This window comes from Perca flavescens, chromosome 16, assembly GCF_004354835.1.
Source record: "Perca flavescens isolate YP-PL-M2 chromosome 16, PFLA_1.0, whole genome shotgun sequence".
Taxonomy (NCBI): domain Eukaryota; kingdom Metazoa; phylum Chordata; class Actinopteri; order Perciformes; family Percidae; genus Perca; species Perca flavescens.
Window position 1 is genome coordinate 17129393 of NC_041346.1, and position 128354 is coordinate 17257746.

The 128354-nt window shown below is 39.2% G+C and overlaps 8 protein-coding genes across 15 annotated transcripts; 3 read left to right on the top strand and 5 right to left on the bottom strand.

The window, feature by feature from the left end:
* The first annotated feature begins 603 nt into the window (after positions 1 to 603).
* On the top strand, positions 604 to 8736 carry anxa4 (annexin A4). 2 transcript variants are annotated; one of them, XM_028602349.1, is made up of 13 exons: positions 604 to 733; positions 2072 to 2121; positions 3305 to 3392; positions 3951 to 4045; positions 4960 to 5073; positions 5642 to 5732; positions 6285 to 6361; positions 6783 to 6839; positions 6921 to 7014; positions 7273 to 7368; positions 7873 to 7931; positions 8054 to 8176; positions 8493 to 8736. In XM_028602349.1, exons 1-13 carry the CDS (start codon positions 619 to 621, stop codon positions 8547 to 8549), a joined length of 1116 nt encoding a protein of 371 aa, XP_028458150.1. In that variant the 5' UTR covers positions 604 to 618; the 3' UTR covers positions 8550 to 8736. The 2 variants fall into 2 exon arrangements, with proteins under 2 accessions (XP_028458150.1, XP_028458151.1); XM_028602350.1 differs by having other exon boundaries at positions 703 to 792.
* Positions 8737 to 20733: 11997 nt separating this feature from the next.
* Positions 20734 to 23879, top strand: prlhr2b (prolactin releasing hormone receptor 2b). Its single transcript, XM_028602561.1, has 2 exons — positions 20734 to 21182; positions 23246 to 23879. Exons 1-2 carry the CDS (start codon positions 20734 to 20736, stop codon positions 23877 to 23879), a joined length of 1083 nt encoding a protein of 360 aa, XP_028458362.1.
* A 2956-nt stretch (positions 23880 to 26835) lies between these two features.
* On the bottom strand, positions 26836 to 30651 carry brf2 (BRF2 general transcription factor IIIB subunit). Its single transcript, XM_028601679.1, has 4 exons — positions 30308 to 30651; positions 29252 to 29311; positions 28823 to 29144; positions 26836 to 28405 (listed from the first exon to the last, which is right to left on the bottom strand). Exons 1-4 carry the CDS (start codon positions 30579 to 30581, stop codon positions 27571 to 27573), a joined length of 1491 nt encoding a protein of 496 aa, XP_028457480.1. The 5' UTR covers positions 30582 to 30651; the 3' UTR covers positions 26836 to 27570.
* Positions 30652 to 31967: 1316 nt separating this feature from the next.
* rab11fip1b (RAB11 family interacting protein 1 (class I) b) lies at positions 31968 to 44797 on the bottom strand. Of its 2 annotated transcripts, none has more exons than XM_028601272.1 (6): positions 44139 to 44797; positions 36648 to 37069; positions 34863 to 36549; positions 33427 to 34218; positions 32911 to 33022; positions 31968 to 32788 (listed from the first exon to the last, which is right to left on the bottom strand). In XM_028601272.1, the coding sequence occupies exons 1-6, from the start codon at positions 44504 to 44506 to the stop codon at positions 32582 to 32584; spliced, it is 3588 nt and encodes a 1195-aa protein (XP_028457073.1). In that variant the 5' UTR covers positions 44507 to 44797; the 3' UTR covers positions 31968 to 32581. The 2 variants fall into 2 exon arrangements, with proteins under 2 accessions (XP_028457073.1, XP_028457075.1); XM_028601274.1 differs by lacking the exon at positions 44139 to 44797 and adding an exon at positions 42889 to 43009.
* Positions 44798 to 46164: 1367 nt separating this feature from the next.
* Positions 46165 to 57962, bottom strand: gpat4 (glycerol-3-phosphate acyltransferase 4). 5 transcript variants are annotated; one of them, XM_028601677.1, is made up of 14 exons: positions 57860 to 57962; positions 57511 to 57746; positions 55955 to 56210; positions 51678 to 51747; positions 51270 to 51567; positions 51094 to 51168; positions 50885 to 50974; positions 50574 to 50667; positions 50156 to 50271; positions 47902 to 47957; positions 47720 to 47805; positions 47523 to 47651; positions 47295 to 47374; positions 46165 to 46768 (listed from the first exon to the last, which is right to left on the bottom strand). In XM_028601677.1, the coding sequence occupies exons 3-14, from the start codon at positions 56120 to 56122 to the stop codon at positions 46573 to 46575; spliced, it is 1458 nt and encodes a 485-aa protein (XP_028457478.1). In that variant the 5' UTR covers positions 56123 to 56210; positions 57511 to 57746; positions 57860 to 57962; the 3' UTR covers positions 46165 to 46572. The 5 variants fall into 5 exon arrangements, with proteins under 5 accessions (XP_028457478.1, XP_028457475.1, XP_028457477.1 ...); XM_028601674.1 differs by having other exon boundaries at positions 55955 to 56228; XM_028601676.1 differs by having other exon boundaries at positions 55955 to 56258.
* A 2298-nt stretch (positions 57963 to 60260) lies between these two features.
* On the bottom strand, positions 60261 to 74532 carry cabp1b (calcium binding protein 1b). Of its 2 annotated transcripts, none has more exons than XM_028602251.1 (7): positions 73796 to 74532; positions 63006 to 63036; positions 62747 to 62890; positions 62400 to 62509; positions 62070 to 62144; positions 61831 to 61903; positions 60261 to 60473 (listed from the first exon to the last, which is right to left on the bottom strand). In XM_028602251.1, the coding sequence occupies exons 1-7, from the start codon at positions 74462 to 74464 to the stop codon at positions 60448 to 60450; spliced, it is 1128 nt and encodes a 375-aa protein (XP_028458052.1). In that variant the 5' UTR covers positions 74465 to 74532; the 3' UTR covers positions 60261 to 60447. The 2 variants fall into 2 exon arrangements, with proteins under 2 accessions (XP_028458052.1, XP_028458051.1); XM_028602250.1 differs by lacking the exon at positions 73796 to 74532 and adding an exon at positions 72968 to 73023.
* A 23080-nt stretch (positions 74533 to 97612) lies between these two features.
* Positions 97613 to 106770, top strand: ggt5b (gamma-glutamyltransferase 5b). The gene is made up of 12 exons (XM_028601790.1): positions 97613 to 97970; positions 99716 to 99843; positions 99926 to 100021; positions 101222 to 101417; positions 102234 to 102394; positions 102517 to 102663; positions 102805 to 102935; positions 103904 to 104091; positions 104182 to 104273; positions 104391 to 104500; positions 104604 to 104714; positions 105035 to 106770. The coding sequence occupies exons 1-12, from the start codon at positions 97798 to 97800 to the stop codon at positions 105179 to 105181; spliced, it is 1680 nt and encodes a 559-aa protein (XP_028457591.1). The 5' UTR covers positions 97613 to 97797; the 3' UTR covers positions 105182 to 106770.
* Positions 106771 to 111460: 4690 nt separating this feature from the next.
* On the bottom strand, positions 111461 to 119644 carry ggt1b (gamma-glutamyltransferase 1b). The gene is made up of 12 exons (XM_028602438.1): positions 119478 to 119644; positions 119121 to 119251; positions 118901 to 118990; positions 118433 to 118625; positions 118166 to 118326; positions 117641 to 117790; positions 115391 to 115527; positions 113952 to 114139; positions 113066 to 113193; positions 112525 to 112637; positions 112288 to 112401; positions 111461 to 111607 (listed from the first exon to the last, which is right to left on the bottom strand). The coding sequence occupies exons 1-12, from the start codon at positions 119642 to 119644 to the stop codon at positions 111461 to 111463; spliced, it is 1719 nt and encodes a 572-aa protein (XP_028458239.1).
* Positions 119645 to 128354: the final 8710 nt, after the last annotated feature.

Genomic DNA, 128354 nt, shown 5'->3' on the forward strand with positions numbered 1-128354 from the left:
AAACTAACAGGTATGTGAGAGACGGAATTGTTACTGGTTGGTAGGTGATCAAATACTTATGTAAACCTGCAAAATCGGCAGTGTATCAAATACTTGTTCTCCCCACTGTATATTCGGGAAAATGTAAAAGCAAACATTTGCCCCTAAAATGGCCCAGCTGTGACTGTTACTATACTTAATACCATTACATTATTATTAATCATGCATTAATATAAAAGCAGGATTTACTGTTGTAGTTTTGTCGAGGTGGAGCTATATTTGTTAAAATATTTTGACTGCCAACTAATGCCAGTGCTCCGTAGATCATTATGTTTCATGGATTAATTATGGATTATGGATTAATCTGCTAACTAATAAGTATTGTCTCGAATAATTAATTGATTGTTTGGTTTAAATTTCTGAAACTAGTGGGACATAAAAGTAGTAAAGAAAAAAGTACAACATTTTTCTTTGAAATGTAGTGGAGTAGAAGTAGAAAGTGGCATGGAAGAATACTTGCAAGTCCCATATATATATATGTGCAAGGCCATTTAAATTATTCCACCACTGGTCTGGTCCCTAGAGGACAGTAGGCCTACAGTATGAAGGGAGGATTCCCGTTCTGCTGACATTCCGTGAATGCAGCAGTATTGCTCCCGTGCGCGCTCTATTAACGTGCACGCGAAAGGAGGATCCTGTTATAATTTTCTGCGGGTGGGACGTAAAAGCAGCTGTTATAAGCTTCAGTTTTCCGGTACGTTGACACTTTACCCTCTGTCGGGCTTCACGCGAAGTAATTTGTCTTCAGGACAGGTAAGGTGTTGTTCAGAGTCCGAATAGTCATGTTTTCGAGGTGTTTTGCGGAATTTGAATCGGCAAAGGAGCGCAGACTGAGGGCTGTGAGCGGCTGTGAGGCGAGTCTGCAGGGTGTGCCCTAACTTCATGCCAGGTTAACTTTCAAGCGGCTGTGCTCTGCTTACTGAATCACTTCTTTGTTTCATTTTATTATCTCAATTAAGCTTTCCTGAACATTACAGCGTAGATTACAGAGTGCATTTCAGTTGCAATACTGTTTGAAAAACTTGGGTAAAGTTAGAAATGTATTCACTGATTCGAACTTCCGGGATCAATTAAATGATATTAAATCACAAACGACGCATCTTTCTTACCGTAGTAAGATTAACAACGAGCTACAAACTCATTTCCATCAAAATGAGCCGTCCACCAATCTGGAGAAATAACATTGGTCTCTACGAGCAGCCGGCGGTGAGACGGCAGTAAGACTAGGGACCGTCTACAAACTACAACACCGAAAAGAAATACAACAAAAATATTTATTAATGTAATGATTAAATAAGGTAGTGTCTCCAAACTTACCTCAGTTACTTGTCTCTTGCTGATTATCTCAGATAAAAATTTGACATATCAATGTAAATTACCTTTTTAAGCACTAAAACATACAATGTACACATTTTCACAAACGTGAATTTGAATACAGTGCTTATATAGGCTACTGCTGTTGTTACCTGGAGCTATTTACCTGAGGAATAACCAGAGTAACAGGTTGTAATTGTGTTTGTTTAGAAGAGGATTGCTTTGTATTTACACCATTTGTGTCTTATTGGTAGTAAAAAACTTGTATTGTGCTTGAGTGGAAACTGACGTTTATGTCAATTTAAAAACGTCTCCTCAGTAAGTTTTTAACTAAATGGATTTTAACATGTATATGATAACTAGATCTGTGGGTAATTTGATGCCTACCTGCAGGAAAACCTGTAGGAGTGAAACCCCTCTACCCTAGTAATTACAGGTGTGTCCAAACAAACACCAGCTAGGCTAAATTAGATTAGCTCCTGGGACGCCAGTACAGACATGGGACACAAGAGAGCCTATGACCAAATGTGTGTGACAGAAACTCTCTCCAAGATGATGAACTGCATACAATATTAATTAGAGGTTAACAAGGTTCCATTCAAAACTCAAGAGTTTACTGCCCCTAAACCTGATGCTGCAGTTAACTCATACAGTCATTGGTTATAAACAGGACCTTGTGCAAGTGACAAACTATCATTGTGTATTTATTCTTTTGTAGCTTTCTGCACCTCCAGTTTGGAAATCCTCACTCATCCTACAATGGCAGCGGTAAGTCTGTCCCATAGCTGCTGTTCCACCTGTGCACAGTGTGAACAATAAACTACATTTACATTTATTTGCATTACCGGTAGAGACTGTGCACTAGACATTGGACGTTTTTTTCTGCTTGGTTTTGAAATTTGCAGCAATTCAATATTATAATTTTCCATCATTTATCATACATCTTTTATTATAATTCTATTAAAGGTGCCCTCCATACAAAAAGTTTTTACTTGCATGTTTTTGAAATATGTTAGGTCCATATGTGTTTGTGTTATGTTTTCAATGTGAAAATGAACTGCTACCTCCTTTGTCAGCTCTAGCCACTGAAAAGAAATAAGCAGAGAAATCAGGCCAATTACAAAAGCTGGTCAGTTTGACATCATATTGTCTGAGCTCATTACTATTCATTAGCTCGCCCAGTTGGTCTGGGTAAAGGATTCTGACAGCCAGGCTCTCATTGGCTACCAGTTAGCCAATCAGATTCAAACAGCTTAGCTTGTTGAATATTAATGAGAACTGGCAGAACAGTTTGCATTTCTTCTTGATGTTACTCATAATACTACTGTGCAGTTCAGTGCAATTGTCAGCAGTTTAGCCAATTAAATTAATGTGAAAAGTCATAAAGTAGTGTGTAATTTGGTCATTGTGATTTCAACTTAAATTGCCCAACCCTAGCTGTGGAAATGATTCTCCTAATAATGTAGATGTATTCAAGTTTGCTATGCCCCAAAAAGAAATTTCACAGCTCTTAAACTTTATCATGCATTCATAAGTTATAAAAAGCATCTCTTTCTGACACATGAATAGATGATATTGTGTACTTGCAATATATTTTAGCATTAGAGATTTAGCCTTTTAAATGCGTAAATGATGTTATGTAAATTATGTTTCCTACTTTACTGAAAAGTACATTCTCAGAGTATGTGTAATGGATTATTAAAAATGTCTATGCCTTGAACTCCGATTTATAACTATAAGATAAGCACATAGAAACTTACTGCCTTCATCAGATTGATCATCCATTTTGCCTATAAATACACTTAATACCTTTTTTATTACATTCCTTCAAAGTCTATAATACATATATTATATGAGCCTGGACAGACATGGATGTAAACTGCAATTTGACTGGTTAGCAGAGGCATACAACCGCAAGGCGGTCATTTCTAGTTTTGTCATTTACAACCAGATTGGAAAGCGAGGAGCAGTGACTGAAGCGGCTGGTTTTAACGCAGACGCTGATGTCCAGACTCTTAGAGGAGCCATGAAAGGAGTCGGTGAGTGATCCAGCAAATTTAGTATTGTTTCGTTTTCTATCTTCATAGTCAATTCATTCTGCTGAGCATGTCCTTGTGCTTTGCCTCACCTCTACAAACTGCGGTGTAAAGCTTTCTCTTATTGAAGGGAAAATTAATCCTGACTTTGCTGATCATGCAGAAAGTGGTAAACTAAGCTCATCAAGGGTTGCACTGTTCTGTTGCAATATTGGCAGGTATGTACCACTCAAAAAGGTACATCCTAACAAACATTCAGGAGTACGTAACAAACCCATGTCTTTCACAGACAGCTCAGCATGGAATGCTGATGCTGTTAGGGTTTGCTGGCATAATCATCTTCTCCTGACTCTTGTTTGAGCTGTATTGCAAACAAATGGTTTCTATGCTTATGCCAACAAACAACTGCGTTAGGATTGTCTCCAGGGTTGCTATGCTGGTGCCTGATTCTATGTCCTGTACACATTAGGGCTGAACACTTGTTCTCAATAGGAATATTTAGACCTGTAAGATGAGTATTGTTTACGGTTGTAAGATTCTATGTTATATTATTTCTTGCAGGCACTAAAGAGGCACCAATCATTGAGGTCCTAGCACACCGTACCATTGCCCAGAGGCAGCGCATCAAAGAGGCCTACAAACAAGCAGTGGGGAAGGTGAGAGTTTTGACTGAGCTGCACTAAAAGGCGGTAAACAAAGTCTATTTGTAAATGTCTTTTATTTGTGATGTGTTTTTCACCATCCACCAACATGTATGAAGCGGAGTATGTGAAGAAATTACAGTTAGAGCATCAGAAGAATTTGAAAAGCAGCCTTGATGGGGACTATTGGTGGCAGCAGTGGATTTGTCATCTCTTATTCCATTGTGTACGCTGTCATCACTCTTTCACCTGAGGTTGCTGTGCTAATATAGTGCTGATAATGTGCAAGTTAATCATTAACTGTAAAGCAGAAATGAATACCACCTGTACACAAAGACCAGGACAGACAGGGCATTGTATTCTGTACCAAAGGAGAATGTTCCCATCCATTAAAAAAAGTACACTGAACCCACAGAGGTACGTTTCGCACTGAATGTTTTTTTTTTTTTTATGATTATGTGGATCAATATATTAACTAAAAGGGAAGTATGGTGTTTATTGTATTGACATGATGAGTTAATAACCAGCCCGTTGTGCAGTGTCTGGTAAGAGGTCGATAAAGTTATCTGGCAGTTCCACTGAGGAAGCTGCAGAGAAAAAGCAAAGATTGTGAAAGGAATCCTCGCAGGCAGAAAGAGTGAGTCATGTTGCACATGGCGACGCCCACGTGTGGTCACACAGGCGAGTTGTGTGGAACAACTTCACAAAACTGTCCAGAAACCGCACCCTCTAGCGGAGACACAAGTCCCGCTGCTGGAAGGTGTGAAGTCATGGCTGGCAGCACAAAACCCCATACATAAAGCCAAGAAGATTTTACTTATTTTAACCTTAAAGATAATTAGCTTTTATTAAAGAACAAATTATTAAAGTAGTGGGAATGGCTGGTGGTCTGTTTTCCTGTTAATCCATCTGCTCCCGTCCTCCTGCAGGACCTGGCTGAGGATCTGTCCTCAGAGCTGAGTGGGAACTTCAGGAGTGTCGTTCTAGGTCTGCTGATGCTGGCGCCTGTGTATGATGCCTACGAGCTGAAATATGCAATAAAGGTCAGAGTTTAGGATAAGTGTAATGATAGTCAATATTTTTGCTATTGTCAACATTCCCAAGAAAAGAACAAAACCAACATGAATTTATCCTCCAACAAGTATTGATCATCAATCAAACACACTGTTGCACTGTGACATGTTCCTTCATTACAATAAACCTGGGAACTGTGGTTTGTTTTGCGTCAGTCTCTCATATGCATTTCTGCTGCCCTAAATGCTCATGAGTGCATCAAATGGCAATAATTAACATTTGCTAAAAACTACAGTGCCGAGGTTTAAGCCTTTTTCTTGTTAACTCTAACAGTAGATATCACATATCAGTACATGTAGGAACAAATGGGCTTGGGGCTGAGAGCCACAGACAGGGTAGGGACGTTTGAAAGTATTTAGAGACAGACTAACACATTGTTGATTTAATGGGATTTGTTGACAAAAAAAATATAGATTATTTCCAAACGTATTCTTTTAAGCTACGTTTCCTTTGAGTCATAAACTTCTCATGTTTTCAGTGAAAAGCACCACACCGTCCTCGTGTTTTTAACACATGTCCATATCTATTCATGAACAGGGAGCAGGAACAGAAGAGGCCTGCCTTATCGATATTCTGGCTTCAAGGTCAAATGCTGAAATAAAAGCCATCAATGAGGTCTACAAGAAAGGTAAGTGTGTCACTGATACACCTCAGTGTCTGTTGGTGCCTATGGATTGTGTATGATATCCGATATTGTGTATCAGTCACTGAGCCTCCGTTCTTTGTTCGGGGATGTAATGGCGTCCGTTATTAAAAAAAAAACAGTGTATGGCATAAATTATTCATAAAATCCTTTGCTGCTCTTTATGTAGCAGTTTTTTTTTTTTCTGTGGTTGCAATGAGTCGGCAAGTACTCAAAGGGTTTTTTAAATGTCTTTCAATGAGTATGAATACATTGTTATTGTGTGGTGCTTTGTGTATGTGTTTTGTACCAATTATACCAGCACAGTTGGTGAATTTAGATCACAACACAATAAATATTAATGAAACTGTATTCAGTTATATATTTACTTACCAAACCTCATTATTTTGTATTAATCTCATAGAAATATAGAAAGCCATATAGTATGTGGTGACTGGGCTTGACTTGTATTTATGTTTATCCCGTAGTAGCGAAAATTGCAGGTATTTGATTCCATGCCTTATATTTTAATTCATTTTTTTATGATTTTTATGGCAGAATACGGAAACTTGGAAGCCGATGTGTGTGGGGACACATCAGGAATGTTTCAGAGGGTTTTGGTCTCTTTACTCACGGTGAGAAAACATTAGCCCATAACCTCTCCTAGCTTGGGCCAATGTGAATGTTTTAATGACATAAAAGTGCATTCTGTAAAATTGTAATTAAAATTCAAGGTGATGAAAAAGCGCAGTCGAAGTTAAAAATACAGTAAAGCTTCTAAAAATAAGTAGAGTATTGTTCACTTCCTTTCCTGAAAACCTTTGCTTTTTAGCTTTCATTTTCAGTATTTTGAAATTCTTTTGGAGGCACACGATGACTTGTTTAATGTCAGTAGGAAGTTTGGGTTAAAACCTTTTTTCAACCATTGCTTCAGTTAGAGGAAGCAATGGTCACTTCTGCATCATAAAAACACAATTTCTTTTGTATTTTTCTGTCTCCAATGTGGCGTGATCTACGCTGGTTTTCTCTTAAGCGGATGTGTCTTCTGGATTGCAGGCTGGACGGGATGAAAGCGACCGAGTGGACGAGGCCCAGGCTTCTCTCGATGCCAAGGCAAGAGTCCAGGTTCTTTAGATGAAAGTATGTGATTCAGTTATGACTCCCAGATTTTCTTTTTAACGTTTGTGATTATAGGACATCTATGAGGCTGGTGAGGCTCGATGGGGCACGGACGAGGTCAAATTCCTCACGGTGCTTTGTGTGAGGAACCGAAACCATCTGCTGCGAGGTATTCTTCCAGCATATTCGCAAACATTATGTTTAAAATCTGCACACTTCCTTGTATTTATCGGTGTTGTGTGTCACATGAAAATACTTTCTTTTACATAAACTGGCTACAGAAGTCATGTAGCCTCTGGGGATTTTCCTGACCCTTTTGTGGCAGTTTTAGAAGCAAACACTGACTCTTGTTGAATCACTTTCGTCTTCATTTGTTTAGTGTGTAGTGTCATGAGTTTAATAAGTCATTGTTGTTTTCTTCTTTCAGTGTTCGAGGAGTACCAGAAGATTTCTGGAAGAAGCATTGAGGACAGCATTAAGAGGGAGATGTCTGGCTGTCTGGAGGAAGTCTTTCTGGCCATTGGTCTGTTTCTGCTATGTGACATGCTCCATCAAATAGACATCTATTGACAATTTATAAAGCTTCAACCCTGTTGTGAAAGCTGTTAACATTCAAGTTTACTGCACACAGACAAAGAAAAACCTAGAAGCCACAACCCAAACTTTCTAGGCAGAATATAAAAGGAAATACCGTACAGTATACATAGTAGTACTTTCAGTGCAGAGGCACACTGCAGTGACTGTCTGGTACCAAAGATGTCACCATAATCAACCACGAACGGTAAATGTTTTCGGCTTGGTACACATAGCTCTTTTATGGTGGCTCCAAATAATAGGAATACATGTTCAATCTAATGCAGTTTATGGTGTATTCCCTTAATTGTAAAGCATCTCTTTTATTGTGTCCCCCCCTCTGTACGTCATGATAGAAGCGACTTTAAAAACACTGAGCTCATACACACTTTATATTATTATCAATGTTGAAGCATTGCACCTTATGTGCTGGGATTTGTTTTTTGCGTTGCAGTGAAATGCATAAGGAGCAAGCCAGCGTTCTTTGCAGAACGATTATACAAATCAATGAAGGTAAAGTGTGTGTGTGTGTGTGTGTGTGTGTGTGTGTGTGTGTGTGTGTGTGTGTGTATAAGAAGGCTGTTGTTATAAGAGACAAACACTACCGCCATGTAACAGTTTCTGTCTCTTGTCAGGGGCTGGGCACTACAGATAGTGTCCTCATCAGAATAATGGTTGCGAGGGCGGAGATTGACATGTTGGACATCAAGGAGCAGTTCAAGAAGATGTATGGCAAGAGTCTGTACTCCTTCATCAAGGTGAGGCCCTAAAAACTAGGAGCGGGAAATACTGTAGTCTGCAAAAGCTCTGCAATACATCAGCTGTGATTTAATAATAATTGCAATTCTAACTTTTGGAATGTCTTAATGTAGCAATTTCAACTGTGATGTAACTTTCATTTCATTTGATTAGCTAAAGTCATATCATGAGTTATATTATCAGGTTTTCCAAAGGTCTTGAGGACTCTGAATAAGAATATCAAAGATTGTTATCAGCTTGGCTTCATGAGACTGATTGCAGTTATTAACTACACTGATCCTTTGAAGTCTCACAGCTTTTTCTCTTACTTCCTAGGGGGACACATCTGGTGACTACCGCAAAATCCTGCTGGAGCTGTGCGGAGGCGAGTAAAAGAAAGATCAGAAAAACATCCAGCTCTGTCTTTATTCCACATTATGAGCTTTGATTCTGTTGATTTCTTCTTCTGTCTTAGCTGCTCTTTTTCCATTGTCTTTACATTTCACTGATGGACCACAGTGCCTTGTTTTACTGTTTGTACTTTAATACCAATTAAACCAATGACCATTGTGACCTTTTACACATGTCTGTGTTTATTTTATTGATCCTATGCTAAGGATTAATTAATGGTATTATCTAGCGAGAGATATATATGCTTCTCACATCTTTAACAACAAAGGATTACTGTTATTGGCTTCTAGCTCCCGGTCTTGTTACAGCGCAACATTTTCCTCACTGTCCAGTCAGTGAAGTCCATTTGTTTAATTGGTAGCAATTACTCATTTGTTGAGTCAGCCCTTCGTCATTTGACTCAATTACATTAACTGGATGCTAGCTTCATTTGGGAGGCAGTAAAGTGTGTTTTAATCAAGTAAAAGAGAATGTCCCATAGCTCTTACAAACTTACAGCTCCATTTCAGAGCAATAAGCCTGGGAAATAATGTGCAGTGGTTACTCAAGGTGACCACTAGGTGGAACCAAAATAACTCTGAAGGTTACCTGAAGCAGCTGGGAGCCCAGCATTGCTGGAGAATCTATCCGCCTCCTTTCTGTTTGTGAAAGGTCCAGCGCTTAATGTCATGTTTTTATAAATGACTTCTCTGACAGTTTGTTTCTCAATAAAACTATTGTGATGTAGAATTGTTAGAATAATTACATTATCAAATAATAGCCAGAACCACTGAAGTTATATTAAAGTTCATTTTACTTGAGAACCCAACAAGGAAACAGTTACAGTACTCACAGCATGAGTACAGTAATGACCACCGAATAAGCTTTCTACAATAGCTTTTGTAATACAACGTGGAATGTGATAAAACTCTATAGTCATATTAAAGAGTCGATGTCGTCAGTTATCTCAAACTGGGCATCTCCTCTGCCTGCTCTGCTCTCAGAAACATCCTGTACCTTTCACAAGGACAGACGATGGCTCCATGGTATCTTGTGAGTGTGTAATCATTACAATATGGCATTATATGCAAACAGTTTAAATAACAACAAGAGAGAAAGTATGTAAATCAAAATTTCTCTAACAACAATATATAGCATGTTCTTCCACTGTCGTTGGGCAACATAAATGTGACTCCTCTCTTGAAACTGACTGCTGCATACATACTTTAATACAGAACCAGGCTTTACAGGAAAACACTCATCCCTGCAGGTTCTCCACTCACTCTGTGTGGCGCCAACAGGAAGAAGAAACATCACTAAATCAGACTGGTTGTTTACCAGTCACCATATTAGACGCCACAACAACTGCATCCATTTATGTCTTTCTAAGAAGAGCTGCCACCCTCTGTGGCCATCTGCTGAAAGCCTCATTTAGAGGTTTTCAAGGCAAAAACTGTGAAGTTGATTCCAGAAAAGTGTTGATTTGTGAAACATTTTCTCTGTGGTACATTTTTGTGGTACGTTTTTGTCCCTATATCCTTTTGTGCAGCAACTACAGTTGCCGTTGTGCAGATGTTATATATTTGACAATATAAAAGAGGAATAGTATAAATATATCACTCAGAATGCTTTTAAACTCTTTTTGTAAAGGAATGCCTCTGTTTTATCATGTTCAATATAAATCCTGTTTACAAGCACCTTATTTCATTTGAATTCGTGGCACGAACTCTATTCATTAGACACAGAGAGGATTTGTTTTTTCATTGTGTACAATAAAACATGATTTAAAAAAGACCATTTAAAAAAGAATGTTTCAACAAGACACCCCAGAGAAACCACTTTCTCTATTAACTTACAGTCACAGCCAAAATTAGACGTGTTTTATTTTATATGTCTGTACACTCACTTTAGATTAAAAATAACTACCTATAATAATAAGTTGTTATAAGAGGTTTGAGGCGTGCAGGAAATGCTTTGATAAATGGAGGACAGCAGTTGTGGTAAACAAGTGAGAAAAAGCGGGTACAGCAATCAAAAACAACACATCATAACAGAAGGAATGTCCTGAACATAAGGTCACACAGGAACGTAGTTTGTCATTATGTATAATAATTCTATAAGAATGAACACAATACTGCAAATATTGCCATGGCAACAAAAAAAACCTGCACGGCAGCGGCAGACATATTAATGCATACTGTACACTCAACCCTCTGGCTGCTGAAATATGGAAGTGGGAAGATGGGACATAACAGAAGATAATTAACATGAAAACAAAGATAACAGCTTTTATACACCGTCAAGCTTGCTTGGAGAAAGGAAGTCCTTTAATATAGATCACACATTCCTAGGACAATTTGTTACCTTCATCTATGCAATCCATGCTCTGCCACATATTCTTCCTTTACAAAGCTTATGATGGCAAAAAAAAAAAACACTTACCGAGACGTTAATTCAACTGTAGCCTACGTTTATAACTGAGGTTGTAGTTAGTGGTGGTGTTGTCCTGGACTGCATTATTTGAAATGTTGTATATTCTTCCCCTGTCATAAATGTGGTGGGCAAAACATTAGAAACACGTTTAAATACAAATGCAGTCCAGTTCAACACCATAACATCCTCAATAATAAAAAGGCAAGGCAAAATGGTTGACTGTTTAACTGTTCTTTTAAGGTGTATTCACTGCTCAAATATTGTTCTTTTTAAAAAAGCAAAATCATACCAGTTTCTCTTTGCTGCTTAAAACATAAACACATTGATCAGAAAGTTAAGTAGAGAAGAAACAGACTGCGTCTCTTTTTACAACAACGCTTTATCATTTTCTCTTCCACATTTAACCAGCAGTAAAACGGCATACATCTGAAGACAATCGTGTCTGAAACTTGATCACAAAGATAAAACATGTGGCAAGGTCCACAGGACGAAAATCATCTATCAAGGCATGGAGCAGGGGGGGCACAGCACATGGTGGACAGTAGATCAACCGGGAAGATATTGTCAGACAGAGGACGGGCCTTTGTTCAAATCACATGGGACAACAGAAAACATGGAGAGGTGGTGAGAGTCAATTTTAAACTGCCCCAGCAGTACACAAGACAATAGAAGGGGGGAGAGGGAGTAAGACCTTCAGCAAACACTGGTACCTGCAAAAGTCATTCATTAATAGAATGTCCATTTATTAACAAGGCCAAATTCCGGCATCAGGACCAACCACTACTGCTTGTAGATGGAGGAGAAGCAAACATTGAAACTCAATTGTTGAGCCAAGGGCACGTCATAAAAAGTGATTATAAAAACATGTGTGGAGGACAAGCAGCATCAACACATGTAGAGCCAAATGAAAAGGCTTTCTTTCTTTCTCCAGCCTGAGTGTTCCTGTTGTGTTATGTTTATGGTACAGTATGGTATCTACACTGAGCACATGATGGCTAACCTTTGTAAACAAAAACACATCATGGTCTAAAATAGCATATAATCAGCAATAGAATGAAGACAGTCTACAGCAATAAATAAAGAAATAAAAGAGCTTCTACGAGAGGTTTATAAAAAGACTAATTCTCATTGGTTGATTCTCATCTTTTTTTCACTGCAGACATTTCGACTTGTAATGGTAGGAAAATCACAGATGGCAATATTAATGAATCAGTTCAAGTGTTAGGTAAATCATGCCAGCTTGACAGTGAGCCAGCATGCACAACACCAGGACCCTCAAACTGAAGCAGCTAAATGGAATCAAGCCTTTCATTGATTGAATCATGTACACCTCGTGTCATTATCTTCATCACAGGGGCTGCCCACAGACAGTTTGGGGGATCCTTTATATCAATATCAATTGATTTTATTAGTGCACATTTGATCATTCATTCACGCTGTCAATCATGTTGTAAATACTTTGGTCCAAATTGGAGGCTATAGGGACTGCCAACACAGAAAATAGAAAATTCTATTTTCCACATGCGAGATGAACGTGACTGGTGATTTAGAAAGCGAGAGAGAGAGAGAGAGATGTCTATGGAAATGTGTAAGGTTAAAATAGCCTAAGGGTTCAGTTCCTTCTTGGCTGACTGACACAGACCTACTTATAATAAAATACACTTTAATATGGAAGAGGATCTGGGGGAAAAAAGTGACATGGAAAAGCAGAAGCAATGAAATCCCAAGGTAGAATATTCTTTGCACATGCACATATAAGTCCGCATTAATGTGATTTTCGTTGCCTATGGATTGAAACAGCAGTGCATGTAGCTGCAAGTGTAATGAACTGCAATATTGACAGCAATTTGAAGACAGCAAGAGTATAAAAGACAAAGATCTGTTCAAAATGCCACGACAGCCACTGGGACACACATTAATATTTAAAGACAGCAGCTGACGACGCGTGGTATCCATCAGTGTGAAGCTGAGACACACATCTGAAGTCTGTTCATACCTTTATCTTCATTCAAAATGCATGTGAAAGACTGGGGCATGACTTACAGTCGACAACGTTGCTTCAATACAAAGCACATTTTGGGATACATGGTTTCTTGAGAGAGAGATGTTGATGTTGAAGTTTTTAAATTCCAGTGTCAATTTGAAACACTGGAGTTGTATTGAGGAAGAAATATTAGACATGATATCTCAAACTCTCAACAAATAAAAACAAAAGTATCTGATATAACCATGCATTTCCTCACTATTAGTTTTATCACCGTGCATTGGCTGTTGCTACTGTCTAAACAGGCGAAAAGTATCATTATAAATTATGTTCATTGGGAAAATTGGCATTGTGATATAAAAACGGCTGGCTTTAAACAAACTAACCTTCAATAAACTCTGTTATTGTGAAAAGAAGCAGGATGAAATAACATTTCTGTGTATGTTTATTCATGAAATTCTTTTGACAGTTTTTTTTTATTCAGATGGTGCAACCAAATAAAGAGACAGATTTAAAAAAAGATTTGGTGGAACTGACCCTTTAAAACAGGAAAGAATTTGCACTAATTTCTGCCATCCCTACGTCCGTATTCTTGAGTCCAGCTCTTCCACAAATCTCCAGCCGCATATACATCTGAGTATGATGCCGAGATTGGACCTCACAAAGAATCCAAGTGGAAGAATTATGTTTTCTCTACAAGTAGTGAGGAAAGATGAATCAGATGAAGGTGTGATCCTCAGGGAATACAGCGAGGCGATCGTTGTCCTGGAGGGATTTGTTCATGTTGAACAGAACATCACTTTGATCATTAAGACTCCACCTTGATGAAACGTTCCTAAAGGATTAAAGCTCCCTCAGTAGAGCACTTTAATAATCTGCTTTGGTGTAAAGTTCAAACAGTCTACCGTAATGCTCAAATGTGTGTTTATTACACTCACTCTCACAGCGAGCTATCAGCTGTAGAAAAGTGGCAGTGATCACCATAGAGCACATGGAGAGGTGAGTTGTACATGCAGTTGGCTTTCTTCAAGACTATGATGTATATCTGGGGTGGCCAACCAGTTTAGCATTAAGAGCTACAAAAAAACACGCACCATAGCAAAAAGCCACACAACACATGCACATCCACATTACAACAGCAACAGTGACTTCCAGATCTAATGACAGTCATAATACATAGCAGTTTTCATAGGTTTTTTTTCTTACTTAGATTGACTCAGTGTGAAACCTGACAGTCTTTGTTATCCACAATCCTTTTTAGGTTTGGTTGTACTCAGTTGTGGCCACTCAAAGCGACTCTTTCACTCATTTGTCTCTAGAGGGGCTTTCAAACAATCTGATTCAGCAGTAAAAGGGTTAATGAGGAAGGTGATCTGTGGCCGCTGTTTTTCCTCAGGTTGCAGAATCTGTCCATAAAAAAACTCTGCTGCATTATTTTTTATTTTAAAATAATTGGCAAATGTACTGGCAGATGCATTCAAATGCTTTTTTTTTCACTTATCTGAAATGTTTAAAAAAGTAACAAAACAAAATCCACCAATAACATAGCACACAGTAAGAGCCTCAAAGGAGCAGGCTCAAGAGCCACAGGATCGCCACCCTTGATGTAGATGTTGATATATGGTTAAATATCTGGATATGAGATGAATACTTTAACAAATGCTGAGTACAATGAGTTCAGACTAATGCAGCTTTATTCACACAACAAACAAACAAACTTTCATGAAAGGGAGAACAGTTGACATGCACCAAATGTATATGCCAAGGTTTCTCTCCTAGAAAGGGAGATAACCATGTGTGTACACTCCTAAGAGCATGTACCCATAGTGTCTCTACAAACATCAAGATAACTCCTTCTTTATACTTTTTGTCCTCACACAATCCAAGCTATGTATTTCAGTGGAACAGTTACTTCCAAACCACACCTTTTATGGCCGATGCTCCTAATAGATTCACACATTCCCATCTATTCCTGTGGGTGAAGGTTGTCCCCAGACTAACCTTCTTGTGTAGTATACTACATACAAGATATGAAATACATTTGAAAACCTGAATGCTGAAATATCCAACCTATCAGATGTGGTACATTTTCTAATGAATCCGAAATTTGCATGGCAATAATATTACAGCAGGATAAACAGTAGGATATGATCGGGGATATTCAAAGCTCAGCTGCTGCTGATTGTGAAAAACTGCAAAACTGAAAAGAGAAATCTGAAACATACAGCCTAATGTGCTGATTACCACCACCTACTTTGTGATGAGTTATTGAAATGATCATAATCACACACTGTAGATGTCCATCCTGTATGTCCTCAAAATCTGTGAGTACTTTTCACTGCACAGATAAATGTGCGTTAAAGGAACACGCCGACTTATTGGGAATTTAGCTTATTCACTGTAACCCCCAGAGTTAGACAAGTCGATACATACCCTTCTCATCTCCGTGCGTGCTGTAAGGCTGCCTGACGGTTCCAGCATTAGCTTAGCCTAGCACAGATCCTGCAGGTAACTGGTTCCAACTAGCCTACTGCTCCGAATTGTGACAAAAGTGACAAAATAACGGCAACATGTTTCTATTTACATGTTGTGATTTGTATAGTCACAGCGTGTACAAAAAACAACGTAACATGAGACACAGCCATCTTCTAACAGTAAACAAACCGGGAACTATATTCTCAGACAGGCTTGCTGCAAGCATATCACTCCGCCCAAGTACTATATTCTTCCGCCTGAGAATATAGTTCCCGGTTTGTTTACAGTTAGAAGACGGCTGTGTCTCATGTTACGTTGTTTTTTGTACACGCTGTGACTCTATAAATCACAACATGTAAATAGGAACATGTTGGCGTTATTTTGTCACTTATTCGGAGCAGTAGGATTACTGGAACCATTACCTGCATGTTCTGTGCTGGCCTCATGCCGCTGGAGCCGTCAGACAGCATTACAGCACGCACGGAGATGAGAAGGGTATGTATCAACTTGTCTAACTCTGGGGGTTACGGTGAATAAGCTAAATTCCCAATAACCATATTTTTCATACTTTACTAAATGGATCCACAAGAAAATATTTAAGAAGGTGAAAATATATTTCCACTGCGGTCATTTATTTTGTTAGTACTTCAAGTTCAGAGTGACACATTTTCATTTAAAAGTTATAGTGAACTTTCTACAGCCATCAATTCTGCCACGACAAATGTTGATAAAGGGTCAGACACTTATGCGAACATTCCAGACAGGAAAGGAACCAACCAATGAGCTTGCTTGACACGAAGGTCCGCATAACATGTTGCTAAGATTTTGGAGGTGTGCTTACCCATAACACCCTTCTCCATGTAGGTCCACGAAGACGTTTACATGTATTTTTGGGGAAGCATAATTCCAACATTAACCTTCAGCAAATTAGCATTAGGAGAATTAGTATTATCAGGAAGTGAGACAGCAGCCAAAGAGATTTTTACTTATCTATAAAGTATCAGTATTCAGTAAATTATCTATCAACCAGTGATAGATTCAGTCTTAAAACCTTTAATAAAGTATGACTTCTAAGTATGACTATCTAAATCAGCAGACATAGTTGGAAGATCTTCTGCCAACAGAACTTTAAAACTCAAGTTAAACTATAATAATCTGATTTTGGTATTTATACTGCCAGACATCTAATTCCCTGCCAGCTGACCTGAGAGCTGCTCCTGCTACATTATACTCATTTCAAGTCCAACTTATGAAGATTTGGTGTAAACATGGCAGTTTATTTAATCAGTGTTTCTCGTTTGTGAAAACACTTTGAGACACACTTGAGAGTTGATAATGGAGCCTAGTGGGGCCGCTGGCAGCAAGTGGTCCATCTCCTTGACTACTGATCACTTCACATTGGATTGTACTAGCATCAACACATCAACATATTTGAGCATCTTCTTTTGTTAAAGGAAATACTCCCACTTCTCCCCCTGACTCCATCAGGTTTGTGCATGTTATGATCTCTGCAGCCGCAGGCTTCTTTTCTGGATGAAAGCATTGCACTTGCAGATAAACACGCTGCTTCCTTCAATGCCGTCCTCTAAACCTGGGATCATTTTGTGAGTGTGGATAGATTCCTTCTGGCCTCATAAATCAATTCTCTCTTTTTCCCTTCTCTTTCTATTGCCTCACTGATTGACAACCTTGACAATATAAGATGGCAGCTGATTGAGTTTATAAAGCCCTGTTCATGTCTTTTCCCTTTTAAAAGCAATCAGAATGAGTGCCGCTGTGTAGAAGATCTCTTTCATCCTACCTTCTGACATTTTGTGCAAATTTCCAGCTCGTGCTCACTGCGCAAACCAGAAATGATTGACTTGGGTTGTGCTTTTTTTTTTTTTTACAAATACTTTAGGCCAATGTTAATGAATAGGACAAAGGCATAACTGCTGCCTGACTTCAAATAGTCATTCTCAATCTGCAATGAAAAGGTTATCCTCTTAGTATTTTTTGCAAAAGAAATGAAACGTCTTGGCCTTACTCTGCCAGCAGACAAGTAACTGTTAATCATAGTGCACTTTAAAACCTTTTATCCAGGGAAGGTTTGTGGATAATGGAAATACTTGAAGCACTCACAGGTCAAGGTAGGAGTTTGGGGTGTGATGCTATAAATGCAGAATTTTTTTCAAAAAGGTGTTTTTTTTAGCACAAATATAAGTAATATTCAATTACAATAGGTTTTTCTTGGAAAAAAAAGATTCCGAGACCTCTTTTCAAGTTATTATGAGGGTTGAAAAAATTATATTCTACTGAAATCACAACAATTACAATTCCCACTTTAATCAGCTCCATCCATAAACGATGATCAAAGCACAATCTCTCAAAACAGTGCACTGATGGCACTTTAGTGTTAAATCAGAAGTCTACTGGCAATCCATTTGTGCATGCATCAACAAACGAACAATAATTGAACCGCTCTTAGATAGAGTCCTGCACATGTCTGAACAGATCAATAATTACCATTCCTATCATTATTGAAATCTATTAGTCCTGACCACTAACTAATCAGTTCAAGACAAAATGTCATTGTCAAGTCCACCCCAGTCATGAATCTTATTTGGTCTCTGCCATCCAATTGGCTTATTGTCATTTCCATAGACATCTCTCTCTCTCTCTTTCTCTCTCTCTCTCTTTCTCTCTCTCTCTCTCTCTCTCTCTCTCTCTCTCTCTCTCTCTCTCTCTTTCTCTCTCTCTCTAAAACAGCAGCTTCAGCTCACTCACTGTGGAGAAGTGCACAAGGAAGGTCTGCTCTTCGTTCTCACGCTCAATTTATCTTTCCACTGAGAAACACCAACACAGGTGAGTTACTGTTTTTTTTAAATCTGCATTTGTTTGTATGTTCCTTCATTTACTTTTTGCATGCCTCAGGTCATAGTGGTAGCATCTTTTCTTAAAGACAGAACAAAATAAGTTAATTATGATTACTAGAGTAAGTAAGTAGAATATATGTTTACTGTTATAGTTGAAATAATACACACTCTTTTTACATTATCGTCCTTCATCACATTGCTTATTAATGTCATGATTTCCCAATAAGGTGTAATTCAAGCAACATTGTTCGGGCTCATTATGTAAAGGAAATATGTATTTGCACACCCTGGGTTATGCTAGCTATTTCCAAAATGCCCTGTTTTTCTTTATTTATTTATTTTCTTTAAAAAATATTATTGAGAGATATATTGATGGGTACAAACAGCCTTGTCTGCCAGAGTTCTGTTATGTAAGATAACTTGAAATTATAATCCAGAGGCCTATATCTAGACTTAAATAATAAAGCTGGACTATGCAGATAACGTGCGAGATGAACATGAGAAAAAAGCTTTGAATATGGTATTGAAATACTTGAGGAGGGCACAGACTATGAACACATCTATCTTTTTTATTGCTCTATTATTTAAGTCAAGTCCCTACGGATTAAGTTACTGCAACCCCATTTTGAAATTAAAAGTACTAACATGTAAGTATAAGCCCTTACCCCATAGGAATACATGAATCATTTTATTTTCAAGTTATAGTCACATAAAGTGTGGAGTAGTCTGAAACACTGGGACTTTTATCAAGATGTAATGACTAAAATTTTCAATAATAGCCAGCAAGCAGAAGACAGATCTCTAATTATGTTTTAGTAAAATCTCTCTTCCTCAGCGATAAGTCTTTGCAAAGTGTCCTTGAGACAGCAAGACACTGAACCCCAAGTTGCTCCCGAGGCCAGCTCCGCTACCATTGATGTATAGATTTGTGTGAGAGGATGAATGAGAGGCAAATTGTAAAGCACTTTGTCTGGAAAGATAGAAAGATTCTATATATATATATATATATATATATATATATATATATGTATACAGTCTCATTAGCTGGAACAGAAACCTGACTGCAACATGAAAGCTTTAAAAAAAAAAGGCCAAACTATACTATATACTATACTATAATATAATATGCAAAGGTTTTTTTTTTAAAGTTTGAGGAAATTATGTGCAAAATAGTAAACCCTAAACAACCCTGACTGAATGACTCTTAACGGGACATTAAAAAAATAAAAACAATTAAACAGTACAAGCTACGGCTTTAAAAAATGACCTTCAAGATGAATCATTGCAAAATTCACAACAGAAATTCTAAATCATTTGCTCATGTAAAAGTCACAATTTGTAATTGTATTTCACCAGGAGGCATTGCACGTGACACACTATGAAAGCATTAGGACATTTGACTAAGTCAAGTACTAAGTGCGTTAATAACACAAAATGTATTTGTATGTAGCTAAAAACAATGAAATGTGGACACATCTTAAAAAGTAACATTTTTTCCATTCTCTCACCACTCAATCAATAGAAACATGTATGTGTAAAAAAGTAAAATCCTGAAGACACTAAACAACGAAACTTCTTATGTTTTGTTTCACAATACCTTTACGTGGTAAACGGTTGTATTCTTTCTTTATTGTATAAAAGTAATATCACAGTTAAGGAAAGTGACCATTATGGCAGAGCGTCATCAGTCACAGCTGAAACAATATATAGTTAAAAAGCAGTTCTTCTCTCGTTGCTCAATAAGACATTTCAAGTCTAATTCCAGACATTGCATCAGTAAGCTAACTTTGAGTTCAACATAATGCTTTGAAGTGATTTTGCAGTGCTGGAGATTTAATATTTTAGAAGTCTCATGCCAAAGGGAATTAAATGTTACAATTTCCCCTTCCTTTAATTTGACTTGTAATTCATTCTTCACTTAGTGACTGCGACAAAAACTATCAGCAAAGTAACAAAATGTTACTGTTTAATAAAATGCCTGGAAATACAGCAGTCATGTTGGATAAATATTCCACTGCTGACGAAAAGTACTAAAACAGTCAGCTAGTCTGTAATCACACTAATACAGGACTGCATGTCCTCCATATGCAGACCCAACCCTGTGATTTGTCATTATCCATATTCACATTTCCGTGGAGGACGCACTGCTCATCATTCAAATGCCTTCATAATTACAGTATACACCCTTTAATCATGTGCTCTACTCCTCTCATTGTGAGAATGTGTTGGTGTAAGTAAAAGCATGGTTATTCAACAGTGGTCTTATATTCTGTAAATGTCATTAAACAGATTCCTGTTTCATTTAAATTGTGCATGAATCCTTAGATTGAACACTAATGGGGTAGACATTTGGAAAATGTGTTAATGTTCTATTAGTACAGCTGCAAATCTGTTTATTGTATTCTGGAGTGCAGGTATTGGCATATTGAGCTTTGCTGCCATGGAGGGTAACCACAGTGGCTTGGCTGGAAGCACACAGCCATCTGTGTCCGGAGAACAGACAGATGGACGCGTTTATGAGGTTGCGGTGCAGAACAGCTCCACCAACCGCAGCTCCCAGTTTGCCGATGTGGCTCTGCTGCAGATGTTCAAGCCTCTTATCATCCCCTGTTATGTGCTCGTTGTGGTAGTGGGCGTCTTTGGGAATTACCTGCTCATCTATGTCATCTGCCGAACCCGCAAGATGTACAATGTCACCAACTTCTTCATTGGAAACCTGGCCTTCTCCGACATGCTCATGTGTGTGACCTGCGTCCCTTTCACTCTCGCCTACGCCTTCAACCCACACGGTTGGGTTTTTGGCCGCCCAATGTGCTACCTGGTGTTCCTCATCCAACCAGTCACAGTCTATGTTTCAGTTTTCACGCTCACTGCTATTGCTGTGGATAGGTGGGTGGATCTCTCTGCACGGCAGGAATACAAATAACAAACTAATAAACCATAACTAATAAATGCTAAATTGAAAGTCAATTAAAATGTAATTAATAGTTATTTTACTGTTAACAATGAAAAAAAAAAAAAGAATATATATTACATGTTACTTGATACTTTATAAACCACTTAATAATAATAATAATTATAAGCATTAGTTGCAACTTTATTTTTTTTATGATCAATGTTTTTTTATATTTTTGAACACACGACATACAGAACAAACAAATACAATCGAACAGGAACCAAAACCCTCACCCACCCCCCACCCTTTGCGGTCTCGAGGAAAACAAAACAAACCAAAATATCAGAAATCACACCTTGCCTAGTCACTCTCCTCTAGCTCTTGTGATGCTGAGGTCATTAGGACTGATACTTGTGCTGCTGCGTTTTTCCATACGTCTATAGTCAATGATTTGGCTTTGTTAATCCTTGTTGTAGAGAGCTCAAGCATAACTATGTTATGAAAATACGCCAACCACGGTTTTATACAAAGCGAGTCTGGGGGCAGCGCTGAGCTATCATTTTCTTGGTCGCGGTGGATCCAGCTAGCCAAACTTTCTTGTCTCCCAGGTAGGTGTAATTTAGAGTCATCATTAAGTGACAAAACAATCGGGTCAGTAGGAATTAGTTGCAACTTTATAATAGCCATCCAAACAATGTTTATAATGTAGATGGTTTATAAAACCATTATTAACCTTTGACAAAGTATAAACTATCTAAATTTCAAATTACACTTAACTCATAATAAAATAACATAAATTCTAATATTACTCATAATTAGTTTGTTAATAGTAAAATAACTATTAACTAAAGTTTAATTAGCTATTAATTTACCACTTATTGATGGTTATTATAAAGCATAACCATAAACTTTATATGTATAGCACCGTTCATACAAAAAATGCACCATAAGGTGCTTTGCAATAAGCTAAATAGACATAGAATGAACATAACAAGGGATAGGATGCCATCATTAAAGCTATAGTGCGTAGTTTCTGTCGCCCCCATGAGGAATTCTAAGTAATGACAACAAAACTGTTGGCACGTCCACATGATACAAGCCTTTTGTGATTGCGCACCCCCCCACCCCTCCATTACGTAGTTGCTAGTAACCAAGGAGGACACACAGGATTAAAAAAACACGATGGACTCTTCAGAAGAGGTAATTATCTTCACTCGATTTTCTGCACGCGAAGGATGACAAAGACTCCTGGATTAATATTAATCAATGATTGGGTTGTTGTTAGCTCATGTCACGAATCCATAAATTAGAAACTTTAATTTACAGTTACAGTAAGCATGAATGTATCAACAATACATATAGCTACATGAGTCAAACTCTCATTTATTTTTCCACAATTTGTAAAAGTAATCTTGTAAATCCATTGTGAATCAATAAACAAAGACCAAATAACCAAAATAATTTGGGCTGCTTAATGCAGAATGGCCCAGATGGGACCAGACCAACATCCAATTATCCAGCTTTATACTTTGTGTACAGAAATAACAATCAGGTATGTGCTGCAAAGACATGTCCCCCAGTAGAACCCTGATATCTGCATACTCTGCTGCTCACTGTACACTGTACACTGTAAATTCAAACAGCTGCAGTTTTGCACTCAAAATAATAATTTCTCTCCCTTTGGAGCTGTAGACAGCAACAATGTACAAATGGCAGCTTTTAAGCACCAGTTGAAAACCCACTATGGCTCATTACTGCTTCACTGCTGTTTTATTATGCACAACTTAAAAGTTTAAGTTTACGTTCCTCTTTTTCTTATTACTTAGTACTTCACAGAGTCTGAGCAGTCCCTTTTAGAGCTAATTAACTAATTTAACATTTATACATTAAGCAATCACATAAGTTAATGGTGACATGAACCTTTATCAAAAACTGTGCTGCAGGAGGTCAGGATAAATCATTCAGTTATTCATACATTGGATCATGATTACACAAGCATTAATTAAACATGACTTTTGTACCCTTATTATAAAGTTGCATTCTTTCTTTATTGCAGATATTATGCAACAGTTCACCCCCTGAAGAAGCGTACCTCTGTGTCTACCTGTGCTTCTGTCCTCACCGGCATCTGGCTGCTGTCCTTCGGGCTTGTGGCTCCAGCAGTCACCCACACCTACCACGTCAAGTTCAAGGAGGAAGGCTTCACCATTTGTGAGGAATTCTGGTTCGGTAAAGAGACAGAAAGACGTGCTTATGCATACAGTACCCTGCTGGTCACATATGTCCTGCCGTTGTCAGCTGTCTTTGTCTCTTATCTCTGTATCACTGTCAAACTAAAGAAGTGTGTTGCACCAGGCCACAAGACACAAGGCCAGGCGGGGGCTCAACAAGCTCGCAAGAGAAAGATCTTTCGCCTGGTTGCACTTTTGGTGTCTGCGTTTGCAGTGTGTTGGCTTCCTATTCATGTATTCAATGTGCTGCGAGACATTGACATTCACCTCATTAACAAGCGCTACTTTTTACTCATCCAACTGCTGTGTCACCTGTGTGCCATGAGCTCTTCTTGTTGTAACCCCTTTCTCTATGCTTGGCTACACGACCGCTTCCGCACCGAGTTACGGAAGATGTTCAAGTGCCGTCGTCGCATTGGAGGGCCTGCTAATCACTGTGCTGCCAGTGTGGCCTTGTAAATGTGAAGAGAATCCTTTGTTACATTACATAACATGTCATTTAGCTGATGCTTTTATCCAAAGCGACTTCCAATTAAGTGCTTTCAACCCTGAAGGAGCAAACTCCAGACAACAAGTAGTAAGTGCAAAACTACCAAGAGCCATATGAAAGTGCAGCTTTTTTTTTTATATATATATCCGAGATGTTGTCAGAAGAGATGTGTTTTTATCCTTCGGCGGAAGATGCGTAGGCTTTTGGCCATCCTGATGTCAATAGGGAGCTCGTTCCACCATTTAAGAGCCAGGACAGCAAACAGTCGGGATTTCGTTGAGTGATTAGTTCTCCCTCGCTGTGAGGGGGCAGCAAGCAGGTTGGCTGATGCAGAGCGGAGTGGGCAGGTTGGGGTATATGGTTTGACCCTGTATGGGGTATATGGTTTGACCCTGTATGGGGTATATGGTTTGGCCCTGTATGGGGTATATGGTTTGGCCCTGTATGGGGTATATGGTTTGACCCTGTATGGGGTATATGGTTTGACCCTGTATGGGGTATATGGTTTGGCCCTGTATGGGGTATATGGTTTGGCCCTGTATGGGGTATATGGTTTGACCCTGTATGCAAGTACTAGTGTCTTGAAGCGGATGCGGGCAGCAGTTGGTAACCAGTGAAGAGAGCGGAGGAGCGGTGTAGCCTAGTGTGAGAGAACTTGGGGAGGTTGAAGACAAGTCGAGCTGCTGCTTTGTCATTATTTCAGTGTGATTCATCTTGAGTACAAGTGGAAACTTTGATGTATCAAACTAATGGAGTTCATCCTCTGGCCACCAGTAAAATCCATTTATCCATTAGTCATGTTGTGTATAGTCTATATCCACGACGTTCCACTTCCGGGATTGCTCCGTTGGCCACTGGAAATTCCGCCGGATTTCCCTCTTTTTGGCCAGATGACCTTCCACTTTCTTTGTGTTGGCATTTTAAACACTGGTCGATTTATGAGGACTATGGCTAGCTAGACTATCTGTCCAAGCTGAGTTTTCTGTTGTACGACTAAAACAATTTTTGAACGTACACGTGTTCCACCAAGACAAGTTCCTTGGCTCTGCCCGGTGCTTAGCGCCGCCCATGACGATTGTGATTGCCTTAAAAAAGTGCCAATAAACCACAGCACGTTTTTCTCCCGTTCCGGAATGCTGTGTGGACTACCCAGACACTCATCCGCTGCGCTGTGAAGGAAGGTCTGGCAAAGACGATCTATTGGCCAGGGGTGGCTCTTGAGGAGAGGTAAATCTGTTGTGCAGTATGAAGGTCTATTTTTTGGTAATCTCCCCATTAGAGTTTGAGATATGAAATTAAAAAGTAGAAACTTTGGCAGGGGTCAACTGGTGTTTCAATCCAGCCATTAGATATATCTTGTTTGAAGCAGGAAGGGTTTCATCCTCTCGGGAGCGTGAGTGTGCCCAGAAAACCCTATGGGCAGTCTGCCAATTCCATAAATAGAAGAGGAGATGTTGACACTAGATAAAGGATCAGTGGGTCACTAGTGTGATTATGACTTATTCTCTGGGGACTATAAATATCAGCAGCAGATCCCATTAAAACCAAGCCATTAGTTTGTTAGATGAAGAAAAAAAAACAGCCTGGCGAAAAGATCCATGTTTACTACTCTTGGTAGCTAATTCAACGTTGAGAAATTATGCCAATAAAAACTCAGAAAGCTGTGAGGTAACTGTGGAGACATGAATGTTTATGTATCTAAAATACTTAATGTAATATATTGTTCATATGTTGCTCATTAGACTGGTAAGTAATGATTAAACTTACTTGTCATAAGAAAGTAATGACCTGAGCATTTCCTTTAACAAATGAACGTGGATAAAAATATAAAATAACCTAGCATTGTGCATGAAGTGTAGCTGTATTGGATATGAATACAAAATGAGACTGTCAGTTTAAATTGTGTCTGGAAATGTTCAGTGCCAATGTGATTGTTTCCACCAGGGCACTGGTGCTCCTTCTGTGGAATAAATTACATTTAATTACCTGCTCCCCAGGCCTTTAATTTGCTTAAAGCCTGTAGTTGATGAATATGCATCTTCATATTATAACTCATTGAAAATGTTTCTGATAGTATTGTATAATGGATGTAAAAAAAAAAAAAATCATTGTAGTGTGGTGGTTTGTTCTGTGTTCTCAGCACAGTTTCTATTGCTTCTTGAGATTTTATGCAAAATGTGCAACACAGATTTACCTGGTTGTTTTCATTGTCTTCATTCCACTTCCATTATTTAGTTTGCATTATAGCCGTTGTGTCACCTATTCTGTATTCTCTTTGTATCTCAGGCAGATGGGACAGATTTATCTTTGCAGCAGTGATAACTCAACAATGTCAACAAGTTTTCAAGTGCTACTGTCACCAAAATGATTAAACCTCATCCACAGCGGTGTGGATGTAAAACACAAGTGCATTTATTTTTGCTCTTTTCCCATCTACACTTGTATGAAGGAACGGTGTACTGTCTTATAACAACCACAGAACTGTTCGGAAATTGTGTACATCATTTGTGGTGTGACATGCAAAATATGTGTCATTTGATCTGTAGCCTGTCCTAAAAATACACTGTGGAAAATTGTGAATAAAAATACAGAGATAGAATGACCTCTCTGCTTCAGATCCATGTGTCTGCATGATGAAATTTAATTATAACGGACTTGGTCAGAGTGCAGTTGTCCCGCTGAATTTACTAATTGAATAACGGGGAGGACAGAAGTGTTTGATGCATATCAACTAGAGCCGTTTAGGATATTGAAACAATGTGAGAATTTATTGATCGTTTCAGCGTGCTTGCCAACAATGACGTAAATTTCCGGCAGTTGAATGATATACATTCTACAGTTATTCACACAATGAAATTTAGGCACAATTCTGTTCCTGTTCATGACATTTGAATTTCTGATCAAAAAAAGCAAGGCTGCAAAACATTAGGTGTTTTAGTATTTTATATGGGCCTGAATGCTGGCAGCTGCATATACAAAGTATTATGTTCTGTGTTCTTTACATACAGAGGCTGAATTTGAACCTTTTCAAGTCACGAACCGTAAGAATAATCAGGTTGGTGTTTGCAAGACAATGAAGGCTTCATTGGCAAAATAGACCTTTTTGCCAGCAGATGTCTTGATTAGTAATAGCAGGAAGAGCACATTAACAATGGCTCGGTCCTATTCAAATGCTCCAGTAAGCCATAACAGTGAACTGAGCCAGCATGCCCAATACCAGGATCCTGAAACTGAAGCAGCTAAATGGAATTCAGCCATCAGTAATTACAAAGGAATTTACCTCTGTGCTTTCCTTACTGTGACATGTCAAAAGGTCCTCTGTGAAAAAGGCCTATTTTGAGCATTCAGTTCACATTGTTCCACAGAGGATTCATGTGGATTCTGCTGTACAAGCTGTATGTCCTCAGGAGTTGTTAACCAGGTAAATCTCTCATATCAGGCACTTTCATATGTGGTGTGGATGATGTGCGAAAACTAAAATTTTATTTATTCTCATATTTCCTTTAAAAGAAAAGCATTTCACAATTTGTAAAGTGGAGATCATCATACTGCACTTTTCACTGATTGCACATCATGTGGTGTGTCCAAAATCATCAACCTCCCTAATGAACCAAATCTTATAGAAATTAAAATACCTGCATCTTTATTGGAATAGTCCAGTTAGGACTGCTCACTCTCATAAAACAGCTGCTGTGTCAGAATAAACTCTTGAGCTTCCCGAGGAGTGCGGATGTATGAGTCAATTTCACTGTCAGAGATTTCCTCATCACCGGTTACATCCTTGAGCTCAGGCTGCTCCACTCTCCTTTTCTTCCTAGGATGAGTCACACACGGGGGAGCAAACAGCACTCTCTTCCCCCAGTTTGGGGTTGGATATTGGCTCTCCTGGATGTCAGTGTGCAGCTCAGACACTGTGCATGGATTATCATCTCCATCTCCTGGTCGCTGGGCCCTTTCAGCATTCAGTTCACATTGTTCCACAGAGGATGCATTTGGATTCTGCTCTACAAGCGCAGAGCTTTGGGTAGGGGCAGCCTCCTCAGTTAGAGAGTCCTCACAGCTGGCTTGACACTCTACCAGCAGAGCTTCCTCGTGGGTTCTCAGAGCCCTCCTAAGCAGGGCGTACCTGTGCTTTAGAATATCCTCCACCTGCCGAACAACATTGTCTGGCGTCACCGCTTCCCTCACCCAGGGAATCTCATTACCGAGCTTACACAGCACCTTCTTCATCTCAGTTATTCTCTTGGAAGCAGGCCTGTGCTTATTCACTTTGGCAATCTGACAGAATTTTTCCAGAGAGCATTTCAGGCGATGCTTGTTGGGTTTTAAGGACTGCCAGGACAGATAGATCGCAGCCATCATGATGGGGATGGGCTTACGGCCAGTCACTATCCAGGAATCTGCTGCCAGCTCCACCAGGGACACGGCACGTTTAGTCAAGTCCTTAGAGGTTTCGGCATATTCTTCAGGAACGTGAAGTGAGGTTATTTTGTACCTGACAGAAAGAAAAAACATTTTCAAGTCTTTTTCAAAAATGTCTGTTTTTTTTTTTTTTTTATAAACAAAACTAACCAAATAAGAATCATCCCCATCCTCTTGTGAACATTTGTAAAAGCTAAATAACTTTGTATAAAGGAATCAAGGGAAAGTTATAGTAGGCCTGGGTCATAAAAACTCTACAACAGGTTGTAACATTTAACCACCAGTCAGCCTTCTATAAAATGAGATTTGTCTGTGTAACAGAGGAAAATGAGAATGGATGCTGATGTTTGGACTGGTCAGAATTTGCGGTTATTTATCTATTGCTATTGTTCAATGTAAAACATAAGTCTTTTCCCGAATGGCCTGTTTAACTATCATGTTGCTGACAAAGTTATCCAAGTGTCCCACTCAAGCAGAATCCTTCACTTACTCCAGACTGTGGGCCTCCATCACTTCTGTGACATTAATGATCGGAGGCTCAATGTTGAGAATCTTGACCATCTCTTGGTAAACCATTCCCACCACCATTGGGTCGGCATCCAGCAGACAGCTGATGGTTCCCATGGTTATGGGCCAATTTAGCAGTCTGCAGCATACAAGCACACAGCAACCAGCTAGAACCTCTTTCTTCTGGAGGCTCACTCTGATGAAACTTTCATGCTGATAGGCCAGGTTGTAATAAGTCTGCGAGAGATCCTCGATCCCACTGTTGACCCTGAGAATCCGACATATGGCTTTCACACGCTGTATACCTGTAGAGGTGTAACAAAGATATAGGAGCATGGGAGAGCAGCAGGATCCCCTGTAATAGCTACTATGTGACAATATCTCTCACAAGCAAAACCTCCCAAGATCTCACCTTTTATTAGGTTCATACACGGCTTTTTGGCCACAGCGGTGGATCGGCTGTAGCTGACATCTGTAAAAAGCACAGAGAGTCAAGACAAAGAATAAATCTAATGGCAAATGTAAAGGAAGTTTCAGAGGGTTAGGATTAGCAAAGATATCAACGCTACGTGCACCTATCAACAGGCTATTTTTCTGTAAAAACCTGCTGTAGGTGTCAACAGAACATTATTACTGCATAATATATAGAGCAGTAGACAACTCATTGCTACCCCAAGCAGAGCAGAGTTTTGATGTTTCCCAGAGCTTTTCGGACCCTGAGTTGGACTGCCAAACCCTCAGGGGTCTTGAAGGTCAGTTACCTTGTGGTAACTTGACTTATTGCACATTTGTTTGTCTCACAATATATCAACTCAAATAAAGAGGACCTCCAGGTGGGTCCTGCATTTTTACTGGCCTTCCAGAGAGCCCTTTGTCAAAATTTACATGGTGCATATTCCTAAATGAATGTCTGTTTAACCAAATTACCACTAACAGCCCCTGATGGGTTAATCTGGACATGTTAATGGGGTTTGTTTATGGTGCTCACAGTACTGAAAAAAGGACATTTAAAGAACATTAATATTTTGGCATTATGCCCTTATTTGACAGCCATTTTAGAGAGACAATAAATATTTGAGTGAGAGAGGTATGAGGAGATATTTGAAGTTTTAAAACTCCCAAATATTGAGATCAGTCTCAGATATTCAGTTTTTTTAGACCTTTTTTAAAATGGATATCTGTGTATACACGTCGGATGTGTTCCCCATGCTTGCTTAACTAATGGCATTTATGAAGGGCGATTTTAAAGGTTTTTTTCGTTAAAAACAAACGAATCAAGGTCCGAGGTGACAAGATTGGATGCATGCTCTTGAATTAAATGTCATTTTCAATGTGAGCACGACAAACAAAATTACAAATTAAATCACACAACCAATGGGAAAGCAGTTAACGGAAGGCTATCCCGAGCTAACGTTAAGGGAGAGAATATTTGTTTGCATTTTTGTGAGACCTCCGTATCTCACTGTACCTGAACCACCGACGTGGTCATCGGCGGCGACCAGAGCTCCTTCGGACACCACAGAGCCGCAGTCCACACACACCAGCTGGCTCTGACAGTACAGATTATCGTCTACAATGTTTGAGGAGCCGCAGCCCGGGCAGCTCAAACCCGCACGAGACATCTTCCAAATAAACTGCCGCCGCGTGCAGACAGCGGAGAGACAACTACAGATTAACAATAATAAACAGGTTGTTAGTCTGAACGGTCTGAACAAATGGCGGGCTCGAAAATAAAAAAGCATGGAAAAATTGTAAACTGTTGAACGACCAATGAACGTTTTTGTCACCGCGGGCGTGTTAAATATGTCCGGGTAGATACAAACTTTTGGGATGTCGAGGGTTCCGCCTGATCCTGAATATACAGTACTCACTAGTAAGCAAGACCGTCATCCAAGGTTGCACAAAGTGAGATTTTCTCTATCCTCACTGGTGATAAAATTATAACCTTAACAATTAATTCACTGTACTAGACATGGGAATATGGCTATTGAAACTAAACACGTCACTTTTAGACAGACAATCTATAATCCTAAAATTAGTAAATGCAGAAAGCTCACTCATTGAGAATAATTTTAGTAGATATTAGGAACTGTTAAAATGAGGACATATAACAAAAAAAACAGATATCCCAAATAGCGTGCACATATACACACATATATATATATATATATATATATATATATATATATATATATATATATATATATATATATATATATATATATATATATATATATATATATATATATATATATATATATATATATATATATATATATATATATATATATATATATATATATATATATATATATATATATATATATATATATATATATATATATATATATATATATATATATATACATATATATATATATATACACATATATACATACACACATATATACATACACACACACATATATACACACACACATATATACACACACACATATATACACACACACATATATACACACACACACATATATATATATACACATATATATATATACACATATATATATACATATACACACATATATATATACACATATATATATATATACACATATATATATATACATATACACATATACACATATATATACATATACACATATACACATATATATACATATACACATATATACACATATATATACACATATACACACATATACATATATATACACATATATATACACATATACATATATATACACATATACATATATATACACATATACATATATACACACACACATACATATACACATATATACACACACATACATATAGACATACATATATACACACATGCATATATACACACATGCATATATACATACACATATATACATACACATATATACATATATACATACATATATACACACACATACATATATATACATACATATACATACATACATACATACACACACATATATATATACATACATACATATATACAAACTACAAAGAGCTAGACGTGATTGATCAGGAATGGTAAAATGTGGGTTTATCAGAACAATTTTTATTTGATTATGCATATCCATAACTCAGTACAATAATTCAGTGTACATCATGTTAATAGTTTAAGCCAAGTAAAGTGCCTTGGGGGGGGGGGGGGGGTTAGTGGAATCATGTAAACATAGACCTTCAGTAGAAGAGGAAGACATAAGTGCATAGTTTTGACAGTAAAATAAGGCTTTCATATTGGATATAGACAAGATGCAGTTTCTTAATACCATTAAATACAGCAATTAAGTCTGACAAGTATGTTGGCAACAATCATCAAAGTAGATTCTAGAAATTTATGCTCAACATGAAAATAGTTATAACAAATACAAAAAAAAGAGGTTGATTCAGCTTCAGACATACATACTGTAGCAAAGTGTCAAAAATAGTTCTAAATATGTAGATGATGTAGCATATCTTGTACTTAACCTCTTTGATTGAAAATGTATATAATCCTCCAATTGAAGCTCTTATCTGAAGATTAAACAATGTCTGCAAGATGTCTTAAAACATTAAGTCTTCATCACTATTCATTTGCCTGTATGGGGAACTTGATCGCCACTGTTCAAGCCTTGTAAACCTAAACCTTTACTCTAGTTACCTTCCATATTATAATCCACAAGTATTGTGAAGTATCTGGTGTGGTAATGTCAGATTACTGTGTCTGAACGGATTAGGTACAGTGGAAATAAAAAACGGTCAGCTGAGAATCCACCTAGGCAGCTTTCTTCAGAGAGTTCAGGGACATGAGAATACTTGGTTTCTCTTCTATGACGCGCACAAGCAAGTTGTCAATGTACTGCTCCAGCTCCGATATCTTTTTGTTTCTCTCGGACAGCTGGGTTTCTTGTTTGAGCACCAGAGAGATGAGTTCCTCCCGAGTCAGCTGGGAGTAGGGCCCTTTTAGTCCAGTGTCCTTTACCTGTGAGAGTGTATGGAGAATATGTATGTGCATATTAAAAACACAGAAACTTTCCTTGGTTAATTTAGAGATAGAAAATTATTTTACCACCATACATTTTTTGGTTAAAAAGAAAAAGATACCTTTTTCTCCTGAACTTGACACAGGATTCCAGTGGACTTGTTATCATTTTCCCCTGGAACAACTGAAACAGACTGCTGTTTCATAGGATTAAGGGGTTTTACAGGTTGAAGCCTGCAATGACAAAAAATAAAAAATAAAAAAAAAATAAGCTGTAGGCAGTGGCTGGATGGTAATGAAAGGTGTATTGGTGTGCAAGTATGAGTCAGTTACAGGGCTGTATCATTTCTCTAGACAATCAAAGAGTAACCTGTTATTCATCAATCAATAATCAAACAGAATATGGTAGTTTATATTTATGCTGCAGGCTCATTTCATCCACACCAACCTCATGAGACACAACACAAGCAATGATGAGTGAGTAGAATAAATAATATCTCTACATTTGAAATGTGTATAAGGAATCTTTTTCCTTTTATGAAAGGCATGATATTGCGAGCTAGTGGTGTGTGATCTATAATATATGAAGAGATGGACAAGTTGTATAAATATCCTGTAGAGGATCTGAACTGTCTCACCTGCGTAAAGTAATAGGAGGCCCCTCCTTCTTGCCACCTGCTTCCTCCCCAGCACTCTGCACTGCCGCAGGCTGGGACTCATGTAGCGGAGCCTCCTGGACATGCACAGGACTAATGGCCTCTGACTCGGGGTCACATGCACTGTTATCAGGTATGGTCACAGGAAGTGCAGGAGCACGGGCCTTTGAGGATTTGATTTTTACTTGAGAGGCGGCATCTTTATCAGCAGCTTGGGACACGACTGGAGGCCATTGTACTGAATCAGTATTGCCAGAAGTTGTTGCATCATCTTGGGCTACATTTTCATCTTCGTCGTCTTCAAATGGATTTAAGCCATAAACGATAGGGAATTGTTTTGCCCCTGAGCCACATTCATGGGAAATGTCGCCATCAGAAGACCGTGCTGTATTGTTATCAGATGATGGCCCTTCTTCCACAGAACGAGGTCTAGACGGCGCAGGACGTTTACTGTGTTTGGCTCCATTTGATGTTTCTTTAGTGGAACTACTTTGCGTTATGCTCTGGGTGTTCTTTGTATCTGTGGGAGACCTACTCAGAGGAGCAATCATTTGCACTGAGCGCTGAGGGAGAACGGTTTTGATGTCTTTACTTTTCTTGTTAATTTGTGCCAGATGTGGCATAGATCCATGCTGCTCCCCCTGAGCCTGTCTCTCAACTTGATTCCTTCCTGGAGGCTGTGGAGCCAACCGCCTCTCCCGTTGAGTACTAATCGGATTCTTTTCATCAGTGGAAACGGGCTTGCTTCCCACCAGTGATGCAGCAGATTGAACCCTGGATATGAGACACAGAACAAATGAAATATAAGCCTTATTTAAAAATAGTCTCATGGGAAGGACAAAATATGCCTTTTCTAGGATGTTGAAAATGAAACAAAAAAAGGACAACACAGAATGTTCCTTTTGAAAAAGCAGTGTATAGTTAAGGCAATGCAATGTAGTAAGATGCAGTAATATAATAAAGGATAACAGCTTTTAAAAATACCAATCAATTCTCATCCTAAGATCTCTGTGAAATTACCACCAACCTTCACTGTCAAACTCCGTAATAGTTACCCATTGTTTCCAGTCACTCACTCACTGTTCATATGTGACATACTACACACACGCACACGCACGCAGCGGTGTTGTAACAGACTGAAAAACAGAAGATGAACTACAGACCGATAAGACTTTCTGCACATGGAAATGACTTTGACTTTGTATCATTTCCATCAGGTATTCAAATTTAGTGTCACTACCTCTTTGCCGTTCTGTTCCTAGTAACCGCTTTACTGAACTCCCATCTAGTTTAAACCTGTTTCACTGTACAACACAAACTTCAGTTTCCCCACAGGTGGATTTTTATACAGGTTCCAACAATTGAAACATGTTACATTTTGTCACATACATTTTGAAATGAGACTTGTAAATTCTAACCTTTGTTGGATAGTTGACACCTTGGCTGTGTTGCTGTCGAGCCCAGCAGGAGAGTCGGGAATCTTTTCAAAGGGATTATTTGAGAAGTTTTCATCAGACGGATTAGAAGGGATTCCTGCAGGGCTCTCCACAGCCACTCGAGGTTCCTTCCCTAAAGCGTTGGGTTTGGTTTGATTGTCCTTCTGTTCCTCTGCTTCCCTTATTAACTTCTCCATCTCCAGCTTCCTGGCCTCCTCTTCGGTTCTCTCCTTTTCAGCTTCCTCCTCCATCCTAATCCTCTTCTCTTCCTCCTTTTTAATCTTCTCTTCCTCAATCCGTCTCCTCTCTCGTTCCTCTTGTCTATTTTTTTCCTCTACCAATCTCTCATGTTCTTCCTTTTCCTTTCTAGCTGTCTCCTCTTCATCTTGTCTCCTATCCTCCATCCTAATCCTTTCCTCTTCAATTCTCCTCCTTTCTTGTTCTTCTATCCTCTTTTTCTCTGCAGACTTCTCACGCTCTTGCCTCCTAACCCTCTCCTCTTCTTTCTTCCTCATCTCTTCCTCCACCCTTATCCTTTCCTCTTGTCTCATCTTTTCCTCTGCCTCAATCCTTTTCCTTTCTTCCTCCTCTTCTAGTTTCATTTTCTCTACTAATCTCTCATAGTCTTCCTTTTCCCTCCTAGCCTTCTCTTCATCCTTAATCCTTTCTTCTTCCTCCCTTCGCCTCCTTTCTTGTTCTTCAAGCCTCCTTTTTTCCTCACACTCTTTTTGGATTCTCACCTTCTCTTGTCTCCTCCTCTCTTCCTCAGCCATCTCCTCCTCCCTCCGGATCCTCTCCTCTTCCTCCTTTCTAACTTTCTCAATCCTCTCTTCTTCCTCCGTTCTCTTTTCCTCTGCTAATTTACGCTGCTCTTCTCGTCTCCTTGCTCTCTCCACTTCCTCGTGTCTCCTCTCTTCCTGAGCCCTTTCCTCCTCCATCCTAATCCTTTCCTCTTCCTCCCTTCGCCTCCTTTCTTGTTCCTCAAGTCTCCTCTTTTCCTCATGCTCTTGTCTTCTCACCCTCTCCTCTTCCTCTCGCATCCTCTCTTCCTCAACCCTCTCCTCCCTCCTGATCCTTTCCTCTTCCTCCTTTCTAACTTTCTCTTTTTCTTGTTCCTCTAGTCTCCTCTTTTCCTTCGCTAATCGTTTACGCTCTTCTTCTCTCCTGAGCCTCTCCTCTTCCTTTTTTTGCCTCCTCTCTTCCTGAGCTCTTTCTTCCTCCTGCCTCCTAATCAGTTCCTCCCTTTTAACTTTCTCTTCCTTTTCTTCTTCCTCTTGTCTCTTCTCCTCAGCCAACCTCTCAAGCTCTTTTTCTTGTCTCCTAATCCTTTCCTCTTCCTCCCTTCTTAGTTCACCCACATCCTCTTTTATATGCTCTCCTTCCTCCTCCTCCTCTGTCCATGGTGAATACTGCTTCACTGCCCTCAGTGAATCAACAGATGGAGAACTTTCAGGGACATCCTCCATGGATCCGTGGCCTGAACTGGCCAGACTGAAGTTGGAGCCGATGCGAGACGTCTGGGGCGGCTGCCCTTCACAATATACATGACTGCCATTGATGCACAAGTTACTCTGTTCGGCAGCGCCATGTTTTTGGTGACCAGAGGAGGAATCTTTGCTGTCTGAGCTGCCTGAGCGTTTATGGATCAGGAACTTGAACTTCTTTTTACCTGAAAGGACATGGGACAGTTAACATACGTGTAATGACACGAAGGACAAGAGAAAATAGATGAAATATTGGAGTAAATTTAAAACCATTGCTCCCAACCTTCAGAGGAATCCACATTTAGACCAGACGACTGGCTGCCGCTCAGTGAGGAGTTCTTTGCAGGCAGAACAGACATTGACTGAGACATGTTCCTCTGCAGGTTAGACTTGGTAGAAAACAACGACTTCATCTTAGGTTTCTTCTTTTTCTCGCCTTTGTCAGCATCTTCCTCCTGGTTTCCCTCCTCCTCGCTGTCTGTCAGGACCTGGGTGAAGGATGGCACCACGTTAGACGCAGTATCAGATTCCTTTTTCTTGCCACGCACTTTGTCCTTGAATTTGCCCAGGCGAGATCTGGATTTGCCGGCAGCGGAGAGGTCAAACATGCTGGCGGTCATGTTGTTTCTCATGAACTGGATGTCCACAAGCACCTCTCCTCTGTCTTTGTCTGCCTTGCCAGTCTTGTCCAGCAACTTAAACCACCTGTTAAAGAGAGGCATCTTATAAGAATACAATTTCTTTTAATACATGTTACCAGATACATAATCCCCAAATCTCTGTCACCAACTCCCTGTTTCAGTGTTCTAAGGTTAAAACCAATCCTTAGACCAGCAATAACAGATTTGTTTGACCACTTGAGGGAAGTGGAAATAAGACCTAATCACCTTTTATGTTGATATGACAAAGTTATACACATGCAGAACAACATCATCATTCATTTTGAGTGGAGTTAGTGTCCACCTTGTGAATGTAAGTCAATGAATGCAAATCAACTCTTAGCACCGTTTCTGATCTCTACCAACTCCTGTGAGAAATATTTGTCTCTTTAGCTGCTAGCAGGTAGTGTAAAGTGGGTTTTTGTTGATTTTCACATGAAAACAGGTTCCTGCTGCGACTGAAAATGGTGCTAAGTAAGTTGTGAGATTGAAAAAATTAACTATAAAAAAAGTTATAGGGCGCACAGCTAAACAATGAGTGGAACACTCTAAAGCAGACTATAGGAATAACAGACACAGACTGCACAGTATGTGGAGGTTTAGTCCTCGTCAGTTTTTGTGGAAACTATGATCCACCCCGTAGCAAATGGAGAATGACTCAGCCGCCACTGGAATGTTTTTGGAAAGTCGGTAAGGCTTTAAGCACAACCAGCAAACTGACCATGGGGGGAACGTTTTAAAATTAATACTGTTGTGCCTGTGGCAGCCTCTAATGTGGGAATGTTTTGAATAATTCTGTGTATACTTTTACCAATATTTGACAGCCTTTATCAAATACATCAAATCATGATCAAATCATAATAAATACTAGGATTAGACTTTTAGCATAGATTTATAACTAGCAGGCTCTCTCTCTGATAGCTTGTGACCCACTATGCCTCGGAGACACGTCACGCTCAGCCTTGTGCATACTGTACGTTTCCAGACACCAAACCCTGCAGACATCCAACGGACCAGTCGGCCTCTTAAAGGAGGGAGTTTTTAATCTAACAAGATTAGCTCTTCTTGTCAATTTAACAGGAAACCAATCTGCTATAAACCTCATCAGCACCTAACAAGAACTCAACATAAACACTATAGCTACAACCTCAAACTAGCAAACTTAAAAAAAAAAAAAAAAAAAAAAAAAGCCTAAACCAACTCAGTAAGACGTCCACTGAGCCAAGGTTGTGTCAACTTTGAACTGCTTCTGCATCATGGTCCAACACTAACAGAAGGGTTTCAGAATAAGCAGGATACTTGAACAGAACAACGAAAAGGAGCAGTCAGCATAAAAAGTGCCCAATAGGCAGAAATCTGAGGTCAGCTCATCACTGAACAAACAACTCCAACTGAAATCTGGATTCCTGGGGAAATGAGGAAGGGGCCGTGGGTGCATTTTCTCTCTCTGTGTGTGTGTGTGTGTGTGTGTGTGTGTGTGTGTCCATATTTTTGTGTTGTAGCTGCATCAAAAACTGAACAATAATTGTTCTTTGAATGTGCAAAGGAAAAGTTTAAAATTAACAGATTTGGGTAAACAATGTGGTTTTAAAATCATTACTCAATATTGTGATTGTCTAAATATAGTGTTTCATGTTTATATGCCATAAACAGTACTTTTCCCCCCTAATTTTTACACAACATTGAGATGCAACTGATATAGACCCAAAGGTAACTTTTTTTTTTCAGTGGCACTGAATTAGATATGTTGAGATTCACCCGCCTCCTCAGCAATGCTTTAGATGTATTGCACAAAAGAATTAAGGAGGGAAACTTCCTTTCCTGGAAGTTGCCACATGGGTGAGAGTGCTGTCACAGCTCCCCTGCCTCCTACTGCAGATGAGTCATGGGATGTAATCTGTACATTTCAGGCCTTGACATTGGAAATATTCCACTGTGGGACTTGCCTGATGAACATCCTTCAACAAAACACTGCTAGATAGATATTGCATTTATTTATCATGTAAATGTACATGGGCGTTCTGTAGTGGTTACGTCCGTATTGCCATGCACAGTGATATTTATGTGGTACAAAGTTATTAAAAGAATATTTCACCTGTTCCTTCTGTGGTATCATATCATCCTTTTAAATATTTTTAACGGTTATACAATTCCTCTGTCGCCTTAATATGGCTAACAATACAAATAATATCTTAGCAAATGGTAGCTGATTGTTAACAGTATAGTATGGAAGGGATAGACATTAAGTCAATGTTATTATTTATAGACCTTTAGCCTTTTCATGACACATAAATAAGGACGATCCTAAACGGGCATTAGCCAACAGCAGCGGAAACAAGTTGTGAACACAACACTGACATATTACAATTAAATGTATCAAACTTGTTAGCAAACAGATGCCGTTCTACACATCCAGCACACACACAGCAACATAAGAATTCACTTGGAGTTACATTTCTGACCACCCTGGTGAATTTAAGTCTAATATTCACTCTCCTTTTAGCTCCGTTTTTGGTCTGCACCATCACCCTCACATCTGGCTAATCAGCTGCTAAATGCTTCATTATGTTCACCAGCTAGCTGCTTCTTTATCTAACATCTGTGTGTGTGTGTGACACTGCAGCATAACATTGTTTTAGAGCATTTTTTTTTTTTTTTTTTTTTTTTTTTTTTAAATTACAGATAAACAGCTGCCTGGTGTGGCTGAAAAGGATGATAGGACGAAAGTACAAGCATCAAAACCAAAACAGTGAGCTGAAAGAGGTTTTAAAGCTCTGTAGATTTGAGGGGAACTGCAGAGTTGGGTAATAATTCTCTGTGGGCTCATCACTATAGTCACTGATCTACTGTTAATATGAAAACATTGATTACAGCCTCTTTAAAAAGTTTTTTTAAAAGGTTATTCTTGACGCTGGTAACAGAAGCTTTCAATATTGTCATAAATTAAACTAGTATTTCAACCTCATTTCAGCTTCACTTCAAGGGAGACTAATCACTTGATCCATTTTTTTTTTTTTTTTTTTTTTTTTTTTTAAAAAGGCTCATAAACACCCAACTGCTTAAAGGGTAACTCTCGCTAAAATGTAACCTAGGGTCATTTTGTGAATGTACCAAAGTCAAACTTTCATTTAAAAGCATAATTAGGACGAAAACGCCATTTTTAAGATTGACCGTATTTTCGTTCAAATGCCCTTTTGAATGGCGGTGCTAGGGCCAAAAAAAAAAAAAAAAAAAAAAAAACACTATTTTTAAAACACTAAGAAGGCTCGACACAACATGAAACTTTGCTTGAAGTATCACCAGGGGCTCTACACATGAACTCGAGTGTTGAGAACATTGTTTGTATACAGTTTTTGACTGGCGAGATGGCAGCGACCGGAAACCCAACTGCTCAAGTGAGTCGCTCAAAACCTTTTAGTGAACGGTGTATACAAACAATGTTCAACACTCGAGATCAGGTGTAGAGCCCCTGGTGATACTTTGAGCAAAGTTTCATGTTGTGTCGAGCCTTCTTAGGGTTTTAAAAATAGTCATATTTGTCATAGTAGTGCAGAGTTCTCTCTGCCCAACCCTCTGACACTCATATTTGAGTACTTTATTTAGTAGGGATTCTGGAAAACCAGTAATTAGAAAACTATTTTATTCAATATAAAAAGTATTAGTATAAAATACCATATAGCACAATATTAGTATATTGTACAAGCAGTATGGTAAAATTTGTATAATTCCAATAAAGCACTGTGTGCTTTACTGTACTATACAGTTGTATAGCAGTGTGGTAATGTATATAGTATTATATTATACTACTGGTGTGTCTAACTAACAATTTACAGCACCTATAGCATAGTGAACTATACTAGAACTGCTCGATACTATAGCATACAATACTATAACATTGTCCTATATTATACTAAACTGAAATGTACAGTATAATCACAACCCTGACCTTTGAAGTACTGTACTTTGCTGATCAGACACATGCCACAAACACAAATACATCCCACATGAAAAAAAAATAAATAGAAGAAGTAAGCTTGTTCAGTTAAACAGAAGGGAAGTTACAAAAGTGTTTGGGCGTTAGCCGGTTGGGGTAAGCAGTGTGCAGGAGGCGGCTTGATGAGGATGATTCCATTAAACTCTGTAATCTCACACCCCTGTTAAGAGTAGAAAGTGTTCTGCTCTGCTGTACAGACAGAACCACAAGAGGATAATGGGTGACTCAACATTCTGTAAAGTTATTCTACTACTTTCTGCACACACACACACATCCTTCCATGTGAAGCCTGAACTACTGATAAGACAATGTGTGGCTCAAGCCTTTCTTATCGCAGAGCCCAGCTGTGTGAGTGGGAGAAGAGCTGAGTGAGGAAAAAAATATAACCGTGATAACATCCAAGGACCAAAACTGTCCAGGGCTCATTGTATCAGACCTCATCCACGAGTCAGAAAGGCTAAAATGAAAGCCTGCGTAAAAGGAACCAGAGTGAACAAGAAATTCCCTTTGTAACCAAAATCAAAAAAACACAATACATGCTATGTCAAGGAAAGATGAAATACAGTGAAGCGGTTTCAAATGACAAAAATGGTGGACAGAAGCTGTGCTCTCAGGCCTGGCAGCAGATTAATAGAGGCACTGCAATAAATGTTATTCAGCTTGTCAGTAGCCTCACTGATGTGGCTGTTACAATACCCTTGTAGTTGATTAAAATAGGCCTTTCTCCCAGAAGACATTTGGACATTGGTCGGGTTAATAAAAAAAAAAAAAAAAAAAAAAAAAAAAAAAAAAGGGATAAACAATAAAAAAAGTGAATTTTGTTAAATAACCTGAATACATTTCTATGCATTTTGTTAATTTCCACCTGTGCTGATATTTCTGAAGACTGTTGAGTGACAACTTTACCAACCGTAAAATAGTACAATTTGGTGGAATAATTCAGATAATATATGTACCTCAAACAGTAGAGCTGTTGTACGGGCAGCTTGTGGAACAAGTTTGTCTGTAGGGGGGGTCAGTAGTCAGTACACAGTGGTCTTGCTCAGAAAAATTGACCTTGCTAGACTGTTTCTGTTGCCATCACGGTTTGCTTTTCATAGATAAAAACAGGCAGGAATGTGTGGCTGAAGCTGGATTCAAACCTCAGTGTCAAGGTGCATTCACATAACTCACAGAAAAGATCAATGTTTGATGCATGTTTGCTTATTTCACAAAAAACTGTTTTGGGTTAAGAAATCCTCATAAAAGCTACATGCAAAAATGCAAATAAGATACTACAAAACCCAAAACAGTGCATGGTTAAACATGCAGAGTAAGGCCAGGTGAAGTTCAGCCTAGCATACTGAGAGTTGGACAACAGCCAAATCCGAGAAGCAGGCAGAAAAGTATGAATAGTTATGTGACCAAATGCATTTTAATCAGCTAACTTCATGATCTATTTTAAGCGGGTTGACGGTTTGCTCCGATTAATAAAAAGGTTTGCCATAGTGTGACCAGACAGCAAATCTTGTTTTATGATGAACAAAACATGAGCAGTTTTCAAATCTAGCCTCGCTGGACTAAATTACAACTCATGCAATGATGCAAGACATCAAGCAAACAGAGACCCAAACAACATCAAACAACCCTGGAGAAGGAAGGGTTTGTGTTTTTTTGTGCATTTAGGTTGGTATGCAGTTTGCTTCTGTATAATACCGGTCACACGGCAGGGGACTAAAATACTCAGAAACAGTTTAGCACAACAAAACATTGTACAATTCTTACTACAGACATGGCTGACGGGTTTTAGATATCTTGAAATAAAGTGTTAAACATTTTTCACAGACTGAAGAGCATATATTTTCTGCTTAAAAAGGAGCAGGTATATTCACCATTAGTGAGACCATACAGTACCAGCCAGGCCTGTAAAACCAAATCCCTGCAGCAGATTACAAAGATGTGCTTCATTGAGCACAGGGAGGTGAATTCTGGAGAGTCTGTCCGTTGTTGACAAGTTCAGTCAATGAAAGACTGACTCCTTGGACTCACGTCTTTTGCCTGTGTGTGTGTGTGTGTGTGTGTGTGTGTGTGTGTGTGTGTGTGTGTGTGTGTGTGTGTGTGTGTGTGTGTGTACAAATACCTCACCTCAGTGGAAAAGAAAAAAGGTGCAAATATCACTGTGGGAACTCACTTCCAAAGTCTTTTCCAATGCACAATGTAAGGGAAACATAGTCCTATGGCAACACTAATCTACAGTTTTCACAGATGATGCATTATTTTATTACGGTTATAAAATAAAAAACATGGTTTGTAACCATTAAGGATTTTATAGGGATTATGGTGTTTTGCTGCAGTATGAATCACCAACCAGGAGTTGTTCCCCTGTGGTGGAAATGAAAATCCAAGTAACTAAAGGCTTTATTTCACCTCCCATGATTTCCTCATTTACATGCAGCTAAAAGGGAATAGCTTAGAGTAACATCTGCCCCAAAAATTGCGTAGCTGGAATACAGTCTCATATTCAGTGGACTGGGGTGTTTAAACTTTAAAGTGCCTTAAAATACAGTTATCATGTGGGTTATTTTTTAAAGGAGAAACACTTTTTTTACAAAAGCAACACTTGTCTGTCCTCAGGGTCAGCAGCAGAGAAGTCTGATTGCTCAAAGAAACTTCAAAAATAGGATTGCTTTTGAACCACTGGGTTATCCCACCATAAGCTCAATGATGCCTCCTTTAAATGAGAGTTAATGTTATTTGTTCAGTAGAGGCTTTAAGACTGTCAATGTCATTAGTTAATTGACAGAAAATGTTTCAGCAACTGCAGTTTCTTATGTAATTAATTCTTTTTTTGTTGTCTTCTATGAAGATAAGCTATGTATCTTTGGGTTCTGGGTGAACAAAACAAGACCTGTCTAATGACTGGACATTCTGGGATCTTGTGATGGGGGAGTTTGGCTACCGTCTTGCTGACATGAACCACACAATTAATGGAGAAACTGATCTGTACATTAATATATTCTAGATTAACATAATGGTTAGTTGCAGCCCTTATATAGGCTCTCTCTTATTCTATCCATTTCGTCTAGCTTTTCATATGACTTTTATTTAAATAATGACCTAACATCCTGCTGTGTGCACTCACATGGTCTTGTCGCGGGTTTTGTCTTCACTGAGCTGCAGCAGGTTGATGACAGCCTGTCCCAGCAGTTTGTCCGGACCCATCAGGGCCCGGTGCAGGACTTGGACATGCAGCGTGCAGCGTTCCGTGCCTCCCCCTCCTCCCCCTCCGCCGCCCAGGGGCAGCAGCGGCGGCAGGTCGAAAGCGGCCTCCTCCTTCCACACCGGCGCCACGCTCTTCTCCACCACCGAGGTCTGAAACTTCTCCTTGCCCACCTGCATGAGCGCGTACGCGTCGTTGGTGCCGCTTTTCCCCTTTATCCTCAGGCCTCTGGCTTGGAGTACCGTTACCTGGACGCTTGTGGGACACCACTGCAGATCCGCCAGAGACATGTTGACACTACTTGTTGCTGGACTAACACCGCACCAAAATTAAATCCCAAAAGAAAAAGCAACGAAGTCTAGCATAGGTTTACCGTGAGACTGACCCGGACGCGAGGGAAAGTTTTTTTCCACTTGAGTTTCGGTGATCTTGAGGAAACAGCTGATTGGGCGTGGTTACACCGAGAGGGGTCCTTGGTTAAAACGAGACACTCCCCCAGATTAACAGATTACATTAAACCAATTTGACACGCTGCTTGGCCCATTCCAGACCACAACAATCATTTACTGGAGCCACTAGGCCACACCTGATCCATGTTGACACCTGCCAGAGTTAATCAGCATCACAGCTGCATTTAAATGAGGACCTGACTACTGATTGATTGACTGTTTTTAATCTTTTCATTAAAGACATATTTATGCAAATAGGTAGGTAGGTTCTGTGATAATTTATAGTAGAGCTGGGTAATATATCGATATCGTGATATGAGACTAGATATTGTCTTAGATTTTGGATATCGTAATATGGCATAAGTGTTGTGTTTTCCTGGTTTTAAAGGCTGCATTACAGTAAAGTGATGTCATTTTCTGAACTAACCAGACAGTTGTAACTGTTCTATTATTTGCATTTACCCACTTAGTCATTAAATCCACATTTCTGATGACTATTTATCAAAAATCTCATTGTGTAAATATTTTGTGAAAGCACCAATAGTCAGCACTACAATATCGTTGTATTTGGTCAAAAATATCATGAAATTTGATTTTCTCCATATCGCCCAGCCCTAATTTATAGTCACAGTTCCATCTATCTACTCCTACTTTAACATCTTTCTGATCTATGTCTGAAAACATGCGACGTCTGCTCTAACTGTGATGTGGAAGGGAGGACAAGATAACGGTCAAGCCTGTGACAGCTGATAGGGGACATATGGTTGGATTCAACTTCACATGCAGATTCAGTTTGAATCTTAATCAGGCTGCAGTGCCAGTGTCTGCAAGGGTTTTTACATGGATGGAATGCTCTCAAATACCTTGAATGTTTTTGTTTTTTTGTTTGTTTTAGCCCATCAATGGACTGGCCACCTTCTCAGAGTTGATTCCCTGCATGTACCTCAAATGCATGCTGGGATAAACCCTCAATTCCCATGAGCATAAACAGGATTAGGTGGGTATGGAAAACGCATGTATTGTATACAGTTATACAGTTAATCAATCGGTGTATGTTACTCATGCCACAATATGCACAATGGTTCATGTCTGAACACTGACCCCTGCTGTTCAAGAAAGGGAACAAAATGAACATGTTTCTAGTTCTGTTCCTTTGCATCAATCTAAATCGCAAATCCTTCAAAGACAGACTTTCCTAACAACCTGAGACAAACAAATTGGAAACCTATAATATCATAGCTTACATTGTGTAATAGGACTGAACATGTTTTATCTCACTTTCATTGCTTCCTGGTGCCCAGCGAAGATTAAAGGCCAAGACACATATAGAGCCCTGAGCCAATTAGCAAGGTGACGCACAAGTGTTGGCACTGCCACTGTCTGGCTGTGATGTAACGACTGTAGTACTAGGTACTAAAAATAGTCACAGCTTTCTTAATGGCTGTGCACCTGTTAAAAGAATCTCCAAAATAATTTTTAATTCTTTACAAAGAGGTCAGTGTTTTTAGAAGATAATGTGTTTTAATCAGATATATGACAAGCACACATGGCAGGAAAATTCATGTCACTACAGGACTTTGATCTATGAACAATTAGTTAACAAAGACCTATTAGCATTTCTTTATGTCTTTCAGTGGTTTAGCTTCTGTACTGTTATCTTTCTCCTAATTTCACATCATACAAACTATGTAAATAAATATATATATATTTATATATATTACACCGATAACATAAAAATCTAAACAATTAAATACTTTTCTTCACTCAAGAGTCTAGGAAAAAGGACAGTTACAGTAATAATCTATATAACTTTCTACTTCTGATAATTCCCAAATTACCATTATGCAAGATGTCACTGTATGAGATGTAAGAGTCTGTATTTATAACATCATACATTCACTGTGTCCTCATTGTCCTTTTGTTGAATCTTGATTGCTTTCATCCTCTGTATTTTCATCCTCCTCTGGATTTTCATCCTCCTCTTGATTTTCATCCTCTAAATGCGTGGTGTCACTTTGCTCCCCTACAAGAACTTTACTGTAAAGTTTCTGCTGCTCTTCTTTAAAAGCGTCTTTCACTTTTGCTCGTTTCAGCCCTCCATCCCTGAGAGCACATGGGTGAGAAAGGAAAAGAGAATCACACACAGACTCAACACAGTGTCATTAGCTACTTCAAACACTTACTACAAACAACTAAAGGGAACAACTTCGATTGACCCCATGAATTACCTTCAGGGTGTAATTCTGCAGTTTCTATCAAAGCTAAAAGCCAATAACAATGTGTTTTGTGAATCTGCATCTGTGTTTCATGCCATTGGAAACCTTACTTTCTAATGTTATTGATCTATCTTCTGAGACTTTCTTTCTACATTTTCCCCACCATTTGAGGTTTGACTGGCATTCTCCTTATTACTGTAGGTCATCTTGTTGCACCCTCTTCTTCTGCAATGGTATAATGGCATCTGATGGGAAAATTAGCTAAACTGATCTTGATGAACCAACTCCTAATATTCAAACAGTAGTGGATGGAAACGCACATACCTGTACATTTACATAATCTTCTGCAGATTAAATAATTCATAAAAAATGTACGCTACATTTGGATAGAAACTTGGCTAATAATGACTCACCAAATGAGATCCACTAATCCTCCTTGAACAGCTATGGCTGCTTTCACTCTGTTGGCAAACTGCATCGCATCCTCCCCTTCCTTCACCGGGACAATAAAAAAGAACAGGCAAGCAAAGGTGGAAAAAGTACTCCAGTAGATAGAATACACAATAGATGATCAGAAAGTTCTATCACTGATTTTAATTATATGCCATATTTTGTTGCAAGGTTGTGACATAGAGTTTCACCTCTCTGTTCATGGGCGGCAGGTACCAAACGCTGCAGACAATGGCCCAGCTGCTCATCATCCTCAGAAGATAATTCACCAAGCCAAACTTACTGCTGTTCCAGAAAGCATCCCCAAACCGTGGATCATACTGCAAGATGGACATAAAGTCATATCAAGCGTAAGTAAGAGCAAAATAAGCAGAAAACAAGTTCCTACCTTAATGGCAACTGGATAGACTGTGCAGGCAATTTCAAAGCTGCCCTTTTTGAACATCATCACTGATGTGTTGTTGATGCAAGTACCTGTAGAAGACACAGTGTGACGCTCTTATCGACACTACACACCAAATGTCATGGGCTCTACACGTGTGTTTATAAGAATTATATCATCATACACACCCTCAGGGAAGATCAGGATGGGCTGTTTGGTTTTGTCAGCAACATGATCGCTTAGTCTGAAATTAAAAAGCATAAGTGATCAATATATATACTGTATATATATACACTGAATATAATATATATATATATATATATATATATATATATATATATATATATATATATATATATATATATATATATATATATATATATATATATATATATATGGGCTGTCAATCGATTAAAAAAAATTAACTAATTAATTGCACAATTTGCTGTAATTAATCGCGATTAATCGCTTTTTAAATTGAGACTGAAGCTTGTAACAATGGATATTTAAATGCTAAATCATTTAACTTTGCAAATATGAAGAAAAAAACAAACAAGGAAAGGTTCTGCTAAGTTCAGAATGTTTAATATCTTTCAGAACAACAACAGCAACAATTTGGCTTATTTAGTCCTGCTGAAGGCTGCTGGAAACGGCTAGAAACTGTCTGACTTGAGAGCAGATTTTTGTCACCGTCCCCGGCTGCTGTCGCCTGCTCTTGTCTACTTTAAAGGCGAGGCGCAGTTCATCTCCAACGAGCCGAGAGTTCAGTTCATCTCCAACGAGCCTATGTTCAGTCGGCGGCAGGGCAGTCGGGACTCACCCGGAAATGGCGAGCGGAGTGAGGTGACTAGTCTCAAAATCTGACGAAAATCTTCTAAACTGACCTGTGTTGAGCTGAAATGAAGACAGATTCAGCAACTGCACGGCCTATTTCTCGCTTAAAATGTTTTCAGAAACATGTTTCAGTGAACTATCTTAGTACAATATGAGATCGTATTCTGAACGGCCGCCATGACAGTCTGGCTCTCAATAGGCTCGTTCGAGATGAGCCAGATCTGCGCAGAATCGATCACCGGCGATCGCCGCCCAATGCATGCCGGTTAGATTTGTGTCCGACTTGATCCATAGACTTGATCCCGACTTGCTCTGACGTCATGCACACGTAGGCAACGATAATCTCACGAGACCAAGGCGGCCGCAGTTCTGAGGCGCAGGTAGCGCAGTTGCTTTTCACCAACTGCAAGAGCCAGGCGGACGCAGGTGGACCCACTGCATGCTGGGAAACGCCGGCCTCTCAGCTGATCGAACAGCTGATTGGTTCAGAATCGACTTAACATGATGACGTTTTATGTAAACTTTTTTATTGATTTTGAATTGGAGGGATTTTAACTGCAATTTGTCTGATTTAAAAGCTTATTCTGTACAGAACACATGTAGTGAGGCTTATAGTTATGTTTAGAAGTCAGAGAGACTAAATCTGAATTTTGACAGCTACTCTGTCATAATAAAATCAAATGGAGACTGTGTAGGAGCTGATATATGGGTCTGATGAAATTTTATTAAATCGGAATCGGACCACCAGTGTTTCTGTCACTTCCTGTTCAGCCTGAAGGCTGCTGGAATCAGCTGGAAAACTGTCCGACTTGAGAGTGGACTTTTGTCACCGCCCCCGGGTGCTGCCGCCTGCTCTCGTCTACTTTACAGGCGAGGCGCAGTTCATCTCGAACGAGCCTAATATCCGGAGAAAACAAACCCATGTGACGCGTTCGTCCAATCAGCTGCCGGTTTTCATTACTTGGGCAACAATACAGAGTAGCGCCGCCTGCTGTTATGGAGACATATTACGTTTCTCAGCCGCCACATGAAGTAAACAAACACAGCTGCGTTAATTTCGTAAATTTTTTTTAACGAGTTAAATATTAAAAAATTAACGCAAAAATAACATACATACATACATACATACATACATACATACATACATACATACTGTGGGGTTTATTGAAATGCATGTTTAGAGCAAGGATTAAAAAATGAACAGAATACCAAGATATCGGACTGTTTGATGTAATATACTCACAGCACTGCCATTTGACTGACCAATGTCTTATTTGTCAGGAGACCTTTGCCCATGACTAAAACACATTCCTATTATGTGTGTATTATTTGTGTTGTACCTCATGTTTAAGTCACAATATAACAAATGTGTCTAAGCCACAATCAAATGTTTTAACCACAACTTCATATTTCAATACATTTTAAAACTTGACTTTAACCCATGTGCACCAAGTTAGTTGACGCTCATATACAGGGGTGAACAAAATGTATTGTGTATTATAATTCAATACACACTGAGGTGATGATACGTGGTTGCACATCAGCGGTACTGACCATAATGCACCTGGACATTAGAGCAAAGCCAATGCTGAGAAGATGCATTGTTACCTTTTGGCCACTAGGTGTCTGTCTTTGACTTCTGATCTTTCGAACCAGATGTGAGGAGAGGATTTGACCATGGCTCGCTGCATCATTCCCATCAACCCTCCATGTACCTGGCCAACCTGAAAGACGCATTAGACCCATTTTCAGCTCAAAACAATATCTCTACATGTCTCTAATTTAAAAAAAATAATCATTCATTCTTGGTTACTGCGTCATCTTCTCTTGATTTTTGTCTGGGTGGGTGGTAATGACGAGGGGTTAGGGGGGGTTCATTCATGTTGCAAATTGTATGTTTTGTTTTGTGTTAAAATAAAAATAAAAATTGTTTATCATAAAAAATAATCATTCATTCTTATGAAGACCGAATAACCATAATCCATAACCACTCACAGAATACAGAGACACACACAAACTTGTCTACCATAGAGTAGCAGCCATCATTGGCCAAGATGATGACATCAATGGGTGTTGTGTGATTGGACACACAGATACCGCCATTCTTTGGTTTGTTCTCTCTGAAATTAAACGAGTGTTTTTGACACAGACATACGACTTTGTGAGAGGCAACTGTACACCATACACACTTCAATGCTTGCCATTATGTTCTTTGAAATGGAGACATTTACAAAAAGCTGTTAACTTGTCAATATTACTGTTCTGATAATTAGAATGAATTAAGTCAAATAAAATGTCTCTTAGAAAGCTGCTATTGTTCCTGAATATATGTTGTACCTGTTATAATAGGTGATGATTGCTGTAAGAGCTCTCACACAGATGCGGAAACACATCAGATGAACCTTCTCACTCAGGTAGAACCTTAACCTGAAGACATGCAGCATAATGCCACAACAGAGTCAAGTCATACTGCTTTTGATTTTTCTTAATAGGGACCTGACTTCACATGCATGCCTGAACTGTTATGAGAATTGGGGGATACTTACTCTCTATTTGGTAAAAAGCCCACGAAAGTAGTCAGGACTACAAGCAGACTAATGCCAGTGATGGCCAGAGTAACCCTGCAGAAAAATAGAAATTATATTTGACTCAAGACTGAACCTGTACGATGAGATGAATCTTACTGCCTCAAACACATAACCTGCCTGTGTGCTGCTCTGACCTTAGAGGCAGCAGGATGCCGTAGCGGATGAGGACTCCCAGGCCCCACAGGACAGTGAGTCTCAGACTGATATGACGGAAGTTGTAGTTGCTTCGAGTCAGTAAGTTCCAGCTCTCCAGTTCCTGGGCCGAAAAGCGCTTGGTCACCTCATCGTCCAAGATGCTCTCCACACCTCTCCGGCAGAAGTAGAAGATGTCAGCCATCTCAAACTCCGGCTCTGAGCGCAGACAGCTGGCAGAACCTCGGAGCTCCTGGAGCTCCTGCTGCAAGGACGATGGTGATTCTTTGGCTATGATTCCTACAATGGGAACAACAACAAGAAAGACATGCGTTTCAGTTAAGGGGCAAAATAATACAGGTACATTAAAACATTCACGACTGAGAAATATTGAAATATTACTTATTTACCATTGCTATATGGTTTATGGAGTTGCTGATTCTTTTCCTTTGCTCCCATCTCCATCCGTGAGGTTGCCCACTAATTTAGAAAAGAAATCATTCAGATAACAAAAATTATTATTAGCCTACATTTTATTTCTTTGCTGTAATGTTTGACATACTGCAAAGTTACTCCTATTATCCACTGGGCGCGCCTGCACTGCGTTCCGGTTGCGCCGCAGCCCCGGTGAGCAATAACAGCCATTCAAGTCAATGCTAATATTCCACCAGCTGCGCCACGGCGTGTCCCAGAAGCATGCGTGAAGCGGCACTCTGCTCCGCTAAAGATACGAAAATAACTATACTACTAATAACTATACTTAATAAACATGTGATTGTTCTGTAAGGTACTTGTAGAGACAATATAATCTGCAAGTCTGGCAGGCAAGACACTCCGCTTCTGAGGCGCTCCCTGTGTGGTATGGTGTGTGGCGAAGGACGGAAGAAAACCGGAAGGCAGCTGGAACGCAGCACAGACGTGCCCAATGGAAAATCAGGGTAAGAGTGGGAACTGAAGACTTAATTCGATATACCGCTGCTGACTAGCAGCTACTGTAGGAAGGTGGATGACCAGTAATAAACACTGCAGACCTCCAAATTGCATTCAAGGTTAGAGATCCAAAGAGGATATAAGCAGCATAGGATGTGATATGATCAGAGTGATGAAATTAAGCAACATGACCCCTAGAGACAGCTTAGCAACAGAGAACATATTTTCCTGAGAAGCTTGCAGCTGAGAAAACCATGCAGAGAAATTGCAGAAACATTCAACACTATTCTGGTCCAGTTTCGGTTTTAAATCGGTCTGATTTACTGAAGAATGAATAAATCAGATTGCCTGATGTGTACTCTAAATAAAACACCAATGTGCATTCCAGCAGGGCTATAGCTCATGTAAAGTAAAGTAAATTTACATGAGTAAATTGTAAAGTACACTACATACACACACTCCTACGCCAACAAGTACTCCCAGGCCTGCTGCATGAAGCCAAGATGATTGACACTACCGAAGGCTTACCAGCCTTGCATGGGCTGATTTGGCAGTGCAGATAGGCCACGAAAGCCAGCCTGCCAGACACAAAGCTTCCTGTTCCATCCAGGAACACCACACATCTATTCCCTAAAGGAGGTGCCCAGACCTAAATTAAGATAGTAGAACTATTTGGATGGTACAGATTAAATAGCAATAATACCAAGTACCTCAGTAGAATGGCAGTGTGCCACAATTGCCATGATGCTGCCATGTCACAGGTAATATTTGACCATACATAAAGGCAGAGGAATACCAGCGTATATTGGTCTGTTGTAAAACATCTACAAAAAACTATCTTTAAGCTCTCTGGGTTAAACCCAAACTACTGTATAGTAAGTCTGCTTTTTGCTAGGCTCAATGTCAGACACCTGATTGGACAAAGCAGAGAGAATCTTTCCATCATGAACCTGCATTGTGTCAAAAGAGCCTGCAGCTCATCTCACCCTCCTGGCAGAAGCCAAAAGAAAGACGGTCTTCTTGATTGACAGCTAATTCAGATAGACCAGCTCCAGGGGCTCAAACAGGGCCTTATCCAGAGAACCAAATCCAACAGTAGGACAAGCACCTTATAACAGCTGCCTTCAACAGTGCTGCATCATTCAGGAAATTGGTAAAGCAGTTTGCAATCCTGCTCAGACAATAGGTATGTCCCTAATTGTTCATCTTTAATCGTGACTGTCATTTATGGGCTGAAATATGTGCCACCAGAAACTGAATTTGAATCATTTATATTTGAATTTGAATTGCTAAACTTGAATCATTACATTGAAAAACTGAATCTGAATAGTATAATTTGAAATTGAATTTATTCGTTTGGAACTGAAGTCCAAGAAAATGTGATCCTCACTGAAAATTCAACTCTCTATATATCTTCACATTCAGTTCTCGCAATTCAAATTCAGTTCTCAAAATTCAATTTCAAGTTACTATGACAGACATCCAGGTAATTGAAGGATGAAGGAAGAGCAGTCGAGCGCAGATCGATAGATAGAGTTCAGTGGCGCAGATACACAGGACTCCTCTTCGGCCAATCAGCACCTACGTTTTAGAGCATAGTTCCTGCCATGAAACGAGGAAGAAGTGCTTTCCTCGCCTTGACCGGTCTGTCACAGTAACTTGAATCTGAATTTTGAGAACTGAATTTGAATTGCGAGAACTGAATGTGAAGATATATAGAGAGTTGAATTTTGCAATGATTCAAATTAAACAATACCATTTCAAATGATGTGATTCAAAGTCAGTTTTTCAATGCAATTATTCAAGTTTAGCAATTCAAATTCAAATATTCATAAATTATTCAAATTCAGTTTCTGGTGGCACATATTTCAGCCCATTGTCATTATCCTGAGTGTATAAGGGGAGTTCTCCTACAGAAACTGAAGGACCACAGGGGCTGAGCTTGTGAGGAGAACTGCCTTAGCTTCTCTGTACCACATCTCAAAAATCATCCAACTATGTCACTAGATAAACTTCATCCCAGGGGTCTAAGCTCCCTGCAGTATCTTCACCACCTCAGATGGCAGTTCCATGGCTAAAAGCTTGTTCCTCCCTGGGGTCTGTCCCAAAACCCAAGTGCCTGAGAAAAGGGAGGCAGCAACATGGCCTGTGCCTCTATCAGTCCCCCTGAGCTGGTAGAACACAGGGGGGAATTTATTTTTTTGTTTTTGTTTTTGAGATTACCCACTGCCATAATTATTTATGTGCAAAAATCTACTAATGTTGTATCTCAAAGGATTCTAATCAGTTTAGAGATAGAATATTTGTTCCAAAATGTTGTACAATAAATACATACACCAACCTTTTCAGTTCACCAAACCCCTGGTTCAACAACATTTCAATACAAAGGACTTTGATTTTGTATAACTAGTGCAGTGCCCATTTGGAACGGGCGTTTGCTTGGCCTGTGGTATTGCTGCTTGTAGAATTCATCAAAAACAAATTTTACCCTAAAATGACTTACAGAAGGACCCCAAACCACTTAATATGCAACTCCACTGTATAGCCTACTACTGACTTAGGCTACAGTGTAGGCTACTTCTACATCAGAGGAAGACATTGTACTACTGTATTTACCTGACAGAGAACGCTGCAGATTCAAAATTTAGGCTAATCACAAAATATCAAGACAGTAATCAGACATGCGCTACCCACCCGGCCCCGTTATGAGCGCTAATCAGCACATATCTGCGTTCATCAACCACCAGAACCGGACCGTGTGTGTGTGTGCGCAGAGAGAGAGAGAGAGAGAGAGAGAGAGAGAGAGAGAGAGAGAGAGAGAGAGAGAGAGAGAGAGAGAGAGAGAGAGAGTGTGTTGTCTTGTGTCGGATCGTTAACGAATTTAACATTTCAGCACAGGTGTTCAATTCCATACAGGTTTAGTGGCTTGACGGTTAACAGGGAAGTAGTGGATTTGATTCGCAGAGTTATTTTGGCGACTTAATTAACCCGACCCAGAGTGAGTCTGATGAAAACTGATGTATCTGCCTTATGTAGATTTTCCCGCATTGCACCGCTATGTGAAGGAATAATCTCCAAGATTAGGCTACGTTATGTTCTGCCAGCTCACAGCAATTTAATACAATAGCAGGAAAAGAGTCCCCCCGCTGTAGTAAAGCATTCTGCATGTGGTGTCTGCTGATGTGCAGGTTACCTTCCCCCCCAAACATGGACACACATATATACAGATACGTCTCACTTTATAAGATAAATAGCCTGCCTATAAGTGGGATCACGCTCTGTCTGCACTTGTTGTGTGGTTGTGCCTTGCATGTGTGGGATTCTGATACGTCCTTAAATTCGGGAATTGTCGTTTGTTTATTCAAAGTCAAAGACAGTCCAAAGTAGTGCAACTTTGCACATTTTGGTGGGTCTGAGGTGTATGTCACATTTTAGCTGCCAAAGCTCCACTGCTTTCTGTCTCTGGTCCTCAATGTGAGAGGGGGAGTGGCCAGCGGCTAGAGCGGCAAAAGCCAATGTGTGCTTCTTTTACCTATATATTTAACGATACCCCATGCGTTTCTAATCCATTCAATGTAAAAATTGGCACTGCACTTACTTGTGCCCGTACACGTCAAGACACCTGTCAAGTTTAAAATCCATCGGACTAACGGTTCAAGAGATATGCACTTAACACCCACACACACAGACAGAAAGACGTTCCTGCAATTTATAGATAGATGTGAATAATATTGTGCATCACAAAGACCAAGCTCACCTCAAAAATCTTGAGAAGTGTCCTCATGTAGAGTCTGCGGATACCAAAAGAGACTCCAAGTACAGCAGGCACAATTATGAAGACAAACAGAAGAGTCAACCAGGCAGTGATGGAGATGCCAAGACATCTGCACAGCAGGTTGTCACCAGGAAATGTAAACCAAGTCATGCTACTCAACAGCCGGAGAGACACAGAGAGCAAAGAGGCTGCACACCACGACAGCTTTAGGCCAAGCCCTCTGGTCCGTTTGAAGAGTCTGTGTCCAAAGCAGATGCTGAAATGTACATTAACTCATTGTCTGCATCTGACAAAGACAGTACAAAATATCAAAATCAGTCATCATGCTGCCTCTAACGATATGATCCCCCGTGTTCCATTTCAGGTGACTTGTTCTACATTGTGATTGACTTTAAATTACTTCTTTGCTGATGGCCAATATGTAAGGTATGTTTTTACACACATATTTCCACTCTTAAATAATTATTATATTGACATATTATTGATATAATCAAGCATCCTCGGGCTACAGTTTAATACTAATATAATATTGACCTAGGTACCCCTCCCCTGGAAAGTGCGTTGGTAGATCTGAGTGGTCTACTGTTGTTGGGTAACTTATGTTACTGAGGGCCATTATTGAAAGAGACAGTTGAAGTGCAGTACTTACCCATATTAGGGGTGATATGTTTTTCCTTTATGAATTCACTGACTTTTTTGTGACAGCATGCATAAGAGTTATTCCATCTCTTTTAACAATGTAACAGCTATTGCCTTTGCCTTATTATAGAAAAACTGGAATAACTCTAATGCAAGCTGTCAGAAATCAGAAGTAATTTTGAGTTATACAACCACAGCTTCAGTTTACTTGTATCTGTAGCATCTTACATAGCTGTGTAGTTTAAAATATTAAATATTGTCAATGCCTATGAATTGAATGATGAAAATAACTTTAAGAAAACAGCTGTCCATGGCTTGTGTCAAGCATGATGTACAATAAGACTAAAAACTCAGAGCAGAGTGATGCAATTTAAGGGACACATAAATGTTCAATAATTGCAGCTATAATGTTAGCTAGTTCTGGAGTAATTACCAATTACAAGTAACTAACTGACTAGTTTATGGGACCAAACACTTATGTGTAATTAACCATGATTAGGCTAACGTTACAGTAGGGACAACAAGCACCTAATTCAGATTTGGTATACGTGCAGTTTAGTGTCCCAAATTCCCCATACAATGTCCTTAATTAATTATGAAGCTGCTAAACCACCTACCCTAATGTTAATGTTACCAACCGAATTTAAATAACACTAACAGCAAATTGTACATGCTTAACGTTTCATCAATAGCATTCTGGGACACATTAACTCACTCTGCCGGTATGTTATTGACTAGCTAGCTAGCTACTAGCTAACGTTAGTAAGTTTAGATAAGTTTGGTTGGTAACATGCTAACGTTAGTTTACAAAGGAGCTGCTTGGATAATATAGCTCACTTTTGACCCACGGCTAACGGCTAATAACGTGTTAACGTTAGCTTCTGGTTTACAGCTCTTACCGTCCTCCGGATTTAACGCTATAGTCGTGTGCCGGAGGAGGATTGAGATGATAGACGGCCAGGTAGTTCTACATCTGGACAGTCCAGGCTGAAGTACAGGGATGTCTACTGCGCTGGCTCCACAGGCAAGGCTAGCAACATGCTATCTAGCTACAACTGCAGACAGAGTTGTATGGAGTCGAGTCGTCATGGCATCAGGTGGCCAATGATGGCACGTCACTGCCTTACTTCACGCACTGTGGGAAGAACATTTACAGTAATCTGATTACAGTGTAGCTAGCTAGTGGTCCAAAATCATGTGTCAAAGCTTCGTCTGTATTGATGGTGTAGCTAATATGTATGTACTTACCTAGCTAGCTACAGTCTATGGTACTGACCCTAACTATGTTTGCGCGTTCACACTGCAAAATGACAACATGAGGAAACAATATTATGATGAATTATTATTACCAGCATGTAGTGGGCTATCTATCAATAATGGTTAAAAAATATTAACAAAAATAAGCAATGTGGTACAAGCGGAAACCATATGATGATAATAGCCTTAATATTATGGGAAATAGTTGGCTCTCACTGATTCTTATCTTTTGAACAAACCTTTAAACGTTTGCTGTCACTGCATACATTGCATGCTGTTATAAGTTTCATCCTCTATGAAAAACACTTTATTCACACTGAAAAAACGGGGAGGGGAGGGAATTATGGCATAAAGCCTAGGTCGCTTATACTCATCAAAAGTAGTCAATGAGAAAGACCGTTGTGTTTATAATACTATACAGAAGACTTGCCAGCGTGCTGCTTAAACAAATTTTTGTAAATGTCAGAATTGTATTTGTCCCTATCTTAATTTGGTTTTATGAGCCTCATTCCACATTTAAAGAAATTATTCCTTTTGCTAAACTACACTAAATGTTTGATGAAGCTCATTTTGGCTTTTGAAACATAACATCTCAGACTTGAGTTTGTCTGCCTACAGACTTTGCTGGATTTGAGGAGTTTAATTTTCTCCATCAATCCAAATATTGTCATACAAAGGTCAAGTTTATTTTGATGTTCTTAAGAAGAGGTTTGTAATTTTGTTAATTTTTCACCTGCTGTGTTGGAGTTAAACCCACATGGTCTTGATTTTCATAGCCTTAACTTGCCCCAATTCTCCTAACTTTAAAAACAAAGACAAGAGTCGCCATAATTTAGCTGTCTAGACAGATTCATGTCCCCACAATATTGTTAAGACAACACACACACACACACACACACACACACACTATTATACAGACATTGGTTCTGTGCTCAAGTTCCAATAAAAACCTTTATTTTTTATATATTCTGCTACAAATGTCAGTTGTTTCTTGCATGCATAGTTTCACACACTTAAGACAAGTAAAACAACAAAGTAAGATTTCTTTTTTTCTTCTTCATGCATATACCCCCCTCCATTTATAAACAGTCAACCAATAATTTAGCTGCCCCTGGAACCACAAAGGGCATTTCAAGCAGCCATTTTGAAAATATAATCCAATGGATCATATTTCTAAAAAACACTGCATACACTTATTACACTGAATACGACTCAAATAATATTCTTGTAAACTTTCTTTGGCTTTTTTTTCCATAAAGAAGTGAATGCTGCTTCTATACAAATATATATAATGAAGGTAAGAGGGTAAATAAATTGGTATTAGAGCTTATGCTAGGGGCAGTTTATGGATGAGGTTGATTGTTCAAGTCATCATGAGGTATTAAAGTTAAAAATGTAAATGTTGCACCAAAGTGAAAATCACTTCAGAACTGTTCCATAGACTTGGTAAACTCACAAAACCCCAATAAACAAGTACATTTATCAAAGCTCTCTGATAAAAATTAAAGCATGGACAGAATCTCTCTTTCATAGTTTTAACGCTCTGTTAAAGGTATACTGTAGATAATCTGTCAAACTCTGTATATTCATGCAGAGTAATATATTCAGAATTCATAAAACAAACATGTAATTAAAAAGGCCTATCGCAGTAGTCAAGATTCACTTTAGAGAATTTCCTTCAGGAATGTTGCAGTTGAAGGACTCCTATGCACACTAAAATTACATATACATATATATATTCTAAAATATATATACTAAAAATTATATATATATATATATATATATATATATATATATTCTAAAATTACATATATATATATATATATATATATATACATATATGTGTGTGTTTGCGTGTGTGTAATTTTAGTGTGCATAGGACTTCAACTATATGTATATCACAGTAAGATAGCCATAATGTTATTAAAGTCAGAAGAATTGCATCAATGGTACAAAACACATAATTACCAAACAAATATTGGCTTGCCTTAACCAGGGTAGTCTTAAGGGACATACTAAACAGTATGGCGTGGAAAGAAACAACAGTATGCACAAAACACAAACACACAGCTTTGACAAAATCACATAAATTATTTCCATATTGCCATATTACAGTTGTGCTTAAGATGTCCTCGGCTTTAGAGAGGAATGTGCTGTATTGGTTAGGGTGTCTGCTGGCATACTGCTGTAGTTGAAAATATGCATTTTTAATTGCTACAGTCTAACTCAAACTCCCAACAAAATCCCATTACCCATTAGAAATGTTTTTATTGCTAAAGGAAAATGCGTTTTTTTTTAATATACTTTGTAATAGTCAGAAATGCAGCTGTTGGTTTTGTTTATGTTCTAAGAAACAGTAGCAGCATATAAATCAATAGTGTTGCTCCCGGCTGTTAGTCCTCAGCCTTTGTGCTTCAGCATGGCAGTTTCAGGGCAGGGTTGATATGTTTGTTTTCTTGTTCATTGACAGTCCAGAAATTCAAGCTCCATCGGGACTCTGTGCTGGTCTCTCTCCTTTTCCTCCCATACCAACAGAGAATCCATGCCATGTTTTAACATGTCGACTCTCTGTCGGGAACTCATCGAGACATCATCCGCACAAACTCTGGTAATTAAAGAGAAGGACAGATTGTTTTAAAAAGCTTTATTTAAAAAACCTTCAATGAAATATATGATGCTGCACAAGTGGGCACAACTGCTCCTTAACATACAGGATACAAGTCATGTTTGAGGGTTTGTACCTCTGCGTTTGAGGTATTTGTGGGTTGGTGGAGATGTAGGGTGGTGCACCTGCTAACCCCACCTCAACTCTACTGAGCATTTTAATATCTTTTAGTTCATTGTTTTGGTTTTACAACTGTTTTGGTTCACTCTCACCACTCTCATAGCATATTTTTGTTTTTTCAGTGAACAAAAGCTCTAGAAACCTCACTGTACACTGCCTAGCACTAAACAACAGACTGACACAGTTCGCAATGGCTGGTGAAGCATTTACCAGCTAAAGAGGCAGATATGTTCCTCAGTAAACCATGGACAAGGTCATAAACCTGAACAGAACACTGCCAAGTATGTTTACACGTAAACATTTGAATAATACAATGTTAGTTGCTATATTTGTTTAATTAAAGGGGCTGTACTCGACATTCAGAACATATAGCAGCAAACAAATATTTGCACTGTAAAGATATAGTGGAGTAATGGCGTCCTGAGCAGAGAATGAAGTCACACTTCCTCTGTGTGTGTTGTAATCCGAGCTTCTCTGGTCTTTGTTTTTGATAGCCGTTTTGGCTGCGTGTGCGTTAGTGCATGTGAGTCGATGTCATGTGCCTAAGGCCGTGACAAAGCGTCGTTATTTGACAAGTTGGAACAGTCTGTGAGAGCCGTGTAGCAACAATCCCAGACCACTTTTTTCAGTATTTCGAGTACAGCTCCTGTATTGCTTTGCGACATTCAATTTGTAGACACTTCTACTGTAGGTGGATGGCTTGATTCTTTTCTGCCACACACCCAATCTCAAAAATCATGTCATATCATCAATCATGTTAACCCTGATCTACATGTATTCTACTGTAGCACCCCAAAAGCACACTTTCTTTTTTGATCTTGCTTGATCAAATGTTGAATGGACATTATTTCTGATGTTTTACATATAGAATGCAGAGGACAAATTTGAAATGTTGACGTAAGTATAGTTGCTCTACTTAGAACAGCCTGTACAGTATGCATCTTTTTCTCTGTGGGTAATTTATGAGGTGCCATAATCCGTACGTGATGATAATCTGACAGACCTACATAGCTGTCTTCATCCCTGCATGGTATTGAAATATCAGCACACATGTTGAGATTTTACTTTGAAGTATGTGTGAAGACATGGTGTAAGCATGTTTGATTTCCAGGCAGTGAAATGTGTATGCTGTATGAATTGTAAAGCATGGTGTCACACACTGCATAGGATTCTTTACCTTCAAAGTCGACATGTCCATCTCCGTTAAGGTCAATGTCTCGTAGGATATCCTCCAGGTCTCTGTGTCCAACCTGAAAAAGTCAATTTGTGGGGAAAGTGTGAATGTCCATGGCACAAACCACAAAACACACACACACACACACACACACACACACACACACGTATAAACAGATAAGACTCGGACAGACACCATGATTGATGGAGAACTACAGATGAGGACGGACAGCAGCTCTTTACCTGTTGTCCTAAAAGTTTTTTCATTGCTTCTCTAAGTTCTGCTGTGCTGATCTGGCCGTCACCATTAGTGTCAAACTGAGAATGATAGAAAAGACACAAATGAATAAAACAGAGAGAGCATTAATCATAATAAAATCCTAACTACCAAAACTGTCTTTACTCTTTGGTTGCCATTCCCGTAATCCCCTCTGAAATAAACTCTATACATATGAATTAATGTTGACCCTGATGTTCCAACTCAATTTCAATCCATTGTGAATTATTTTAACCATAATGCTGTGATCACACTCAGTTTACTATTTGGTGAGCTTCCCCAATGTCTTTCCTCACCTCCTTGAATGCATCCCTCAGTTCTTTCACCCCAATCATGTCTGCAGTTTCAGCCAGAAGTTTGGGCCCCATGAGTTCAACAAAGTCCTCAAAGTCAACATGTCCTCCCACTGTTGGACAGATTTTAAAGGGTAAGCTAGGTTAACCTTGGGGGTATTCTTCGAGACAAAACATGACAAGACTGATTGCTTTATTTGTACCCGATCTGAAGAATAGTGATGCTGAAGCCGAAGCACTGTTTTTATAGAGGCTGTAAAAGTATTGAACTTAAACCTTCTGCAGTGATGCACAATTAATTCTTAATGATAATAGTAGACACATATACACACAGACACTGTTTTCCTTACAATTCATGTTGATCTGCTGGCTCAGTTCTATTAGCTCCATCTCTGTTGGCATGTAGCCCATTGTTCTCATGCAGTTCCCCAGATCTTTACAGCCAATGAACCCATCTTTGTCTTTGTCAAACTCCTTGAATGCCTCACGCAACTCTGAGAGCGAAGAAGTAGGGTATGAATGTGAGAAAGATGTTTAAACTATTTCACAAAATTGTGAAAATGTGTGATATATTTTCACATTCTTTATTTTTCCTGAAATGTGACTTACCATCCATTTCTTCGGGCCTTAGCTCTCGGTCCTGTGAAGGATCACAGTGCAAGGTTAGAATCCAAACACTGCTGATCATTTTGAAATCATGCCAGTATACAGCAATCCTCACACAATATGATGCTGTATAAAAATAAGTAACTGCAGGTATGTGCAGCAGAGTGCCAAGAGTCTCCTCCAGCCAAAGAGGAAGAGCTTATCAGGGAGATCACCTGCCGAAGAAAACCTGCAGACTCTTGGCACTCTGTGTCACCCTGTTGGAAAAATAACACATTAGCTGTTGCAATAAAAGTAAAATAGCAGAAACAAGATAAATATAAGATAGAGATGCAGAAACAATGGAAAGACGCAAAGTACGGAACAGTTTCTTTATTTGCCGGTCCATTGAATTAAAATGACTTAATCACAACTCTTGCATCCATTACAAACAGCCATGGGAGAGCTCGTCATCAGAACAGTCAGTAAAACAGCGGTAGTCTACACTGAGGATTTCAACAACACTGTTTTCTTTAATAACAAAACCTTGACTCGTGTTGTCACTGCAGGAAATTGACAAAGAGAGATAATTGTAACATAGGGAGCATTTCTGCCATCACCATAACCCAGCTTTAATAATCCTCCACCCTGCTACAAATGTCCACCAATGTTTATGACTAATGCATAATCAAATGCATAAACATTGGTGTGCATAAATTTACACACAGACACACACACCCTTGCATTCAGCATTCTTACTATCAAGATGACTTGAAGACTAAAAATACCATCTTCGACGTTACAGTGAGAGGTGATTACTACACACATTAATTCATTTTATTGTGTGTGTACTGTGTTGTGTGCTAATCTCTTGGCATGCATGCACATGATATTGTCTGGACTTACGTACAGCCTGCCGGTTCTCAGCGAAGCCCTTGCGTAGAAAGATGCATGCAGGCCCCAGTACGTTGTGCATGGTGGCTCCGTTCTGGGCCAGGGCCACTAGTGGCTCAAGATAGGCCCCCCCAGAGCCCCCCTCCTCACACTGCACTGCTTTGTAGTTCTTCTTCTGGTCCTGGAGCAGCATTCGGGAAGGGGGGCCGGACATGGGAGCAGGGGCAAAGATAGGGGTAGAGACCGTGACTCAGATTGTGGCAGCAAGGAGTCAACAAGGAGGTGGGATGAAGGGGGTGACGGACATATGTCTGTCCGTCATAGAGAGGTGTGGAGTTAGGTCAGTCATGATGGAGGAAAGCACCTCAGTCAGAGGGAAGAGGTTGTAATTTGTTATGACAAGGGCAACTGATGCCATCCATGAATCTGTCCTACAGGTCACAGGCCTGCACAACAGAACACTACCAAGCCTCTGTATCATGTGTTATAGATAATGCCAATAGTGGAGTTTACTACATAGCAAAAATGCAATGCCTCTTGTCACACAACACTGACAGCCTCACGTAACTGCTCTTAAATAAACAAATTGCACAGTCAGCTGCACACTCTAGAGTTAAAGGATAATTACAGTTTACAACTAAATTTGGTCTTAGTTTTGACCATCATTTCTAACAGTTACAGTATGATAACATTAACTGACTTATTGCTCAGATCTGGGAAAACAGAAACATCACTACAACAAATTCGGACGTGGCAAGACGTTTTAAAGAAACCCCCAGATTAGAAACTGCATGTTGTATACATAAATCCCAGTCCAAATTTAACGTAATTACCATGGTTGTGTGCACACAGATTTCCTGTGCAAGGAGCGATTATTACCAACATTTCAGGTGCACTCACTTGCGGCTTTATCTCCAAATTAAGTGGTTTAGATTATCTAACTGCTCATGTTTCTTACCCCATCTGACTTTGTTATCCAAATTCTCAACACTGACTTTGGTGAGTACAATATCATTATAACCGAGTCCACATGAGTACATATTTAACCGAAAGCATTATGATTCCAACTAATGACACATGTTGGTAATAATAGTGGTAGTGCAGTGTCTGGCGGTACGAGGGAATTTAAAGGATTGATGACACAGTGTATTTATAGTCAAAAAGTCTTATGCTGGGATAGTTACTTGAATTTCTGTTTTTTTTGTGCACATTACAAAATAATTGTGTTGTCCAGGCGATGAGGCTAAAAGTCCGCCAGCCATTTCATTATAATCACCCATTATCCAATCGACCAGGGGGAAAAACTTGTTCTCACAGCAGTCATCCCAATTACAGAGAGAGCTACAGGTTAATTAAAACAGGCAATCACTGCTCACCAGTGGACAAAAAAAGCATCCTCTAAATAAAGCCAAACAAGGTACAACCATTGCTCTGACTAATATTTAATTTAGATAGAGCAGCTGTCTGATGTTAGGCTACACGCAGAACACAACAGACTAGTAGAAAAAGGACTGTTTTCATGCTCTGTGACTATCTATTGCATTAACATATCTTTCTTGCTTATAAAACAGTGATAATACCGGTCAAGTCTTCAATTATCACCGTGTAACATCCAATTCAGTAGAGGAAAATCCTCGGAGTGGACTCACTGTCACAGCGAATTACCAAGGGACCATTTTTGCCGCTGCTTTACATCTTAGAGACATGAGCTAGTGCCCGTCTATGAATACTTTTCCAGTAAACAGACATCTACATGCATACATAATGAAAAATGAATATGCAAGCAATGCATATACTACATGCAAATATACACAGCATTGTATTCTCTACAAATGACCTTCACACTCCATCTGTTACTATGCCAGTCCTAATGCCAGTTCATGCATTCCTACAGACCCCACCACAGGAACGGATGCCCACAGGGTAATCTGACCAAGTGATGCATGGAGCAGGGCTGTCTGTGGGTATATCGTGCCAAAAAAGTATGATGAAGCCACGCGCTTTCAGTTATATAACCAACAAAAAAAAAGTCAAGTCAAGCAAGAACTTCTCTAGCACTCCAAGACGTTGTGCACAGATGGCATCAACAGTTGCATGTCATATTTTGCTTCCTCAAGGATGTGCAGCTGCTGATATGAAGGAAAATCTATTTGCAGGACCGTCTGCCTGCTTCACTGAGAGTCTATTCAAGCATACGCTGACACGATGAGGGCAGCAGATGTGTTGTACGAACAAAGGTTATCTTCTTGAGCCTTTACAAAAAACATTCTAAATGTTCTTCCTTCGTTGGCCCTTAATTGCGCACTTATGTTGTCGTCTAAAAGCCGTAATGCCAGTGGTACATTTGATCTAATAGAATCTGATATAGTTGAAAGACCTGTTGACCTGTTTGGAACATTTTCACTGACTGGCCACATCCTGCAGGTGCAGGTTCAACAGGGTAGAAATCTTCTGCTGGCTGGTAAGGTGGCATCACTGTGTAATTTGACTGACTCTAATGTTTGGTGACATGATCCAAATTCACCGACTTCACCTGGGCCAACAGGACGAGCACAAGCACCACCAATCAACTCAAATGACCTCTTTTGAAAGGGCTAAAATGGGTTTCTAGGGAATGCAACCATGCACTAATGAGCACAGAGGGAACTAGTATAAGAAGATATATGATAAGATGCATATTGCCCTAAACTCAATGCAATTCATAGAGTACATTCCGAATGAGTTTTCTACAAAGTCCTAATCAATTATAAAGACTGTAAATTCCTAACATTGACAGAAACTACAGCATGAGACACAAGCTTTATCTTGAAAAACTCTTCCATTATTCTTCCATGTGCTTGGACTCCAGCAACACAAAACACAGGTAAACAGTTCAAGACAGTCTGTTAGTGAATAGTCAGACAGTAGACATGGTTCAGTCAGAACAGGTCCAGTCAAATAGCCTTTGGTCAGGTTGGGGACACACCATGAGACAAACATGCACCAACAGTCAGGGGATTCAAGGACACCACAGCAAAGCGGACCTTACCTTCTTGGTGAAAATTTTAAGCGACTTTACAGAGTTGCCCATTGCAAAGAAAAATCCTCTTTGTTTTATGTTTTCTCTCTAACCGTGTCTGTGTTTGTGTGGCTGTATGTACGTGTATGCATGTGTGATTGCATATGTTTCCGGGCATGCATGGGAATAGGGGTGATTAGAAAGGGAAAGAGGGTTCAGTGGGTCAGTGACTAATATAAGAGGACATTTGGGAAAAGACAGGGATAGGAGCAGAGATATCATAGGAGGTTGAGGAGGTATAGGAGGGAGAGGATGGATGAGTGTACGGGGAGGACCTAGAGGCAAGGACGCCGGAAGGTATGAGGGGAGGGAACGCTGAGACAAAGAAGGAAATATGTAAACAAGGACAAAGGACAGATCAGAAAAAAACAAAGATAAGCGAGGGAGAGGAAGCATGCGTGTGATCAGAGCGAGATGCAAGCGCCAGGAGTAGAAAAAGTAAGATTGCTTATTCATTCCATCCTCTCTCCTACAGTGTCTTTCCTCCCTCCCCCCTCTCTCTCTCTCTTTCTCTCTCTCGCTCTCTGTCCGTCCGTCTGTCTCTTGCCCTTTTTTACCCTCGCTCTATCCCCTACTCTCGCTCACTTCACAGTTTTAAACCATCTATGCGAATGTGACAGAAGAAGCTCGTTCGGACAAGCATATTACCTTCCCCTAAGCAAGACGCTGGGGACACTAATCCAACACACACAAACACACACACACACACACACACACACACACACACACACACACACACACACACACACACACACACACTCACACTCGATTAAACATACAAGCATGTGGGGGGCTGTGGAGCTAAAAATATAACACACGCTCTTCACCCCCTGCTCTCCCACATTTCTCCCCCTCTCTCTCTCTCTCTCTCACACACAGACACATACACACACACACACACACACACACAAACACACACATAGAAGCATAACATTGTCATGTTAAGCTAAGGGTACGGATTGAGATCAAGACCAAAATGTGCAAAAATTACATTGATTGTAACCAAAACGTGCAAATGCAAGCGCACACACACACACACACACACACACACACACACACACACACAAACACACATATACACTGACTTCACACACACACACGTGTTGTAAAGTACTATGACTGATTGTTGGCACTTAGACCCCAGCAGGGAAAAATAACAATGTAAAGGGATTTAGACTTGTTTAGTATTTCCATTTCATATTAGTTTATACTTCTACGTCACTACATTTTAGAGAGAAATATTGTACTTTTCATCTTATTTTACCGAAGGGTATATAAAAAAGGTTAGAATTGTCAGCAGTTCGACCAACAAAATTAAAACTGTATCCATGTTACCTAATAAATAACTACAAAATAGTATCATACATAAATTAAATAATGAAATATGCCCTTCTGTAAAATGAGTACTTTTACTTTAGGTGCATTTTGCTGATAATACTTTCAGGACTTTTACTTGTAAGTATTGGAGTGGAGTATTTATACATTGTAGAATTGTTACTTTTACTTAAGCTAAAGAATCCCTTTGGACTAAAAAAAGATCTACTTAAATCACAATTTCCTTTCTTAGTGCATGTGCACTGGAGGCTTCAAGTTTCTACATCACTCTTGTGTAAGTTGCATATTGAACCATGACTGGATTCCAAACAAGCTGTGATGTCACAAAATCACGCTTGTGTCTTATGTCTTAAGTTGAGCAAAGACAAAACTTTCCCCCTTTTAGGACATTCATTTCAAAACAGCCTTCTAGTGTCAAACTGCACATACATCATTCTGCACAGTTAAACATCCAAGTGAAAAACATTTTTGAGCGGAAGGGGACATTAAGGATCGGAGCGCTTCATACCACCACTGTCTAAAACTACAAACCACAGTATAAACCCTCATGTTAGGTTTTCACCAGCATCATTCACTCCTGAGGTAACACTAATAAACATTCTTATTTCCCTCTTCTGTTCGACCTTGTCTATTCTCTGTTATTTTAATAAACACATTCACGCCAAAGTCGCTTCAGTTCTCGCTCCTATTCAATATCTCTGCGGCTCCTCTGTGTTGTTCTGCGGATGATTCACCCAGCCTCTCACCAGAGGCTCATTGTGAACTTCAGAACACATCAGACGTCAGACACAGGAGCCGTCAGCTCTCATAATGTCAGACCATATAGTGCACAGGCATGAGATCCATTTCTCCCCCTTCTCTCTCACTCTCTGGATGTATCCTTTTCCTCACCCTTTTCTCACTCACACAGAATTTACTTTACATAACTACTTACACACTACATACCGACAACATTTCACTAACATCTCAGGAGATCATTCATCTGAGTATTCAAGGATTATTTGGCAAAATATTCATTGTAAACACAATTTAAATAGATCGATACACATGTACTAGACAGGAAGCTCATTCCAGGAGGAAATATTAATATTTGCAATTGCTTTTTAATGGAGATTTTGAGGTCAAATATAATCCTGTTTCATCCACTGCCATCACATGTGTTAAATGAGCTGAGAGATGTAGGAAGGGCAAGGAAGGGATGGATGTAATAAGAGGCTCTTATGCGTTTATCATTAACCTGACATTTGTTCTTTTCCTATTATAAGGCAAAAGTGGAATCAAATCTAACCATGTCATGGTCTACTGAGGTTATGTCACTGTGTATTCTGATGATAAGACAAAGGGTTAAATAGAGTGACCATAAGATTGTTTTGTGCATGTATTTTTGTCGTCATCAGACGACGTCTAGGCGGTGAAAAAACAAACAATGCACACATGCGTCATCTTCTTGTGCTTGGCTGAGACGTCACAGTTTTATCCCATGGCTGATTAATTCATTCAAATCAGAACAGCTAAAATCATCAGCTTTCATGCAAGTTATTCTGGTATTTTTGTGTTATTTCAGATAGTATTATTAGTAGTATTATTAGTCTGGTTAAAAGTCTAGTGCGTCAGCGGGGGGAAAATATTGATATGTCTCATTTTAGTCAATTACACCTCTGCTGTTTCTTCTCTGACTCATTTATCCCCTGTCCTCTGTCTCACTCCTCTGTCTCTCACTGATTTTCCCTTTCAGGCTTAGGTCTCCATGAATATTTAGCATCAACACCCATGTGCTTACAAATGCAGCACGTGCAGCTGTGTGCGCAGGCTTTTACATTTCACTGCCTAATCCTCATCTCAAAAAAGGGATTCAACCAAATTCTACCTCCTTTTCTGCCAGCACAGCTATAAAAATACCCATCCGTGTCTAAAAATAGCCTGCTATACTCTAGACATACTGGAGGCATATGCTGTGGTGAATACGATCATCTCTTTCCTCTCATTTCCACCATGTCTTTCTCCTTTTCTACTCATTTTGTCTTTGCCTCCTCTCTCTTTTCACTCCTCAGACATCATCAAAGTCAGTATGACCCCAGCAAAGGCAAAGAGGGAGGGAGATCTTTTTAAGAGCAAAGAAGAAGGAGAAAGGGAATGGCAGACAGGAAATGTCAGAGTGTGCGAATGTGAGATGAGTAACAGGAAAACCAAGCATGGAAGTGAAGGGCTAATCTGTGTTTTAAGACCTTTCCTCACATTGTCCTCAGAGCTGTCAGCTGGGAGCAGGGAAGTTAGAGTTGATGAGTGTTTGTCTTGTATAACAATGACCAGGTCTGCCAGCACTTTCTATTTTATTCTTTGTCCTCCTCCTGATTTATCTGATTGCCTCGCTTCCTTCTCTTTCTTCCCCTGCCCTTTCACTTCTCCTGTCTCACTGATGTGACACACACACACACACACACACACACACACACACACACACACACACACACACACACACACACACACACACACACACACACTCAGTGGACTGTTAATCCCTCTCACTCACACACTCTTTGAGTTCAGACCTATTAGTGTAAACAGTAAGTACTCCCTCTGCTGGTTAATACACATTCTTTCATCTAAATTTAATTTGAAAAGAAATCATCTCAATAATAAATCTCTCAGCAGTAGATAATAGATGTCTTTCAATAACAGGTCTCTACCGCATTTTGAGATTTACAGGGCATTTATTTATTTTTTTAGAACAAGGTCATTGAATGTCACAGAAGCTGAGGGATGTGGTGATTGTAAAAATCTCTCAAAATAGAAACTGCATTTCTACTGGGACAGAGAAACTGCTCATGCTCCTTGATCAAGGTGACTGGTGTAACCTGGATAGATTAAAGGTCTGAATGTGCAGAAATAGTGGGAGTTTTGTTAATTATGGTGCCTGATTTAAATATATAAGATTTTCATATTAAACTATGATTTATCTAATGAATCACTGTATCACAACCTATCTGCAACCATCAAGCTGCAAAACACATTCAAGCAGCTAACCACATCTCACACTAGGCTTTTTTTTTATAATCATGATTCATTTTATGAATATGAAAGTGTGGATTATAAATTGGTAGTTTGGAAAAACAGGATGGAAACCTGCTTTTTTATTCGCCAGTCAGGTAGCATGTTTGCCAGTCGATTTGGATATTTCTTTTCAAGACAAACAAAAAACCCAACACTCTGCCCTCCTCCAGTCTCTCGTAATCAGGTCTTGATGGGCTATTTTTAGCTTCTTCCACTGGCAGTGCATGAGTTCTGCTGGGATTGTATGCAGATCTTGATGTTATGTAAGAAAATTTGAAATGAAAGAAGTTGTAGCGTGTAATATCTCACCCCGCATTCTCCGTTGCGCTGCCACATCTATTCAAGGAGCATTAAAGGCATGTTATTATCACTGCTTGGTCATTAAAATTAAACAGCTTGGGTAAGATGCTGAAGAGGTGCAAAAAAACCCTGTCTCTGTCATTTTCTTTCTTTTCATTTTCGCACATACATCTTCACCCTTACTTGCTCTCACTTTCACACAAACACTGAGTGCAACTGAGTGCCGTCAACTCAGAAATCTATTTTGACTGTTGACTTAACTTTACGGTGAGATCACGGAAAACTAATGTGTCACAAATGTTTCCTCTTTAAAAAGTTGATGATTCAGTTACAAAATGTATTCACCATCGCTGAGTAGGTCAACTTTTTGATGCAATGTTTTTAATGAGTTGATTACTGAGTAATCCTGTTATTTGTTCCATCTATAGTTCACATTTCGCTCACCAAAAAAACATTCAGAGCTGTAATTCGCCAACACGACTCAAATATACAATAACGCTATTACAAAAGAATAGGTTACGTTTCCCCCAAAACACAGGTGGAAAATATGAGAGATCTATAGATTTGATGGAAACTTCAAAACATCTGCTATTTCCACACACGTCAGCAGCTCCAGAGACTTTATATAGCACACCGCTGCATGGATTTTGCCTCTCTGGAACCCCTAAGACTGATTGAAGCTCTAGCCTGGATTGAGAGGAGTTATTTCTGGAACACTTTAGTGTTCGGGGAGGTAATTGTCTCCTCTTGAGCTTTTTTATCATCAACGCAGAGAGAAGGATTTAAATGAAACAAGAAAAAAGATTGGAGGGAATAGACAGCCTGCTGTACTGCACAACTGCACGGCGTGTCACAGGAGAAATGCTGATGTGTTAGTAGGTGAGCAGGTGATGCAGGGAAGAAGAGATACACCCTTTATTTGCTGTCCTTTCTCACCACAGTGTCAGAAAACACTTTTAGGTGAATTATGTTTAGATTTGATCAGATTTTTGTAACCTCAATATCAAAAGGGTTCACTTACCTCTGTGTGTGTGTGTGTGTGTGTGTGTGTGTGTGTGTGTGTGTGTGTGTGTGTGTGTGTGTGTGTGTGTGTTTGTGTGTGTGCGTGCGTGTGTGCCTGTGTGCGTGCATGCATGAGTGACAAGCTCTCATCAATGAAAAGTTTTCCACACTGCGGGAAAGTTGATCCCCCTGCTGTTGCTCAGGTGACAGGCACAATGAAAGTGGTTGTATTCATATTGGGATGCATGACAGACTGCAGCCCCCCTGTCATGGGACTGATGGATACCAGATACATACAGGAGCCAGATTTGGACTGAATACGTGCATCCATTTTTAATCTGCTCACCTGGGGTGACTGGAGGTCCAAGACAGACATGGCTTCCAGTTTCACCCGCATCTGGACCTCCACCTGCTGTTGACCAATCAGCTCTGCAGCTGTGATACACTTTAATTAAGCATCCACAGCTACAGTAAATGTGTCAATAAAGGAATAGAATATCAAACTTTCACTTTGTTTTTAAAATATAGACATAATGTTGACTTGAGAGTAAACCACTGACATTAATACACCTGGTCTCTCTTATACTGGGAATAGTGTGAAGATTTGATATGGATTATTTTTGTCCTACCATGTTGATATTGCATTTATACTCTCATGGTAAATCAGCTCTCTTCTTTTTTTAGTTGCTTTCCCCCCCACCTATGGCTACAATTGCACCCCAGCTGTTTTTGAAGGAGGATCTCTCTTTGATTTGCCTTTCACAAATGTTCCATGTGTTAAGGAAAAACTTGTCTTTTTACAAAGGAGCTGATGTGGCCATAAAGCCTATTGAGTCAGTGTATGTGAAATAAATAATAATAATAATAACTTGTAATATGCATTTAAAACAAGACAAAAGTATTTGCATTGACTTAAATTAAGCTATAACCGATTACTGAAATTCTGTGCCAGTTGCCACCAAATGCTGAGTCTGGATGGATTCTTGATTCATGAAATGCTGATGATTCATTTACTTGACAAATTGAAAATTGGCCCCCTTTCCATTGTGTTACGGTATCAGCGAGCAAAAGCACAATGTTTAAATTAGACTTTTTTTTTGCATTTCAACAAAAGAAAACTTAAATTCTCTGAAAAACTTGTTTCAAAAGTTTAATTTCCTCCATGCCCTCTTACCTGCCCAAAGACTGACTTCACAATCGGATGAAGACTAGACTCATACTCAGTTACGCTCAGTCTTTTGGACGTTCGGCTGGATGCGGGCTTGACAGGTGCGCTGGTCGCAGGTGGGTCAGAGCTGAGGCTGGAGGATGACCCGGTGATGACTCTCTCCCTGGGCTCGAAGAAGAAAGCCGCATCGTCCGGTTGTTTTGGATAAGATGGAGTTGGAGAGGTCCTCCTGTCTTGCAGGGAGCCGCCCTGGTGATGCGCTGCAGGAGGCAGCTCACCTCGGGAGGAGTCGTGGTGATGATGATGGGAGTGTTTGGACCTGGTGGACTTGCTGCGTTCTTTCTGATGCCGACTCGTCCCGTGTCTCACATCCTCCTGAGCGTAACTATCATCCTGGAGGCTCGGCTGCTGGTGAGAGTGGCTCTTCTGCATCCGATGATCACCTACATTTCGAGAGTCGGCATGTCTTGGTTGACAGAGAGGTCTCCGTGCACTCGTCTCGCAGTCCTCGGTCCAGCCTGCATCATCGCTGCCTCCAGCTCCGGTGGATTGATGGTGAGCGCGGTGGCTCCGGTGATTGTGTGGACCGCTACTCGAGTGCGCAGACCTGCGGTTGAGCCCCGATGTTCTCAGCAGAGAAGTAGTGGACTCGCTTTTGGGCAGAGAAGAGCTCATCGTTCGCTTTCTCGCGCTTGAGAGGCGGAGTGAAGCTGCTGCTGGCTGCAGGTCGAGAAAAGGGAAATAAGGCAGTCGTCCGCCACGTGCAGGTGCTCAGCATCAGCCAGTTGGACCCCACTCTTATCAACCTCATCAACACGCGACCATCACTGCACAGTCCGCGGGATGAAGACGAAGCAGCAGCCACCTGATCGAGCTGTTGCAGTTAATGTGAAGTGCAGCCTGATCTGGCAGCCAGGCGGTCACTGTGACGCTTCACGGGGGGGCTCCACTAACTTTGGATAACAGCACTGTTTTTTTGCGCTGTCGCGCGCCACACGCACTTCATGCGCAAACTTCATAAAGTCTCACGTCACAACAGATCATTTCTCGCATGATAAACAGCTTGATTAATATTCCCTATACTGTATAAGAAAACCCGTTTGAGCTTTTCTAACATCGTTTTCAAAAAGCACCCTTACATATTTCACAAGCATTAATGGACAAATTATATTAAACACAAAAACTAGTTGGCTTCTGTGACGTTCATATCCGAAGTGTAAGTTTACATTTTCATAAATACAATTTAAAGACTCTGGATCAAGACAGACTCCCAATAAAGCAAATTAATGAAAAGCTGAAAAGAGCAAACAAGGATAAAAATGATTACACAAAAAGAATGACAAAGTGAAATCTTTGAACGCTTGAGCAGTTAGTTGGTCTTTTGAGGAATGAATAGTAACATAACCATTTTGATATTAACACTGAGGCACCATTTTTTCATTAGTCAGCATTGGGATACTACAACTGAGAAATATGATGAGAAAATATTCCAGAGTAAAACAAGATGAATTTATTTTAGACATCGCTCTCTGCTAAAGGACTGTTATGTGGCTGTCTGTATGTTGGACATCAGCATTTTTGAACCAAATGATTTGAAAGAAATCAGAAAAAAAATCTAACAATCTACCAGAACACTTCATCCCATTAAAACAAATACACAAAATCACCCCCTCAAGAAGAGTCTCCTTATCGTCATCTTCCCAAAGACCATGCACCGTGAGGTCAATTTTCCATTGTTAGATGTTCTATATGGAAATGAGCAATGTTTTATTTTTTGAAATGCCATATACTTTATCTTTGTCAAAGTGCATAGTGTTTCCATTAGCCTAGTTCGCATATATTACATGATGTACCTGACCTTGTGTGGCGCATACGTGACTTGTTCTCAAACATCCTCATTTTACCTGAGAACCGTCTCCAAGGACCTTTGAACATAAACAATTTACAGGAAATGAGTGGGTATCAATGGCCAGGTCAAGGCAATTAGTAACTGTTTACAAAGTACGTGTGCAAGGCTGTCTGAGACGAGAACAAGTGATGTCAATGCATATTTGTAAGATGTTTGTTGGACACTATATAAAATTCACACTCGCTTTCCAACTTTGGCCTATACAACAAGCAACATGGTTGCATAATCTGGGTATAAAAAATGATGCCAAGGTGTGAACATAGTGGAATATTTTACCTCTGTTACTCAAAATAGTAACAAAAGGAAAAATATAAAAACTGAAAATAAAAGTGTGACAATCATTCAGTCTCATCCCATCTGCACACCTATGGTCATAATTCTCACAGCAGATGTCCAGGGATGGAGGGCAAAAGTGTGTAATGATGTTAATACACGGAGCCAAATAGACACTCGAGCTCTCACGAACTGTGTTTCACAGTGTAAAGCTGAGAAATGAGCAGGTTTTTGCCCTCCTCTCTGTGGGGGATTTTTGTTCTCTGACATCTGTGTCTCTGTCTCCTTTGCTCCAGGGAGAGGCAAAGTATCTTCACTCCATTGCTTCCATCCTCCCCCCCTCTTCAACATTGGCCTGCTTTAACTCCTCTGCTACTGTTTTATCCTCTGTGCATCTCATCAAGTGCTGCTGAGCCATTGTTACTCTGCACAGTCATTATCAGGTGTAACCCTACACTCATCATACTATCCACGTCCTCTCCTTCTGATGTATTTAACTTTTTTTGGAACATATCATTCGTATAAGATGTAGGAATCTTGTTTATTAAAAAAACATTTACATTTAGAACACTCTCTCTTCATTCCCCCCCTCTCCCTTGTTCGCTCTTCCCTATTGTAGACATTGGGCTGCAGCAGGGGACATATAAGCCTCAGGGTGCTATATGGCCCATTTAATGTCCGCAGAGACCAATGCAGAGACAGAGAGAGAGTAAAAAACAACAGGACTGCGGTGTGTGGTAATAAACAAAATAAACACCTATTTAAAAAATAACAACAGAAAAAATAGAAATAGTTTAAAAAAAACAGATGGCACTGGGAATTTATTGCTTGATAATTTGACCAACAAAAAAACAGTTACATGTTTTTTTTTAACTCTTTTTTTAGGGGCATGTCACATTCTATTTTTGTATTTATCCCCCCAATCCACCCCGACATCACCCGCTCCAACTCTTAGCAGGGTCAGATGGCCAAGTAAACTCTCATGACAAGTGCTGCAATGCACACAGCTGCTGCTCTGTTTTCACAAACAGCACAATTATTTGGGCATATTCTGTAATATTTCGGTACACGGTTGACATAAATAATCTTTTGATGAAACAATCTCAGCTCAAGAGGGTTCACTGCAGCCCATGTGATACAATCAAAAGCTTCAGATGAAGTGAGTAAGAGGACCTTGAGCTGAGATTGTTTGTCAATTGCTGTTTCAGGTACAAGAATTTCCTGTCAAGGTAAATAAATGTCGTATTTGTTCAAATATTATATAGAATATTAAAATCTAAATCAAAAGAAAAGTGTCATTTCAAACTGGAGTGTCCAGGGCCCAGCTGAGAGAGGGACCCCAAACAAACAACATCTTGGATAAATGTATGAAGAAACAAGAGAAACCTATCATATACAGTCAAAATTGTATAAGTCATTTTGGAAACCTTTTGAAAACCAAACAAAAGACTGATATAAAGGAGTAAAGATACAAACTGTAAAAATGTATTAACTTCCTTTAAAAAAAAGATTATATACATCATATATTCTTTTGTAAAATGTAACTATGTGTTGTTAGTTTTTGTGGCTCTCATCATTTTCATATTTCATGTCAATAAAACACATTTACAGTGTAAATGCAAACAAAGCTGACATCCTGTACTTTTTGCAGTGACATGGCACAGTTCTTTTTTTCCGCTGCCTCTTACTGTGTCTCTGATCACACCTTGCATCTATATTAACCTTGTCCCCTGGCAGAGTTTAGCAATACTGAAAGATTAATCAGCAGGGTGAATAATTGACCACATAGCAGCTTGGGGCCTACAAGGTGAAGAAAGCGCTCCCTCATCTGAATCATCAAAACATTTTGCCCACTCATCTAATCTAATCTAATCTAACTTTCTATAGAAGGCAATATCAACAGTAGAAAAATACAATCAGGATCACACGATGCCAGCACGAACCTAGAAACTGATACTTTGATAAAGTGCAGATGAAAGCCTTGCTGTCATCAAAAGACTGATATGATAATTAACTGAATGCTCCAATGAACCACAGCACAACTCATATCATAATCAAATATTTATTCATGAAGACAATCAGTTTCTCTTGATCTCAACTCTCCAAGTTTAAATTTCTATGATCAACAATATCTCGCTGGTTTGCAATGTAGCTCCTAAAGCATCATGTGATAGATGCTACAAAATAACGAACCACCATTTTCTTCTTGTATAATGGAAATATTTATAATAATGTAAATCATCTCAGTTTACATAAAACTTCTCACAGAATGTGCCCAATTATATTGTTTAATAGGACACATAGTGGCCTGAAACATGACAATATATATCAATGAAATAAATCATCACTAAGATAAATAAAATACCCTTTACATAGTGTTTGTGTGTGATGTTGTGTCATTCCTCCCTACTCTTGCCTGTTACTAAATGAAATACCCAAGCACAGATTAAGTTGTCAGGGCTGTTTTAAACTGTAAATTCAACAACCAATGTTCTGATATACTATATTATCAAGGTGTCCTGGAGCATTGTGCATCTTGAGCTACAAACATGTAAGTAAACTACAGTGGATCATGAGGGATGAGTATATTTTTTTCATTTTATTAATGACAAAGCTATCTTTACAAAACTTTATAAAGGCAGAGGTCAGGGTTATGGGGTAAGGTCTCAGATACAGGTTGTTTGATCTAGTATGCCTTATGTACTCTGTGTTCCTGCTCTCTCTGGCTTTGCTGTTAACATGCTCTCTGATGTCTCCATTTCTCGCTCTTTGAGAGGCCTTAATGGAGGTTTTTCTTTTTTAAAGAAGTAAACAAATGTGGGTTTTTATCAACTTTATCTGTAAAGTAATATTGACTTGGCATTTTTGTAAAGGGTATTTTAACAAATACAACAGGCAAGTCAGCAAAAAATAAGTAAGTCACAAAAATAATTAAACCATCATTTTAATTAATTACTTTAAGAAGAGCATCTGTAACTCTTTGTATCTGAATTCATACCTTATATGTTGCTGTAGATGAAAGACATTCTCCAACACCAGGCATATCTGATTCCTGACATGACGCTCACAGGTTTCCACCCAGGACCAGAGCTGTAATGTGTGGCGTCACTAACTGGCTCAATGTGTGTGACAAGGAAGGGAATTACTCAACACCTGAGTGCCAGCAATTGTTTTTATTTCAAGTGAACAAACCAAACTACTATGGAAATTTACTCTGTTTCACCAGGATAATCAACTCCTTAATACTGCTTTGTAGGGAGTCCCAGGTAACAACTTTAATACTATGTTCAATCTAATAAAACCCACAACTGTTATAATTTTCATACTCCTGCTATTGTGCCCCCAAATTAAGTTTAGAGACTTTTTTAGGAGAGGAATTAACCATTTAGATTTCAAATATGTTGTAGATTTATCAATGCATACTACTGCAGTGTATATAAATTTGTTTTTGCCCCCCAAATAAACAATTTATTAAAATAAACACAATCACTTGATAGACCATTAATAGCCCATTAGGCACATTGAATTAACAAAAACTGTCAAAAACAAAGAGTACATTTCTTATAAGGACTCTTTGAAGGAGTGGGTGTAGGAAAATTATGACGTGTTCATCCAATCAGCCACAGCTGTATGAGGGAGGTTTTAATTCCTTTGAGCTTAAACTGCTTAATTTCTACCCACTCCAATAATGGTTTCATCATCGTAAATGAAGGGCTGGTGCAGGTTCAATCAGTGTTACTGTTACCAGACACAGCAGGTGGATTTCACTTTGATACTTTTGAGTGAAATAACGGCTACTAGGAATTTAAATGTTCTTCATGAAGAAGAGAAACACTAAATGCAGCTCTAATTCAAAGCACACTTGTTATATTTGTTATTATTATATTTATGTTCCCTTACTTCTTTGGTAAAGAGAAACATTGTGGAACAACATCAGTAATGTGCATGAACATGTAGTCCATAATATTGTTCTTATATTAGTGTCTAATAGTATGTGTTTTAGGCATTAGTTGCACATGTACTGCAACAAAACATAGTAGCATAAATGTACTTCACTGAAGTGATAGAAGTGTATCTATGAAATCAGTGTGTTCTCCAAATTATCTTTAATGTACCCAGCTGCCTTCTCTTTGCTCTTCAGGGGCAACTCAGCCAGAAGAAACTTGTTTTTGAACTACTTAAGCCTCACAAAAATATTTGGTCACTCACCTGTCCAGTAGCCTCATAGTGCATTATAATGCATGTTAGTAATGACATAATCCACCTACGCATTAACAAAAGCAAGACAAGTGCCAAGAGATCATGAATCATTCTTCTGAAGAATGAAAAAGGTTACAGAGTGCACAAAGAAGGAAATAAAATGCCTTCCGCTGGGAGGGCAGAATAATAACACAATAACACAACGACATACAGTGTGGTATCCTTGCAAAATATGCTCCTGCACCATCTATTTGTGCTTTTCAATTATGAAGATATGAACGACAATGATGACACTTTGTCTTGTATTGTACTGAGATTAATTGGCTTCATAATAGAAAATAAACTAAATGATCCAGCTCCTTGTGATCACAATGCAGGGCTGTAGGCATTCACAACAGTTTGTGATGATAGGTCATGTGGCTGTGAGGCTGAGCTAATGCAACAATATTTAACATTAACATGCATGTGTTTTCTGGCTAGGTTTTCTATTTGCAGGTCTTAGAAAAGGTCATCAGATACTCTTTAATATCCCTGCTGTGTACAAACTCTACACAGATGCAATGATATGCACTTGACCCACATAGAGAGATATGGGTACTTTTGTTGTTTTAATTTGTAATCTCATATCATTAGACTGTTATCTCTTTTAGTTATCAATGCACAATAAAATGTGCCAAAACATGGGTGAACATTTGGAGCCGCGCATTGAATTACCTTGAATCATGTCTTACCGAATAATGAAACATGGTATCAAAATTAAGTTGTGTGTGAGTGTAAGAGCGCAGGCAGGTCTACATGGTCACCAGGTGGGCACCCTTCTTTTCTTTACTTGGCTGCATGACACCGACAAGGCTCAACAGTGTGTTCCAGCGTCCAAGAACCAACCCCCAGTTTACCTGAACCCATACGCTCAACAAAATCCTCCGTAGCAGGTCATATTGACTTGTGTTTACAATATCACCAGCTAACATCATGCTGACCAATTACAACAAGCTAACACCATGTCAAGCTAGCAGCAACAGCCACATAATCACGCTCGGCGATATTATTTTTAGCAAGCAAAAATGCATACACTTCTTTCTACCACATCATGTTAGGCAACATGTCAGGCTAACTAGCATCCCCAACATGCTTCCTAAGCCGCAATGTAATGTTAGGTTTAAAAAAGTTAAAGCCAGCAAAAAAAAAAAAAAGCATGCAAGCTCAAGCAGTGAGAAAATTGATTAATCTGTATGAATGTCTTTGAAGAGTTGGGCGCCGACCCTGAAGGTATGAAAGACGAGGAACATTTTAAAGTTTCAGTGGAGTTTCTCAGTGAATGCATGAATGAGCAGCAGTTGAAAATGGGAGCAAAATGTCTGCTCAGAGTTTTTGTGAATTAATGTTTGTTGCTCAATGGTTCAGGTAGTTGAGATAAGTGCATTTCATTTTTAATCATCTATTTTCTTTTCTTTTCGGTTTTTGCCTTGAGTAGGATTGTGTCTGAATGATTGATAAGCCCATTGCAAGTCAAAACAGCAGCTGTTAGAATTTTTTCACACATATTCTTTAAGTCACACTCATTCAAACAAAGACAAAAAGTGCCTTTGTTTGAATTTACACTCTCACCGATGCAACTCAGCCATCTTACCTGTGAGGGGGGTCCAATGGGGGGTGGAGATAAATTCAGCAGTATGGAGAAATTGAGCTACTTTAAGCAATTTAACATTAGCTACAATTGTAACAAAAAGAATTTAAGATTCTTAGGGGGTTTTCAATGGATAATTTAGTAAATGCATATTTGGCATTTTGGCAGTTTGTTTTTCACTAAAAATGATAAATAACAGGCACATGAAGATAAATTAATTGTATTTTTAAGCATTCTGATCTTACTGTAGCTAATCTTCCACTATTTTTTGTTTTGTTGGTTTTTATTCTTTTTCATGTTTCTGATGATGTCTCTGAGAAATCATTGGGTTGAGAGAGTCAAGGTAGTAGCTTTTCCATTGATATTTCTTTATGGTTTGTTGATTTTTTTTTATTTTTATTATTTTTATTCCCTAGTTTGTAAATATTTTGTTAAAAAATAAAAAATGGGGGGAGATCTGAAGATTTGTAGAATCTCCTGTGCTGGACACACAGAAGTGCTATGCAAATCTTCTTCTCAGGGTATTACATGTGTCACAAAAGAATGACACAGGACTTATATAGAAATTGATTTGCTCAAAAAATAGCAATTTGCTGATCAAGTTTGTCAAAAATGTTTGAAGTAATAGTAAAAGATGAATCACGCAGCCAACATTCCCCCATTGAGAAAGAAAATTGTGGGAGTTTTTATTTTTTGTGTTTTTGTAATTGAGGATCTGTACTGTATGTTTACAATGGACTCATGACTTTTTGGGATCATTTATTGTGTTATGGACTGAAGCTTTTTGCCCATTGTCTTAAGGACTTTGGAAAACACAGATAACAAAGGAAATTTCTTCTCCATGAGAAATTAATGGACAAATCAAGCACAAACTATCACATATTTTTTCTTCTTCCTTGTTTTCACACCTAGACATTGCCCAGCAATGAAAACAATAATATGACTTTTCGCAAGGCAGTGTGTCGGCTTGTCACAGCCATTTTATTCAAGGATCCATGTTCACACTTCAACTTCAAGCCCAGCAGAGTGCCTACAGGAACCCAGTTCATCTGACCAGACGCTGACGGAGAGCATGGAGCATCACTGCTGCTGAATTCCTGCGGTGGTTTCCTGACAGAGCAAGGAGACTGGATCCCACCCCCTGACCCTGGGCCTGCTGACACACCAAAAAGCTATGGATGGCTTTTTTCTACAGGCTGGAGCAGGCAGCACACTCAGCTGGTCCAACTTCATGTTTCAGAAACAGGAGGGAGAGGCCAGTGATGACATCCAAAGGTGTCAGACATGGTTTACCAACGCCAACAAGGGGAGCGAGGAGAATTGGGTCAGCGGTAAATCCACAAGGAGACCCTGGGCTCCCCTCTGATCTGTCACCTTCATGTTTCAACGGTTAAAGGGCCAGAATGCTCAGGAGAATAAGACCATTTTTTACAGCAGCTGCAGCCAAGCTAGGTGCGCAAATGTGACGTCAAGAGTGCGCCATAGCCTGCTAAGGTTTTTGGTGACGTTGCCGCCTGTGCTGGGTGCATGAGAATGAACCAGCAGCGATCTGAGATTTTGTCCCAAATTTTCAGATTGGACAATATTGAACAAGGAACTGTCAAAATCTGTATTTCAGACTTTTATCACAAGTCTGCGTCTTTCACTACAGAAAGGACATTGATGTGATGTTTCTTTGTGCTCACTCCATCTGAACTGATAGCATATATTGAAGTTTGTGTGTATCAGTTTTTAGCTCTTTTGTGATTAGGATCACAAAGATCAAACCTAATGCATTCTTTCCTTGAGCCAGATAAAAGATATTTTTTGCCATTGAATAGATTTCAACCCATCTGATTGCATTACAGATTTGAGACCAGTTGTTACCTGTGCAGTATTTGAAGTGCAGTGTGGAAAGTGAATTTGGTTTTGTTTTCTTTGATTTCTAAGATTTTTTCCCTTCCATTGTCTTTACCTGGTCAACAGCTTTGATATCTTCTGATTTAATTAAGTGTTTCTGCTTTTGTTTCAAATGGAATGCTAGTCACTAATCACTGTGTGTAAAACCAGCTAAAACATATTTTGTTAAGAGAAAATAACCTTCTTGATACAAGATGAGGAGTCAGATGATGAGGTCAGAAGACATGAATTTCTTTTATAAATTATGATTTAGTTCTTACAACTTTGCTAATGTATACATTTTTGTCATATTTTTATGTTTATGTAAATGACTGTTTTCAATAACATTTATAGTGAAATTCACACCTTTTCTAAGGTGTGAAGGGGTGGACTGTTAGGTTTAAAAAAGTTAAAGCCAGGCTATGTTTGGAAAACAATATTTAATGGGGCCTGCAGCTAAATTTAATCAAGTAACTACACTAATCAGCATTTGACTGCCTCACCCAAAACCTAGCTTCTAAAGAATTAATCAGGTCATGTCTGACATTTAGCATATGAAGAAGACTCATTGTCCCCACAGGAAAGGTAACTATTGTTTCTGGTTTTGGGGAGCCACTCCCTGCAGGGCCAGACGTGATTAGAACAAAGGAAATGCAAACTCTGTAAACTTGAACAGAATCGGCACTACCATGTGAAACAAACTTTGTCTGTGACCTGGGGTAAACCTAAAATCAGAGGTGTGTCCTTAATCAGAGACCCACAATTCAACTTCAATCTGTGACACCGCAAGAGGAAGCAGTTGGAGTCCGCTGTTTACAGTGTATTTGTTTGTCATGTCACATGACTGTTTTTATGTGACTCCAAAAGAAGAAGCATGGATTCAGTCCGCTGTCAGCTGCAGTGTTTTCATGTTTTATGTTTAATTGTGTTTTGACTGTCATTTTCATGTTGTTTTATTAAACCTTTTGCTTAACTTTCAATTCGACCCCAGCCTCTCCTCCTTCCTCCAGAAATCAGAACGAACACGTCATTTAGATATTCTTAACAGTAACCAAACAATCTTCTAAAGCTACCTCACCTTGGCAATCAACAAAGCATGCACTTCTGTCTTACACCATTATCAAACAACATGCAGCCACATGTTGATTCAACAGCCTGTCAGGCTATTTAGCATGCATCCATCTAGTGCTGCTCCTTCCCATTGACATATATAAAATGGACCAACAGAGCCCGTTGCTCTGGACGGAGACCAGTGAAGGATATTAGAAGCACTTTTCCAGTGAGCGCTGAGCATTACTGAGCAGCCTCTAACTGAGCTCGAAGATGTAGATGTGACGTGAGCAACCTGTCTGAAAGTTGTAAGTCTTCTGGTAGCTGTGCCAAGAGAAATCCCAATCATTCCGAATCTTGCAGAGACGGAGAGCGTAGGTATGTGTAAGGAGATGACATAGGCACAGGCTAATTATTAGTAACTAAAATGCTTGTTAACATTAGTAATTAAACTTAAACAGCTAATGTAAGTTGAAACTGCCTGCGAGCTTCTCCTGTACTATACGGTAATTTCTCTACGGTGCGACAGTAAGTCACGTGGTTATGACACAATCGTTCTATTATTTATCCGTGTCGGAGTTCCGACTAGGAAAACAGACGTTGCCTAACAACAAGCACCAACACGCCACCTTTCCTCGGATTTCCGAGCTCGGAACTCGGACAACCGTGAGGACACCAAGCAAGAATTCCGACATGGATTCCAAGATGGCAGCGCCCTGGTGACTTATAGTATGAATTATTGTCATTGTTTTTGGACCGCTTTGGCTGTTTAAATTAAGCTTTTAATCACTCGTATTACTGCAATACCTTACTGCGTCCGTTTCTCTGCCTGTTGGTATGGGAATCGGTCTTGTTGTGAGTGCAATATTGAATGAAGCCTTGTTTGCTAACGTAGCGTTAGTGCTACCATAGCAACAGCTTTCCGGGTGGTGTCCATGTTTTTTCTCCGACTCGGACGCGCAAAACATACCAGAACGCTTGAAGTGTGGAAATTACGTCATATCCGAGGTCCGAGTCGGTTTGTTGAGAATAATAGAACGCACCAATAACTTGAGGTACAAGATAATGGAGCCTTTTATACATTGTTGTGTTTCTTTAGAAATAAACAATGGACAAATAGAGTCTTCAAACGCTTCAGATGTAAAGTTATTTGCTGTCAAAGTGGCGCCAAAATGAATGGCAGTCAATGGAATGCTAACGGGAGGTGATGGCTTGTTAGCATCAAAATGGCGCCATAGGAGCTACGCGTTCCAAGGAGAAGCTTACCTCCTTGCTTCTTCCACCACCAAAGAAACGGTCACTTACCTTTCTTCTTAAACTCAGCCATTCACTGGAATTGACTGCAGTGTTAGCCATGTTGTTTAGTGCCTGCTTTTGGCTCCGCCCTCTCATACCCAGTTAAGTTCACTGTAGTAATGTTATGTTCTGTGCTTAGGCTTCGAAGTGTGTGTTGAGAAATCCTGGAAGTTTTTTTCGTGAAGCACGTATTGAGGCTTGTATCATTTTAGACAAATGACGCCATTAATGACATCTGAAGCCTTGCTGCCCGTCCATACTATGTGACTGGTTTAGAAAGTGGTGTGAATCTACAGGATTTTATTTTACATCCATGATCTACACAAGCACATTCACTGCCCTCTGCCCAGTAAACCACTGCCACTTTCCAGTTTTAGAATACTAATATTGCCCCTGTTACTATTATAATATTATGACCAAAATAATAGATTTACACGTTTGATAGCCGCATTCTGTTAAGAAATCATAAAAGACATGATCGTTTGATTTCTGAGGAGGAAGGAGAGGCTTGGGTCCAATTGAAAGATTAAGCAAAAGGTTTAATGAACAACACGATGAAAACGACATGACAAAAAAAAAATGATACACTGCAGCTGACAGCGGACTGAAACGACATGCCTCCTCTTCAGGAATTACCTCAATTAGTCCCGAAATCACCTCTGTTTCCGAATTATATTCCTGTGGAATTGTGGGTCTCAGATTAAGGACACACCCTTGATTTCAGGTTTACTCCAGGTCACAGACAAAGGTTGTTTATCGTGGTAGTGCCAATTCTATTCAAGTTTACATCAAGTCTGGCCCAGCAGGGAGTGGCTCCCCAAAAAGCAGGAACAACAGTTACCTTTTCTGTAAGTACAATGAGTCTCCTGTATGCTAAATGTCAGACATGACCTGATGATTCTTTAGAAACTAGAGCTGGTGTGAGCCAGACAAATGCTCATTAAGTGTGGTGTGATGCAATCGGTATTGATTCAGTGTTTTGAGGAACCACATACAAATACATTGGAGACAAGACAAGACATGAGCACATTTCCCCCATCTTAGCCTCACTCCACTGGTTGCCTATTCAATTTAGGATCCATTTTAAAATTCTTTTATTTGCTTTTAAAGCCCTGAATGGTCTTGCCCTGCCCTGCCTCTCGGAGCTTCTACGCCCTTATATCCCCATAATATCCTCGCTCTCTCAGGTCAGAAGATCAGCTACTCCTGAGTGTGCCTAAAACTAAGCGGAAGCTCAGAGGACACCGTGCCTTTGCTGTGGCTGCTCCTAAATTATGGAATGATCTGCCTCTGCACGTTAAACAGGCCTCTTCTTTGTCTGTTTTTAAATCCCGTCTTAAAACCCATCTCTTCTCTGTGGCCTTTGACACCTAGTAAGATGTTGACTTGTTGTACTTCTTTTAATTATTTAGATTGATTTTTTTTTCCCCACACACACACACACACAGACACACTGTCTGTTACATGCCCAGACATGCTCAGGGCAGCAAAATGCAAACTTTCGACACTTTCATTACAACTAGTGTTGTAACGTTACCCTTGGGACATAAAAAACCTCCACCAAAGAATCACAACTCACTTTGTAGCTAGTAACCGCGGGGAGCGGAGAGTGAACTCCTGCAAGCACGTCCTCTGCCAGTGCCTCTGCGGCGCTGCGTTAGATCCACAACTCCCGCTCCATTGTCCGATATACTCGTTCTAAACACTTTTCTCTGGGCCAGTAGGCTATTCCGTTGTACAGTCTGGAACACAGCATTTATGACCGTGGTTCATTTTCAATATCCTTGAAAAACTTTCAAACTTTTTTCTTTCTAAAGTACACAGCGCAGCTCGTGTGTGAGATCCTGACAGAGCTCCAGCTGACCGGGTCTGTGAAGGGCGAGAAGCCGACAGAGAAGGCAGCAAACCCGGCCAGCAGCCGCCACCTGTCCCGGCAGATTGTGGAGCTTGTGAAGTCCGACACTGTCTTACCAGATTTGCAATTAGCCATACATTTTCATAAAACGGCCCATATTTGAGCTTTACATAGTTGATTTCTCGCATAAAAAAGTCTCAGAAGTGAATTTAGTAATGGAATAGCAGATGAACAATGTATAAAGTTTCTGAGATCTGCGCAACCTAGATTCAGAAGACCTCAGGTCAGTTGTGTAGCCTATGTAAATGTTGGGTCGTGACAAAGATAGAGACTATAGCCAAATAAGGAGCAGCCACGAGTTGAAGTCAACTCGGTGGTTCGTTGAGATTTGCCTGTTTTCAGAGGCAGTTTCAAATTGTGAGATTTGCAGAGGAAAGAGGTGTCAATGGGATTTTGAAGTTCTATGTATGTCCTATTTTCCCTTTCAACTATGACAAGGTAAAATCGGTTTTGCATTCTGTCACCCCTTTAATCATGTTATACAGCCAGGAAAATACACACTTCAATGATATAAATGGATTACGTGGAAATTGACTTTTTCTTCATCATTATTGCTAAGTCTTTATCTCTGCTGTATGCATTAACATGGAATCCTTCCTCTTAGCCTGTAAAACTGCCTCCCTTGGGTTCCACTTCCTCCCTGCTCAGGCTGTTGGCACTGTACAGCACCACATTCCTGGAATCGGACCGCATCATGTCCAGCATTTCTTTCGCACATTAAACCCCTCTGCTAAACTACGTATAGGGAGCTCCAAAATCCCTTTTCAGCAAACTGCATCTGTCTGAATGAGGTAGAAATAAAAGATGTCAAACAAGACACCAAAACCACAGACTGATGATGTTTCATTGGTCAACACACGAGCCAAGAGCTTTGCTACTGAACATATACACACCGTCTCCCCCTTGTGTTGAAGTTTTAACTGGTCATAGGCAGCACTGGACATAATGCATTTAAATCATATCAATATGCTCTCCTGCAGCAATGAAATTATATCTTGTATTCATTAATTTGCACTAAAAACTTAAAATCCTGCCAAGGTGTCACTTTTAATATTAGTTAATTAAAACAACTAACTTGTAAACTAAGATTCCATTCCAGATCATGTTTAAGGTAACTACATGGCAAATGGCATGGACAAAACAGCTGACTCTCGTGACACTGAGCTCATATGGTTTTCCATGGTTTGCCCCAGCTGAGGGACAGCACCCTAGACAGCGACAGTCAATGCCACTTTTGCCAGAGCACATTCAGCACCTCGGTCAGCAACCTCCACACTGGACTGCCAGGGACAGTCGAGCAGAGCCGCATGTTGAGGGCACTAAAAATGACTGTATGCATTTAGGACCAGCCTTACACATTGGATTTCCCAGTACAACTGTGTACATTTCCCTTCCTTTGTCATGGCCTAAGAGCCGGGTCGTGACAGTAGCTACAGCCCATCAGGAGTCACAAGGCAGGCCTGCAAAAAGAAGTAGGCAGAGTAAAAAATGGGTTTGGGCTGAAAAAAATTATTTATGAATTGATCTGACAGCTGTGATGTTGTTTGAACCTGACACAATTGTGGAGAGACTTCCAGCACAAACACTGACACATTGAGGCAAATTGTTGATCAAGATATAGCAGCACCTATGCATATACCTAGCACATGGTATTTACTATTCCTCCCTTAAGGCTAAACATGTGTGATCATGTGCAATTAGCTGATGGATTATCCGACTGACTTTCCTCCACCTTGTCTGGCAGACCTGGTAATCTAGCAGCCCACATGTCTCGTTGCCTACTGCTACAGTCACCTGCAGGGCTGAAAATCAAAGTGTTTGGCTGGAGCTTTGTCATTTCAGTGATAACTTTACTGAATCAACTTCGCTGAAGCTCAAATAAGTCAAGTTGGAGCTAGACTCTAAGGTGTTGACAGGTTGTGCACATGAGAGCATTGTTCCCAGTCTGGGCTCGTGCCACTTACACAGCTTAAGGGTAAACTGGCCATCTGGAGAATCTGGGGATTTTAGGCTCATCAATATAATGCTGCAACATCAAAAACACAAAGAAATCTCATTCTGTTTGGTAGCCCTTCCGTAGCCTGGTCCAGCTCAGCACAGGCGTGTGAGAGGTCACAAGTTTGTCCATCACTAACTTTTACTTTTTTTCATTTTCTGAGCTGCGTAGGATGCACCAGTTGTACAATGATGTCAACATTTCATATACTCTCAAGATGTTTTTGGAGCTAGAAAGGAGTAACGTTTTCTATGATATGACATATATGGGAATAGAGCATTCAGAGCCTGTCAAACAAGTGATGGTAAAAGTAATTATTTTTATTCTATTTTAATTTAAACACATACGTCCAGGCACTCAAATCATTTTGCTAGTGTGCCAAATTTGAGTAATTATTTAGTGAAACAACCACTTCCAACAGGGACAATTTCAATCAAGCATCTGTACTGAGAGGCACAAAAGGCACAGGTGCATTTTGTTTTACTGCCTCTCGCACTTTTTGCACACTTTGGCCCACTGTACCTTACACCCATAAAAACACCTAACCATTCTCTAACTCATATCATCTTCCACTTTTACCCAATATTTTGCTGTCAAAAACCTTGGTGGCTGTGATGTCTTCATATAATATCTCTATCATGTATTATTTTAGGGAAATAGGATTATTATATCCCTCTGCAGAGAATTGTGACTTCACCTCTTAAGTCCAGATTGATGACTCTTTCATAATGTGTTGTGAGGAAAATAGAGATGGAACTTTGGGAATTGTTTGAGTTTGAAACATTCAAAGCAATACTAGGAAATGGCTCTGACTAACTACTAACTAACTTCAGTTTTTAGTTTAGGGGGAGCTCTGCCAAGTTCTCTGGAACAGATCAACTTGCCCAGCTGGCATTCGACTGACATTAAACGTTTAAATGTTGTTGAAATAATGTCAGTTTATGAAAAAACATTAATTCAACGTCAAAACAACGTTGAACACCAAATAGTTGACGTGGTGTTGTTAACTCACTAGGCTACGGACTAAAAATAGAAATATCAAAAAAAATTGATTTGTTGAAATAATGTCAGTTTATGAAAAAACATTAATTCAACATTAAAACAACGTTGAACACCAAATAGTTGAAGTGGTGTTGTTAACTCACTACGGATTCAACATAGAAATATCAAAAAATTTGTAGTTGTACGTCAAATCAACATTATTTTTACAACCATGACTTTTAAACATTTTGTTGAAATATAGCAGTAGATAAATAACGTTGTTCCAACATCTAAACAATGCTGATCAATTCACTGTTGAAAAAGTGTTGATTCATGAATAATGATACAACGTTGAAAGACCAACTCTGAATTAAACGTTTGTTGAGTCGTGATGAAAGCACTTTCTACATCTCCCTGTGTAGGCCTACTTTGAGAGCAACTCCAGTCTGATTGATCATTTTGGAACGTCGTTCAATACAAGGGCTTGATTGGAGGACGGCGGTTGTCCATCACACAAAGGCGGTGACTAGGTCTGACGGTTCTAGACACTCGCTTGCGCATGTGCGAAGTGGGTCTCGTCATCATCAGGCTCAAGACCGGTTCGGACTCAATTTGGGGGGAACAAATCCTTATTTTTTCCTAATTGGTTCCATAGAGATTTAAACAACATTCTTAATCTTTTCGATGAATCTGGTGATATGCTGTCCTATGAACAATTTATGAATGTACACAATTTTCCAATTCCTTTCAGAGAATTTAATTTCTTAACTCGTGCAATCCCAAATGGTTTAATTCTACTTATAAAAAATTACTTAACCCATGATGCACATGTTATATCACAGCCTTTACTATCATTGGATGGAATTGAAGTAACACACATAAAATGTAACAATAAGCATATTCGCCAAATTTTCCAGAGAAAGAATGCAGTTGTGCCAAGGGGCAAGTTTGTGTGGAGATCCAAAATTGTAAACATAAATTGGAGAAAGGCTTGGCTTCTACCGTATAAGTATTGTGTTTCTAACAAAGCTAAGGAAGTACACCTCAAAATGTTACATAACATATACCCTACTAATCACCTTGTTGCTAGATTTACTTACATTGACTCCTCCTGTACATTTTGTAAACAGAATATTGAAACAATATCTCACCTTTTTTTTGATTGTGAAATCTCCAAAAGATTTTGGACAGATTTGGAGTCTTACTTTTTTGAACCCACCAACTCTATCTACTCCTTTAATCTTAAAGATATTATCTGTTTCTACAATAATTCAGATAATGGTGCTCTTGAGTATCTTATAAATTTTGTTATTCTGTATGCAAAATTCTATATTCACAAGCAGAAATTTTCTTCTCTTCTCCTAACTTTGTACCTTTTCTCATAGAATTTAAATCTCTACTGAAGTCACTTAGAACGTTGGATAACAAAAAAAGTATTAAAATTGTAGATACTGTAGAGCTTTTTTCCCCTGAAACCTCTGACTAAATTGATGTCTTCTTGTACATTTTTTTTGTTTTGTTTATATTGTATATATATATATATATATATTTTTTTTTTTTTTATCTCTCCTTTGTATTGATTCTTCTGTTTCTATATATGTATTTTTTTAAATGTATTATTTTTATAAAATTATTTTTATAAGTTTCTGCACTTGTTGTTCACGTGCTATCATTGCTTACTTGATTTTTGTAATCTACATTTTATGAATAAAAAAAAAGGATTGTTTTAGCTTAACCACAAACTGAGTGTGTGTGTGTGTGCGACGTGGCACATTGTGTGCAGGGCCTGAAGTTAACTTTTTTGACCACCAGCCTGCCACAGTGACTTTTTACCGCTTTGCAGGTGGAACGGATCAGGTACTGACACACGTGCAGGTCGCGGTTTCTGTTTGCGTCATCACAACATTTCGGCCTTATTGTTTCGGTGATAAAAGTATTTCGGCCGAAAACCGAAAATGCCCTTTGGGCAAAAAAAATTTCGGTATTTTTTGGGGAAATGTTTGGTGCATCCCTAGTGTTAATTTCAGGCCCTGGGTGTGTGGGTTATGCTAGTAGTAGCTAATGAACCCAGACAAGTGCTATAAAAAACGAAGATAACAAAAGGGTTAAATAATTAATCTTGTAAAGTGCTGGCAAAGTTTCATTATGACAGTTGGCTTGTTTACCTTGCTATAGACTCCTCGTCCTCATCATGTGCCTGCTTTGTGGAGGTCTGGACTCTACAAGAAATTCTTCATAGGGAAACCAAAACCCAAAGTAGGCTATAGTAGGAAACCGTTCATACTGAAACTAATTGCATATTTGCCTCAGTGGCAAAGTTGGCAGCCTTTCAGTGTGCATTTGATTTTTCTTGGCTTTTGGAAAAAAAAAACCTCCAAGGCTGGGTTACACTAGACGGTCATTTTGACCGTTTTGAAATTGTAATAAGTATGATAACTTTGCTAAATAAAAAAAATACAATCCTGCTGGTACCTGACTTTTCCTAAAAGAGTCTGTATTTTCATTTAAAATAGTTTTTATATACTGTACATTACACAAAAGGCAAAGAAAATACAATCACTTTTACCTATTTTGGGCATACTGTCATATTAACCGCTCGGATTTTCGCGGTTTTGTTTTTAATCTTTTGCGTGGTTGAAGATGCATCTTGGTTGTTTAGTAATAATCAGAGAAGTGTAAACTAGCGGTCTCGAGTAACAAGTGTGGGCAATGCATCACCGATGGGCCGAAGGCAAAGCCAGAGTCGGTAACGTAGGCTACGGCGTGGATGGTTCTGAATCAGAAGAAAAGCACCGGGCGATCGCTCTGTGAAAGGCGCAGTACACGTAGACGGTAGCTGTCTACGTGTTCATATAACTTTATACATGCTACAACTGGCTGGAATCATTGCACACATCCTCTCCAAGGAGTGCACCAGCTGTAAAATGTCCCGGAGGAAGTTCATGCAGCAACTGGCAGAGGAGCTGAGAGCGGAGTTTATGGAGGAAAAAAAAAGCAGCTGCGCACGGTCCGAGCTGCGCTGCGCACCGCAGAAGACACCAAATCGGAGGCAGTGCCTGCCAGGTTAGGTTAGGTTATGTTGAAGTTAAAAAGTTAAAACCCGGCTTATGTTTTGAAAACAATGTTTAATGGGGCCTGCAGCTAAATTTAATCAAGTACACTAATACAGCATTTGAGTGTCTCACCTAAAACCTAGCTTCTAAAGAATTAATCAGGTCATGTCTGACATTTAGCATATGAAGAAGACTCATTGTCCCCACAGGAAAGGTAACTATTGTTTCTGGTTTTGGGGAGCCACTCCCTGCAGGGCCAGACGTGATTAGACAGAATCGGCACTACCATGTGAAACGACCTTTGTCTGTGACCTGGGGTAAACCTAAAATCAGAGGTGTGTCTTTAATCAGAGACCCACAATTCCACAGGAATATAATTCGGAAACTGAGGTGATGTCGGCACTTCAATCTGTGACTCAGTGCAGTGTTTTCATGTTTTATGTTTAATTGTGTTTTGACTGTCGTTTTCATGTTGTTTTATTAAACCTTTTGCTTAACTTTCAATTCGACCCCAGCCTCTCCTTCCTCCTCCAGAAATCAGAACGAACATGTCTTTTAGTTATTTCTTAACAGTTATAAATGTTCAAATAGCATACTTTTAATTGTTATTTGGCTGTGAATTATGTTGAATGAATTTCCCCCAATATGTTTCATGAATGTATGAAATAATCACGGTTTAGCCTACTATGCCATGATATGATATCAAGGGCGTTGTATTGAATCAACAGCCACGTGCAATTTAGCTAGCAGGTGAAGGTGAAACTAAAATGTGCAAGAACTATAGTATTAGTATATAGACTAATAATACAGGCTTAAATGAACTGACAATATAAGTTATAGGGGAGACCGGGGACAGTTGTAAGACAGGGTCAGTTGTAACACTACCAATTCCATGAATCAGGGATAAGATATAGGAGTCATGTGACAGCTTCAGTTTCCTCAGGTTTCCTTTATGATCCCACATGGAGGTTTTCTAGTCTGTGTAGCTATCTCTCCTGAAGCTACAGCAGAAAATCTAATTCTGAGGTAAGAAAGTAAGAAAAAAAAAAATATTATTATAATAATATATTATAATATTTTGTTTAGTATTTTGTTTCTACCGTTGTAAATAATGTTGTATGAGTTATATCAGGTCAAACTGTAGTTTCTCTAGTAAAAAATGGTGTATCAACCTCCTGCCAATTTCAAAGCACCATGCTAATACAGCTAGCTAAACAATGGGTGACAGTGGCGGGGTAGGTTGTAACACGTGTTATGAAAGTGTTACAACCATTAAGTGTGGGTCAAGTTTTTGGGTACACCATGCACCATGCACTCCAGGCCTAACCAATTTCATTTGTCACCATTTTGACTCTGATTAGCAATGCATTTAATTTTTTTTCCTTGTCACCATTGTGACTTAAGAATGCATTTAATTTGTTTGTTATTTTCACCATTGTGACTTAAAGATGCATTTAAGTAGTTTGTTTTTGTCACCATTGTGACTGATAAAGACTGCATTTCATTTGTTTGTTCTGTGGAATGGGGGTAAGTATGTTTATGTTAATTTGCTCTCACTCACACACACATACACACAAATAAACACACACTTACACACACAAACACCCATATGAATGTGCAGGTACAGACATGCACACACAAACGCACACGTGTGCATGCACATACACTCCCCATATTCACACATATTTTATTGTTGCAGCCATTCATTTAAAATAAAACTGTTGTTGTGGCATATCACTTGACTAGCCTTAGTTTTTGTTAATTTTGTCTACCTGTTATAACTTACCCCAATATGTGTTACAACCTACCCCAATAGTGGGGTAGGTTGTAACAAAGGACCACCTTGTATTTGTCATCATCTCACAAAGTCTGTAATATAGTTGAAGAAATTTAAATTGTTGCCATTTGTAGTAGACAAATGTGGGTACTTTGCCTAAAAGTGTCAGATTTGTAGCTAAAAAAAAAAGGTAGTTTTGGGTGCTGAAGAAAAAAGGTTAGAACCGTACCCGGTCTCCCTACTTACAAATGAGACTTACAATGCACACATGCCATCTCAACCGGGTCCTCCGGACAGCCTGTCTCTTTTTTCTTTCTCCCTTTTCTCCGAGTGGCACACGTGCCCACTCGCGTTGTGAAGCGCGTGTCTGCGCTATTCTCCGTCGACGTGCTCTTTACAATCACTGCTGATAGAGGCTTTTTGTATATATATTTCTGATACCGTGGCGGGAGAAATCTAACGGTGGCGGACCGCCACTTGCCAATCAACATAGAGGAAACACTGCACTTTTTCTGGTTATATTTTCAATTTCTTGTTTCTCCTTTTCAGAGTAAACATCTGAAGAGGTTGGGAGGCGTTGATGCTGCAGATCATGTGAGGAAGTCAATGGCTGCATAAGTAACGTTATGTTCCTTTTTTGCATTAGTTTATAGTGATTATGTTCCCTGTCATACTGTCATGCACACCCCCACACACCCACTTACTCACTCTCTGCTAAATTTTCATAATGAACTTGATTGCAATATAATATTCTAATAGAAATCCATTTTTTTTTTACCATAGCAGAACTATGACAAATAAAATGATGGCCATAATGAGCCTCAGAGGAAGAAGTGGAAAGTTTTGTAACAATGTTTTGAATAATTGAATATAGTAAGTAGAATAATAATTTATAATAAAAATCATTTTAGTTGGAGGACTCTACAGAGCATGCTCTAATATTATATATAATACTCCATTCTGGGCTCTAGACTAACTCTACCGGCAGCACTGGTTACTACCAACTGCCTTTTGTTGCTCGCCCAAGCACATGATTATCAATGACCTTGCATGTTGATAAATACCAATTTATATACTTGAAACATTGGCAATGCCACAAAAGTTGATATTTGCAAAATATTTTAATTTGAGAGGTTAGCGTTTGCTAATACTGATCTGTTCTTTTTCTCCCCTCATCAGATGCTGTCTTGAGGTCATTTGATACAACTACCACAAAAGTAGACGAATACATGGCCAAATACTTGAAATATGCACCAGAGAGGATGGGTGGCGGTGGCAGAAAGAAGTAACAAGAAGGGAAAGTTTAACCAGCCAATGTTTGGGCCGTTTTTCTAAAGGTTAAAGTTCAACACGTGTAAAATGATGTTGCATGAAATGTTGGCACACTTGCAGCTATGTAATAAAGCATTATTACATAGCGTAAAATAATGTTTCTTATGTCAGTGAAATGTCTTTATTAATCTTCTTCCTGGTCTTGCTTTGACCAATTGGCTTCTTCTTAGCTGACTGTCCCCAAACTTGGTGTTTATGTATCTATTTCAAGGTGTTACTGTTGAGCACATCAATAATTTAGTGAAAACAGTTTAACAAAATAAACTATGTTGAAAAGCAGGACTTTATAGTGACGTTGAAATTTCAACGTTGATTAGATTTGCAAAATCTAAACAAAATCCAATGGTTATCCAACACTGGCCCCTGACGTTGATTCAACAGTGACTGGACGTTAAAATGCCAGCTGGGTGTTGAACACAACTTGGCTCATTGGCTCATTGAAATGACAAGAAACCCCGATTACCGAGAATGCCAGTGATGTCATGGTTATTTCCCAAGTGTTGGGGTTAATAGTAAATTAAAGACAGATTCAAAGCTGTGGTCATTGTAATGATGCTGTGAAACTCCCTCTGCTCTTCGGTTTCACTTCAGAAGCCCGTTGGTGGAGCGGAGAGGTAGACCCATGTTCAGGATTAGGTAGTGTTCATAGAGCGTGTGTTCGCACTGAGCGGCAGCAGCAACAGTTCCCCTTCAACACAAACTTTCCTCCGCAGAAAGTTCAATGGCTAAATATAAGCCGTGGCTGGTGTGCTGCTTCATCTTGGCTGGTTTAATTTGCGCGGTTGCTCTCGTCTGCCTGTGCATCGTCTCACTGGTGGGCAGAGAGTGTCCCAGCGGCAGCTTCATGCATGCGGCTGTGTCTGCAGACTCGCGACGTTGCTCCGAGATTGGCAAGTAAGTCACTTTCCTCATACGTTTTGTTCAACTGGAAGAAATCACTGCTAAATTCTGCCTGAGTTTGTCTTAATTCACACGCTGTATCTAAAAAAAACCTTCAAATTAAATGTGGTTGTTTTGTTTTTTTGGAACATAATTAAGTTGTTTGTTCTTAGATGTGCAGTATTGCATCACGTTTCTTTATTCACACAAATGACTTGAGCTATTTAGAACTCTGTATCCTATCAGGATGCAGCTCCCTGCCCCTGTGGGTGAGATAAAAAGCTGAACTGAACAATCAGATAAGCAGTTTAAGAGATTTGATAGGCTCTGTTTGAACAATATAGATACTGCATGTGAAGACAGGCCCTGATTCTCCTCACCTCTAGCTGATTTGTTTCTCAACTATCCGGTTAAATGTGACTGTTGGAGAAAACCAGATTTGCAAACACTCAAAACTGATCTTAATCTTTCTAATATAAAGGTAATTGACTTCCTTCTTTAAAGTACTCTTTGATGCAGTCATTTGTTCTGTGGTGAGCCACAATGTGGACTCATCAATCTCTCATCATACTAACTCCAAATATAGAATAAAGAAAAGGTTATTGTTTTTTTATCATTGGAATGTGCATGAAGCTCTTCCTGCTTTTGTATTCAGTCACAGAGTTTTTTTTTTCTGCCCTGATGTTCATTTCCCAGTTCACAGCAGAAACAATGAATGTGAGGCAACATGTTTATCTAATGAGAGAAACCTTTAAGGACACCATTTTACTTTTTTTTTTACCTTGATCTATATCATTTGCATAACATGTTCTTCAAAGTCAAAATGTATTTATTCCAAGGGGAATTGCAACAGTTGCAGTACAAAGTAGGAAAGATTATCTCTCATCGTTTAACTTTTTTCCAAACTCACTTTTCACCCTAACCTGTACATACCATCTCAGGTATGGGGAGAAAACAAAACAAAACAAACACCCAGTAAACACAAATGAAATCCCCAGATTAGCGCTGCTAAGCCTTTATACACAGAGTATACAACCTACATTTAGTTTTGTCAGTCTGTAGACAATATCCCATTAAAATAAAATCATCAGTTTATGACATATTTCGTGTAAAGACATAGACCAATATCAACCAGTTGTTGTTCTGTGTACACTGTTCACATGAGACTCCTTTAATTTGATTCTTCTGATTGGATTTAGTCTATTATTCCACCTCCTGAGACTTTTTCCTCTGTTAAACCCAAACTACATGGCTCTGAGTTGGCCTGACCATAAACAACAACACAACATTCCCGACACTGCCTTCGCTTGTTACCCAGTGAACACGTCTGACCACAAGCCAACCGCTCCGTGAAAAGACTCATTCAGAGCTTTTGGAGATGGTTCAGACTTAAGCTTGCATGCTCTGTTGTGTATTATAATTAAGTTGGATGCGCCTTATTAAAACAAATGAGCTGTAATTTTTAAGGAAAATGGTTTTGAGTCAAGTTTAAAAAAAATAAATAATGAAAGCACCACCATTGCTGGTATGCTGCCTGAAGTCTCAAGTCTCAGCACATGGTTTAAACTTGCCTCTTGGCAGCACTCTTGATACTTCGTTCAACACCCTGAATCACTGAACCCCCCTGACTACAGAGATCTGTGCATATTGTGTCTGCGGGTGGGAAAATATGTAGTGAGTAGTTGGTGAGTTAGTGACTGACTGTATGTTTACACATTTCCCATAAATCCAGTGAAAATGAGTGGGAAAATGTTTTCTAGGAGCATGCTACAGCAGGGGGGGTCAGCAGTAGATGGCGCCATTGCAGCTCTTCTGTGCACATCCGTGGTCAATCCTCAGAGCATGGGGATTGGAGGAGGATCTATATTCACCATAAGAAATAAAACAGGTGGGCCTTCTCATTCATTTGTGTGACATCAAATGATAATGATTGATTAGGCTGATCATTCTAATTGCTGATCTCTTCTCAGGCAATGTTAAAGTCTACAACTTCAGAGAGACCGTCCCACAGTCTTTTAAAACCAACCTGCTAAATGACTGCCCCACCACAGTGAGACTGACCACAGGTAAGAAGAATTGTCCATTGGTGTTAAGTACACATTTCCTATCCATGCTTCTTCTTGTCATTGCAAATAAAAGTAAAATCTCAGTGTTGCTCCTATCACTGAGGTTAGACGTTGTTTTCTAGCATTAAAGGTCCAATATGTAATACTGACAGCTAGCGTTTAAAATGGTTACTGCAATCCATATTCAAAATACTGGAGAGAGTCATCTCACCCGGCCCTTCCTCCACAGTGTCGAAGTTCACGGGGGTTGCCAGGTTGCCAACGCTAAACCCAACATCCCACAATGTCACTGTTAGCTAGATGCTAGTCTCGCATTGCCAGACATTATTCCACAGCGCAGCGGAGTTGCTAAATCCTGCTATGTTTGCGGAGCTTTGTACCCGACTGACAGTCACCTTTTATCGGCTTAACGTAACAACAACGACCAGTAAAAAGACCGTGACCTTGCGGTCATCTGTACCCAGGTCACAGTCATAGTTTGTCGGCTACAGCCGCTTAACAGAAGCGGGGGAAGAATTTCGGCATGGGGTAGATTTTCGATACATACAGCTTGTCTTTATACTGTATTACACATTATGATTGCATGCCAGTTTGTAACAAAGTGGGAATCATACTGTCCAACATATCATAACCTTGAAGCTGGCGATGGTAACGTTAGCCACAAGAATATTCCATAACATACCATAACGTTACATACATTGCAGAGCGACCTGTAGAGAACATAAGCTATGTCCCATCCAACAATTCAGGCTACACGGTGGTTTTGACAAAGTTAAATTGCATGTTTTCATTATGAGGAAGTCAAACTTGCGGTGTCTGTCATATGTCCGTCATGGTGGTTGTAAGCAGTCGTGTCCCGTCCGCTTACCTGATCCTCCAATAACGTCACGGCAGTTGACAACAACACACAGGCCAAAACAAGAACAGACATTCTGTCCCGGAATGGAAACTTCATAGGAGAAAATACAGGCTTTAGCATTGTTGTCAGAGAAGATAGTATTTCAACTTAGCATGTTTCCTTAATACCTATTGACATATTGTGTTAATTTGTTGATTAAATACAGTAAATATATTACCTATTGGACCTTTAAACTATGGTTTATACTGTATTGCTTCGCTTTCTTTTACAGTCCAGCTGAAATTTTTTTTTTTCCATCATCCGTTTAATCAGCTGCACTGTTTCCCACCTGTACATTGCAGGCAGCCAGTGGATTGGCATTCCTGGAGAGCTGCGGGGCTATGAGGCAGTTCACAAACAGTATGGGAAGCTGCCTTGGGCAAAGCTGTTCGAGCCAACAATTAAAATGGCCAGTGAAGGCATCCCTCTGCCGGCATTTCTGGAAAATGTTCTGAACTCCTCCATTGTGAAAAATCACTTGGAAAATTCATCCATCTGGTACGGCATCTCTCTAATGGCTTATTGTGACTGAGAGCTTTTAAAGGTCTTCAAAAATTTTACTTTAAGAATATCTACTTTGTAGCGGCACTGAAAATAAATATTTGAGGGCACTGATGAACTAGCAGTGGAGCCTTTTCTCATCTGTGTGTCACTGCAGAATACCTGGAGCAAAGGGTTCTCCTATAAACCCCTGGGTTAAATAATTTCACGCTCATGTTATGTAACCCCTGGGTTAACAATTGACTCTAAGTTTTTACTGTAACGTTCAGGATTTTACGTAATAGTTTCACCCAGTTGACATGCCATTTAGACACTTTTTGGATTCGTGAAAATGAGTGTTCAATTCTAATAGCAGGTGCACACTATTTTTCCTTGCATAACATTTCAAGAGCAGGGTTTACTGACCCAAAGATAAAAGCAGCTGCTCACCTTCTTTCAGAAATATGTGTGTGAAATGTTGCTTTTCCCAAATGCAAGATTTGAAAAGGGGTTAGCTCAGAGTTAAGTGTGGTGTGAAAAGCCTGATAGAGTGTTTGTTTCTGGTCTGCCTCTGTAGAAGTGTGTGCACAGATGCAGAAACAAATTCCTGCAGAACATTTGAGAATAGTCATTGCGTGATTATGCACAACATATGTATGTTATATATTATGAATTGCATGAAATGAATGTCACTCTTAGTTAGCATTCAGCCCAGAGTTCACAAATCACCTAAATCATAATATGCAGCATGAGTATCTCTTAGTGTATTATATTTATACGTCCTGTGTTATAATATGTTCTAATGTGTTCTTTTACATGGATACTCTTTTCTAGGGAAGTTTTCTGCAACAAAAACAAAACTGTTCTGAGGAAAGGAGACATCCTGAAGTTTCCTAAACTTGCAGAAACCATGAAAACAATTGCAGAGCAAGGGGCAGATGCCTTCTACACTGGCAAGATAGGACGTGACTTAATCCAAGACATAGAAGCTGCAGGTTGGTGCAATTTCAGCATAGCTTGTACACGCTGGGGGTGTATACTTCAATAGAATGAAAAAGAACATACTGGCATGTGATGTAAAAAAAAGCTGTTTAAATATCCTTCATGTTTCTCTTAGGTGGGACTTTGAAAATGGAGGATCTACAGTCCTTTCGGGTGCGGGTGGAGGATGCATGGACCGTTCCTTTGGGAAATACTCAGATGCACATCCCTCCACCACCTGCCGGGGGGGCCCTGCTCGCCTTCATTCTCAGGCTGATGAAAGGTGTCATGTACCGTGTGATTAATCTCCTGTGATCCTTTAAACGGACCTACTGTACTGTAGCAGTTGAATTCAATTCTAGCATCTTTGCCCAAATTATGAAACTAAGTTAATAAGTTAGTTGTTGTTCTCCTTTTTGCACAGGGTTCCCCTTGACTCCAAACTCCTTGGATGGTGACCAGACAATTCAGATGTACCATCATTATATAGAGGCAGCTAAATTTGCAAACGGACAAAGGAGAAGCATCAGTGACCCTCTCTTTAATAACAAAAAGGTTGGGATCTGAGATAATAGTTTTTCATTAGTCTTAGCACAAAATATATTAAAATGAAAATAATTTCAAAAGGCCAAAAAATATGTCACTTTATCAGTTTAACAGTTCTTAAAGCTACACTAATCACATTGCCAATAAAAAAAAATCACCCGATTCGGCAGTTTCCCAAAGGCTCTATGCAGCGTTTTAGCATCTTGCAGCTCATTGTTTTGGTTTGACATCTTGCAACTTCACTATGTCATTACTATTCTCATCAAACCTTTTGTTTTAAAAGCACACCACCTGCCCAACGCCAAATGGTAGATAGACAAATTTAGCAAATAGCTCATGAGCAAAGTGGAACATTAAGCTGCTAGAAAGCAAGATATTTCCCTCAGGAGTTGATGAAGAGCAATACAGAGCTGAAAGGAGAGTGAATATTGGACTTACATTTGCCAGGTAGACAGAAACACAAGTCTAAATAAATGTTTCTACTGAGTGTGTAATTGTTTTATTTTAGTTTAGTTTATTACATTTATTTGTCAGGGACCATGTACAGAAACATTTACCTTATACAAAGAGAAAAGATTTATTGTAGTAGATTTAGCCACTAGCTAAATTTCATATGCAGTCCCTGGGCAGGTAGAAACAAACAGTAATGCAATTACAGTAAAAAGTCAGGATGTACTGTATACAGTATATATCACCAAAAAAAGTAAATTAATTTTTAATTTACAAAGAAATTACTTTCAAATGACGCGCCCCCCCTCTCTCCCCATGCTTGCTCTTTTTATCCAAACTGTAAGCTCTCCAATTAAGGCAAAGATGGCAACAACAAACAATCTTTAAAAAATTAAGAAACAAAACAAACCCCAGAAAGGAAGAGAAAGAATCTGAGATACAGTTTACGAATAGTTACATCTCACCCAAGCAGTATACAGGATGTTATTATATCCTTTTCCTGTCTCATCATGATATTCTTCTTTCAGAGTGCAGATCATTTGATTGATGCCTCCTTCATTAATCGCATCAGGGACATGATCTTTTCAAACGGTACCCATGACAACTCCTATTACTACAATGCCAAGCCCTCACGTGATCACGTTGGGACGACACATGTGTCTGTCCTGGATGAAGATGGACTGGCTGTCGCTGCCACGAGCACCATAAACCAATTGTGAGCAGGAAGCCTCTTTTACTTTATATTATATCAAATCTACTATAATATAATAACTATCCGCTCAGTCTACTGTGTTTGGTTTTGTAGATTTGGAGGAGGCATTTACTCCAAACAAACAGGCATCATCCTCAACAATGAGCTGACTGACTTTTGTGGGAGAGCAGACACAGTGAGGGCAGGTAAAGTCACAGACATAAACATGGACTTTCAACCCCAGACAATTAAATGAAAGACATTACTTAATGTAGTCATTTAGTCTCTTTTCAGTCTGATATGGAGTGTATTTGTTGTCACAGGTGAACAGCCTCCTTCCTCAATGACTCCAGTAATACTGGAGTCAAAGTCTGGAGGACTCCTTGTGATTGGTGGATCAGGAGGAAGCATGATTACCTCGGCAGTGGCCTTGGTAACAACAATAACGACAACAAAACTGGACTGAACTCTGTTTGCATGCTTGTTTGTCTGCTTCATCATTTGTTTGCTTACATGATTCTCTTTTATTCTTGCAGTCTATAATGAATCGCTTGTGGCTGGGGATGAATCTGAAAGATGCCATTGCAGAGCCAATAGTGTTTGTTAATTCCAATAACATTGTGAATTTTGAGAAAGGTTTTAACAAGGTGAGATACTTGTGTTCTCATCCTCATTGTCCATTACTGTAATGACATTCAAATTCACTAGACCGTGACCGTCTATCTGATGAATAACTAACATTAACATAATTTATGTTAATGGTTTGTGACAGGTATTACCATGACATAACATAATCCAACAAAGTCTGCTTCAATTTACCTGTAATCAGTTTTGAAACCTGAAGTGGCAAGGATAAGTGGTATTCATTTGTGTGTGTGTGTGTGTGTGTGTGTGTGTGTGTGTGTGTGTGTGTGTGTGTGTGTGTGTGTGTGTGTGTGTGTGTGTGTGTGTGTGTGTTTGCCCTCAGTCTGTGATAGATGGCCTCAGAGCTCTTGGACACAAACCTGGGAACTGGAAATACTTCATGAATGTAGTCAATGCTGTGGAAAAGGAGAATGGATGCATTGTGGCCGTATCGGATAGAAGGAAGATGGGGGTGTCAGCTGGATACTAACCACATAGACCATGAGGGTGCACCAACTTCCCACTCAAATCTTCCCTAAAGACTGACTGAACCTGTAGCCTTAAGAACAATGAATGTGCCAACAACTAATTGTGAGCATTTTGGTGCTCAGGCTCTTTCCTGGTGTTAGCAGATCAAGAAACTACAAAACTTAAAGGATAATTCCAGTTTACTATAATTCTTATCTTATTTTCGTATGTATGTATCTGTTAGACAACATTGTACCCACCATAAAAATTGCAGAGTTCTTGGAAATTGGCAAAATGGCTCAAAAGAAGTCAGATGGGGCAAGAAACATAAGCAATCATATTATCAGATTATCTAAACCACTTTATTTGGAGGTAAACTGAAAGTAGAAGTTTTCATCTAAATGTAGGAAATTAATGCAATGTGATATTCTGACCCTTTTTAAAGTCCGGCGTATTTCCCTGCTGAGTGCAAGAGAAATACACTAGGGTCATAGTTGTACCTAGAAGTTGGTCTCTTAACTTTTAGAGGCAGACTTTTAACTGCATCTTCATCACCAAATGCAGCTTGCTCAGTTGTCATGACAATTCAAATCTCTGAAAAAGCTAATAAGTGGACCATGAAGAAAATATGGGTATTATGTCACATTGGCCAACATAGTTGGCCAAGTACATTTGCATAACCATGGGGACTGTTTAAAAACTATTTTATTGTCTGACTTCTTAGGTTTCTTATCCTGTCAGTCTTCTTTTTGGTGATGTTGCCATGTTCCCAGATCTCAGCAATTAACTTGGTGATTGTGACCAACAGAAATTATGGGAAATAACTATGAAAATTAGATCCAAGTTGTAATAAACCAGCCTTATCCTTTGAGCTGATCAGAATGTTCGATATATATGCATTTTCAATCCAGCCAGTCCTCACACACACACACACACACACACACACACACACACACACACACACACACACACACACACACACACACACACAGATGTCATACCACTTGTTGTATACTAATGCACAGTGAGCACACCATGATGCTGCTACTCTTACAGTACTGCTGAGATCTGCCTAATGTGCTGTAGATTACACACTCCTGACCAAAGTGGATATTTGTAGCAGCAAGCCATAAAGGCAAATCTACTGGAGTCCAACAAATCAAAACCAAGCCCTCTGTGATACTGTATCAAGTTTATTAATATCAATGAATGTTTTATTTTCTGACTGATTTTTGTGATTCTGTGTAGAACTGTTAATTGTAGATGAGCCATGTAACACTTTTAAAGTGACATCCTGACTGACATATAAGTTGAAGTTGAGTCAGCTGCCCAAACAGGGAACTTTTACTGTGACTTTACAAATGTTACTGTATGTGAAACAACCCTATTCATGTCCCTGAGCATATTGTGATTTTTTTGAAAGATTAAGGAAATGCTGTAGAATTTCATTTAAAAAAAATTTTATATAAAAAAAACCTTAATTCACAATGAACACAATTATCTAAGTGTATTTTCACACAACCGGCATGTCATTTAGTATTTTCTCTGTTTAATATGTCAAAATGTTTTGTAAAATAGTTACACATTTTTACAACTATTAACTGTGAATATCTGTGTTGTCACAATAAAACATCCAAAGTCCAAACCAAACAAGGACGAGTGATCACTGATTCGCTGATCTTCACCAGATGTACTTTTCAACCACAAACCCTGAAGATTGAACTCATACTTTGTTCAACCCAAAAACATTCAACACGCATTCTCACTGTAAACTACAGCTGTTTAAACATTTCTCCTTTGTTGTTAGTATGATCAGCAATACTCTGCTTCATGTTTTCCTATTTGCCTTGTCTCAGAGCAGTGCTTTTGCTCTGAGACAAAGGAAGCAGTAATGAGACATTTCAGTAGAGAGACCTATGAATTAGTAATGATTTCTTAAGTGGATTCTGCTCCGTTTTCCTTCGAGGCACTAGATGTGAGTTATGAGAACATGCAAATTTCGTCTGTGTGAAGCACCGCTGTCTTTGTTGTATGCCAAATTAGTTAATCTGGATAACTTGTGAATTCATTGCTTCATGATATGACCCTCTTTGTATAAATAACAGCCATTTAAAGCATAATTGTACCCTATGCAGAAAATGTCTTTCACTCAAAGGAGAAGCAGTTAAACAATCCGGTGATGACTCTCTGAATGTCACCGTTTGCACACTTTTAGTCACATAGTCCCTTGGCGAAGCAAATTATCTCAACACTTAGTTATTTGACATTATCTTAGAGAAATTTTGATTTACATACTTTCTCTCTTGTTGTTATTTCAACTGTTTGCATAGAATGCCATATTATAGTGATTACACACTCACAAGATACCATGGAGCCATTGTCTGTCCTTGTGAAAGGCACAGGATGTTTCTGAGAGCAGAGCAGGCAGAGGAGATGCCCAGCTTGAGATAACTGACAACTTCGACTCTTTATTATGACTATAGAGTTTTACCACATTCAACGTTGTATTACAAAATCTGTTGTAGAAAGCTTATTCGTCAGGTCATTTCTGTACTCATGTTGTGAGTACTGTAACTGTTTCCTTTTTGGGTTCTCAAGTAAAATGAACTTCAATATAACTTCAGTGGTTCTGGCTATTATTTGATAATGTAATTATTCCAGCACGTTATTGTAGATGCATTCTGTCTGTGTTCGTCATTATTTTCAAATGCCATGCAAGGTAGTAGGAAGAATTAAAACAGACATTGAGACAGAGATTTTTTAATGCCTAAAGGGTAAAAAAATTGTCTGAGTTGCATAACTCTGAAGTTCATTATAACTGTGTGCGAGTAAGATTGTATTTAATTGGGCCTTAAAGGAAAATTGTTGTGTGACTCAATTCTGCATTCATCATCTCCTCAAAAATAATTGTAACCACACAAGGTAACATGACAATAATAAGATAATAAGATATTTAGATTTCTTTTGCGGGGCAACCCGCTAGACTACAGACCTAAGATGCATAGCATGTTATATTAATGTACCCAATTAAAATCTGGCTGGGAACATTTGTTGTATGTCATCTTCCTCTCTCCCCACATTTTCACTCTCTGCTAGCTACTATCAATAAAAGCAAAATGACCAAATGTTATGCCCAGCTCGTTTAAGAGCATGAGGTAGACCTCAGGGAATCAACCAGCTTTATTGACTCCCAGCAGGCGAGGCCAATCCCCAACGAGGTAGGAGGAGCCAGTCAATCAGGAACCACAACAGTAGTTTTTTTTTTTTTTCATGTATACCAGCTTTAGTGAGCAGTGGCAAAAACAACATGGAGTCGGCAGCAGGCGGCTCAGCATCTTTTGATTCGTCACTTAACACTGCTAATGTACCCTGATCTATGTGTCCAAATACCAGTTTGTTAGGACTGAGTTGGGGTGCTCGCATGGTACCAGCCCGTCTGGAGGAAGAGTGAGGTAGACCTCATGGAATCACCCAGCTTTATAGACTCCGAGCAGGGAGGCCCATCCAACGAGGTGGGAGGAGCCAGTCAATCAGGAACCACTGAAAGAGACAGATACAGGCCAAAACAGGTAGTCATACGGCCCAGGGCTATCACACAAATGTCACTCATGAATTTCATATTTGTCCAGTAAAGTTAATAGCACCATAAAATAAGTCAGCAAACTTTATGTGCAAATCTACATCACATTTGAAATTACATTAAAAACATTTACAAAGTTCAGACGCAAAAACACTTACATCAAGATACTGGCCTTTTATAGCAGATAGTTATACAATTACAGTATATAGGCCATCTTAGTTAACACAGCAATACCCATAGTATAGCCCAACAGAAGCAGGTTGGCGTGGGGGAGGAAGCTGCTGCAGCAAATGTCATTGCCATGAGTGTATCATAATAGTGTCAGGTTAATGTATGTCAGTGTTATGCCTGAACCAATGCAATGCTCCATTAATTGCTCCATAAGAAACATATCAAAATGAAAAGGAGTTTTCCATACAAACGTTTTTTTCCACGATAACATTTTAGCCATGCTATCGGTATGACTCTAAGGATGACAATGTCTTTCTGTTCGCTCCACCACTTTGGTCCAGACTGAAATATCTCACAAAAACTGTTGGATGGACAGAGGTGTCAAAAGTATTCACATTCATTACTCAGGTAGAAGTATAGATAATAGGGTTTAAAAAGACTTCTGTAGAAGAACTCAAGCTTTTTATGACTAGTTGCCAATAAGTATTGTAATCGTGCAAAAAGTCAAACTTCAGAGGCATGTTATCAATAGCCTTTATTGGGATGTACTGTAAATGTACATCCAAGCTTAGCTGCAGGAATCTGTGAAGGCAACGGATGTAAGATAACAAAACTTGACAAGAAAATTGCCGGTGATTGGTTGGGACATTTCTTTGTACTAGGCTACATACGTCTGCTATTTCCTTGCTGGAGTGTGACGTGATTTGTGTCATGTGCTGGTGTGATGGATCGCGTACAAACCAATAGGGTGTCGGAATGGTATATTTATATACTTCTCATCCAACCACAATCAAATTCACTCTATCCAGATGGCGTGATTTATCTGGATAGGTTTTTGTTTATTTGTGGGTTTTTTAACGATGACAAGCTGGAATGAAAATAAACCAAACTGAAATAGGAGTAACCAGGCTATTTTTAAAATGTGAGGAGTAGAAAGTACAGATAATTGCGTGAAAATGTAAGGAGTAGAAGTAAAAAGTCTCCTGTAAAATAATTACTCCAGTAAAGTATAGATACCCAAAATTTCTACTTAACAAAGTATTTGTACTTAGTTACTTGACACCTCTGTGGATGGATTGCTATGACATTTTTCACTGACATTCATAGTCCCAGAAGATGAATCCTGCTGACTTTGGTGATCTATTTACTTTTTATTTAGCGTCACCATCAGGTGTAAATCTACTGAAAACTACTGACATTACCACCAGCCTCAGGTGTGCTTTGTGTTTAGTGCTAAGACAAATTTTAGCATGCTAACATGCTAAACATAACCCAAACAAAAAATATATATTATACCTGATGAGCACCAGCATGCTAACACTGTCTGTGTAAGCATGTTAGTCTGCTGAAAAAAAAAACATTTACAATAGAAATGACCAAATTCACACTGAGATTTTCCTTTATTTGTTTTAAAATAAATACAAGTGTTGTAATTGTTAAATCACTTTGTATTATAAAACTGTTTCTATCACATATATGAACCAGCCATTTGTAGCCAAAAGTTGATGAAGGCAGTATCATTTTACACTTTTATAGATTTCAATAATTATGTAACACATTAACATGAGAATAGAAGAGCCCTGAATCCCAGCGGTGACCGTGGGTAGCAACAGCTGTCATGTTGTTATCAGGTCATTACAGGCCATCGCACTTGTGGGAAATTACAATAAGTCATTAAGTAAGACTGTTTGACCCTGAGGTGTTACAGTCCTTTATTTTAACAACAGCTTATGCCTGCTCTCCCTCTGCTTGCTGACACCTCAAATGAACAGTCCTGGTGAAATATTTTAAAGTTTTAAAATACAAAAAAACTTATATTTGAGGTCTCTCTGGTTGATTTCTTTGACGTTAATAATTACTGTAGACTTCACATTTCATATCTTTAATGGACGACAACAACAGGAAACAGCTTTACACTGTGAATGATTTACAAAAGTGCCTCATAAATAGGTACAGTAGTAGAAATGTACACATTTATGACTGGCACAGTGTGAACAAAACACTGATGGTGGTAAAGCTATATTTAAAATAACATCTAAATATCGTTTGTGTTTTTTAATAGCATGAAATGATGACGTGACATGTAAATGCATTGGGCATGAAAGTCAATATTCATAATTCATTTCATACTGAGGCACTTTGTCTTCAAAGTCAGAGCAAGCAGAAATGTTCTGTTATCTGAGTTGTGTTGTGTGTAAAAGGAAGTTTTTCTCACCACCCAAGGTTTCTTCCTAAAAGGGAGTTTTTCCTCGCCACTGTCACACTAAATGTTTGCTCTTGAGGGAATTACTGGAATTGTTGGGTCTTTGTAAATTATAGCGTGTGGTCTAGACCTGCTCTATCTGTAAAGTGTCCTGAGATAACTCTTGTTATGATTTGATACTATAAATAAAATTGAATTGAACTGAATTGAATTGTAATGAGAGAACAAGTGATACGGATAATGGTTCCTGGATCTTTATCAAGTCTCTAATCTCCCAGCTCGTACTATTGGTGTCAAGGTTCACACGGCTACAGTTTCTCGGCATTATCAGAGGTGTGTTTATGACCTCAGTACCCTGCAGCATACGCCCACTTGCGAGGATCTGACTGAGCATGGAGTCCGCCATCATAGCGAACCACTGCCTGCACCACAGCTCCTGTTGATTTGAGGAACTCTGTCTCGTGGTTCTTTGATGCCAAACCATCCAGGACGTTCTGCAAACAGGAGCATATATGAAAACACACAGACGCCATGCAAACTAAGGAAAACTGGCAATGTGTGGCATACTGTTCTCATGAACCATTCATACAGCTATGAAAAGTAATGCACTGTAATTCGGTTGTAATTCAGACTTTTAAGCAGGGTAACAGAGTTCGTGTCCCGGAAGAAGTTAAGAGGAAAAAACAAGACTTTCACCCAGGAAATGGGTGTTTGTGTCCCAGAAGTATTACTTAAGGGGACCAGTGTTTAAACCCAAACCCCCCAAAAAATTCTAATCTTAACCAGTCGTTTTGATGGCTAAACTTAACTGTCACAATGTCACCAGTGTCACCTCATGGTGACCGGTAGGCGCATCACAGTCACCTTTTGTTGGCTAAACTTAACTGTAACGTAGGCCGGTAACCAGTCTCCATATTTTCATAAGAGATCATACAAATTGTTGTGCTTAAGTTTTCGTATGATATCACAAACCCATTGATGAGAATGTGTTGATAATAACTTTATGAACATTATTCACAAATACATTAATGAACAGTGTGACGGGTGACGGTCATGACTGAGGTATAAGGGCTCAGTGTTAGCTGGGCTTTTAGTTGAAGGATTGTTTCCCTACACACCACACCACCCTGCTATTAGTCACATATCAGTATTGTTTTCTGTTTGTGACACTCACTTTGTCAAAGTCAGGCTCTGCTACAGTGGTGTTGGGACTCAGCTGGTTGTGGACCCTCGGATCTGACACAGCTTTCTTCAGATCGTAGTCAAAGAACAGTGCATTCAGAATTACCTATAAAACAGCAAACATTTCAGCCAATGATAACCTTACTGTAATAGCCAGGGAGTAACAAGTTACAACAGTACAATTCATTAATTTAACTGGATAACTTTCAGACTGTGGCTTATGTCTTACCTGAGCGATAGAAGTGGTGATTTTCGTTCCTCCTGAGCCTCCGACCACCATCTTAACTTTGTTGTTTTTGTCAAAGAGGATGGTTGGACACATGGAAGACATTGGCCTTTTTCCTTTTAACCGAATTTTATGATAGTTTAAGTTAACAAGGTCAAATGAAACAAGTTGATGTGCTTTGCAGTGCCTATAAAAAGTATTCATCTTGTGTCACAACATTGAATCAAAGTAGATATAAAATGGTTGTTTTGTGTAGAAAAATATAGACCTATCTCCACAAGATTATTTGAATCACTTTATACTCTACTTTGATTTAAAGTTGTAAAAAAATGAATGAAGATCCACACTGTATTTTTAGTAGTAATGCACAAAAAAAACAAAAGATGAAACAATGTAAAGTGTCAAGAAGGGAGGGTTGACCTGTGTGTGACTTTAAACCTGCCTACCGTTAAACAGCCAATCTATATTACAATTTGTGTTGCTGAATTTGTGTGTGTGTATGTGTGTGTGTGTGTGTGTGTGTGTGTGTGTGTTTAAATCTAACCTGGCCTGATGAAGTTGTTGGGTGAAGGAGGTACTCCAAAACTGTTTGTGATGAGTGGAGAGCTGAAGTCGTCCATCTCATTGTTGAGAAGTATCCCTGTTGATCTTGACATGACTTTGGAGCCGAAACTGCAGGAAAACAATAACCGTTACAAGCGGGGAGGGTAATGCTTTATAATAACGATCACTAATAAATGGTAAATTGATAGTTCATTAAAAATAAGTTAACTATTAATTATTAATTAATTGACCATTTATTGATTATTGTTATTATAAAGTGTTACCAAAGGAGGACAGGGGGACAGGCACAAGACCAATTAAAGGCAGGGTTGGTAACTATTTCCAATAAACACTTTTTAATATATTGTTTGAAATGGTCTTTACACCCCGAAAGCAATAAATAATTTATGGGCTCTGAAAAAGGAGCGAAAAGGATTCATCATCTGTGGCTGCTGTAATCCTGTAAAAATGCCCAATCACTTCCTCGCAGGCAGCTTAGAAAGAACCAATGAAATGCCTCCTTGCACCACAGCGCGTACCCCTCCCGTGTACGAGCCTGAGCTAAATGTGCGTCGTCGCCACATTGCTAACATTAGTCATGTTTGTTGTAATATTGTTATGATAATTTTAGGTGTTTACTTACTGGTGAACGAAACATTAAATAAAATTGTGGTCTCTTCTCCGCTCTGCTCTGAAGCAGCAACGCAGAGGTAATTGTGCATGTCTGTGTGGGTGTGTGGGTCAGAGCCCCGAGGGCAGGGGGGAGGGGTTAGATGGAACCCCGAAGAGATGCTACTTTCAAATCTTGCTAGCTTTTCAACATTAGCAACCCTGCCTTTAACTAAAATTGGTAAAGATATTTGGAAAGGTCAGTTAGGAGGTCATACAAGCGATTGATGGTGCTGGTGGCGGCCACAGCGCTTCCATCTTCTGCTACTACAGAGAGGTGTGCGGTCCCGTGGTTTTCAGGAAGGTAAAATTCTGGCTCGTAGTAGTTCATGTGATGTGTGGATTCATCTGTGATCTTTTTACGGAGGACATCAGCATATAAACTTGAAGTCATATTCTGGATCAGCTTTGGAAGAGAAAATAATATTTAGTGAAACATATTGAGTGTTATTTGTTAAGTATTGGTTCACGTTCTGGGACATTTTACTATTGTTCCTACTAATATAAGAGTGGCAAAGTATTGCATGCGTCTCAAGTCACTCATGTCTTTGGGATAAAGTAGCAGAGATTCACTGATCTCTCCAAAGATGAATGGCTTGTCAAACTATATTACATGTTATAATGTAGGTATGTAATCTCTAAAGTCAGTAATTGTACTATAAGGGGAATAACTATTTTCTTATCATACTGTATTCTATAAGCAGAAAAATAATTACACATCTATGCCAAATCGGACTTCCTAGAATATGTTTATGTCATATACTACAAATTTGCATGTTTTGGGAGGAACATAATGCCACCTAGATTACTTGTATCATCATAATTAGGAAACATGCTTTATGTTGAATCTGCCAAGTTGGAAAATGTTGCTGCAAAATAATCACTGCCAATATATTTTATTTGTATTCCCTATGACACTACAAATTCTGCAACTTGAGCATGACTATTTTTATGTTTGTATTTAGGCACTCACAGCACTCAGTTTAGGTAAGAAAAAGATTGTGCTCTTGGTTCAGTATTGAAAAAGTGACTTCAGGCACATTTTCTTTTTTAACATTTAACTAAAAACACAATCTTTCCCTATCCTTAAAGCTATAATATGCAAGCTTTAACAAAAACAATTGACTAATACAAAAGTAATCTCTCTCAATCCTTATTTATGGGCCACTAGAAGTGTGTGGCGGTGTCTGTATCTGCAGAGTATATGCAGGCCGTGCAGCACATTTACATTCCCAACAACTGCTTTGTCACGCCCTTTGGCGGTTTAACCTCTCACCTTGCTTTGATCGAGCACACCGTGACATCACTGCAGTTTAGCTGGGTGTGGTCAGAGGTGAAACAGGCTTGAAACTTTTAACCGGAGGCAGCAGCAAAACAATGCTTTTCAGCCTGGTATTAACTTACTCTTCAACTCTTAACTCTTTAAGTGCCTTGTTTGTACATATTAAAACATTTATTGTACAAATTTAGAGATGTCTACAGAACATGTTAAATCAATGCAGTACAAAGTACTTGGCCTTCAGCTTGGAGAGGTATTTTCCTACAAGAGGAGCTGCTGCTGCCACTGGGTAGGTAGCACAAACATAGCGTGGCACCCCACAATCTACAAACCAACCCTTTAATTATTTTAAGCACCATTTTAAGACCAGGACCTTACATCTGTGATGTTGAGAAATTTCGGATCTCCAAGTAAGGTCCTCTTTGCATAAGCAAAACGGAAAGCCTCCACAATGCGATGGTAGGTTAGGATCTTTTTCTCAGTGCTTGCCGTACTATCTGAGTTGAAGTTGTACCCTGTAGAAAATATAACAATCATTAGTAACTCCATTTAAAACCACAGCTTCACTCAACTGTATTCATTCAGATGGCTGTTCAGGTAGGAAAGGAGACAGCTAAAATGGACTTGACCCGGCCTATTCCTGTGTTTTTATTTAGTCTAAAAGCTGCTGGGACCAGACCGTGGGTATTAGCCTGAGCTGACAGCCAAAGGGGCAAACAGGAAAAAAAGCTGAGGGAACCAGAGTTTTGGTTTGATGGGTTTCAGCTGACAGACAGAGGCAGGAGTCACGGTAAATCAGCAGGATAAAAGTTTTTGGCGGTCACTAAAATGTGTGCATGAAGCCTCCACCATTCAACTGTGTCCAATTAAAGGTAAATTGGTGAGATTAGTGTTAGCATGTAAGGCAGGGGGCCGCAGTGAGTGAATGGCCAGTCAGAGGAAAGGAAAGGTTCAGAGAGATTAATTACTTTAGCAGGAAGTTTCTTGTCTAATCCTCAGAGGCAGACACTGTCACTGTACTGAAAAGTAGCAGAGATTCAGTGTCTTCAACATGAACAGTTTGGATTTTCTGCAACAACCAGCCAATATTGGATAAAGTAAAATCAGGCAGATTATGATGTACACAGAAATGACATATGATTAATGATGATAGGCCAAGGTAGCAATGATGTGATTAGAAACGTGTTCATGAACTTTGCTGATCAGACTCTGAGCCTCTCAGGTATGTAGACACGGACTGCAATTATCATTGATCTTAATAACTTCAATCAAACAAAACCCTTTCTGTCAGGGTTACAGAGTCGCTCCCTCAGGTGTTTTAACTTCATTCTCTAAATTGGAGGAAGTTAAATGTAAACTTGATATTGTTTCAGTATCTTATTTCTGCTTATTGCTATCTGTTAGTGTTGCAGTAGTCTTGCATTGCCAGACCTATCTCCAGCCTAATTTTGTGGGCTATCTTATGAACAGGTATGCATAAGTTTTCGTACAATAGCATGCAGCTCGTTCATGAGAATGCGTTGGAAGATTCCTAATGCATTGTCAATGTAAGCATTCCCTTACATTGTAGGTACATTAGGAGGGGATCTTGTATGGCAACACATTCTTACTCCCAGCGTGTCAAAAAGCTAAGCCTGGTCAGGTACCTTTGTCTTTTGTAACTGCCGCAAATAGTCTCCTTTAGCGTCTTGCTCTTTGGCGTCATATTTGAACGCACTTGGTCAGGACTCTTGCCGTCACTTTTTGATGCTCTGGATCGGGATGTACATTAAACTGACATGTGGCACAAGAATGGGACAGTTAGGTTTAGGATAAGATCGTGGGTGGGGTTACAAAATGTACGTTTTAGTGACACGCGGACAAGAACGGGACACAAACCACAGTCTCCTGGGTGAAAGTCCTGTTTTGTTTGACCCATCCACCATCCCAACCAACGTCCTTATGCGGATTTTCGGTCTTTCATACTACTTGGTACCATTGTCGTTCTTGATACTACATCATCTTACAGCGCCGCGGTCGAGCTTACTGCTGTGCCCGGTGCATTCCATGCAGATGCTAAAGGGGGATTTTGCTGTTGTATCTGACACTAAGAGCCAGTGACCAAGCGTCAATATTTTACGAGTTGGGAGTGAGAATGTGTTGTGTATAGCCAGTATAAACAGGATTACAGCAAGCAAAACCTGTTTCAATGTTCATATGGGTACCTGACTATTGTTTTAAGATGGAAAAATTGTGAACCTACCCTTTGAGATACACAGTCTGGAAACCATCAATATATGTACCAAATTGTGTGACAGTCATGAATTAAATGTTAAGATATGTCAGTCTATTGCTATTCCTACAGCCTAAAAACTACTTGGTGGGAAGGGATTATGGTTGTGGTTAAAAGACGCCAACATTGACTGTTAAATGGGAGGTCGCGCAACCTCACAAATCTATTGCCTTCTTCAGGAGAAGTTAAATGTAAAAACTTTACATATGTAGTAGTATGATACTCTAAGGTTTTTATTTACAGTAGATCAACATGTTGTTCACAGTGGAGTCTGAGAGAGTGACTGGCAAAGTGAAGGCAGCTCACATTGAAGCACTCCCACTCGGGATGTTTTTGGACAAAACATCAAAGCTTACCATTCAAGATGTTTAATATCAGCGAGAGCACAGGGCCGCTAGCTGGGGCATTGGGAACAGCCATGGTGTACTCCCCCACATTCACCCTTAAAGGGTTATCATCCAAGACAGGCACATAATCCTTCAGATCCTCCATTGTGATGATACCGCCTAAACACGGAGTGACACACACTGTGAATGCATATTTAGACAGAACTGGAAAAACCTTCTTAACATGAAAGTTAGTTGTGCAGAGAGAGGTGTATGTCAGTTTATTAAATGTCCTTACGTCTTTTTAGCAAAGGCAAAAATGATCTGATCTGCAGAAACAGCTGTTTGGATTGTCAAATAAAGTAAAAGAAAATTTTGCAAACTTTTCACTATGAATGACAAAAGTGGAAAACTTGCTATTGCTGGTAATTATAGGCATTTTAATCTAACAAAGAAAGCAGCGTTTATATAAACAATATAACGACTTTAGACAATTTGGTTATACAGTCTATGATCATCAACTCTCAATATATACAATAAAATAAAAAATACTACCTGCTGCCTGAATATCTGTCACAAGGTTCTGAGCCAGTGGTCCCTGATAGAAAGCATTAGGACCCTCTTCCGCTATTTTTCTATAGGTTTCTGCAAGCCTCGTGAATTTGATGGTGTCATTTTCTTTTAGGATGGTGCCATTTTTCCCACAAAACACTTCACTGAAATAGAGAAAAAAATAATTTAAGATGGTAATGAAACATGTGTTTAAGTGACTTTAAAATAAACAGACACTGGTTTTATACTCCTTAGGTCGATGCTTCTCACCATAGGGCTTCGTCCTTGATTATTGTTTTCTTGTTACTGGAAATAGCAGAGGCAAGTGCCCTGCCCAAAGGAAAACCTTTTTTTGCAAGATCAATGCTCGGCTGGAACAAGTCTTTCCAAGGCAGTTTTCCATGTCGTTTGTGTGCCATCTCATAACCTCGAATCTCCCCCGGTACAGCAACAGACAACCCCCCTACCAACCATGGAAGCCAAGGAAACAAGATTTAGATTATTGCTTCATAAGTTATTTATTACATACTACGTTATTTTAGGGCACTGGTATACATACAGTAGTACTGTGGGGTTTGACTCCAAAGACTCAAACTTTTGTTGTTATTTACTCCTGAGCGTAGAGCTCTCAAAGAATATACACTGTCTCTTTAGTCTGTCTCTATCCTCATTATATTGATGTTAACAGAAACTTCCCTCAGCTTATTTCCATGTCTGATAGTGCTGGTTAAACATTACCTTTCTGGGATAAATCTGTACTGTTCCCAAACATGTTCTCTGTTGCATTGCGAGGTGCCATCTCCCTGGCATCAATGGTCTCAACGATCCCTGTGTACAAGTCACAAATCAGGAAATGCATTTAGGATCCAGATGATCTGGAAGTTGTACAAGTTTGTTGTGTCAGTGGGAAATTAAACAACAGAAGACTTTGTGGATGTATGTGAAAGTAAAGGTGTACCAGTTTTGGCGTTGTAGATGGTGAAGAAAAGTCCTCCTCCGATACCCATACTGTGAGCGTTCATAAGTCCAACACACAGTAAAGCAGCTATAGAGGCATCTACTGCAGACCCCCCTTTTATTAGTATGTCTCTTCAGTAAAATTAATCAAAACACACATAGGAAAGGATTAGTTTTTACTCTTAAGATCTTAAAACCCTGGCCTGTTGGCAAAGAACAAAGCAGGTTCACAGGGATTTACATGGGTATGGCTGTTAGTGCAAGCAATGTTCCTGCTTTATGTTTATGCACGAATGAGTCTGTTTACAGCAGAGCAATGTGCCTGTCCTGAAGGGTGTTTGAGTGTGTACGCTCTCACCTGCCGACCTCTGAACACGGCCCAGCATCTGCTGCCACAGCTGCCTTAAAGTACCGCGGCTCACTCGGTTGCTTCCTTCTCTCGACACCAAAAAAGACACCCACGAAGGTGGCGACAGATGCCAACAGAAGCATCGCCAGTGCCACAATTATTATCTTCTTTGCCATTTTTATAGTGCAGGAGCAATATATTTATTTAATGCCTGTCAAGAGAAAAAATAAATTACACAAATTCATTCAGCTGCAATGAGCTTTGCTTTGTAAAATCAGAAACCCAAAATTCACATCACATAAATGATAATATTGCATTATTAGAAGAATCGATGAAGCATTATGATAACTCACAAAAACAATTCAAACCTACAGATGAGGTGTATGGAAATATCAATTACATAAAAAGTAATGCATATCGATACCTCTAATTTAGTAGAGGAAACAAGTAGTACACAAAACTTGCAGCATATTCCTTATGTGAATAAAACGTAGCTTGTTCACAACAATATGTCAGTTTTGTGTAACATATATTTCCAGATGTTTGTTTAGTTAATGTGGACTTCATGTGTATTTACAAATTAAAACCAGGAACATTTTTACAAACACCCTGATTAGAGCTGGTTGTAGCATCAACCATTTAGAATGTTTTAAACAGGGATTTTGTTTAAATTCTGATTCCTAGCAGGACTGAAGAACATTAGTTTATTACCACAGAGTTGAATCTGTGTTCTGTTACATTATGTGCCAACAGGTGAACAGAAATGGGCAGTATTTCAATTAAATATATTTAAAATACGTAAGCCTATTTAATCACTATTGAGTATTTTGTAATTTGCATTTTGCTGGACAGAAAAAAAAGATGTCACTTTTAACAACATACTTTAAGAGCTTGTACTTGCTTTAATACTTGTGCATTTTAAATACTTCAAATATTATTTAATGTAATTCTTTCATCAAATAAGACACATTTTTATCCCCAGGTTTAAACTGTAGAAATAACCTGCACAACAATTAGTGTCATCACAGTCTTTGGCTCAATGCAAGGGAATTCTGCCATATGTCCCATCTCATTCTAAACTACAGTATTACATTTGTGTTCCCTGGACTGTAGTGTTAGGGGAACACTTTTGTGTGATTTTTTAAGTTGTTGTTGTTGTTGTTGTTGTTGTTGTTGTTGTTGGTATTGGGGTGACAGGAAGGGGGCTTCTTCTCTTTCATTTCTACTATTTTGTACTTTGTCATACTCTGCTGTACTGTTTTGTGTCTTATGCACTCTTTCAACTAGTTGCTTATAAAGTTAAAGATCTTAGAAATGTATTTACTCCACTGCACAAATACGTATCACTCTTGAAAAAGGCATCCACTATGGCTTATTGTCATCTGAAAGATGTTCAGTTCTGCCTGTTGCATTTGAATTGGCTGTTCATGTAGTCAGTCAATGGTTGCTTTGACTGACAGAAAACACCTGGCAAGTTATCCTGATTGGCCACTTCAAATGATGTGGGAAATTAGCAGAGTTCATCTTTTGGATGTAGGGGGTCATAACGCATATTACATGTGGTCATACCAGTACTTTATTTTGATACATTTGATGAGCAATAATTTGTAATTTGATACTTTTGATGTATTTGTGCTCATCTCTGCAGGTAAATAATGTTAAATATTGAACCTATTAATGTAAATAAGTAAGTACCGACAATGGTTAACAGACCAAGTAAGGCAGAAGATATTTGGGGACTCATTGGCTCACACACAGTCACGGCTGACTGCTCATCTTTACTGCGAAAGAAAAAAGACAACTGAAATGACAGTGAAGCTGTACTGTACCTATGTAGGGATTAATGCCCGACGAGGTGTCCATTGTCAGGTATTAATAGACGACCTGCTTATACCATGGTCACTTGCCAAATATATATATTTTTTAAACATTAATCAATATTTTAATACGTTTTACAATCAAAATTTTACCAAACAATAACTCTGTTTTCCTGGTTACGACTGAGGGTTTGACTAATACCTGGAATAATCATTCCCATCCTATAAGGTTCTTCTGAGCGGACTATAAATATCTCCAGGTATTAATGAACTTTCGGTAACACTTTAGTTGAAGGTATCTACATAAGAGAGACATGACACTATCATTGACACATGCCACTGTCATGACACAGTCATGACACATGAACCCTAACCCTAACCCTAACTCTTACCCTTAGCCTAACCATAATATGTCATGACAAAAACCGAATGACACTTACTGAAAGAAGCGTTATGTCATAAACGTTTATGACTTGTTTATAATGTTTATGACATGTTCATGACAGTGTCATGTCACTCTCATGTAGATACCTTTAAGTAAAGTGTAACCAAACTTTCTTGTGATCCAGGTAATGTTATGTCACTACAAACAAAGGTCGCTTGGTCAATTTTAAGACAACGAAAGCTCGGTCAATTCACTCGAACAAGCTGCCTAATTTCAGCCCAAAGCCCAACAGCAGCCCATCTTTGTGTGATATCCACAATAAACAAGACTAAAAGTAAAGCTGAGGCTGACAAGAATTCAGTCATTAGGTACAGTAAGTGTTGCACAAATCTGTCCTGTTTGTAAAAGCTCAAATTATATGGAGGCTCTGCGGGCAGCAATAGAGCCCCAACCTCACTCTACGTTGTTTAACTCCCTGGCTAAAAATAAACCCACTCAAATAGATACCAAAAGTTGAAATGTAGATTTAAAATAATGTAGCCTTCACAGATAACAGGGATTTTAATTGTATATTGAGGGCTCTGCTAGTCAATAAACCTTTAAATTGTTGTGGTAAAGTTGTCTAAATCTCAATAGTTTTGTCTATCTGAGATGATCTGACTGTTTGTATCTTCCTGGCTCTGCTTTCAGCAGCCAAAAATAATAAAAGAAAAATTATTAATTTTTTTTAAATACCCCCATTTGCTTCAAGCCCTAAAACCTTCTGTCATGCAGATTTGGTAATCTGTCAGAGGAATTAAACCAAATTACATAAATAATAATAGTTGCACAGTACAAACATTTTTGTGCAACATTACAGTCCACACACCATTTATTTAAAAATCCCACCTGCCTTCAAATCTCAAAGAAGAAAGCTGCTTCACCAATTAAAAGCTAAAGGGAAATGTTGCGAGGTAAAACAACAACATGAATTTGAATCCTAGCCTTAGATTTGGATAAAACATTGCACCAGCTGGATCATTGAGATAAACCTTCCTAGACATGCGAAACATTTTTTTTCTTACCTTGAGTTCTCTCAGGCCCTCAGGCTGCTGTGTGTGCCTATATCTGCCGCAGTTTATAGGTAATAGGCTTGCTGCGGTTCTCAGTATGTACTGTAACTATCACTAAATCATTAAACTTTAACCCACCCCACCATAAAACACCTACAGTGTATAACCACGGGAAGAACAAAATGCAAACGAACACGGAAAGAAACAGCTTGAAAAGATATTCAAGTTATCACCAAAATAGTAAGTCATCTGTGCTCAATCTTCACACAACTTTCTAAAATACCACAGAGCAATTGCATGACCCTGAACCTGAGTGGAAACACAAATTCACTGGATGAATAGCTCTTTATCCACAGTGGTACTTATCTCACAAAGGTTAACTTACAGTAGTTTGCTGGTGGTTCATTTCAAATAGATGACATATGAATCTACAATGGGGCAAAAAAGTATTTAGTCAGCCACCAGTTGTGTAAGTTCTCCCACTTAAAAAGATGAGAGAGGCCTGTAATTTTCATCATAGGTACACTGCAACTATGAGAGACAAAATGAGAAAAATAATCCAGAAAATCACATTGTAGGATTTTTAATGAATTAATTCGTAAATTCCTCGGTAAAATAAATATTTCGTCACCTACAAACAAGCAAGATTTCTGGCTCTCACAGACCTGTAACTTCTTCTTTAAGAGGCTCCTCTGTCCTCCACTCGTTACCTGTATTAATGGCACCTATTTGAACTTGTTATCAGTATAAAAGACACCTGTTCACAACCTCAAACAGTCACACTCCAAACTCCACTATGGCCAAGACCAAAGAGCTGTCAAAGGACACCAGAAACAAAATTGTAGTACTGCAAATTGTAGACCTGCTGGGAAGACTGAATCTGCAATAGGTAACCAACTTGCAGAATTGGTGGCTGACTAAATACTTTTTTGCCCCACTGTAGGTAGTCAATATGATAAATAGGGACCTATTCCACTGCTCTGATGCATCGCAGCTTTAGAATAAATATTGATTTTTGCATGACGTCTCACAAAACCTTTGATATTTAAGTTTTAAATAAAGTGCCTCCTCACCAGGAAAATGGCTTTCTGGGCTGCGAGGGAGAAGATCGCATCTGCCATGAGGACAGAGGTGTCAAGTAACGAAGTACAAATACTTTGTTACCTTACTTAAGTAGAAATTTTGGGTATCTGTACTTTACTGGAGTAATTATTTTACAGCATACTTTTTACTTCTACTCCTTACATTTTCACGGAATTATCTGTACTTTCTACTCCTTACATTTGCACGGGACGCTAGTTAACACTACAGTTGGCAGCAGCTAACGTTAGCCTAGGGTTAGCTAGCAGCGGGAGTAAACACGGTTAAAATGCTGAGAGCTAAACGGTGTAAAAGTGTGTCTGTATTTCACTGGAGAGGATTGTAACACCAGCCTGTAGCTGCCGTTGTCTGAAAACCACAGACACAGAGATGTGTCATCTTTTTCAGCCCTTCTGAGTTTGCAGGTATGATTTTAATATTACATTATTATAGTCATATGATTTTGTCCTAACGTTTTGGGGTTAAGCTGTTGTCCTTAATGGCATTGTTTCCCCCTTACATCAGGGGTCTTCAACGTTTTTTAAACCAAGGACCCCTTAACTTAAAGTGAGATGTAGCAGGGACCCCCTACTACATATTGTATGAAATTAAGTTGCCTATTAAACTGGGCCTACAATAACAGTTAGGGCAACCTAAAGCGTTCTTACATACCCTTTTTTCATAAGCTATTAAAATATTAATTGTTGGCATGGTTTTATAATATTTTAATGTAACATACTGTATGTGGCACAGTAAATCTAGGATTAACTGTATCTATGGGCTGATGTCTTAGGGACTCCCTTACCTATAGGCCAGTAAGCCTATCATCAGTGGGAATTTATATTTGCTAATAATATGTTGGAATTATGTTGAAGGCATTTTAATTTTATAAGACTCAAAGATAATAAAAAGACTCAAAAATGTACAATAATTTGGAGGCCCCCCTGCAATGACTTTGAGGACCCCTTTTTGAAGATCTCTGCCTTACATTACTTTTACTTTTATACTTTAAGTAGTTTTGAAACCAGTACTTTTACACTTTTCCTTAAGTAAAAAGCTTGAGTTGATACTTCAACTTCTACAAAAGTCTTTTCAAACCCTAGTATCTATACTTCTACTTGAGTAATGAATGTAAATACTTTTGACACCTCTGCATGAGGAGAGGAAAGAACAAACTGCAGAGGAACAGTGTGAAGAGGGTGCAGAAGAGAAGGGTCAGTTAAATAAGCAGTCAAGCCAATAGGTGGAGGCCAACAGGGACACAACAGATGACTTTTTCAACTTTGACACAGGGACCCCAGGAACAGCTATCCCAGAAAACCTACTTCCACCGCTTAAAGTCACCATTGAATTGACCCTCTAAGATGGTGCTTAAACTCCCAGACTGCACCGCCTCGGTGAAGCTCCACCAATAAAATGGTTCATGGAGAAAATGGGAGAAAAAAAAACAAAGTGGTCAAAAATCTAATTTGTTTAAGCTCCAGATTGCCTGAAGGCACTCAAGTTGTCATGGTGCTGTCTGTTTTCCCTCTCCCTTGTTTTTTGACTGTCATGTGCTGAGTGGGTGTGGCGCTCCTGGCTCTCTCTCCCTCCTCGTCAAGACACCTGTGGCTTCCTGTTCACCTGATTCACATCCAGCAATCACTACTCCTGTTTTAAAACCCCAGCCTTCCAACCAGTCTCTGCCAGATTGTCTGTTCACCCAAGTGGTAACACTCGCTACGGCCAGCCTCAGTGTTTTCAAAAGACTGCTTTTCTTTTGTAAACCTGTTGCGAGCCTTGTTTTGACTTTTTGTGTTTTTGTTTCCAGATTCCCACTAAAGCCCTGGAAGCCCAGTCTGCCTGTCTGAGCCTTGTTCTTCTCTCGAACCTGCTTCTCACCTGTCTGCCCGCTCTCAGCCCCAGGGCATATCCAGCACCTGCATCACTCATTTTTTGTGTTCAATAAACCTCAATATCTGTTGCGACCTTTTTCTGTGTCTGCGCTTGAATCCAGACAGCCCAGCCTAACACAAGTAGGTGCATGTATGCAATTTGAGAAAAAGCCCCGACAGCCGGCCTTGAATTTGATTCCCAATCAAATAGTTTAATAGTTTCGTTTTAATAAGTTAATTGGGTTTATTCTTAAAGTATAAAGCAATAGAGCTGCTACAACATATTCTACTGTAGCAAAATTGAGCATTAAATGTGTATTATCATGCAATTGTATCTGTCAATATAGAAAAGAAACTGGTTATAGCACCTTCCAAGGAGTCTCCATGAATGCAGTCTATTTTTTCATTTATTTGGTCCCTGCATTTGGTTACAGCTGTGATAACACCAACACTTAATGTTTGTGTTTCCACAGCTGTAGCCAATTATCTGTACTATATATCCAAAGTTAGTTACATAGATCCATTTCAAACAGACTATATTGCACTCATCTTGGCACCCAAAAGCTGACAAAACATTAAGTTAACCATCTGGTAATACTGTTTTTATTCAAATGACAATGACAATTGATGGCTCATTTTTCAGGACTACATTCTATTTCACGAGACTGAGACTTATGACTATGAGCAGGCCAACGCAGCTTTACACTCAGCCTCCACCTGGCTAACTGCCTAAAAACATTAATGACAATGGTTTGGTTTAATTCTTAAATTTAAAAAAGCCATACCTTGAAGTGAATATTTAGTTCTGTGCAGTGGACTATATATCTGCTGAACCAGCAGCTGCACTATGCTGTATGTTCCTTATTTCTTCCTTTAGAGTCAGTGTGTGACTGTTACCACTGACTAACCAGATCCATGTGCACTGCCATGTTTGTCTTTTTCTTCTACAGCATTTTGTCCCTTTCTTACGGAGCCCCTAAGGGGACATGAGCAAAAAAAGAAAAAAAAAAAGTTTCATGTGCACACATGAAACCTTTTCGTGTGAGCACGCAAAACTTTTGTGTGAGCACATGAAAGCCCTATATTGATGTACAGTAGCCTGGGCCATACTGGAGACAGCTAGAGAAATGACTACAGTACAGGAGTTAGTTGCACTATATTTTAATCTAGGTCTTCATTATAAGGACATTGCTGCTTTGCTTGCAAGTCGTCACCATTATATTATTTCGATACATTAAAACAGATTTTTGAGGAGGAGACGGCTCCGGCACCGAAACTACTTTGCTAAAGGGCCTAATTATATTTGGCACTTAAACTCTTATGACAAACTGAAGTCTTCCCAGATAGCAAACAGTCATTGAAACTGTTGAAATCAACATTCCGTTGTCAACATTAAGTCATTGAATCAACATCAAACTCTGATGTTGATTGTACATCATTTGCATTGTGTTTTAATATTGAAACAACGTTGAAATCCTGTCCATAGATTAACGGAATTTCAATGGTATTTCAATTATCAGGAATATTGAAACGTTGAAATTTCAACTGAACTAAGGATTGCTGTTATTTCAATGGAATTTCAATCGTTATTAAGTCATAGAAAATTATCTTTTGTACAGCCCTATTACTGATACCATGGTGGCAGAAATTTTGAAATGGTGGGCCGCCACTACAAAATCAACATAGAAGAAACACTTCAGTCACAGTTATTCTCACACGATTCACTTTGAGTTTAAATGGTGATAAACTCATAAACCACAGAGTGACCCTAGTGTTCCTCACGCAGAGCGAAGCAGATCAGGGGGACAATGAGCAGCCCAGGACATAACACTAAAGATCATGAAACATTCCTTCTCCAACATACTGAACATCTGCTCCTGGAGTGTCCTTCTGGCTGTCAACCATGACACCTCATGTGCCAAACATCCCAGAATTCATTCAATTGAGACAATAGGAAAGATAAAAGGGCAAGTGTACAGTACACAGTGGCAGCTCACAGGGAGTTGCTTTTAACATCCTCTTGTGTGTCTCGTTCTACAAGGCGCCCCTATCAGCAGGACGACATCATTTGTATGTGCCTTTCAAAACCGTTACAAATACGTTTTCTGATTGGACAATGCTATGCTATGTTGAGGTTTGGTTAGATTAAGGCACAAAAACAACTTGGTCAGGAAAAGATCATGCTTTGTGTTAAAATAACTACTTGTTAAGGTTGGGGAATGTGATGGCCTCATCTGCTGTCAGCTGGTTCAACCCTCCTGCACACACCTTAGTTTTCTTTACAGTTTACACTATAGTTCATTTTCTCCTCATTGAGTTGGTCGAACTCTTGACCTTGTGCAATTACATCAGCAAAAAAGATAAATAATGATACATAGATTTTGTTTCATACATAATTCTCATAATTTATATTTCTTAAAATGACCTGCCCCTAAAGCTGAGCTCTTAAATACAGAGAGTGCCCATCACATGATGGGGGGGATTGGAATTCTAGTTCAGAGATTTGAGTTCTTTAGACTACAGTAGGCTATATTAGTTTGCTGATGCTTTTGTTTAGGTTAATTGCTAAATTATTATGTTAATTGCTAACACTGATAGACTAATGATCCTGCTTTGTTTTATTTGTAGTTTAGTATTAGTTGTCTTTGTGTTACCCCTTTGTTTCATAAATTGTCTGA

What these genes read in the sequence shown, in the direction of transcription:
- gpat4 (XM_028601677.1), bottom strand. Translation starts at nt 56,122, where the DNA reads ATGACTTGGTTTACATTTCCTGGTGACAACCTGCTGTGCAGATGTCTT. An exon ending in ATGATGGCTGCTACTCTATG is followed by an intron (nt 50,272 to 50,573) that starts GTAGACAAGTTT and finishes TGCGTCTTTCAG; the next exon opens with GTTGGCCAGGTACATGGAGG. An exon ending in TGCCGCCCATGAACAGAGAG is followed by an intron (nt 47,375 to 47,522) that starts GTGAAACTCTAT and finishes GTCCCGGTGAAG; the next exon opens with GAAGGGGAGGATGCGATGCA.
- prlhr2b (XM_028602561.1), top strand. Translation starts at nt 20,734, where the DNA reads ATGGAGGGTAACCACAGTGGCTTGGCTGGAAGCACACAGCCATCTGTG. An exon ending in ACTGCTATTGCTGTGGATAG is followed by an intron (nt 21,183 to 23,245) that starts GTGGGTGGATCT and finishes TCTTTATTGCAG; the next exon opens with ATATTATGCAACAGTTCACC.
- cabp1b (XM_028602251.1), bottom strand. Translation starts at nt 74,464, where the DNA reads ATGAGCTCTTCTCTGCCCAAAAGCGAGTCCACTACTTCTCTGCTGAGA. An exon ending in TGAAGTCAGTCTTTGGGCAG is followed by an intron (nt 63,037 to 73,795) that starts GTAAGAGGGCAT and finishes GATCCTTCACAG; the next exon opens with GACCGAGAGCTAAGGCCCGA. An exon ending in TGAGGGATGCATTCAAGGAG is followed by an intron (nt 62,145 to 62,399) that starts GTGAGGAAAGAC and finishes TATCATTCTCAG; the next exon opens with TTTGACACTAATGGTGACGG.
- brf2 (XM_028601679.1), bottom strand. Translation starts at nt 30,581, where the DNA reads ATGCTTTTTTATTTTCGAGCCCGCCATTTGTTCAGACCGTTCAGACTA. An exon ending in GTGTATGAACCTAATAAAAG is followed by an intron (nt 29,145 to 29,251) that starts GTGAGATCTTGG and finishes ACACCTCTACAG; the next exon opens with GTATACAGCGTGTGAAAGCC. An exon ending in ATGGAGGCCCACAGTCTGGA is followed by an intron (nt 28,406 to 28,822) that starts GTAAGTGAAGGA and finishes TCTTTCTGTCAG; the next exon opens with GTACAAAATAACCTCACTTC.
- rab11fip1b (XM_028601272.1), bottom strand. Translation starts at nt 44,506, where the DNA reads ATGTCTCTGGCGGATCTGCAGTGGTGTCCCACAAGCGTCCAGGTAACG. An exon ending in AAATGTGGATTCCTCTGAAG is followed by an intron (nt 36,550 to 36,647) that starts GTTGGGAGCAAT and finishes ATGTCCTTTCAG; the next exon opens with GTAAAAAGAAGTTCAAGTTC. An exon ending in GTGTCAACTATCCAACAAAG is followed by an intron (nt 34,219 to 34,862) that starts GTTAGAATTTAC and finishes TCTCATATCCAG; the next exon opens with GGTTCAATCTGCTGCATCAC.
- anxa4 (XM_028602349.1), top strand. Translation starts at nt 619, where the DNA reads ATGCAGCAGTATTGCTCCCGTGCGCGCTCTATTAACGTGCACGCGAAA. An exon ending in CTCATCCTACAATGGCAGCG is followed by an intron (nt 2,122 to 3,304) that starts GTAAGTCTGTCC and finishes ATTTACAACCAG; the next exon opens with ATTGGAAAGCGAGGAGCAGT. An exon ending in AGCTGAAATATGCAATAAAG is followed by an intron (nt 5,074 to 5,641) that starts GTCAGAGTTTAG and finishes ATTCATGAACAG; the next exon opens with GGAGCAGGAACAGAAGAGGC.
- ggt1b (XM_028602438.1), bottom strand. Translation starts at nt 119,644, where the DNA reads ATGGCAAAGAAGATAATAATTGTGGCACTGGCGATGCTTCTGTTGGCA. An exon ending in CAACAACTTCATCAGGCCAG is followed by an intron (nt 112,638 to 113,065) that starts GTTAGATTTAAA and finishes TTCGGTTAAAAG; the next exon opens with GAAAAAGGCCAATGTCTTCC. An exon ending in TCACCACTTCTATCGCTCAG is followed by an intron (nt 112,402 to 112,524) that starts GTAAGACATAAG and finishes GCTGTTTTATAG; the next exon opens with GTAATTCTGAATGCACTGTT.
- ggt5b (XM_028601790.1), top strand. Translation starts at nt 97,798, where the DNA reads ATGGCTAAATATAAGCCGTGGCTGGTGTGCTGCTTCATCTTGGCTGGT. An exon ending in CCAAGACATAGAAGCTGCAG is followed by an intron (nt 102,395 to 102,516) that starts GTTGGTGCAATT and finishes TGTTTCTCTTAG; the next exon opens with GTGGGACTTTGAAAATGGAG. An exon ending in CTCTCTTTAATAACAAAAAG is followed by an intron (nt 102,936 to 103,903) that starts GTTGGGATCTGA and finishes TTCTTCTTTCAG; the next exon opens with AGTGCAGATCATTTGATTGA.